The sequence below is a fragment of the Salmo salar genome, chromosome 04, assembly GCF_965601325.2.
Source record: "Salmo salar chromosome 04, fSalSal1, whole genome shotgun sequence".
Classification (NCBI taxonomy): Eukaryota; Metazoa; Chordata; class Actinopteri; order Salmoniformes; family Salmonidae; genus Salmo; species Salmo salar.
The window spans coordinates 52960658-53083437 of NC_138294.1; the positions used below are offsets into that span (position 1 = coordinate 52960658).

The 122780-nt window shown below is 43.1% G+C and overlaps 4 protein-coding genes across 13 annotated transcripts; 3 read left to right on the forward strand and 1 right to left on the reverse strand.

Annotated features, from left to right (window-relative positions):
• The first annotated feature begins 3906 nt into the window (after positions 1 to 3906).
• LOC106603287 (galectin-9) lies at positions 3907 to 11717 on the forward strand. Of its 3 annotated transcripts, none has more exons than XM_014196745.3 (11): positions 3907 to 4065; positions 5660 to 5748; positions 6661 to 6868; positions 7042 to 7167; positions 7497 to 7538; positions 7747 to 7821; positions 8006 to 8044; positions 8258 to 8290; positions 8405 to 8493; positions 10885 to 11041; positions 11235 to 11717. In XM_014196745.3, exons 1-11 carry the CDS (start codon positions 4003 to 4005, stop codon positions 11379 to 11381), a joined length of 1068 nt encoding a protein of 355 aa, XP_014052220.2. In that variant the 5' UTR covers positions 3907 to 4002; the 3' UTR covers positions 11382 to 11717. The 3 variants fall into 3 exon arrangements, with proteins under 3 accessions (XP_014052220.2, XP_014052221.2, XP_014052223.2); XM_014196748.3 differs by lacking the exon at positions 3907 to 4065 and adding an exon at positions 5300 to 5464; XM_014196746.3 differs by lacking the exon at positions 7747 to 7821.
• A 7385-nt stretch (positions 11718 to 19102) lies between these two features.
• LOC106603288 (neurofibromin) lies at positions 19103 to 93702 on the forward strand. Of its 6 annotated transcripts, XM_014196749.3 has the most exons (58): positions 19103 to 19371; positions 25800 to 25943; positions 26206 to 26289; positions 29802 to 29992; positions 33076 to 33182; positions 33321 to 33388; positions 33920 to 33995; positions 34542 to 34699; positions 34789 to 34962; positions 35100 to 35228; positions 35389 to 35463; positions 36134 to 36265; positions 38252 to 38377; positions 38717 to 38830; positions 38924 to 39003; positions 39147 to 39270; positions 39513 to 39759; positions 41520 to 41593; positions 41714 to 41797; positions 41939 to 42280; positions 42476 to 42615; positions 42735 to 42857; positions 43002 to 43085; positions 43189 to 43305; positions 43421 to 43602; positions 43935 to 44146; positions 44378 to 44539; positions 44777 to 44880; positions 45115 to 45250; positions 45588 to 45650; positions 47337 to 47495; positions 53176 to 53273; positions 53386 to 53532; positions 54021 to 54167; positions 54311 to 54421; positions 70303 to 70735; positions 71003 to 71343; positions 71521 to 71723; positions 71888 to 72081; positions 73454 to 73594; positions 78085 to 78364; positions 78601 to 78815; positions 79026 to 79087; positions 79575 to 79716; positions 80131 to 80232; positions 81046 to 81186; positions 81346 to 81472; positions 81559 to 81690; positions 81904 to 82039; positions 82183 to 82340; positions 82560 to 82682; positions 82792 to 82913; positions 83076 to 83176; positions 84591 to 84733; positions 84845 to 84891; positions 84976 to 85192; positions 86154 to 86271; positions 88909 to 93702. In XM_014196749.3, the coding sequence occupies exons 1-58, from the start codon at positions 19312 to 19314 to the stop codon at positions 89066 to 89068; spliced, it is 8412 nt and encodes a 2803-aa protein (XP_014052224.1). In that variant the 5' UTR covers positions 19103 to 19311; the 3' UTR covers positions 89069 to 93702. The 6 variants fall into 6 exon arrangements, with proteins under 6 accessions (XP_014052224.1, XP_082830675.1, XP_082830678.1 ...); XM_082974549.1 differs by having other exon boundaries at positions 41714 to 42280; XM_082974552.1 differs by having other exon boundaries at positions 41714 to 42280; positions 86154 to 86207.
• Positions 61664 to 63952, reverse strand: LOC123742469 (uncharacterized). The gene is made up of 2 exons (XM_045717023.2): positions 63787 to 63952; positions 61664 to 62988 (listed from the first exon to the last, which is right to left on the reverse strand). Exon 2 carries the CDS (start codon positions 62982 to 62984, stop codon positions 62226 to 62228), a length of 759 nt encoding a protein of 252 aa, XP_045572979.2. The 5' UTR covers positions 62985 to 62988; positions 63787 to 63952; the 3' UTR covers positions 61664 to 62225.
• A 443-nt stretch (positions 93703 to 94145) lies between the features above and the next one.
• LOC106603290 (uncharacterized) lies at positions 94146 to 117207 on the forward strand. 3 transcript variants are annotated; one of them, XM_082974556.1, is made up of 11 exons: positions 94146 to 94231; positions 97862 to 99326; positions 99891 to 100075; positions 113053 to 113179; positions 113296 to 113420; positions 113499 to 113676; positions 113802 to 113952; positions 114759 to 114826; positions 114950 to 115023; positions 115132 to 115194; positions 115326 to 117207. In XM_082974556.1, exons 2-11 carry the CDS (start codon positions 97892 to 97894, stop codon positions 115386 to 115388), a joined length of 2469 nt encoding a protein of 822 aa, XP_082830682.1. In that variant the 5' UTR covers positions 94146 to 94231; positions 97862 to 97891; the 3' UTR covers positions 115389 to 117207. The 3 variants fall into 3 exon arrangements, with proteins under 3 accessions (XP_082830682.1, XP_014052230.2, XP_082830681.1); XM_014196755.3 differs by having other exon boundaries at positions 94152 to 94290; XM_082974555.1 differs by lacking the exon at positions 94146 to 94231 and adding an exon at positions 95358 to 95550.
• Positions 117208 to 122780: the final 5573 nt, after the last annotated feature.

Consider the following 122780-nt stretch of genomic DNA (forward strand, 5'->3'; position numbering starts at 1 on the left):
TGAACCAGACCGAACATCTCTGGAGAGACCTGAAAATAACTGTGCAGCGACGCTCCTCATTCAACATGATAGAGCTTGAGAGGATCTGCAGAGAAGAATGGGAGAAACTCTCCAAATACAGGTGTGTCAAGCTTGTAGCGTCACACCCAAGAAGACTCGAGTCTGTAATCGCTGCCAAAGGTGCTTCAAAAAAGTACTGAGTAAAGGGTCTGAATAATTATGAAATGTGATATTTCAGTTTTCTTTTTTATATATTAGCTAAAAGTTCGACACCTGTTTTTGCTTTGTCATGATGGGTTATTGTGTGTTGATTGATGAGGGAAAAAAACTATTGAATCCATTTTATAAGGCTGTAACGTAATAAAATGTGGAAAAGTCAAGAGGTCTGAATACTTTCTGAATGCACTGTACAGGGTCAGTTCCAATTCCATTTGTGGAGGGTTACTGGAGTGATCGAGGTAGATATAGGGATAAGGTGACTAGGCATCAAGATATATGATAAACAGAGTAGCAGCAGCGTAAATTATGATTGTAAGTGAGTTTGTGTGTGACTGTGTGTGTGGGTGTGTAGCGAGTATAAATGTGTTTTGCATGTGTTGTGTGGGTTAGAATGTCCGTGAGTGTGTGGAGTCCAGTAAGTGTATTTGTATTTATTATGGATCCCCAATAGCTGCTGCCAAGTCAGCAGATACTCTTCCTGAGGTCCGGCAAAATTAAGGCAGTTATACAATTTTAAAAACATTACAATTGATTCATTACAGAATTCACAACACACTGTGTGCCCTACTCCATCACTACCACATATCTACAACCCAAAATCCATGTTTGTGTATAGTGTGTATACTATCATGTGTGTGTATGCATGTGTCTGTACCTATGTTTGTGTTGCTTCACAGTCCCCACTGTTCCATAAGGTGTATTTTTATCTGTTTCTTAAATCTGATTCTACTGCTTGCATCAGTTACCTAATGTGGAATATAGTTCCATGTAGTCATGGCTCTATGTAGTACTGTGCGCCTCCCATAGCCTGTTCTGGACTTGGGGATTGTGAAGAGACCTCTGGTGTAGAGGTCGACCGATTAATCGGCATGGCCGATTAATTAGGGCCGATTTCAAGTTTTCATAACAATCGGTAATCTGCATTTTTGGACGCCGATTATGGCCGATTACATTGCAATCCACGAGGAGACTGCGTGGCTGGCTAACAACCTATTACATGAGTGCAGCATCAAAATGACCTTGTGGCTGCAAAGAGCCAAGGTAAGTTGCTAGCTAGCATTAAACTTATCTTGTAAAAAACAATCAATCTTAACAATCACTAGTTAACTACACATGGTTGATGATATAACTAGTTTAACTAGCTTGTCCTGCGTTATTTTTTAAAACTTTTATTTAACTAGGCAAGTCAGTTAAGAACATATACTTATTTTCAATGACGGCCTATGAACAGTGGGTTAACTGCCTTATTGAGGGGCAGAACAACAGATTTCTACCTTGTCGGCTTGGGGATTCTGTCTTGCAACCTTTCGGTTACTAGTCCAACGCTCTAACCTCTAGGCTACCTGCCGACTCAGTATTCACTTTGCATTGTTAATTTATCATCGAATCACAGCGCATTCGCAAAAAAAAGCACAATCGTTGCACCAATGTACCTAACCATAAACATCAATGCCTTTCTTAAAATCAATACACAAGTATATTTTTTAAAACCTGCATATTTAGTTAAAAAAAATTAATGTTAACAGGCAATATTAACTAGGGAAATTGTGTCACTTCTCTTGCGTTCAGTGCAAGCAGAGTCAGGGTATTTGGGAGCAGCAGTTTGGGCCTCCTGGCTCATTGCAAACTGTGTGAAGACCATTTCTTCCTAACAAAGACCGTAATTAATTTGCCAGAATTTTACATAATTATGACATAACATTAAAAGTTGTGCAATGTAACAGCAATATTTAGACTTAGGGTTGCCACCTGTTCGATAAAATACGTAACGGTTCAGTATTTCACTGAAAGAATAAACATTGTTTTCGAAATTATAGTTTCCGGATTTGACCATATTAATGCCCTAAGGCTCGTATTTCTGTGTGTTTATTGTATTATAATTAAGTCTATGATTTTATATTTGATAGAGCAGTCTGAGCAGTCTGAGCAGTGGTAGGCAGCAGCAGGCTCGTGAGCATTCATTCAAACTGCACTTTCCTGCGTTTGCCAGCAGCTCTTCGCATTGCTTGAAGCACAGCGCTGTTTATGACTTTAAGCCCATCAACTCCCGAGATTAGGCTGGCAGTACTATAGTGCCTATAAGAACATCCAATAGTCAAACGGTATATGAAATACAAATGGTATAGAGAGAAATAGTCCTATAATTCCTATAATAATTACAACCTAAAACTTCTTAACTGGGAATATTGAAGACTCATGTTTAAAAGAACCACCAGCTTTCATATGTTCTCATGTTCTGAGCAAGGAACTTAAACGTTAGCTTTTTTACATGGCACATATTTCACTTCTCCAACACTGTTTTTCATTATTTAAACCAAATTGAACATGTTTCATTATTTATTTGAGACTTAAATTGATTTTATTTATGTATTATATTAAGTTAAAATAAAAGTGCTCATTGTTCATTCAATATTGTTGTAATTGTCATTATTACAAATATATACATAAAAATCGGCTGATTAATCGCTATCGTCTTTTTTTGGTCCTCCAATAATCGGTATCTGTTTTGAAAAATAATAATCGGTCGACCTCTACTCTGGTGGCATGTCTTGTAGGGTTTGCATGGGTGTCTGAGCTGTGTGCTAGTCGTTTAAACAGACAGCTTGGTGCTTTCAACATGACAATACCTCTCACAAATACCAGTAGTCATGAAGTCAATCTCTCCTCTACTTTGAGCCAGGAGAGATTAACATGCATATTATTGTTTCCTCTCTATGTACATCCAAGGGCCAGCTGCCCTGTTCTGAGCTAATTGCAATTTTCCTAAATCCCTCTTTGTGGCACCTGACCACATGACTGAACAGTAGTCCAGGTATGACAAAACAAGAGCCTGTAGGTCATGCCTTGTTGATAGTGCTGTTAAGGCAGAGCAGTGCTTTATTATGGACAGACTTCTCCCCATCTTAGCTACTGTTGTATCAATATGTTTTGACCATAAGAGTTTACAATCCAAGCAGTTTAGTCACCTCAACTCGCTCAATGTGTGTGTGTGTGTGTGTGTGTGTGTGTGTGTGTGTGTGTGGTGTTTGTAAGCCATGACTGTGTTCTTGCTTTAACAATTTAACATTTGCTAAACAGCATACCCGTTTGGCTACTGCAGCCTCTGCGACCTCAACCTGTGATATCAAAGTCATTTTTGATAAGGCACGAAAATGAAATTAACGATTTGGTATCATTTTGATTATGAAAGATTGAATAAGTGCGGTTCAAACTGTTTGCTTGGAATGATTTGTTGCTATCGTCTCGGTCTGTGCATGAGAGTGCATCCCACTCAGTCTCCCCACCAGAAAAGACGCGAAAAATAAGCGAAGTGTTGAATTCAGCAGGAAAATAAAGAGCGTATGGCTTGACCGCGTTTCAATCACTGTAAAACAACGATGACCGCATGAGTCATTATCAGAGAAACGAAACTTACCGAAGAGGAAACAAAAGATAAATAATTTACGAATGCCACGTTCAACACAACTGGGGACCCTGAAAACTCCGACTTCCGACATCAGTGTGTTGAAAACAACTCGGAACTCGGAAGAAATACTAGCTCCGACTGGGAAAAAAACGATTTGGATGGTTATCCAACTCGGAATTCCAACTGGGGAACTTGTGCCTCTTTCTAGAGGTCAGACTTTCCGACCTGAAGATCACTGACGTCATTGGTTTCTTCTCGTATTTTTCCGAGTTCCCAGTTGTTTTGAACGTGGCAGAAGAGAACCACCGGACCTCTATGTGCTGCGCTCTCTAGATTCACCTAACAGTCGAACTGACAGATCAGATCCACACTGGAGCATGGCTTGTCAACAACGCTTCATCAATCGGAGCATGGCTTGTCAACAACCCTTCTTCAATCCGGTAAGAATTCTACTTTGACAGTATTTACATGTATTTTTTTAGGCGACATTATGTGAGTTTCGGGAGTCATTTTGGTGCTTATTTTTGGTGTAATGTTGCACAATATTTGTATATTCTGGACCCACAGATTGCACATTTTTATTCTAGCCCAGCACACACTAGCACATCCGATGCAATAAAATGAGGTGTAATGGGACTGTTAGTGATGAGTTTAGTGGACTAGAACAGGACTGAAAAATATTGAATAGGTCTGTCTATATTTCCTGTCATTTTCATATCCACCTTTGACTAGGGTGACCATATTTTAGTTTTCAAAAAAGAGGACATGTCCGGGAAAAAGAGGACGTATGGTCACCCTAGTGTTGTGGAATGCAAAAACTCCCTCCGCAGCAGTAACAGCATCTTCCGTTTTACCTGCTCTCACAAAATAGTCAGTTAAATTTACCTGACGAACTCTACTTTAGCTGCAATTTTGTGTTTTGCGGAGCTTATGTGGGTTTCTAGGTCGCTAGCGCCTTTATTTGACACTGACACGTACGTGCCAGCTTTGCAGGTCATGCATTCTGCTTCACACGGATCCCGACCAAGACGAAAACACGGGAATGTGCTCTGTAAATCGTCTGTGAATTTACATTTGCGTTTGGGCATTTTTACGCTGTTCTGGAGCCATGTGCCACTGTTGACAAGTGTTACGAACCGGCTCAGAGTTCGCAACAAAAGGGAGACAACGTGGAGACAAGGAGTATCAAAATATATATTTATTAAATAAAGTAACTAAGTAATTAACAATGGTGTGTGTAATCAGTAGTGTAAGGACGTGTTTTGCATACCTGAATGTAATAATGCTGAGTGTTGAAAGGTGCCAAAGCAAACAACCAAAAACAACAAGGTGTCTGCATGGAGAGAGTCCTCCTCATGAATGTGAAAGAGGTCTCTTTATCCTGGGACACACCCGGACCCAGGTGTTTCCCATGTAGCTGACGACCCTCCCAGCTCCGCCCACCGGCATCCCAACAAGGAAACAAGAACAAAAAGAGAATACGGGAGACAGAGTGGGAGGGTCGTCACACAAGCAAGCAGTTGCTATGTCTCTTGGCTGTTGCCATGGTGAGGGTAATGATTGAGATGCAGTTTGACCAATGTTTGCGTAGGCCTACATGACCCACCAATGGTGGCGTGTGAGAAGGCGGGACCTAAAGAGAAAGGTCAAAGCAATGCAAAACCCCAAAAACGCACACAATGAATGGCGACTGTAGAAAGCAAAAGCCGAATCTCGGACATTTTGGGCGATTTAGAAATCCAAGCCGGACGCATTTTTTTAGGTCCAAAAAGAGGACATATTGTCACCCTACCTTTGACACCTAAAAACGTATGTGATTAATATAATTAATGAAAGAAGGTAAGAAAGGAAACTATAACCGTTTAGATTGTTATTGGTTACACAATGCTTGATGTGGCCATTGTTAACGTTTAAAGTTTAACTAAGTCTATTGCAAAGTCCCTTGCCTTATCAGGCATACTACCTAGTTACAAACTGGTGAACGACATTAGCTACCCAGCCTGGTCAAGTGTTGTTTTTTGCTTCATGCCCTAGAGATTGCCATTCACTGGCTGTATCCAGGGAGCTCTGCATGAGGGGAAGACCATCACTGTGACAGGGAGAGTCCTGCCAGGAGCCCAGAGGTAGACCTACCTAGTAGTACATGTATTTTTCACTGTAGGACATCCATGTCTCCTTCAGCTCAGTCTTGTCACTCACTATCAGCACAGAAGGGATCTTGTTAAACCTAATCACTTTAAAATACAGTGGGGGAAAAAAGTATTTGATCCCCTGCTGATTTTGTATGTTTGCCCACATACAAAGAAATGATCAGTCTATAATTTTAATGGTAGGTTTATTTGAACAGTGAGAGACAGAATAACAACAAAATAATCCAGAAAAACACATGTCAAAAATGTTATAAAATTATCCTCACCGTTCTCATGATCATTGCAACCCCACGAGGTGAGATCTTGCATGGAGCCCCAGGCCGAGGGATATTGATAGTTATTTTGTGTTTCTTCCATTTGCGAATAATCGCAACAAATGTTGTCATCTTCTCACCAAGCTGCTTGGCGATGGTCTTGTAGCCCATTCCAGCCTTGTGTAGGTCTACAATCTTGTCCCTGACATCCTTGGAGAGCTCTTTGGTCTTGGCCATGGTGGAGAGTTTGGAATCTGATTGATTGATTGCTTCTGTGGACAGGTGTCTTTTTTACAGGTAACAAGCTGCGGTTAGGAGCACTCCCTTTAAGAGTGTGCTCCTAATCTCAGCTCGTTACCTGTATAAAAGACACCTGGGAGCCAGAAATCTTTCTGATTGAGAGGGGGTCAAATACTTATTTCCCTCATTAAAATGCAAATCAATTTATAACATTTTTGACATGCGTTTTTTCTGGATATTTTTGTTGTTATTCTGTCTCTCACTGTTCAAATAAACCTACCATTAAAATTATAGACTGATCCTTTCTTTATCAGTGGGCAAACGTACAAAATCAGCAGGGGATCAAATACTTTTCCCCCCCACTGTATGCACCCCTTTCTTCTCTCTGTAGGTTTCATGTGAATTTGCAATGTGGCTCAAGAGGAAATCCCGACGTAGCCCTCCACTTCAACCCCCGATATGATGGCTCCAAAGACGTTGTGATCTGCAACACCATGCAGCACTCTAAGTGGGGCTCAGAGGAGCGTGAATACCCTGCATCCATGACCCGGGGGGCCAACTTTACCCTCATGTTCCTGGTCAACCGAGATTCATATTCGGTCAGGAGACTTTTATCACTGATGCTTAGGCTGCAATTATTATTTTTTTACTGTGGACTTATTGAATTGAATTGTATCTCTGTTCTAGAGCAAAATAGATTCGAATTCTTATTCATTAATTTTCCTCCATGTGCCATAGATTTCTTTGTCTCCTAAATCCTGTCTTATCCCAGGTGATTGTGAATGGTGCCCACTTCATGGAGTACCTGCACCGGCTGTCATTCTCCAGCGTGGACACCATCTCCGTGGATGGGGGAGTGGAGATCCAATCCATTGCCTTCTCCAACCCTGCAGTGACAGTGAGTATCTGACAGGTCCTCCGTTTGGGAGAATACTGTACATCTTTGCGTTCCAAAGGATCAGCCTTGAACAAGGACAGATTTGCTGATCTTGGTCAGTTGTTTGGAACGCTGCCCAGTCGGCAAAACAAGTTGCAACTTGCAATGTTCATGGTCGGAGTGTATAATGATTGTAAGGATGTTTTGGACATCTTTTTAGCATCCCAAAAAGTATTTCCCTCAGTTCCTACTTTAATCAATTAAGTAAATAGTATTCAGACTTACATGTGCTGACCAAGAGTCTGTCCATATCCTACACAGAGAAATGAAATGTATTTTCTTTTCTCCAGTCACCTCCTCCCCAACCAGGATATGCTGTCCATCCACACATTGTGAGTATTCTCCAGACAGACTGATCAACAGGATTCTTAGTTATACAAGTGTTACGAGTTTTAGTATTTGGATTTACATAAGGCCTGCAGTTGTATGGAAACACTTGTAATTAGTAATAAGCACATTACTACTAAGCACATTACTACATATGTGTCCTCACAAAATAGTAGCATAGGCCATAACCCAAGAGAGACATTTTATTTACAGGGTCAACAGAACCAAACTAAATCTCGTCACAGTAAATCAGGTCCCAAAACTCGTCAATGGTGTAATGCCACACAGGTAAATTATAGCATGCTGGGTTGGAGGCTAATTTGGTGTATTTAGCTTTTTTCCTTGTGGTGGGTGTTTTCATAAGATGACTGCATTTCATTCATTCCATTCAGTCAATTTTATCTTTGAGGGTTGATCATGGTTTCCTTGTTTAATTTGATTCTTGTTTGACAACTGTTTGTTTGTTTTGTAGGCTTTCTCGGCTGCGTTTTGCGCCCCAGGATTTGCTCAGGTACGTTGCATTCAAATGAGTCAACTTTTTAAGAGTTCAAAATGTGTAAAGTGGAGGCCAACATCAGGAATTTGATTGGAGTTGTATCATTGATATATATAATAATGAATAAAACTGAAATGAAATTGAAGCTCTGACAAGATTAAAGTATTTTAGAGACTGTACTGAAAGGTGCTATTCTTCAGATGGTAATGTGCAAGGTTTATTTTATAGACACCCCCTCCATACACCCCCCCAGCCATCCTTGTAAGTACCCCTTCTTTGACCTACAGACTAAGTGCAGACTGAACAATTACATTCATTTATGTACTATCGAAACCGATTGTTAGGGTGATATGGTGTTGGATCCTGTGTTCTCAGGTTGTGCCATATAAAAATATAATAGTAGGTGGACTTTATCCAGGCAGAAACATCATCATCCAGGGTGTGGTCAACCACAACGCTGATAAGTAAGTAACACTTACTCATTTTAAACACATCTTGCATTATTAACTTGCTTGTCACCTGCTATGGATCGGAGTTGGTACTATGAATCGTGTACCTGTACATTACAGACAATACAGATAGATGGTAAGGTAAAAGGTCCTTTTTAGATTAGTCTGTCACCCTCCAAATAATTTGCATAAATTTTCTTTCACGATTGTGTAACACTCACCGCCAGCAAAGTGCTCCCTCTCTAGAAACAGTACATTAGAGAGCTACAGTGGGGGGAAAAAGTATTTGATCCCCTGCTGATTTTGTACGTTTGCCCACTGATAAAGAAAGGATCAGTCTATAATTTTAATGGTAGGTTTATTTGAACAGTGAGAGACAGAATAACAACAAAATAATATCCAGAAAAATGCATGTCAAATGTTATAAATTGATTTGCATTTTAAAGAGGGAAATAAGTATTTGACCCCCTCTCAATCAGAAAGATTTCTGGCTCCCAGGTGTCTTTTATACAGGTAACGAGCTTAGATTAGGAGCACACTCTTAAAGGGAGTGCTCCTAACCGCAGCTTGTTACCTGTAAAAAGACACCTGTCCACAGAAGCAATCAATCAATCAGATTCCAAACTCTCCACCATGGCCAAGACCAAAGAGCTCTCCAAGGACGTCAGGGACAAGATTGTAGACCTACACAAGGTTGGAATGGGGTACAAGACCATCGCCAAGCAGCTTGGTGAGAAGGTGACAACATTTGGTGCGATTATTCGCAAATGGAAGAAACACAGAAGAACTGTCCCTCGGCCTGGGGCTCCATGCAATATCTCACCTCGTGGGGTTGCAATGATCATGAGAACGGTGAGGAATCAGCGCAGAACTACACGGGAGGATCTTGTCAATGATCTCAAGGCAGCTGGGACCATAGTCACCAAGAAAACAATTGGTAACACACTACGCCGTGAAGGACTGAAATCCTGCAGCGCCCGCAAGGTCCCCCTGCTCAAGAATACATATACATGCCTGTCTGAAGTTTTCCAATGAACATCTGAATGATTCAGTGGACAACTGGGTGAAAGTGTTGTGGTCAGATGAGACCAAAAATGAGCTCTTTGGCATCAACTCAACTCGCCGTGTTTGGAGGAGGAGGAATGCTGCCTATGACCCCAAGAACACCATCTCCACCGTCAAACATGGAGGTGGAAACATTATGCTTTGGGGGTGTTTTTCTGCTAAGGGGACAGGACAACTTCACCGCATCAAAGGGACGATGGACGGGGCCATGTACCGTCAAATCGTGGGTGAGAACCTCCTTCCCTCAGCCAGGGCATTGAAAATGGGTCGTGGATGGGTATTCCATCATGACAATGACCCAAAACACACGGCCAAGACAACAAAGGAGTGGCTCAAGAAGAAGCACATTAAGGTCCTGGAGTGGCCTAGCCAGTCTCCAGACCTTAATCCCATAGAATATCTGTGGAGGGAGCTGAAGGTTCGAGTTGCCAAATGTCAGCCTCGAAACCTTAATGACTTGGAGAAGATCTGCAAAGAGGAGTGGGACAAAATCTTTCCTGAGATGTGTGCAAACCTGGTGGCCAACTACAAGAAACGTCTGATCTCTGTGATTGCCAACAAGGGTTTTGCCACCAAGTACTAAGTCATGTTTTGCAGAGGGGTCAAATACTTATTTCCCTCATTAAAATGCAAATAATTGTATAACATTTTTGACACGCGTTTTTCTGGATTATTTTGTTGTTATTCTGTCTCTCACTGTTCAAATAAACCTACCATTAAAATTATAGACTGATCATTTCTTTGTAAGTGGGCAAACGTACAAAATCAGCAGGGGATCAAATACTTTTTTCCCCCACTGTATACAGTACTATGTCATTCCTTCAGCATATCAATGGCCGACATAGGTAAGGGTGTAACGGTTGTTGCAAGGAGAGGACCAAGGTGCAGCGTGGTACGTGTTCATCATGTTTATTAGTTCTGAACACTGAATCAAAAACAAAGCGGAACAAAGCGCAACAGCGCTGTCAGGTGAAAAACACAAGACAGAAAACAACTACCCACAAAAACCCTGTGGGAAAAGGCTACCTAAGTATGGCTCCCAATCAGAGACAATGATAGACAGCTGTCCCTGATTGAGAGCCATACCCGGCCAAAACAAAGAAATACACAAATCATAGAAAACGGAACATAGAAGGCCCACCCTAGTCACACCCTGGCCTAACCAAAATAGAGAACAAAACCCTCTCTATGGCCAGGGCGTGACAAAGGGTGATACTCTTTTTAGGCTTACCTTTGCACACCCTTTCCTGTATCTACCACAGAGCATTCATTTATTTGGTAATCTAACATGACATTCCTGGCCAAGCCTTATAACCATGATCATGGTCTTTATGGTTCCAGGTTCTGTGTTAACCTGCGTTTCAACTCGGGGGTGGCGCTTCACTTCAACCCCAGGTTTAATGAGAACATTGTCGTGCGTAATAGTCTCCTGAAGGAACAGTGGGGTCCAGAGGAGAGGACAGGGGGCATGCCCTTCTACAGAGGCCAGCCTTTTACGGTATAAACTCCATTATACCTGATTGTACACTGTATTATGGAAGCTAGCTATATTTTAACGTTGTTTTTAAAAAAAAATTGTGAATTTTGTAAGAATTTGAGCTGAAATTAGTTCTGAATGTGTTTTAGCTGCAGTGGTACCGTGTGCTTTTCCTTGGATGAACTCAGCACTCATGTCAGGCTCTCTGTTTCAGGTGACCATTATGTGTGACACCAAGTGCTACAGGGTGATGGTGAATGGAGTCCAGATGTTCAGCTACAACCACCGCCACTTCCTGCTCCAGGAGATAGATATCCTGGAGGTGGAAGGGGACGTGAGCCTGTCCTCTGTGCTGGTCTAAGTAATGACTCTGTCTTCTGTTATGGTTTGAGTTACATACACTAAGGTCAAAGGGGGTAGGATCTGATCAGGACATTATAAAGACCGATGGGTGAGAAATCATGTCTTCTGTGTGTGGACATTTTCTGTGTTGAAAAACTGGCGTTTTGCTATGTTGCTATCATGTTGGGCAAGATGTTTTAATTAATATTTGATCTTATTTCATAAACATTTTAATTTAGAATAGAATATGTAAAATATTTTCTTCTATTTATCAAATTCAACATACTTACTGTATGTCTGTTCTCTCTGTACTGACAATGTTTCCACAGCAAATAAACTTCAATATTGGAACTAAGATGTTGTCATAATTCTACATCACCGCTGGGGGGCAGAGAGGATCAGATAAAATTACTAACTTTGTCCTGTTTTAGATTTTAGTGGGAGGGTTCAGATTTTTTATTAAAAGCTCAATTCTGAGGATTTTGACAAAGTAAATACTGATGACATTAACGGTGCTGTGAATCATTATAATTACATGAAGTGTATTCAAATGACTGGGAGTTCCAGGTGGTTAGAAATAGGCTAGTAGGCCGGTCGACAGATTGCTCTGGCTGGGATGTCTGGTCTAATTCATCCTCATCTACAGATTCCCCTCACTTGCTGCTACAAGCAAGCTGACAAATCTGAAGCCACCAGCAGAGGTCAATTGGTGATATACACTACCGGTCAAAAGTTTTAGAACACCTACTCATTCAAGGGTTTTTCTTTATTTTGACAATTTTCTACATTGTAGAATAATAGTGAAGACATAAACTCTGAAATAACACATATGGAATCATGTAGTAACCAAAAAATCTAAATATATTTGGTATCTCAGATTGTTCAAATAGCCACCCTTTGCCTGATGACAGCTTTGCACACTCTTGGCATTCTCTCAGCCAGCTTCAGCTGAAATCCTTTTCCAACAGTCTTGAAGGAGTTCCCACATATGCTGAGCACTTGTTGGCTGCTTTTTCTTCACTCTGCGGTCCGACTCAGTCCAAACCATCTCAACTTGGTTGAGGTTGGGGGATTGTGGAAGCCAGGTCATCTGATGCAGCACTCCATCACTCTTCTTCTTGGTAAAATAGCCCTTACACAGCCTGGAGTTGTGTTGGGTCATTGTCCTGTTGAAAAACAAATGATAGTCCCACTAAAACCAAACCAAATGGAATGGCGTATCGCTGCAGAATGCTGTGGTAGCCATGCTGGTTAAGTGTGCCTTGAATTCTAAATAAATCACAGACAGTGTCACCAGCAAAGCACCCCCACACCCTAACACCTCCTCCATGCTTTACGGTGGGAAATACACATGCGGAGATCATCTGTTCACCCACATCGCATCTTACAAAGACACGGCGGTTGGAACCAAAAGTCTCCAATTTGGACTCCAGAACAGACTCCAGACCAAAGGACAAATTTCCACCGGTCTAATGTCCATTGCTCGTGTCTCTTCTTATTATTGGTGTCCTTTAATAGTGGGTTCTTTGCAGCAATTCGACCATGAAGGCCTGAGTCACACAGTCTCCTCTGAAGAGTTGATGTTGAAATGTGTCTGTTATTTGAACTCTATGAAGCATATATTTGGGCTGCAATTTCTGAAGCTGGTACCTCTAATGAACTTATCCTCTGCAGCAGAGGTAACTCTGGGTCTCCCATTCCTGTGGCGGTCCTCATAAGAGCCAGTTTCATCATAGCGCTTGATGGTTTTTGTGACTGCACTTGAAGAAACTTTCAAAGTTCTTGAAATGTTCCGTATTGACTGACCTTCATGTCTTAAAGTAATGATGGACTGTCATTTCTCTTTGCTTATTTGGTATTTTACCAAATAGGGCTATCTTCTGTCTTCTGCCTTATCCCTACCTTATCACAACACAACTGATTGCCTCCACAAACTTTTAAGAAGGCACACCTGTTAATTGAAATGCATTCCAGGTGACTACCTCATGAAGCTAGTTGAGAGAATGCCAAGAGTGTGCAAAGCTGTAATCAAGGCAAAGGGTGGCTATTTGACCAATCTCAAATATGACATATATTTTGATTTGTTTAACACTTTTTTGGTTACTACATGATTCCATATGTGTTATTTCATAGTTTTGATGTTTTCACTATTATTCTACAACGTTGAAAATAGTAAAAATAAAGACAAATCCTGGAATGAGTAGGTGTTCTAAAACCTTTGGCTGGTAGTGTATATTTTTTTTCTCTCACAAAGTACCTTTTAGCCATCCTTTTCATCTGTAGGCCTCCTGGCAGCCCTCCATCCTTACTGCCACCAGTCATTTTTCACTGCGCTATTTAAGAGGTAGCTTGGTGGTTGCGTAGGGGTGCTTTCAATCTATGGTGTTCATTCGTGCATGTATAAATACTTATTTTCCACCATAACTTGCAAATAAATTCATTAAAAATCCTACAATGTGATTTTCTGGATTTTTTTTCTCATTTTGTCTGTCATAGTTGAAGTGTACCTATGATGAAAATTACAGGCCTCTCTCATCTTTTTAAGTGGGATAACTTGCACAATTGGTGGCTGACTAAATACGTTTTTTGCCCCACTGTACATTCTTTCCTGGGGGTGCTAGGCCTATTCTTTACAGGGCTTCAGCACTGTCTTGCCCCTCCCTGGAGCTGCCCATGACTGCCTGGTTGTACCAAAATGATTTAGACCAGTGCTGCACAAGTTGGCCTTTCTTTCACTAAAACAGATGCCTATGCAACATTCTTTAGATTAGTGAAATTAGTTCATTTTGCAGCATGTGATTTGATATGCTTTCTGAGGAAACCAAAATGGCATCTTATTCACAAAGAGCCCCTTCACACAGGGTCAAAGCATGGTAACATTACATGTCAACAAATTTGGATGACAAAGTATGTCAAATCAAAGTTTATTGGTCGCCTACACTGTTTAGTAGATGTTAGGGCGGATGCAGTGAAATGCTTATGTTACTGGCTCCTAACAATGCAGTAAAATGTCAATCAAGTACACAAATAATACAAATAAATAAAGACATTTAGAACGACTCTAATTAACAACCCAAATAGCACTGTAACAGAATTTAATTTACACGATATTAAGAATGGTATGTACAGCAGTAGATACAGTGAGCTCCAAAAGTATTGGGACAGTGACTATTTTGTTGTTTTGGCTCCGTACTCCAACACTTTGGATTTTAAATGATACAATGACTATGAGGTCAAAGTGCAGACTGTCAACTTTAATTTGAGGGTATTTTCCTCTATAGCAGGTGAACCGTTTAGAAATTACAGCACTTTTTGTACATTGTCCCCCATTTTTAGGGGACTAAACGTATTGGGACAAATTCACTTATATGTGTATTAAAGTAGTCAATAATTCAGTGTTTTGTCCCATATTCCTAGCACGCAATGATTACATCAAGCTTGTGACTCTACAAACTTGTTTGGTTGCATTTGCTGTTTGTTTTGCTTGTGTTTCAGATTATTTTGTGCCCAATAGAAATGAATGATAAATAATGTATTGTCATTTTGGAGTCACTTTTATTGTAAATAAGAATATAATGTGTTTCTAAACACTTTACATTCATGTGGATGCTACCATGATTACGGCTAGTCCTGAATGAATCGTGAATAATGTTGAGTGAGAAAGTTACAGACGCACAAATATCATACCCCCAAGACATGCTAACCTCTCACCATTACAATAACAGTGGAGGTTAGCATTTTTGGAGCGGTAGGATATTTGTGCGTCTGTAACGTTCTCACTCATCACTATAGAACGGCAGCAGAAAAAGCTTCTATTTCCATGTGGCTTATGAGTGCATTTCACACTTCTTTTGGATTATAATTGGATTTTAAGGCTCGTATGAATGTCCTGCTTAATATAATGTTTGTCTCATCATCGCAAATCAATTGCATTATACTTATAAAAAAAATGGCTCTTTGGCTAGCTTTTGCAATAGCCAATATCAATGAGCGTTGGCATTCTAGCTAACAACTGCTGCATTTAAAGTAGTTTATTTGCAAAGATCACAACCAAATATAATCTTACGCTTCGATCACACCGACAGAATCATTGCGCAAAATAGTATGCAGCTGGATAGCATATCATCAGCATATAATCTGGATATGTATACAACAAAAGTTCCACATTCACCTTCTGCCACCATTTCTGTCAAGATGCCTCCGCATACAGTTTGACGCATTCAGTATGCACCACACCGAACGCACTGTAACTGCCTGTGCAACGCAATGCTGAGGCAAACGCAGCCATTTCATTGGAAATTAATGTAATTCTGGGGTACCAAAATGCAGTGAATCTGTTGGAAATGATCGGAGCGTTAAAGCAAGAATTAAAACATAATTGTAAGCATATGAGAACCCCAAAAACGTATTTTGTTTAGAAGTAATAAAAACGTAAATCTAGGCTATGTTGAATGGGCGCAGATTGCGATGGCTTTCTTACTGCCGCCAAGAGTCACGTATATCTCTGCCTGATGTCAGGGTGTCGTGTACTGGAAAAAGGTCTATTAGGTTGCACCTCTGTCACTCGGTCGCGTCATGCGGTTATTATGAACGTTCTCAACCTGCCCTCTTTTGGCGGCACCATAGTGATGCCCTAAAGTGGTGATAAATCCAGTCATTCTGGATTGAGGATACTGTTTAGTCTAAATTAAACTATAGTGCCTGGAAATACGCTGACGTTGCTCAATTAGTCAAATATACAAGGGCTGCATAGCGAACATAACAAATACAACTGTTTATATGGATTCTCATGACAATTTAAATTGGCATATGCTGCAGTGTATGGGAATTGACGCTGTTGACTGCGTCTCCTCTTGTGGTTTTGAGCGCTTCGAACACACCGACAGCTCATTGCATTTTGGTACACCAGTATTACATTCATTTCCAATTAAACGCTGCGTTTTCCTTGCAGCATTGCGTTGCAGAAGCAGTTGCAGTGCGTTCGGTGTGGTGCATACGTTGACGTATGCGTCAAACTGTATGCGTAGACGGCTTGACAGAAATGGTAGCAGAAGGTGAATGTTGAACTTTTGTTGCATACATATCCAGATGATGCTGCGTACTATTTTGCTCAATGTCGGTGTGTTCGAGTGGACTGCTCTCAGTACGTTTTTAATGTTCTGGAATGTTTAATTGAACGGAAACGGTGATGTAGTGAACTACCAGTTGAAAACCAGGGAGGTTGGGGACGCTGTCAGCATGGTCACCTCTCTTTAAACGCATCACTCATTGTTTCAAGCCACACCCACCAAAAGGGAGCAAATGCACCTCGAAGTCTGTTCAAGAACGTACAAGGACGTTTTGGGGAAACGTGTACTTCAGTACAAACCGTTCTGCAACGTAGCAAACGATCAAGCGAACTGAACACACCTCTGATTTTATAGACTAGTAACATAGTAAACGTAAATCCGGGACACTCAAATTGGTATGTTATGTTTGGTGTGGTTACATAAGATTGATAGAATGTTACTTACTAGCAACCCAAAAGTTACGTGTTTGAATTTCATCACGGACAACTTTAGCATTTTAGCTAACTACTTACTACAAAGCAAATCAAGCTTTGGCTTTGATAAATGCAACATGTAAAGTGTTGGTCCCATGTTTTATGAGCTGAAATAAAATATCCCATACATTTTCCATATGTACAAAAAGCTTATTTCTCTTAAATTTTGGGCACACATTTGTTTACCTCCCTGTTAGTGAGCATTTCTCCTTTGTCAAGATAATCCATCCACTTGACAGGTGTGGCATATCAAGAAGATGATTAAACAGCATTATCATTACACAGATGCACTTTGTGCTGGAGACAATAAAATGCCACTCTAAAAAGTTCAGTTTTACCACACAACACAATTCCACAGATGTCTCAAGTTTTGAGGGAGTGTGCAATTGGCATGCTGACTGCAGGAATGTCCAACAGAGCTATTGCCAGAAAATAGTATGTTCATTTCTTTACCATAAGCCACCTCCAATGTAATTTTAGAGAATTTGGCAGTACATCACAAGCACATGTAACCACACCAGCCCAGGACTTCCACATCCAACTTCTTTACATGCGGGATCGTCTGAGACCAGCCACCCGGACAGCTGATGAAACTGAGGAGTATTTCTGTCTGTAATAAAGCCCTTTTGCGGGGAAAAACTAATTCTGAGTGGGTAGGCCTGGCTCCCAAGTAGGTGGGCCTATGCCCTCCCAGGCCCACCCATGGCTGCGCTTCTCTGCCCAGTCATGTGAAATCCATAGATTAGGGCCTAATGAATTCATTTCAATTGACTGATTTCCTTATAGGAACTGTAGCTCAGTAAAATCATTGAAATTGTTATATAGGTAAACAATAATTGTTCTTATGCAATGGATAGACTGTGTCATAAGGTTGTCATAAGAAACACAATGTATATTATGTAACACTAGATACAGAACTTCCGACTTTACCAATTGGGGCGGCAGGTAGTCCTCTTAAGGATTCACCCTTTTTTCCAAATTTTCGCCTAATATTACATACCCAAATCTAACTGCCTGTAGCTCAGGCCCTGAAGCAAGGATATGCATATTCTTGGTACCATTTGAAAGGAAACACTTTGAAGTGTGTGGAAATGTGAAAGAATGGTAGGAGAATATAACACAATAGATCTGGTAGAAGAAAATACAAAGAAATAACTAACCTTCTTTTGTATTTTGTTTGTACCATCTTTAAAATGCAAGAGAAAGGCCATAATGTATTATTCCAGCCAGGTGCGAGGCCCAGATGGCAGCAGTGTATGTGCAAAGTTTTAGACTGATCCAATGAACCATTTCATTTCTGTTCAACATTTTGTATCAAGACTGCCCAAATGTGCCTAATTTGTTTATTAATAACTTTTCATGTTCAAAATTGGGCACTATCCTCAAACAATAGCTGTAATAGCTACTGTAAATTGGACAGTGCAGTTAGATTAACAAGCATGTAAGCTTTCTCCCAATATCAGATATGTCTATGCCCTGGGAAATATTCTTGTTACTTACAACCTCATGCTAATCGCATTAGCCTACGTTAGCTCAACCGTCCCATGGACATTAACTGACTTGCCGAGATAAATATAGGTAAAACATACCTTTTAAAAAAATATATATCATTAGCTATTAAGAAACTCCCTCCCCCTTTCTCACGCATTCAGCCCCCCCACTCCTCACTCCACAGACATATTCACAAATAGCAGCCAGTAGGCTACTCTATTCATACTGTAGGCTCATCTGTAGGTGAATGAGAGAAATATATTTTCTAAGGAACAATCTGCTAAGAGATCATTCATAGGTTTAAAGACAAGCCCATTATCCTTTCTTAAATATGAACATTGAATTATTTCCTGGGAGAAAAGAGGAAGGGAGGGACATAACAGGAAAAAAAGGTTACACAACAGCATAGAATACCTGCACATATTACGGACTGGAGTATTATATTGTACATATTGATGATGTACACAGATCGAATGGCTATCTGGTCTACTGTTACCATGCATTTTTCTTATAATGTAACTGCAAAATGTTTATGGTTCTGTTTCTTCTGTATCTAAAATCATAAGGCAGTGTGACATCACCGGTTTCTTATCTAAAGCCTGTCATTGATGAAAACAAACGGCATCGGTCCAATCCCCCGTTTTTACATTCATACTTGTCGCCGCAAAGATTCTTGCAACGCACGCGCAGTAATGTTAGCTGTTTCTCAAAGCAGCATCAGTGCTGCTTCATTTCATTGAGAAGGAGGATTCAAACTTCCGGTACTGTCATGGCGACATGGTAGTGTGTCTGCTAAAATAAAGAAAATAACCACATCAACATCGGATTTTGAGCATTAACTGGTTGTAAATAGCAGAGGAATCATTATTTATACGGATAATTCAGGTGGCCCATCGCGGCTCACACCCGGCCGGCCATGGCGGCGCATAAACCCGTGGAATGGGTTCAGGCCGTAATTAGTAGATTCGACGAGCAGGTAAGAATAACACATTGTATCAGACATTGTGCCTCTGCCTTGTCCCTGTAACATCATGGAGGTCGTGGCTTTAGCGACGGGATCATTTGAAGAAAGCTGCACTGTCATGACTGGTGTGTTTTGTGCCGATCTAGCTAGCTCGCCTGCTCAACACACCGCTCCTGCAGAGCCGCATCATCACACACAGGACTCGGGAGCAAGTGACAGCGACAGAGGGCGAAATAGCACATGGGCAAATTTGTCCTAAACATTTGAGATGCCGTTTAAAATCCATAAGGATAATACCACGAGGATGTACTTTCAATATATAAACAAAGGAGTCGGCAGAGTACGCATTTTGCTGTTAAAAAGGAAGAACTAGCTAGATGTAGACATAAGCAGCGAGTTGTTAGCTTGGCTAGCTATGCATTCAGCTTCTGCCAGTAACACTGTGCTAACTATTGTTAGCTAGCTAGCCACTGCGAGCTTTGTTGCTAGCCAATTTGTCAACCTGAAGCTAGTGTCCAGTAATTAATGTGCAATTTCCATTTACCTACCTAGTAACTCATCTTGGACTACAAATCAAATTGTTTGTCTATACTACAAATTGTTTGTTTATAGCCAGTTAGCCATTACAGTAGCTGCTAACTAGTCATATCCTGTGTTATTTTAGCTGCGTCCAGTTTGTTTAGCCTACAGTGTGTGTGTGTGGACTGTGGACTTTTCTATGCAGACTGACAATCAGGTCTCATCCATTGCATTGGGAAACATTGGTAATGATGGGTATCGAAGCTCGTTTCTGAATGAATTTATTGACCTACTTTGCTCCCCTCACAAAATCTCACCAATGTCTTCATTTTCCTATGGTTGTACAGTACTAGGCTTGTATGCCAAGTAGTGATTTCATTGTGTCATCCTTACATGTGTTGCTTTCACATGTTAACGTTTACATTGTAATGTATAGGCCTAGCTAGTCTGTGTAATTCTGGTCAGTGACGTTTGTAGTATATTGCAGTATACACGGAGTGTACAAAACATTAGGAACACCTTCTCTTTCCATGACAGACTGACCAGGTGAAAGCTAAGATGTCACTTTCAATCAGTGTAGATGAAAGGGAGGAGACAGGTTAAAGAAGGATTTTTATGCCTTGAGATGTGGATTGTGTATGTGTGCTATTCAGAGGGTAAATGGGCAAGACAAAATATGTAAGTCCCTTTGAACGGGTATGGTAGTAGGTGCCAGGCGCACCAGTTTGAGTGTGATAAGAACTGCACTGCTGCTGGGTTTTTCACACTCAATTGTTTGAGAAGCATTGGAGTCAACATGGGCCAGCATCCCTATGGAATGCTTTTGACACCTTGTAGAGTCTATGCCCCTACAAGTTGAGGCTGTTCTGATGGCAAAAAGGGATGCAACTCAATATTAGGAAAGTGTTCCTAATGTTTTGTAAACTCAGTGTATATGTTATGCCTACATGATGAACCTATGGGATGGTAAATTCCATATATTTCATATGTACAAATAAATATAGGCTAATGAACCTTATCAAATGACAAATTAGCGGATTAGCGAACCGGAAATCTCAGCCCTGGGAGCATTCGTTTTTGTGCTTGTTCATTGTTGCAAGAGGAAAGTGACCATATTGGCAATTACTATCAACTATTTCTTTAGTATAAAATCTCAGTGGGTATGAGAGAGATTAGTAATTGTGGATGTTTAGGCTACTGTGTCCAAGTTGGTTTGTTTTGGGGTTGTGGTTACTTCAAACCTCCATGCAGGGCAGGCTAATCGGATGAATGGTTCATTTTAACAGTTCTATGTCAGCTGTTGGTTAACACATCAGTGACATTCCTACAGTGCATGACATGAGGTTAGACAGTATGCAACAGGCCGGATGTCTAGGTTTTTGAGACACTATCACAACACTTAGTTTCTGAGATCCGCTATTCATAGTGTGGTAGCATAATCCTAACTAGTCCAATGTTCCCAGAAATCTCCGTCTTCCAGGGTTGGGATAGTCGGAGGACTATTCCACCTAAGATCAAGCCAATAGGCCTACCTGTCCCTTGTAGCAGATATCCTGTTGAAGTTGTGCCCCCCGCTATCCATTAGCTCACTGTTCTGGCTTGGAAGGCCAAGTGGCTGGGTGTGGCTCATTGCACTTTGATGAAGGTTTAATGGAGATTAGGCCTAATTTGCTGCTAAGCCTATTGATACCACTTTGTAATCATTAAAGAGGGTTTTGTATGTTGGCTTCTGGTTGGATTGAGACTGCTTTCTGTCAGAATCAGCTTTGAGATTAGCAGCTCAACCCTCGACTGTGGCGTTATAGGTTAGGCTGTATCACCTTTCCTTTTGAGCTTGACCCGTTGAGGCCAGAGCAGAGCATTGGGGCAGCAGGTAGCCTAGTGGTTAGAGCGTTGGACTAGTAACCGTAAGATTGCAAGATCGAATCCCCGAGCTGACAAGGTAAAAATCTGTCGTTCTGTCCCTGAACAAGGCAGTTAATCCACTGTTCCAAGGCTGTCATTGAAAATAAGAATTTGTTCTTAACTGACTTGCCTAGTTAAATAAAGGTAAAAAAAAAATAGAATTGGATATTATTACCGTATAAATAATCCAACCCTCACTTTTGTAAATCCAATGTTAGGTTGGCTACTTTCCTCATGCGAAATTCAAGAATAATGTAGTGTGTAAATGTGTGAAGGGGATTCCAGTCAAAGTAGACTATTTTCCCCATGTTGTGTAAACAACCATATTTGTAAAATGTTATTAGTCGCATACACATATTCAGCAGATGTTATTGCAGGTGTAGTGAAATGCTTGTGTTGCTAGCTCCAACATTATGCCCTATAATGTATTCTCTAATAATACTGTCTTATACTAGTGCTTGCATGTATTGTGCTTGAGCTTGTAACACCAAAGCTCCTAAGGAAAGAGGATGAAGTCTTTCTGACCTTTTCATTGAAAATCTGATGTTGATCCCTGATGCTGCTTACAAGCCCTGACCTGGAAAGAGAAGCTCAGCCAAGTGAAGAGCCATGTCTTTTTTTAGATGGCATCTTAGATGGAAGCTCATAAATATCTCCTAATGGTGTTTCTGTGCTCGCCTAAATAGTGTTTCTATGTTGGCAGCACTCAGGAAAAACGTCTTAAACCGCGTTTGTGTATCTTCTGGCGTTATGTCGACAAGGGAAGTGTACTCTTCCTCTCGTCTCCTCTTTGTGTTCAGTGCCCTGTTGGCTGGTGCCAAAGCACTCATTAGGAAAGGGATTGACCTTAGAGGAATTTCAGACTGTGCCATTGAAACAAAGTGGCCCTGTGTCTGTTGGCCTGGCCTGAATATAGATGTCAACAAGCCATACTCTGTGTGCGTGTTCGCAGCGAAGATGCTTAAGTCTCGGGACTCTCATTTCATGCACATGTCTCTGAGCCAGGAGAGGAGCAGCCCCTCTCTGGTCTGTTGTGGTGGCCTCTGGCCTTTTCTGGAGGACATGGTATTAGGTCCTGCTATAAGTGAGGAATCTCCTCTGGATCGGTCGGATGGTTGGGATTGGTGTGTCCACCTCAATCTCCATACCTTTATATGTTTAGCATACTTATAAGAAGTCATAGTACAAAACTGTGTCAAGTTTGACTTCCTTTGCACTTTGCAGACTAAGTAAGTTTGTTTTCATTAGTAGTCCTACTTGTGAATTGTGTGTGCGCGCGCCCACACGTTTGTTCGAGCAGCAGACTGCCGCAGGTGTGCAGCTGTGGCCCAAATGGGAGCGGTGCAGCGCCAAAGGCCTCTTTGTTCCTACAGAGCGGAGCATGGCGCATGGAGCATGGCCCGTAGCGGGTGTCTGTGAGCTCAGCCCATCCACCCCCTGTGTGTGTGTGTGTGTGGTACAATATACTCAGGGAGGGGCCACCCAGCCACCTTCCAGGCTTCCCCAGTACTCTACACTCCTCCCTGTCCCTTTAGCCAGGCTTCCCCAGTACTCTACACTCCTCCCTATCCCTTTAGCCAGGCTTCCCCAGTACTCTACACTCCTCCCTATCCCTTTAGCCAGGCTTCCCCAGTACTCTACACTCCTCCCTATCCCTTTAGCCAGGCTTCCCCAGTACTCTACACTCCTCCCTATCCCTTTAGCCAGGCTTCCCCAGTACTCTACACTCCTCCCTATCCCTTTAGCCAGGCTTCCCCAGTAGTCTACACTCCTCCCTATCCCTTTAGCCAGGCTTCCCCAGTACTCTACACTCCTCCCTATCCCTTTAGCCAGGCTTCCCCAGTACTCTACACTCCTCCCTATCCCTTTAGCCAGGCTTCCCCAGTACTCTACACTCCTCCCTATCCCTTTAGCCAGGCTTCCCCAGTACTCTACACTCCTCCCTATCCCTTTAGCCAGGCTTCCCCAGTACTCTACACTCCTCCCTATCCCTTTAGCCAGGCTTCCCCAGTAGTCTACACTCCTCCCTATCCCTTTAGCCTCTTCTACTCAAGGTTATTATAGCTTTGTGTTTTTATATATTTTTGAATTTAATTTTGAATTTATTTTAAGTTTAATTTACTTTTAGTTGTGTACAAATATATATTTTTATTTAGATTTTATATTATGTAGGTGTAGTGTTGGGGACAGAAAGCATGCATGGGGGGCTAGGAGCTTAGTTTTTTGTGTATTTGTGATGTCTCTTCTTGTGGCCATATATGTACAATATAATACTCCAGTCCGTAATATGTGCTGGTATTCTATGCTGTTGTGTAACCTTTGTTTCCTGATGTCCCTCCCTGCCTCTTTTCTCCCAGGAAATATTTCATTGTTAATATTTAAGAAAGGATAATGGGCTTGTCTTTAAACCTATCAATGATCTCTTAGCAGATTGTTCCTTAGAAAATATATTTCCCTCATTCACCTACAGATGAGCCTTTCGTTCCTACAGTATGAATAGAGTAGCCTACTGGCTGTGGGGGGGGGGGGGGGGGGCTGAATGCGTGAGAAAAGGGGAGTTCCTTAATAGCCAATGATAAAGTCGGAAGATCTGTATCTAGTGTTACGTAATATACATTGTGTCCTTAGGTTGTCATAAGAAATACTGTCTATCCATTGCATAAGAACAATTATTGTTTTACTATACAGAACAAAAATATAAATGCAACAATTTCAATGATTTTATTGAGTTACAGTTCCTATAAGGAAATCAGTCAATTGAAATGAATTCATTAGGCCCTAATCTATGGATTTCACATGACTGGGCAGAGAAGCGCAGCCATGGGTGGGCCTGGGAGGGCATAGGCCCACCCACTTGGGAGCCAGGCCTACCCACTCAGAATGAGTTTTTCCCTACAAAAGGGCTTTATTACAGACAGAAATACTCCTCAGGTTCATCAGCTGTCCGGGTGGCTGGTCTCAGACGATCCTGCATGTAAAGAAGCCGGATGTGGAAGTCAGGGGCACTAAAAGGCTACCTTAGGTGATGGGTCAGGTCATAGGTTGAGTTAGAATTATAATGTCAATCTCAAGCGACATAGATTTAAAAGGAATTGCACCGATCCTGGTGCCAAAAAATATGATGGAAGGAAACTTTCGCTTATGTTTACACCAATCCAATGCTTTTTAACTTTTGTAGTACATAAGAAGAAGAAGAAGAAGAATCAGTTTGGCTACCTAGACAATTTTTTCCCCTGTTAGCTCGTTCTAGCGATGCACTAGTTAGGCCTATGCACTAGTTCGTTCACCCCCCAGACCTGGAACAGGCCTCCTTGAAAACATATTGAGTACGTTTACATGTACACTGATTCATTCGATATTAAACTGATTGATAAATCCAACATATGCACCACATAGAATGCACTGCAACTGCCTCTGCAATGCAATGCTGCAAGGCAAACGGAGTGTTTCATTGTAAATAAATGTGCTTCTGGTGTATACAGTGACGCTGTTGGTGTGATCGAGGCGTATGCGCGGGTGAAGTGAGTTCGGAAAAACAAAGTATGCATCTTAGAAATAGTTTTCATATAGAAACTTAATATGTCCCAACTCAGAATCAAATAGGCTTTGCAAAAATAACACGGTCCGTGTTGTAGAATGTTTATTTTGATTGACGATTTGTGGCATTTATTTAAGTCCCATCAGGTAGCCTGGTTTCAGATGTCCAAGTAAACAGGATTATTAGGGAAATTATTATTTTTGCAAGGCATGTAAACGTTTTAAACAAACTGTTATATTAATCTGACTATCTGCAGTAATCGTATTGTTGTGTGCATGTAACCGCGCTCTCTGATCAACTTATTGACAGGAAATGGTATACACAACACTTGGCTATTCCTGTACTCCATGCTCTTGACATTATGGTTAGGGTTATGTGTATTGGACGCAAAGTGAAGTTACCAACTTCGATGAATACACCAACATCAAGGATTTACACACTGTATAAGCCTAACTCCCCCACCCCCTCCCCTCTGCAGCTTCCAGTAAAAGTGGGCCAACAGAACACTCACACCAAAGTCAGCACGGAGCACAACAAGGAATGTCTGATCAACATCTCCAAGTATAAGTTCTCACTGGTGATCAGTGGCCTCACAAACATACTGAAGAACGTGAACAACATGGTAAGTGTGTGTGTGTGTGTGTGTGTGTGTGTGTGTGTGTGTGTGTGTGTGTGTGTGTGTGTGTGTGTGTGTGTGTGTGTGTGTGTGTGTGTGTGTGTGTGTGTGTGTGTGTGTGTGTGTGTGTGTGTGTGTGTGTGTGTGTGTGTGTGTGTGTGTGTGTGTGTGCAAGCAAGCAAGCAAGCAACGCCAGTTGTAGCCTATAGAGACATGTACAGTGTTGCAGATGTCTCAACCATGTCTCCCTCTCCTCTCTCTCCCCTAGCGAATATTTGGGGAGGCTGCGGAGAAGAACCTGTATCTCTCTCAGCTCATCATTCTGGACACACTGGAGAAGTGCCTTGCCGGGGTGAGGAACCTTTCTTAAGGCTCTCTACATTTTATACCCTGTTTTATTTTTTCTCTTAAACTTTCCCCTTTAATATATATATTTTTAAATTATGGATACATGTCGCTTTTATTTCTGTCTCTCTCCCTTCATCCTTCTTTCCTCCCTATGTCTTCTTCCTGATTTTGTTTCATTTTCTCATGCTGTCTGTCCTAAGACACTTTTTTTATCAGTAGATTTCCATTGGATGTCAGCATAACACAATAGGATGTGGTGGGCTGTCTGTGGTTGAGATGTTTTGTTTCAGTTGGGACAATGGCCTTTGCCCTGGATCTGGGCCCTTTCCCCTCCCCACACAAATGAACTGTGTGTTTGAGTACTGTCTCTCTCTCAGGCTCAGTGAACTCTGTTAGTAGCCAGTATTCCCCTGGTTCCTCTCCCTCCTCTCCTCAGTAAAGATGTGCTCACTGCCCACTTCTGAGATTGCTTTTCCAGGTGCTTCCTCATCTTGACTTCACATTCACGGCCTCCAAGTTTCCGGACTTAAAAAAAAAAAAAGATCACTGGGAGCTGGCGGATGGAGGACAGCTGTTAGTGGGTTCTTCAAGTCCTCGTTGTTCTTGAAATCTGAATGCTTTTTGCTGACTATTTTACCTTTGTAAATAGTTTATTTACACATAGGGCTGTGACGGTCATGGAATTTTGGATGACTGTTATTGGTCAGCAAAATGACGGTGGTCATCGTTCTAATTTTTTGAATAGCAAAACATTTATTTGTATTTTTTTAAAGCACATTTTGTACACTCCTCCGCTCCTGACTGCATGTGCTGCTGTGCAGGGAGAAGGGCGCTGCCTAGGCAACCAAATACTTATTTTATACAACACCTTGCTTGTTTCAGCAAGGAGCAACCAAATTTCATCACGTTGTAAAGAGTCCATGTTACCGCAGAAACGGACTCAACCGCACAAATGTCCGGCCGCCCCGTCTTCAGTCAGCTGTTTGTATATTATATATATTCTTTTACCATGGTATTTATTCATAATCGTCAGTTACATATACAGCTTTCCTCTTTCAGTTGCCCATGTCACTGCCATTTAATTTAAAATCATGACATATTAAACCCTTACTAGAAATGAGAAAATCCTTATTTTCAATGAAATATTTAACTTAATGATCCACCACTACTGTCCCCAAGTAGAACCCTCTTTGTCCCCAGTCCTCCCACGGTGTGCTGGGGTAATGGAAGATCCCAGGGGGGAAAAAATGCAGAACAAACTCTATTTTGATGGCCTCTGGTACATTCTAATGCCTTGATTCCATCTGAAATACACAGCTAAATTATTGAATACTTTAACGACTAGCTCCTAGATTGGGGAAATGAGTTGTGGTATTAAGTAGAAATACCTGACTTTACATTTAAAATAGCAGAAAATGTAAGAATTCAGTGTGTTGTAAGTTGTTTTGGATATGGTCTAGGTCTATATGTTCTAGGGCTGTGACGATACCAATATCACAATATTCTTTTCCATGGCAAAAATGAGAACAAGCAGGCAACTCTCTGGTCCTTTAAAACCCGCTGTCTGCAAAATATTGTGCTAAAGCTTGGAAAATAAATAAATGTGACTCTGGATGACAACAATATCATTTTGTTTCCAACATTGGGGCTGTTCTCATAAAGAAGTTAAATCCGCTTCTTGTTTTGTTTCCTTGCCATGATACTAACGAGTATCGTGATACTGGTATCGTCCCGGCCCTAATATTTTCAGGACTATTTTCTAAGTAAGAACCTTTTTTTTTTTTTGTACATTTTCTGCTAGTTTTACTGCAAAATATGAATTGCCACAATGTTTGTTCTTCAAATTATGTATTTTATTGGCTCTGACTGTGGACCCTAATTTGGGTGAACTATCCCTTTAACAGTTTGGTCTGTTAATCAATCACTGTGGGTGGGATTGTCAGGGGAGGGAGCAGGTTGCTTGTAAGTCACAGAGTTGGTAGTGGGTCAGACCTGTCAATCAATCACTGTGGGTGGACTTTGAGGGAAGGCAGTAGATTAGTCAGAAAAACTAGTGTAGTCTACTCTTTGAATTTATTGTGGCAAAAACTTAAGACAAAAGGTTGTGTTCTGTAAAGTAAACATGGATTCCTTGTTGAGAAACAATATTGAATTGCAGGAACATTTTTCAAAGGGCAAACATTTTCAGGGGGATGACCCAGATATTGTGCACCCCCATTTTAAACGAAGTCAGCGGCCCATTATAGACCTACAGGTGTGCTTGAAGAATGAAACCGGTTAAACATGTACTTTGCCACACAGAAAGCATCAGCAGTATTTTGGACCAGAATGAGGCTCTCTCTGCTACTTATTGTTCCTGCAGTGAGGATTCAACATCTTAATTAAGTGTTTTCATAATTTATCTGCAGATAATCGCCAAAAAAACAGTAGTAGTCTACCACTATGTAAATTAGGGAGCCAAATGAACAGCTCTCTCTCCAACTCAGTTCCGACATTCACTTAAAAGATCCGTTCAAAAATAGCTGTTCGTTTGCGAACAACCCATCACTAGTCTACACTGACAAGTCACTTTAGCGGTCACTGGCAAGTCTCGACATGGACTTCAAATCTTAGGAAAATAAAAACAAGATTTGGTTTACTTGTCCCGATGCGATACCATGGACATTTAACTTTGTTGTACGATGTATGAATAGCAAAGGGATATAGGATATTGACTTTATTCAGTCAGTTCGACACCTTTTATAAACTAGTCTGCTGTTAAACACTTGCTGTTCGGTCGTCAATCAAAGCACAGCAATAGCCTTTGCGCCCTGACTCCTTGGCTGGCTATATAAAACACGCTAAATCAATTAAATGAGTTTGCCACAAAACAATAATTAAGTGGATTTCAACTAATTGTTACCACTTACATGGGACTTGTAAATTCACTCACAGGGGACGATGAAGCGTCATGCTCACCCTGCTCCGTGAAAATACAGTTTGACTGCAGCCAACCACAGCACACATAAATAACACGGATACCGAGAGGCAGGACAGACAGCAGACTGACAAACCAGCAGTTTCCCTGTCAGCGCTCACTTTGTGACTGACAGGCGCCTATTCTATCAATAGATTACTAGAAGATGTACTGTATATCGTTCATTCTAGCGGGAGAAGGCTATACAGACTTCTCTGACGAGGGAATTGAAACTTTTAAATGAAAAGAATCCTAGTTAATTTGTGAAGTGGAAAAAGTAGGCACTTAGAAAACAACACTGAATGTGTGACTTAATTTTTATGCAGAGCTCTCTCTGCTTTTGTGGTGCTCGGCTCTGTCCATGGTGTAGTTGTTCAGGGATGCCAGCCTTGTGACTGGAGCCTGACTGAATGTTCTCTGTGTGGGATGATTTTGATCCTCATCCTCAGCTATCAGTGGTCTCTCTCTTCTGGGTTAAGAGGGCAGTGAGGACGTCGATTTAAAGGTTTTCTTGTTGTTGACCTCTAACCTTTCTTTCCTCCTCTTCTCCCCTCCCTCAGCAACCGAAGGACTGCATGCGTCTGGACGAGACCATGCTGGTGAAGCAGCTGCTGCCAGAAATCTGTCACTTCATCCACACCTACCGTGAGGGCCACCAGCATGCCGCCGAGCTCCGTAATTCCGCCTCCGGGGTCCTATTCTCCCTCAGCTGCAACAACTTCAACGCTGTGTTCAGCCGCATCTCCACCAGGTGACATTAACCATAAACACCTCACAACTCTCCCCTCAACCCAACCTGCTCAGAATGGAGTGTTAACATCACACAACTCTCCCCTCAGCACAACCTGCTCTAAGCAGGAACAGGCCAAGATGGAAGGCCTCAGGCTGCACATAGAGGATGGGTTACTAAATGTATGTACATTGTATTCAGGAAAGTATTCAGACCCGTTGACTTTTTCCACATTTTGTTACTTTACAGCCTTATTCTAAAATTGATTAAATAGTTTTTTCTCCCCTTATCAATCCACACACAATACCCCATCATGACAAAGCAAAGACAGGTTTTTAGACATATTGTATCACATTAACATAAGTATTCAGACCCTTTACTTAGTACTTTGTTGAAGAACCTTTGGCAGTGATTACAGCCGCAAGTCTTCTTGGATATTACGCTACAAGCTTGGCACAACTGTATTTGGGAGTTTCTCCCATTCTTCTCTGCAGATCCTCTCAAGCTCTGCCAGGTTGGATGGGGAGCGTTGCTTCACAGCTATTTTTAGATCTCTCCAGAGATGTTCGATCGGGTTCAAGTCCTGGCTTGACCACTCAAGGACATTCAGAGATTTGTTCCGAAGCCACTTCTGTGTTGTCTTGGCTGTGTGCTTAGGGTCATTGTCCTGTTGGAAGGTGAACCTTCACCCCAATCTGAGGTCCTGAGCAATCTGGAGCAGGTTTTCATCAAGGATCTCTCTGTACTTTGGTCTGTTCTTCTTTCCCTCAATTCTGACTAGTCTCTCAGTCCCTGCCGCTGAGAAACATCCCCACAGCATGATGCTGCCACCATGTTTCATTGTAGGGATTGTGCCAGGTTTCCTCCAGATGTGACGCTTGGAATTCAGGCCGAAGAGTTTAATATTGGTTTCATCAGACCAGAGAATCTTGTTTCTCATGGTCTGAGAGTCCTTTAGATGCCTTTTGTAAAACTCCAAACAGGCTCTCGTGCCTTTTACTGAGGCTTCTGTCTGGTTTGGTGGAGTGCTGCAGAGATGGTTGTCCTTCTGGAAAGTTCTCCCATCTCCACAGAGGAACTCTGGAGCTCTGTCAGAGTTCTTGGTCACCTCCCTGGCAAAGACGCTTCTCCGCGCCGATTGCTCAGTTTGGCCAGGCGGCCAGGTCTAGGAAAGGTCTTGGTGGTTCCAAACTTCTTCCATTTAACAATGATGGAGGCCACTATGTTCTTGGGGACCGTCAATGCTGCAGAAATGTTTTGGTACCCTTCCCCAGATCTGTGCATCAACACAATCCTGTCTCGGAGCTCTACGGACAATTCCTTCGACCTCATGGCTTGGGTTTTGCTCTGACATGCACTGTCAACTGTGGGACCTTATATAAACAGGTGTGAGCCTTTCCAAATCTTGTCCAATCCATTGAATTTACCAGAGGTGGACTCCAATCAAGCTGTAGAAACATCAAGGATGATCAATGGAAACATGATGCACCTGAGCTCAATTTCGAGTCTCATAGCAAAGGGTCTGAATAATTATGTAAGTAAGGTATTTCTATTTTAAATTTTAATACATTTGCTAAAATTTCTAAAAACCCTGTTTTTGCTTTGTCATTATGGGGTATTATGTGTAGATTGAGGAAAATGTTTCATTTTATAAATGTTTGAATAAGGCTGTAACGTAACAAAATGTGGCAAAAGTCAAGGGGTCTGAATACTTTCCAAATGCACTGTACACTAGTTCAAGCCTTTGGGCTTCAATGAGATTGAGGGGGAAGAGAGAAGATAGCTATATCACCCACATAAGATGGAGTAAATGGAGAGAAAGGGAGGGAGGATGAATAAAGGGAGTCTAGTCTCTGTCAGCAGCCTTCATAAAGAGGGTCTTTGTCCAGGTCTGATGGAGAAATGTTCCACTGTGAGCACCGTGCCCCATAAGGACCTGGGCCTGAACAAGGCGTGCGTGTGGGGAGATAACATCTGGTCTAACCATTAACCACTAGGGTTTATGAATTATTTGTAGAAGCTTAGAAAGCACAGCTTTTGTCTCCCTTCTCGTTGTACCGGTGTACTATTTGGTTCTGAGGCAGAAGAGTGCTGCTCCACTCGTGTAACTATCATGTCTGAGAGTCGCAGTCTGCACTTGTTAACCAAGCTGTGCTGTGGTCTGATTGGTCCATGACTCGCAGGCCCCAGACTGCTGAAATAGCTGGTTATTGAAACATGAGGTTTTGTTATGTGATGTTAGGACAGGGAGAGTGTGTTGACCTCAACCACTCCCCAGTGTCACCTTTTGCTCTTCAGAGCTTTTACCTTGAAAGCATTGCCCAGTCATCCAAACTATTTGATGTCAGTTAGCACTACGCCAAGGCAAAGCACTATATGACCCTTCATTTGCTACTTAACCTCGTTCTTGGAGGCTCTAGTAGTCTTACTCACCGAACCACCTCATTTAATTATTACATTTCCCATTAGGTTTGGTTTTCACCATACGCTAGTGTGTGTATGATGATTAGTGTACAGTGTGTATGATAATTAGTGTACAGTGTGTGTGATGATTAGTGTGTACGATGATTAGTGTACAGTGTGTATTAGTGTACAGTGTGTGTGATGATTAGCGTGTATGATGATTAGTGTACAGTGTGTATGATGATTAGTGTGTATGATGATTAGTGTACAGTGTGTATGATTAGTGTACAGTGTGTATGATTAGTGTACAGTGTGTATGATGATTAGTGTACAGTGTGTGATGATTAGTGTACAGTGTCTGTGTGATGATTAGTGTACAGTGTGTGTGTGTGATGATTAGTGTACAGTGGGTGTGTGATGATTAGTGTACAGTGGGTGTGTGTGTGTGATGATTAGTGTACAGTGGGTGTGTGTGTGTGTGTGTGTGATGATTAGTGTACAGTGGGTGTGTGTGTGTGTGTGATGATTAGTGTACAGTGGGTGTGTGTGTGTGTGTGATGATTAGTGTACAGTGGGTGTGATGCTTTAATGCTACTTATCTACAGATTTGTAATGATGGTGATTCTATTGAATGTGAGTATTTGTTGAGAGGAAAAGGATGGTCTTCATTGAATATCCATCTCTGCTGTGTTTCCCCTCAGGTTGCAGGAGCTCACCGTGTGTTCGGAGGACACAGTGGATGTCCATGACATTGAGCTCATCCAGTACATTAATGTGGACTGTGCCAAGCTAAAGAAACTTCTCCAAGGTATACGCCTATTCTTATCAGTCACGTTGCTTTATTTAGGACAACAGATGTCACATTTTGATAGAGCTACAGATGTTCTGTTTCTTTTGAGTTGTTCTCTGTTATTGATGTTCGGTGTTGACTCCCTATCTTCTGCAGAGACGGTGTTTAAATTCAAAGCCCTCAAGAAGCCTGCCCAGCTAAGTGTCATCAACAGTTTAGAGAAGGTGAGTGTCGGCCCTCTGTGTCGGCCCTCTGTGTCGGCCCTCTGTGTCGGCCCTCTGTGTCGGCCCTCTGTGTCGGCCCTCTGTGTCGGCCCTCTGTGTCGGCCCTCTGTGTCGGCCCTCTGTGTCGGCCCTCTGCAGTGTCTGTCTATAGACTCACTGTCTCCACCTAGTGGTGTCTCTCCTCCTGTAGCCGTGCTCCTCCTGCTCTAGTGTAGTGTCTGCGTTCACATCTGGATACACTTCAGTGCAGTCAGGACACTAGTGTTTACACAAACTGTCTCTGGCTCGCCAGAAGCCCCAGTCATGAAGCTGGAGTGTGGCTCCACTGAGAGGACGTGTAAACACATGAATTGTTTTATGAAGTTTTACATTTAAACAGTTTTTATCTCTCGTCATCAGAGCGTGACAGTATCTGAATAGTTTAGTTGGCTGAGGATAGGGAAACATCCTTGCAAGTTGGTGTGTTGATAGTTTTCTCTGTGAGTTGAGGATAGGGACAGTTGATGTAACCCTCTTCTCTCCCTCCCTCAGGCCTTCTGGAACTGGGTGGAGTTCTACCCTGATGAGTTCACCATGCTGTACCAGAGGCCACAGACAGACATGGCCGGTGAGGATGCTGTTACAGTTCTAATGTTACAATCAGAGATGAATCCTGTGTTATACACTGTTGTTGCTTGGCCGGGTCTCTCCCAGACAGTCTGTCATTGACTGTGTTGTTGCTTGGCCGGGTCTCTCCCAGACAGTCTGTCATTGACTGTGTTGTTGCTTGGCCGGGTCTCTCCCAGACTGTGTGTCATTGACTGTGTTGTTGCTTGGCCGGGTCTCTCCCAGACTGTGTGTCATTGACTGTATTGTTGCTTGGCCGGGTCTCTCCCAGACTGTGTGTCATTGACTGTGTTGTTGCTTGGCCGGGTCTCTCCCAGACTGTGTGTCATTGACTGTGTTGTTGCTTGGCCGGGTCTCTCCCAGACTGTGTGTCATTGACTGTATTGTTGCTTGGCCGGGTCTCTCCCAGACTGTGTGTCATTGACTGTATTGTTGCTTGGCCGGGTCTCTCCCAGACTGTGTGTCATTGACTGTATTGTTGCTTGGCCGGGTCTCTCCCAGACTGTGTGTCATTGACTGTATTGTTGCTTGGCCGGGTCTCTCCCAGACTGTGCAGAGAAGCTGTTTGACCTGGTGGACAGTTTTGCTGAGAGTGCCAAGAGGAAGGCAGCCGTGTGGCCACTGCAGATCATCCTCCTCATCCTCTGTCCCGAGATCACACAGGACCTCTCCAGAGAGACCGTGGAGGACACCAAGGTCAACAAGGTCCGACACAAAACACACACACCAGTGTTTTAATTAGCCATGTTTTACTCTCCTCTCGTACAGTAAGTACTCTTCTGTCTGCCTCACAGAAACTGTTCCTGGAGAACCTGAGGAAGGCCCTGGCCGGCCACGGGGGCAGTAAACAGCTGACTGAGAGTGCTGCCATCGCCTGTGTCAAACTCTGCAAGGCCTCCACCTACATCAACTGGGAGGACCACTCTGTCATCTTCCTCCTGGTGCAGTCCATCGTGGTGGACCTCAAGGTGAGCACCAGCCACAGATGGTCCTCTGATGATCACTGTTATGGGACAGTGTTATAATCGTAGTGTACAGGATTAGTCACCAGCGATAGCACCAGCTGTGTCTGGTTATCTACCTTGTCTCTCCCTTCTCCTGTCAGGCCCTGCTCTTCAACCCAGCCAAGCCTTTCTCCAGAGGGGCGGGGAGCCAGAACGCAGACGTGGACCTCATGATCCACTGCTTCGTCTCCTGTTTCCGCATCAATCCCCACAACAACCAGCACTTTAAGGTCTGGGACTCCTGTGGACCTCTTGAGTGTAGTATTCCATAGAAATGTTGATAACCACTGATAACAACTGATGTTAAGCACATACTGGTGTGTTGAAGTAAGGATTGTGTTTGATCTCTGTTCAACATCTCCCTCTATTTATTTCTCTCTCCCACTCTAGGTCTGCCTGGCATCATCCTCCCCTCCCACCTTTCACTTTGTCCTGGTCAACTCCCTACACAGAATCATCACTAATGTAAGTGTGTGGTGTCGTGGCCCAACTCAGAGTTAAGGGATCAATCAACACACCCAATACTAATGTCCAGTGGCACCATCCAAAGTATATAAAGGTGCCCATCTACAATGACCAGTGGTGACCTTATCTGTGGTGACTCGGCTCACATTCTGTACACACTGGGCTTTAGTACACCGCATTAGATGGACTACCATCTCACTCTGGCTGAGCCATGCAGGGAGAGGAAGTGCTGCAGACACTTATGTGGTGTGTGTGTGTTTCAATGGGAAGTGCCTGAGGGCAGGTTTCACACAGAGCCCGTTTTATTAGCTCTCCATGTGCATGAGAGACTGTGTGTGTAGGAGCGATGGAGTGGGAGTATTACTGGTCTCTCTCTCGCCCCCCCCCCCCCCCTTACCCAAAGCACTTCCTGTCTGTGAGCAGAAGTTAGAGGCTGATTGTGTTCCTGTGTGTGTGTCTGGGTGGGTACCATATAGAATAGGAGATGTCAGACGCCATCTTTCTCCCCTCCAGGCAAACTGAAGAAGTCCATTTCTCCACCCCAACAAATCCTCCTGGGCTGAAGGCCCCATGTTATCTGAGAAAGTTTTGATTGGGAAAAGACCGTAAACACCCACCTTAATCAACCTACAGGATTGAGTTTAACCCTCGGTCCATTCCTCTGTTGCAGTCTCCGTTGGACTGGTGGCCTAAGATTGACGCTGTGTACTGCTACTCAGGAGAGCTGAGGGTCATGTTTTCTGAGACGCTGGGCCACGTGATGAGGGGCTGCACTACACACGCTCCCCTCCGCTTGACTCCGGTAAGACGTTCACACAGCAGAACACCCTCGCCGTCTGTGGGCAGACTGACCACACACACACACACACACACACACACACACACACACACACACACACACACACACACACACACACACACACACACACACACACACACACACACACACACACACACACACACACAACACAGCACACACTCTTGGAAACAAAAACATACTCCATAAACCCCAAACATTATCGGTGTGTGAGTGTGTATGACTGTATTTCTTCCTGAATGGGCCGTGCTGGGATGTGCTGAGATGTTAATGAATGCCAGACAGCAGTGACTGTGTATGGTTGAACTGTAGAGACCAGGAGATCCACAGCAACAGGAGACAAATCCTCCTGTCCACTTGACACAGCCCAGACACTACTGGAGAGTCATGCAGCAGAATATTTGAACATCTCTGATAACTCCTCACGTCCCTGTCCTTTTGTGTGAATGCGTGAGTATGTGTATGGGCGTGTGTCACCTCGCTGTCATCGGTGTGTTTGGTTCAGTCATCTCATGGAGGTGGAGGACTGCAGAGGGAGCTCTCTGACATCACTGACTCGGTGGTGCTTCTTTTCTCTTTCCTCGTTCTTTCCTTCTCCTCCTCCTTCATTTTGAGCTGGCTGCTGCTCACTCACTCAGATGCCAACTTGTCACTGTCACTGTTTTGCATGGCAGTGGGCATCTGTTGCTGTAAGTATAACTGCCACCCCTTCCACTCCCCAAGCCGCCGCCTCCTGAACCTTCTGCAGCTGACCCCCTGACCTCTAACCCCTGACCCCATCCTCAGGCTACCACAGATAAGAGAGAGCCCCTGTCGTCCTCCACCTCCTCTGTGCTCTGGTTGAAGTGAGCCTGCCTCCGGCTCCTCCCTCCACCCCATCTCATCTGTATGCTAGGCTAGCTGCTGGAGCATGCTTCTCAGCCTGTTGAGGCTGGGTCCTCTACTCCATCTCATCTGTATGCTAGGCTAGCTGCTGGAGCATGCTTCTCAGCCTGTTGAGGCTGGGTCCTCTACTCCATCTCATCTGTATGCTAGACTAGCTGCTGGAGCATGCTTCTCAGCCTGTTGAGGCTGGGTCCTCTACTCCATCTCATCTGTATGCTAGACTAGCTGCTGGAGCATGCTTCTCAGCCTGTTGAGGCTGGGTCCTCTACTCCATCTCATCTGTATGCTAGACTAGCTGCTGGAGCATGCTTCTCAGCCTGTTGAGGCTGGGTCCTCTACTCCATCTCATCTGTATGCTAGACTAGCTGCTGGAGCATGCTTCTCAGCCTGTTGAGGCTGGGTCCTCTACTCCATCTCATCTGTATGCTAGACTAGCTGCTGGAGCATGCTTCTCAGCCTGTTGAGGCTGGGCCCTCCACTCGCACACTCAGTCTTTGGATGGTTCATCTCCTTTATTTTAAGTGTTGACACGCCTTCATACTAGGTTCTATGGATGGATACTTGGTTGGGATCTCATCACCTGTGAAGAAATGGGAGGCCTGTAGATTGTGTTGGTGCATAGTTGAATATTTCCTTCGACCTCTACTAGATTTGGTTATTATTATCATCCATAATCTGGGTTTGCCGTGTCCTGATGTTGTGTGTTTGTGTGTGGGCCTGACTCCCTCATGGTGGGCAGCCCGTCATGGTTTATGCATGGCTCCTGTCTGTTTGTCTGTCAGTCTGGTTGCCCACCTCCTGTTTCATGGTCCACCCATGAAGGGCCCTCATGAAACAGTCCCTCTTTCTCGATCTTTGACCCCTGATCCCTTCTCTCCTGGTGGCTCTCCTGATCCCTGTGCTGTGGGTCTCTGCTCGGGGGGAAATTGTTTGTCTGATTACAGTAGAGAGACTCTGCATCTCCTTCCGTCTCCTCTAGTTTCCTTTTCCACGTTTTCCTTACCCTCCTTCTTTTTTTTTACCATACCCCTCGTCTTGAATGAATGCTCCTGCTCACGGCCAGTCTCTACTGCTTGTTCCCTTCAGAGTCTGACCTTCAAGGAGAAGATGACCAGTCTGAAGTTCAAGGAGAAAACCACAGACCTGGACACGCGGAGCCTCCTGCTGGCCCTGGTCAAGCTCATCCACTCTGACCCTAAACTCATGCTGCATGTTAGTATTTACTCTGTTTATTTCTGGCCAGGAGACCTAAAGTAATGTGTGTTTTGCTGTTTGAGGATGGTCTGTGTAACACAGTAGTTTTACTTATCCTTTAATTCTACATTTGTTGTGTTGGGTTAAGGGATTATTGTGGTTAATTCCACTTGCAGGGTTAGATTTAGACAAATAAGCCAAGTGTTTGGTTAGAGACTGCAAATCCCAAACCACTTTAAGACTTTCTAAATCAAAGACTTATAGGCAGACTGGTCCGGAAAAGCCACTCTTGGCATGTTTGCACATGGCTGTGTAGTCGTGTACATGTGTACTGTAGGTTTGCTTTGTGTGCGTCAGAACCCGGGTAAGCAGGGTCAGGAGATCCAGAGCAGTACAGCAGAGCTGATCATCGGCCTGGTGCAGCTGGTGCCTCTGGCCAACATGGGAGAGTGTTCACAGGAGGCCATGGAGGTGAGCCCCATCTCTTTCTCTCCCTTTTTCTCCATTTTTCTCCATTTGCCCCAGTGGCTAATAGATACTCCTCCTGTTCTCTTCCTTTTGTAGGCCCTCTTGGTTCTGCATCAACCTGAGACCATAGAGCTGTGGAACCCAGATGCTCCCATTGAGACCTTCTGGGATATCAGGTAGCCTAAACGCCCCATTTGTTTAACCACCTTTGCGTGGTCCTCTCAATTTCACCTGGCATCTAATGTAGTGTTGATTGATGCTGATTGGTTAGCAGAGATGGTCACCCAAGTTGACTGTGATTGACTTTTGTACCCTACAGTTCCCAGGTCCTCTTCTTCATCTGTAAGAAGCTGGTTGGCCACCAGATGATCAACAGCACAGAGATCCTCAAGTGGCTGAGGGAGATCCTCATCTGCAGGAACAAGTTCCTCCTCAGGAACAAGGTAGGTTACTGCGTTGTGTGTTATGTATTCCATTTACCTGTGCGTCTCATCCAGGAAGGCACAACATTGTATAATGTTCAGGAATATTCTTTGTATAACAGATATATACTTCTGTCATGCAGAGTAGGGAAAAATGGCAGCTCTATGTATGACATTTCTATATACATTCTGAACACCCTCCTGAACGTGACCTCCTTTAGATCTCTGTTGTCCTAACCGTCTGTCCTGTCTTCCTCCCCCAGGAGCGGGCCACGGTGGGTAGTGGCATCCCCATCTGTAGACAGGCCCAGACCAAGCTGGAGGTGTCTCTCTACATGTTCCTGTGGAGCCCTGACATGGAGGCCGTTCTGGTGGCCATGTCCTGCTTCAGACACCTCTGCGAGGAGGCTGAGGTCCGCTGTTGCGTGGACGAGGTCCCGGTACAGACTATCCTGCCCAACTACAACACCTTCATCGAGTTTGCCTCCGTCAGCAACATGATGTCCACAGGTTAGTCGGGAACGCCCGTGCTAATAACCTCCTAACATTTCTTCGTCTGGGTCAGGTCAATAATCCAGAGGGACCTTGGGGGGAAATGTAAACGATGGCGCTGTACCTTATAGTTTATAGAGTACCGCCTCTAGAGCAGTCGCGGTCGGTGCCGTTTAAGATGAGGGAGGACGATTATTACATTTTTATGAGCATGGCCTTTTTTCTATTACAGCATGTTGGATGACTGTCATTCGTATTCCATTCACCCAGCTCAATGTAACATTGATAGGTTTAGGCAGCTACATGATAACTCAAGTTTTCCCTATACCCATCATGAGGTTGCTACAACCTAGCCTATGAATGTAAGTTTACAACGTAGGTGCACACAGGTCGAGAGAAATATGTAAGTAATCAAGACAGTGACACGTTCAATACCGTCTTGCACATTCTTGCCTGCATCTAGCTGATCTAGGGTGTAATCATTAGTCCAGCCGTTGCAAACGAGAGTTTCTGTTGGACAAGTTCAGGAATGTTTTATCCCTGTTTCGTTCCCTTTGCTTCCGTTTAAGAAATGTTTTTCAACAGAATCGGCGGAACGAATACACGCAAACACAGTTCATGTTCATAGCTGCCACATACAAACAGCATGATCTGCTCGTTGTATAATTCCTACGTGCTCTCCTCCACCTTTTCCCTTCACTTGTGGACTAGAGTGCACAACACATTAGCTTTTTCCAAGCCAAATATCCATATCATAAACGCTAACCGCAGCCTACATCATTGCTAACATACTGTAGCATCCCTCCCTGTTTGAGTAGGATAAACTAGCTAGCTGCAATCGCTAGCTAAGTAAGCAAAACAAATATTATGAAATATAGCTAGCTCACTCTCTTATGTCTCCTTTTATTTTAGAAGAAATTTCTTCAACTGTTCAACTATTGTCTTTCTCTTTGAGTCATCTGCTCACCACATTTGATGCACTGCAGTGCTAGTTCGCTGTAGCTTATGCTTTCAGTACTAGATTCATTCTCTGATCCTTTGATTGGGTGGACAACATGTCAGTTAATGCTGCAGGAGCTCTGATAGGTTGGAGGACGACTTACTGTGCAAGTCTATGGAAGGGGGTGAGAACCATGAGCCTCCTAGGTTTTGGATGAAGTCAATGTACCCAGAGGAGGACGGAAGCTAGCTGTCCTCCGGCTACACCATGGTGCTACCCTACAGAGTGCTTTTGAGGCTACTGTAGACCGTTATTGCAAAATAGTGTGTTTTAATCAATTATTTGGTGACGTGAATAGATTTTGTATAGTTTTATCTAAAAAGGATAACCTTTAATGTTTTAATTTGTCTGAAATTCACTGAGGAGGCTCCACTGCTATAGATGGCAGTCCGACCATGAGAACTCAGAAGGTCATGATGCTCAAATCAAATTATATTTGTCACATGCTTCATAAACAATAAGTGTAGACTAACAGTGAAATGCTTAATTACAGTTTATTTTCCAACAATTCAGATTTAAAGATAAAATAATAAATACACAGTGAATAACGAATAACAGGTAAAAATAACATGGCTATATACACGAGGTACCAGTACCGAGTCGATGTGCAGGGGTACGAGGTAATTCAAGTAGCTATGTACATATAGGTAGGGGTAAAGTGACTAGGCAACAGGATAGATAATAAGACAGTAGCAGCAGCGTATCTGTTGAGTGTGTGTGTGCTGGGGCTGTCAGAGAGGTGAAGGCTCCTGTCATAGTGTGTTTTGCGTGTTTTCAGGCCGCTCAGCCCTGCAGAAGAGAGTGATGGCTCTGTTGAGGAGGATCGAACATCCTACTGCAGGAAACAAAGAGGTGACAGAGTGGCCTGCTGCTGTGTTCCTGTTCATACCCTGATGCTTCAATAATAGAAGGATGTTTGTGAAGCACGATATTGATATCAACTCAGCATTTGTTTTACGATCTTCCCCACAGGCATGGGAAGACACGCATGCAAAATGGGAGCAGGCAACCAAATTAATCCTCACCCATCCCAAAACTAAGCTAGAGGATGGCCAGGCAAGCACACACCCAGTACCTTGTTCTTATGCATTCCCATTATGCAAATCAAAAATACACTTCACATTATTTGGTTGTGGATTGATGATGTTTCTCTGTTGCCTTCTCTCATTGGTCCTCTCTCTCTGCTTCTGTGTCCAGGAGTGGATCAACATGACGGGCTTCCTGTGTGCTCTGGGAGGTGTGTGTCTGCAGCAGCGCAGCGCCCCAGGTCTGGCCACCTACAGCCCCCCCATGGGGCCTCTCAGTGAGAGGAAGGGCTCCATGATCTCTATGGGCTCCTGTGAGGGGACCACGGAGACGCCCCTGGGCCGCTTCCTGGATCGCCTGCTGTCTCTCATGGTGTGCAGCCATGAGAAGGGTGTTCAGATCCGGACTAATGTTAAGGACCTAGTGGGCCTGGAGCTCAGCCCGGCTCTCTACCCCATGCTCTTCAACAAACTCAAGAACAGCATCAGCCGCTTCTTCGACGCACAGGGGCCGGTGAGAGAACGCACACACGCACGCTTAGAAAAGGTCATTGATTTTCTGTTTGTCATAGTATAATCACTTTGGTGTGAGAACTCTTGCTTCTGAAAAGGGTTATACCTGTATATCCAGAGTCACTGAAGGAATAGAGAAGGTAAGAACGTCTTTGTTAGCTTTTGTGGTAAAATATATTTTTCTGTGTCTGTTTAGGTCCCCATCAATGACACAAACACCCAGTTTGTGGAGCAGACCATCGCCATCATGAAGAACCTACTGGACAACCACACTGAGGGCAGCTCAGAGCACCTGGGACAGGCCAGCATAGAGACCATGATGCTCAACCTGGTCAGGTGAATGCCACCCCTCCTGTCCTCTCCTCTATGCCGACCCTGGACCATGAGAATGTTGGTGAGCTGCTGTGAGCCCACTGCCCATCTCATCCTCCACATGCCCTGTGTTGTGTTGGCAGGTACGTGCGTATCCTAGGCAACATAGTGCATGCCATCCAGATCAAGACCAAGCTGTGCCAGCTGGTGGAGGTGATGATGGAGAGACGAGACGACCTGTCCTTCTGCCAGGAGATGAAGTTCAGGTGAGAATGTTCTCCTGGAGTTTTGACTCTCTGGCAAACTGTACTGTCCAGGTTTACTGCAACATATTGAGGGATACGGATTAATACAAAAACCGTGTCATTTAGTTGACATACTGTAAAGCAATGACCATTCATCCCTGGCAGGAATAAGATGGTGGAGTACCTGACAGACTGGGTGATGGGCACCTCAAACCAAGCGGCTGACGATGACGTCAAGTGTCTTACCAGGTACTGTTCCACTACCCCCTGCTTGGATTGTACCCCCCTCACACAGCTGATGTGAACATGACCTCTAACCCCTGATCTATACCCTGTGCTGTGTGATATACAGGGACCTGGACCAGGCCAGTATGGAGGCGGTGGTGTCCCTGCTAGCTGGCCTGCCCCTGCAGCCTGAGGAGGGAGACGGAGTGGAACTGATGGAGGCCAAGTCCCAGCTCTTCCTCAAGTACGCCAGCCAACCTCTGTTACTGTCGCGTTTTATTATGCATTACTACAGAACGCAAAGTCTGGCATCATTACTCCCACTAGCTTTGTAGTGATTGTGTGTGTCCTCCTCACAGGTACTTCACCCTGTTCATGAACCTGCTGAATGACTGCAGTGAGGTGGAGGATGATGGGCAGCAGGTGGCAGGGAGGAAGAGGGGCATGTCCCGACGTCTGGCCTCCCTCAGACACTGCACCGTCCTGGCCATGTCCAACCTCCTCAACGCCAACGTGGACAGCGGCCTCATGCACTCCATCGGTCAGTCTGGAAACCTAACGTAGGAGCTTATCAGGAATGAAGCATGGGCTCGCTCTTTGGTTGGCTGCTTCATGTGTCCCTGTTTTTTAAAGTGCTTAACTGCACATGCGAAAGAAGATTAACAGTGGAAGTGGCTTTAATGGGATCTCTGTGAATTACATCTAATTCCTCATTAGTGTAGGGTCGTTAAAACAATACTTGCCCATGGTCAATGATATTCCCTCTTGTCCCACATAGAGAGAAATGCGTTATAATCTTACCTATAGCGCTCTCTCTTGCGTTCTCTTGGTGTGTGTGTGTGTGTGTGTGTGTGTGTGTGTGTGTGTGTGTAGGTCTGGGCTACCATAAGGATCTGCAGACTCGGGCCACCTTCATGGAGGTGCTGACTAAGATCCTGCAGCAGGGAACAGAGTTTGACACGCTGGCAGAGACGGTGCTGGCAGACCGCTTCGAGAGGCTGGTAGAGCTGGTCACCATGATGGGAGACCAGGGAGAGCTGCCTATCGCCATGGCGCTGGCCAACGTCGTACCCTGCTCCCAATGGGTATGTAGTCTACTCACCACCCACTGGCCTTTCTGTGTGACCTGACATCTTGACCCTGGTGTTAGATCTGGCGGTGTAAATGGAATAACATTTAACGCAAATGGTTTCCTACTGTTCATAGGTGTGAATATGAATGTTAGTGATGTGTAGACTGTGGGTGTCAGAGTGTGAGCTGTGTCACTAACGGTGTGGTCTCTGTCAGTGATTTTCTCCACTCATGTCCCCTGACAGGATGAGCTGGCGCGGGTGCTGGTCACTCTGTTTGACTCGCGCCACCTCCTGTACCAGCTGCTGTGGAACATGTTCTCCAAGGAGGTGGAGCTGGCGGACTCCATGCAGACTCTGTTCAGAGGAAACAGTCTGGCCAGCAAGATCATGACCTTCTGCTTCAAGGTACACAGCATGACTGGCTAGGTGCCCAGTCCTGTCCTGATCAACCCAGGCATGAAAGTGTGGTTGAGCTCTTTTACGACTATGCAAAATACCTGCTCTCTGACAAGGGTCATGACACAATATGGTCTTAGGCTTTCAAAGAAGCGTGGCGCCTGCTTTCTAAAATGAGTTCTAGTTTAGGTTGTCAGTGTGTTTATGCCTGTGTCCACCCCTCCCTCCCTCCCTCTGCTGTTTCAGGTGTACGGGGCCACGTACCTGCAGAAGCTGCTGGAGCCTCTCCTCAGAGGGGTCATCACTGCCCCGGAGTGGCAGCTCATCAGCTTCGAGGTGGATCCCACCAGGTAACCTACCCCACAGACACTATTCAACTCATTCACCCGCTTTGTTTTCCAGCTGTGCTATTTAAACCAAGACAGCACTGCTAGTCAATTAACTGATAATCGGCTTGTTTTGATTTTAGTTAGGACCTTCGGAAAGTTCTAAGATTCTCGGCAACATGGAAGAAGTGTTTCGTTGTCCCATGCTCTCTTGCGGTCTCTGGTTATGACTGACTGGTTCTGTGTCTCCGGCTGCAGGCTGGAGCAGAGTGAGATCCTGGAGGAGAACCAGAGGAACCTGCTGTTGATCACCAAACGTTTCTTCCTGGCCATCATCAACTCCTCCACAGAGTTCCCCCCACAGCTGCGCAGTGTGTGTCACTGCTTGTTCCAGGTACGTTTTAGACACCTCAACTCCCAACTCTAACCCACTCCACCGGCTGGAAACCCTCTTCTGACTGACAGGCTTCCTTTTATCTCAGGAATGATCTGAGCTTTTTCTGCAGTGGTTACCATTTATGTTTCCAGGGTGGTTATTATGAACTAGGTAAATGTACATCACAAGGTAAGCTTTGATGGCATAGGAATCATTTGCACTTTTATGCAGGCTCTGTATACGAATGCAGTAGTATTTGTGCAGGTTCTGTATACGAATGTAGTAGTTTGTGGTGTGTGTGTGTTTGTGGTGTGTGTTTGTGGTGACTTTTTTTGTGCCCATCTCTGTTCTGTAGGCAACTTGCCACTCTCTACTGAATAAAGCCACAGTTAAAGAGAAAAAGGAAAGCAAAAAAGCAGTAAGTTCAGAGAACGTTCTCCCTGGCCACTCTGTTGAAAGAAAGGGAAGATCATTCACCCTCTTGCTGTTCTATCACCTTAAACTACTTTATACTCCCGCCCTCCTTACAATCACCACCTCAAATCCCACTACTAATACTTTTACTTCCAAACAAGTTTCTCTCAATTTCAATGTACGCTCACCACAAACTGCTGGGACTGTTGTAGCTACAATGTTCCTATCCACTGCTCCTCTGGTCTCTTACTGGTGTGATGATTTTGGGGTTGGTGTTGAAAGGAGTTTGGGGGTCTATGATAAGGGGCTTGTATTGCAGGTCACGGAGCACTTTGGCAAATGGTTGTGTGGTGCTACTCTGTATCCTGGGACCCACTCCGCTTTTTGAAAATCTTTCCTGGAATTTGGAACTCTTGTGAAGACCTAAGGTTTCTGTTCCGTTCATTACTAGCTATGTTTCACAGTGCAGAAAGATCTGATGACCACACCCTCAGTTCCCTCTTGCATTTTTATATGTATTTTGTATTTAATCATTATTTTTGTATTTTTATTTAGTTATTTTATTTTATTTTATTTTACCCCTTTTTCTCCCCAATTTTGTGATATCCAATTGTCCCATTGCTGCAACTCCCGTACGGACTCGGGAGAGGTGAAGGTCGAGAGCCGTGCATCCTCTGAAACACGACCCCGCCAAGCCGTACTGCTTCATGACACAACGCCCGCTTAACCTGGACGCCAGCCACACCAATGTGTCGGAGGAAACACCGTACACCTGACGACCTGGTCAGCGTGCAATGCGCCCAGCCTGCCACAGGAGTGGCTAGAGCACGATGGGGCAGGAACATCCCTGCAGGACAAACCCTCCCCTAACCCGGATGACGCTGGGCCAATTGTGTGCCGCCTCATGGGTCTCCAGGTCGCGACCGGCTGCAACACAGCCTAGGATCGAACCGGGGTCTGTAGCGATGCAGTGCCTTAGATCGCTGCACCACTTGGGAGGCCCCCTCTATTGCATTTACCGTATCTGAAATGAACAATGAAGTGAGCTAGCCGCCTGTTATCATGCGTAGTTGTGCCTCCTTCATCGGTTGAGATGTCATATTGGCATCATGGTTAATATTGCTAGCGGTCAATATCATGGGACTGAAGAGTAAGCTGTAGAGGCCTGGTAATTGGCTGACCTTTCAAAGCAATCTAATACTGCAGGCTGTTAATAACAGCTTGTGGTGTTGCAGCAGCAATGAAACAATTATTTTCATCTTACAGCTCATTGCTGCGATCCCCCAATTAAAACGCACTTGTGTTACAGCTGATGACATTTTAGTATGCAGACATGCAGAACGTTTGTACAGTTCAGGAGATGGATTTAACTGAACATTGCCCAGTGCTTTCTCAGTAGCGTACAGTATCAAGTCACACTAGTATTTAGGACTGGTCTAAGATTCTCCTCTCCCCTTCATCTAGATTTCCAGGTGCCTTGCTTTCCTTTTTAATCTCTAACTCAGTTTTGAAGCGGGCCTAGTGGTGTGAATGTGGTTTGGAGGTGACGTGGCCATCTTGTGTCCTCTAGCCTGTGGAATACTTTGTCTCCTCCTACACTCGATCTGCTCCAACCCATTCCCTCTCCCTCTCTCTAACAATGAATCATCCCCTGTTCTTACTATCCCTCCTCCAACACCCTCACATTCAGGTGGTCAGCCAGCGTTTCCCCCAGAACAGCATAGGGGCGGTGGGTAGTGCCATGTTCCTACGTTTCATCAACCCTGCCATAGTGTCGCCCTATGAGGCGGGCATCCTGGATAAGAAACCTCCTCCCAGGATAGAGAGGGGATTGAAGCTCATGTCCAAGGTAAGAGGACAGGACACTCGGGCCTCATATACAATATGGCTTAACACCATGTGACCGGATTCAGGATCGTAGGCATTTGACACTATTTTCCTAGTTCACAGTAGGGCTGTTAAAAAATTAAATAAGCGTTAATATGCCTTAATTACAAACTTGGAGCTGATTGTGGACTACAGGAAAAGGCGGGCCGAACAGGCCCCCATTAACATCAATGGGGCTGTAGTGGAGCGGGTCGAGAGTCATGTTCCTTGGTGTCCACATCACCAGCTAACTATCATCGTCCGAACACACCAAGACAATCATGACGAGGGCACGACAAAACCTTTCCCCCCTCAGGAGACTGAAAAGATTTGGCATAGGTCCCCAGATCCTCAAAGTTCTACAGCTGCATCATGCAACTGCTCGGCATCTGACTGTAAGGCGCTACAGAGGGTAGTGCGTACGACCCAGTACATCACTGGGGCTAAGCTTCCTGACATCCAGGACCTATATACTAGGTGGTGTCAGAGGAAGGCCCCAAAATTTGTCAGTCTCCAGTCACCCAAGTCATAAACTGTTTTCTTTGCTACTGCACGGCAAGCGGTACTGGAGCGCCAAGTCTAGGACCAAAAGGCTCCTCAATAAATTCTACCCTCAAGCCATAAGACTGCTGAACAATTAATCAAATGGCCACCAGACTATTTACCTTGACCCCCCCCCCCCCCCCCACACCATTTGTTTTGTACACTGCTGCTACTCGCTGTTTATTATGCATGCATAGTCACTTCACCCCTACCTACATGTACAAATTACCTCTAACCTGTACCCCCACACACTGACTCGGTACCGGTACCCTCCTGTATACCAGTACCCCCCCCCCCCCCCCCCCTGTATATAGCCTCGCTATTGTTATTTTGTGTTACTTTAGTTTATTTGCGGAGGCTGCAGGGGTGGGTGCTTTGCCACTGCATGAGTTAAGTATAACTACGAGGAATCTAAGATGTATCAAAAATTGCTAACTTGGTTTGCTAACTTGCTAGCTAAGTGGTGAGATGTCAAGATTAAGCTTCTTGGTTACAGCAGTGACATTCAGTCCCGTTCTGGATCTAGATCCCTGTTGCCTAAATAGTTTTGTGCGTCCCCAAAATGTGTATAAATACACTGAACAACAATATAAACGCAACATGCAGTAACTTCAAAGATTTTACTGAGTTACAGTTCATTTAAGGAAATCATAAATATTCATTAGGCACTAATCTATGGATTTCACATGATTTGGAGTACAGATACGCAGCTGTTGGTCACAGAAACCTTAAAAAAAGATGAGGGCGAAAACCAGTCGGTATCTGGTGTGACCACCATGCGATGCGGTCCTTCGTGGGGAGTTGATTGTGTCTTGTGGAAAGTTGTTCCACTCATCTTCAATGGCTGTGCGAAGTTGCTGGATATCAAATCAGATGTTATTTGTCACATGCGCCGAATACAACCGGTATAGACCTTACCGTGGAATACATACTTACAAGCCCTTAACCAACAATGCAGTTCAAGAAATAGAGTTCAGAAAATATTTACTAAATAAACATCATTTGAAATATAAAAAAAGTAACACAATAAAATAACAATAAGGCTATATACAGGGGGTAGGGGTACTGGGTCTGTGTGTGGGGGTACAGGTTAGTAATGAGGCTATATACAGGGGGTAGGGGTACTGGGTCAGTGTGTGGGGGTACAGGTTAGTAATGAGGCTATATACAGGGGGTAGGGGTACTGGGTCAGTGTGTGGGGGTACAGGTTAGTAATGAGGCTATATACAGGGGGTAGGGGTACTGGGTCAGTGTGTGGGGGTACAGGTTAGTAATGAGGCTATATACAGGGGGTAGGGGTACTGGGTCTGTGTGTGGGGGGTACAGGTTAGTAATGAGGCTATATACAGGGGGTAGTGGTACTGGGTCAGTGTGTGGGGGTACAGGTTAGTAATGAGGCTATATACAGGGGGTAGGGGTACTGGGTCAGTGTGTGGGGGTACAGGTTAGTAATGAGGCTATATACAGGGGGTAGGGGTACTGGGTCAGTGTGTGGGGGTACAGGTTAGTAATGAGGCTATATACAGGGGGTAGGGGTACTGGGTCAGTGTGTGGGGGGTACAGGTTAGTAATGAGGCTATATACAGGGGGTAGGGGTACTGGGTCAGTGTGTGGGGGTACAGGTTAGTAATGAGGCTATATACAGGGGGTAGCGGTACTGGGTCAGTGTGTGGGGGTACAGGTTAGTAATGAGGCTATATACAGGGGGTAGCGGTACTGGGTCAGTGTGTGGGGGTACAGGTTAGTAATGAGGCTATATACAGGGGGTAGGGGTACTGGGTCAGTGTGTGGGGGTACAGGTTAGTAATGAGGCTATATACAGGGGGTAGCGGTACTGGGTCAGTGTGTGGGGGTACAGGTTAGTAATGAGGCTATATACAGGGGGTAGCGGTACTGGGTCAGTGTGTGGGGGTACAGGTTAGTCGAGGTAATTTGTACATGTAGGTAGGGGTAAAGTGACTATGCATATGTAATAAACTGAGAGTAGCAGCAGTGTAAAAACAAATGGGACTGGAACGCGCTATTGTCCATGTCGATCCAGAGCATCCTTAACATGCTCAATGGGTGTCCTGTCTGAGTATGCAGGCCGTGGAAGAACTGGGACATTTTCAGCTTCCAGGAATTGTGTACAGATCCTTGTGACATGGGGCCTTGCATTATCATGCTGAAACATGAGGTGATGGTGGCAGATGAATGGCACGACAATGGGCCTCAGGATCTCGTCACGGTATCTCTGTGCGTTCAAATTGCCAACGATGAAATGCAATTGTGTTCGTTGTCCGTATCTTATGCCTGCCCATACCAGAACCCCACCACCCACCATGGGGCACAACGTTGACGTCAGCAAACCGCTCGCCCACACGATGCCATACACACTGTCTGCCATCTCGGTTTCCTGTACAGTTGAAACCGGGATTCATCCGTGAAGAGTACTCTTCTCCAGTGAAGGTGAGCATGTGCCTACTGAAGTTGGTTACGACGCCCAACTGCAGTCGGGTCAAGACCCTGTTGAGGATGACGAGCTTGCAGATGAGCTTCCCTGAGACGTTTTCTGACAGTTTGTACAGACATTCTTCGGTTGTGTAATCCCACAGTTTGATCAGCTGTCCGGTTGGTTGGTGTAAGACCATCCCGCAGGTGAAGAAGCCGGATGTGGAGGTCCTTGGTTGGCGTGGTCTGCGGTTGTGAGGCCGGTTAGACGTACTGCCAAATTCTCTAAAATGACGTTGGAGGCGGCTTATAGTAGAGAAATTAACATTCAGTTCTCTGGCAACAGCTCTGTTGGACATTCCTGCAGTCAGCATGCCAATTGCACGCTCCCTCAACTTGAGACATCTGTGGCATTTTAGTGGCATTTTATTGTGCACCTGTGTAATGATCATGCTGTTTAATCAGCTTCTTGATATGCCACACCTGTCAGGTGGATGGATTATCTTGGCAAAGGAGAAAGTGTGTGCAAAGCTGTCAAGGCAAAGGGTGGCTATTTGAAGATTCTCAAATATAAAATATTCTTTGATTTATTACTACATGATTCCATATGTGTTATTTCATAGTTTTGATGGCTTCACTATTATTCTACAATGTAGAAAATAGTAAAAAAAAAAGAAAAACCCTTGAATGAGTAGGTGTTGTACAACTTTTGACGGGGTGTGTACAGTGCCCTCAGACAGTAGTCAGACCCCTTTACTTTTTCCACATTTTGTTAGGTCACAGCCTTATTCTAAAAATGCATTCAATAAATAAATAAAAAATCCTCAGCCATCTTCACACACTACCCCATAATGACAAAGCAAAAATAGGTTTTTAGAACTTTTAGCAAATGTAATAAAAAAAGACCGTATTTACAATCAGGGTAAGTATTCAGACCCTTTTCTCTGAAACTCAGAGAAAATTGAGCTCAGGTGCATCCTGTTTCCATTGATCATCCTTGATGCAGGATCATCCTTTGTCAGTGCAAAAACCAAGCCATGAAGTCTAAGAAATTGTGTCGAGGCACAGGGGAAGGGTACCAAAACATTTCTGCAGCATTGAAGGTCCCCAAGAACATAGCCTCCCATCGTTCTTAAATGGAAGAAGTTTGGAACCACCAAGACTCTTCCTAGAGCTGGCCGCCCGGCCAAACTGAACATTTGGGGGAGAAGGGCCTTGGTCAGGGAGGTGACCAAGAACCTGCTGGTCACTCTGACAGAGCTCCAGAGTTCCTCTGTGGAGATGGTAGAACCTTCCAGAAGGACAACCACCTCTGCAGCACTCTACCAATCAGGCCTTTATGGTAGAGTGGCCAGACAGAAGACACTCCTCAGTAAAAGGCACATGACAGCCCGCTTGGAGTTTGCCAAAAGGCACCTAAAGGGTCTCGGACCACGAGAAACAAGATTCTCTGGTCTGATGAATCCTAGATTGAACTCTTTGGCCTGAATGCCAAGCGTCACGTCTGGAGGAAACCTGGCACCATCCCTACAGTGACGCATGGTGGCAGCATCATGCTGTGGGGATGTTTTTCAGCGGCAGGGACTGGGAGACTAGTCAGGTTTGAGGGAAAGATGTATAGAGAGATCCTTGATGAAAACCTACTCCAGAGCACTCAGGACCTCAGATTGGGGCGAAGGGTCACCTTCCAACAGGACCTCGACCCTAAGCACACAGCCAAGACAATGCAGGAGTGGCTTCAGGACAAGTCTCTGAATGTCCTTGAGTGGCCCAGCCAGAGCTCGGACTTGAACCCAATCGAACATCTCTGGAGAGACCTCAAAATAGCTGTGCAGCGACGCTCCCCACCCAACCTGATGGAGCTTGAGAGAATCTGCAGAGAAGAATGGGAGAAACTTCCAAAATACAGATGTGCCAAGCTTGTAGCGTCATACCCAAGAAGACTCAATGTTGTAATCGCTGCCAAATGTGCTATAACAAAGTACTGACTAAAGGGTCTGAATACTTATGTAAATGTGATATTTCCGTTTTTTATTTGTAATAAATTAGCTAACATTTCTAAAACCCTGTTTTTGCTTTGTCATGATGGGTTATTGTGTGTAGATCGATGAGAAAAAAAACGATCTATTCAATTTCAGAATACGGTTGAGGAGTCAAGGAGTATGAGTACTTTCCGATGGCACTGTATGTACTGTTATTTTTGTTGTTGAAATAGTGCCCCTTGTGTGCACATTCAGGAATACTGTATACCCCGGTATGGTACAGAAACGATATGACTGTATGAAATGCCATCCTGACTCATGCGTTTACATTAAAGTTATCCGGAAGGTTGCTAAACTAGATCGATTCCCTGAGCTGACAAGGTAATCATTTGTTGTTCTGCCCCTGAACAAGGCAGTTAACCCACTGTTCCTCAGCCGTCGTTGTAACTAAGAATTTGTTCTTAACTGACTTGCCTAGTTAAATAAAGGTTAAAAAAATCATAATAATTGGATTGGGGCTACAGCTTAAGAGGATGAGAACGATGCTGAATGGGTGTAAACTAAGAAAATATATATTTTTAAATAAAATGTTAAAATAGCCAGTCTTGAAAATTTGGTAAGCTCACCTTCCTGAATTTCGTCACATATGGTGTATTCTATTTGAGGATCTTGCCTTGTTGTTGACATGTTTTTATTTGTCTCTTCCAGATCCTGCAGAGCATTGCCAACCATGTTTTATTCACCAAAGAGGAGCACATGAGGCCTTTCAATGACTTTGTCAAAAGCAACTTTGATGCAGCTAGAAGGTATGATAAAATAAGGATCTCTTCCCTCACTGAAATGTATTTGTTTTTATTGGATACTCATTAACCTATCAGGCCAAGCTGAATCTTGTTCATTTGTCCTTTTATGTTGTAGGTTTTTCCTGGACATTGCATCAGACTGCCCTGCCAGTGACTCCGTCAACCACAGCCTGTCCTTCATCAGTGATGGTAATGTTCTGGCCCTGCACCGGCTGCTGTGGAACAACCAGGAGAAGATAGGACAGTACCTCTCCAGCAACAGGTGACTGGGCTGAACAGTCCAACAGAGTTGTGTTGTATTGCTTGAGATGACTTATATGTTATAAGAGATATATATCTGTTTCTATGTAAGATGTTTTACATAACCCAGATCTTTAGGATGAACTGAATCCCACATTTGTTTACACCAATCTGATAAGCCCAGCTCACAGGAAGCGTTGTTTGAAACTATTGTACACCTCTGTACCTGCTGCATGTGGGAGAGGCTTATCAGAGAGTAGACTGGATCAAATCAAATTGTATTTGTCACATGCGCTGAATACAACAGGTTACAGTGATTTGCTTACTTACAAGCCCTAAACCAACAATGCAGTTTTAAGAAAAATACGTGTTTAGTAAAAAAATAACAAATAATTAAAGAGCAGCAGTAAAATAACAGTAGCGAGGTTATATACAGGGGGTATTGGTACAGAGTCATTGTGTGGGGGAGTACACGTCTGTCGTGCTAACCACTTCCTTGTTCTTCTTCAGGGATCACAAGGCAGTAGGGAGACGGCCGTTTGACAAGATGGCTACCCTCCTGGCCTACCTGGGGCCCCCAGAGCACAAACCTGTGGCTGACACCCACTGGTCCAGCCTCAACCTCACCAGCTCCAAGTTTGAAGAATTTATGACAAGGTACACACATCAAGTTACTATTAATCACATAGATCTCACTGTTACAAGCCGGTCTCATAAAACTGGATATGATAGTATCTGAGGCAGGGGTTGTTTTATTAGTACTCTGAAAGTACCTCCCGATCTTGTATTTGCTGCTTCAGACACCAGGTACATGAGAAAGATGAGTTCAAAGCCCTGAAGACCCTCAACATCTTCTACCAGGCTGGCACCTCCAAGAACGGCAACCCTGTCTTCTACTACATCACACGCAGGTGAGGCCTGCAGACTGTCACATTTCAACAGAGTCACAAAACGCTCTGTTCACTTCATCATGATGCATTTATTCAGAAACATTGATGCTGGAAACATTTTAAAACGAGGCATTGAGTTGGAGCACTCAACAAAAAAAGGCATAGATTAATTTATTTTAGTTCACTTTAATCCATTGTACAGATGAGAACAGGTGACTGATGTTTCGACGTCAAGCTGACGTCTTTCTCAGTGACTTGACAGTTGCACTTAGGCCACTAGGCTATAAATAGGAGCTATTTATACACAACAATGTAATAAAATAATGTTTCAAGGTAAATGGCAAATTAATACCAATAATAGGAGATCATGTCTGGTTAATCAATCGCATGTCTGGTTAATCAATATGGAATCATGAAATAAGCAAAAAAGTGTTAAACAAATCAAATATATTTTAGATTTGAGATTCTTCAAAGTAGCCACCCTTTGCCTTGATGACAGCTTTGCACACTCTTGGCATTCTCTCAACCAGCTTCATAAGGTGGAATGCATTTCAATTAACAGGTGTGCCTAGTTAAGTTAATTTGTGGAATTTCTTTCCTTAATGCGTTTGAGCCAATCAGTTGTGTTATGACCAGGTAGGGGTGATATACAGAAGATGGTAAAAGACCAAGCCCTTATTATGGCAAGAACAGCTCAAATAAGCAAAGAGAAATGACAGTCCATCATTACTTTAACACAAGAAGGCCAGTCAATCTGGATTTTTTTTTTTTTTTTGTGTCACTATCTTACACATGTCAAAGTGGAATTATGTTTTTGGAAATTTTACAAATTAATAAATGAAACGCTGAAATGTCTTGAGCTAATAAGTAGTCAACCCCTTTGTTTTGACAAGCCTAAATCATTTAAGGAGTAAAAATTTGCTGAAGTCATATAATACTTTGCATGGACTCACTCTGTGTGCAATAAGTGTTTAACATGATTTTTGAATGACTACCTTCTCTGTACCTCACACATACATTTGTCTGTTAGGTCCCTCAGTCGAGCAGTGAATTTAAAACAGATTCAACCACAAAGACCATGAAAGTTTTCCAATGCCTCGCAAAGAAGGGCACTTATTGGTATGTGGGTGAAAATCCCTTGGAGTATGGTGAGGTTATTAATCACACTTTGGATGGTGTATCAATACACTCAGTCACTAGAAAGATACAGGCGTCCTTCCTAACTCAGTTGCCTCAGTAGAAGGTCAATGGTGACTTTAAAACAGAGTTAAACAAATAGTTTAATGGCTGTGATAGGATAAAACTAAGGATGGATCAACAACATTGTAGTTACTCCACAATACTAAATTGACAGAGTGAAACAAAGCAAGCCTGTACAGAATAAAAATATTCCAAAACATGCATCCTGTTTGCAACAACACACTAAAGTGATACTGTAAAAAATGTGGCAAAGCAATTAACTTTTTTCTCCTGAATACTAAGTGTTATGTTTGGGGCAAATCCAATTCAACACATTACTGAGTACCACTCTTAATATTTTAAAGCATAGTGGTGTCTGGTTCATGTTATGGGTATGCTTGTAATTAAGGACTGGAATTTTTCAGGATAAAAAAATGTATGGAATAGAGCTAAGCACAGGCAATATCCTAGAGGACAACCTGGTTGTTTGCTTTCCACCAGATATTGGGAGATGCATTCACCTTTCAGCAGGACAATAACCTAAAACCCTAGGCCAACTCTATACTGGAGTTGCTTACCAAGAAGACCGTGAATCTTCCTGAGTGTCCGAGTTACAGTTTTGACTTAAATCTGCTTGAAAATCTGTGGCAAGACCTGAAAGTGGTTGTCTAGAGATGATCAACAATCAGTTTCACAGAGTTGAAGATATTTTTGAAAAGAATAATGGGCAAATGTTGCACAATCCAGGTGTGGAAAGCTCTTAGAGACTTACACAGAAAGACTCACAGCTGTAATTTCTGCCAAAGGTGCTTTTACAAAGTATTGACTCAGTGGTGTGAATACTCATGTAAGTTAGATATTTCTGTATTTCATTTTCAATAAATTTGCAACTATTTCTAAAAACATGTTTTCAATTTGTCATTAGGGGATATTGAATCCATTTTGAATTCAAGTTGTAACGTAACAAAATGTGGAATAAATCAAGGAGTATGAATACTTTCTGAAGGCGCTGTTATGTAGTAAAAAATGTTGTACCTGTGTGGCATAGGATGTGAAGTCTGAAACCACTTGAAGCTGGGATGTCCCTCCTTCCATTTCATTTGGTCTTCTGACTGTCCATCAACTCCTGGCTGAACCCTACGTCACAGCCACTGACAAAGCACATGCCTGCTATCCTTACATCGTGCAGAAGGAGAGAGTGGTCACTATTGCATACTCAGTGATCGATTTATAGCCATTCATCTAAATTAATTCATTTTTATTTATAATTTTTTAAAAACATTTTAGTATTTTTTAAATGTTTTTTAAATATTTTTTTAACCAACACTTTCTGTTTGTCATAGATGGAAAAGATTGATATGGCTAATGACATCATTATAGTTGACCATTGGCAGCGAACCTCAAAGGGGATGGCCAGTATTTTTGTTGAGCTACCAGTTGAAATTCACAATGCTGTCTACCTGAGATCCACTCATCTACAGCCCATAGACATTCACACACACACACACACCACACACACACACACACACACACACACACACACACACTGTGGTGCCAATAGAAACAAAGGTACAGTATGGTGCCACCTGCTGCTGAGTCAAGGTCATAGCCTATAGAATGTTTGGAAATAACTGTTTAATAGTCAAGAAACAGGCAAACACATCTCGGAGGTGAAGTAAGGGCCATTAAGGAACTATTACAAGTTAACGATGAAAACAGAGTTATGCAGATAGTGAATACTAAAGCCTTTTTTCCAACATCCAAATAATGATGTGTACGGCGGTAGACTGGTAGTGTAAAATGTACATTGATGCTACCTGTGCATGTCATATGTTATTGATTAGTCATGCAGAAGAGAGTGCGTTTGAGAGGTAGTGAGTGTCTGACACAGTATTCTGAATGGTAAGAAAACAGAATGTTGGTTTAATGACACTCATTTGTGTGTGTTTGTGCAGTTGTCCAATAGACTGACAAGGACATTAACTCCAGACATTTTAATTGAACTTTCAGAGAACGTACAGGGTGAGAGTCAGGAAGAGCCACAGGTTCAGTACTAGTGGGAGAGTAGACCTGGCGCTGGGGGCTGGGCTGGTGTTGTGGTCCGGGGAGCCACCCTGGTTGGCCCTCTTGACACTCCTGGTGCGGAGGGTGGCCGTTCTCCTTGTGATGGTAGAGGGGTTGTTGGTGAAGGCTGTATCTGTGGTGTAGATGCTGTCAGTAGTAAAGGTTGTGTCTGTTATGAAGGGGCCGTCTGTGGTTGACGTGCTGCTGTCGGTGTGGGACCTGTCAGCGGGCAGGGTGGAAATGGCCAGAGGGGTTGAGGTGAATGGGTAGTGGTCTGTGAAGAGGTTGTTGTTCTCTGGTCCACTGGGGTGTCCTGGGGCTCTCCTGGTGTGGAGTTGGGTGTTGAGCAGGGCAGACTCGGACAGGTACCAAGGCCACCTGGTGAGGGCCTCTGGGGGAGGGGGGTGGCTTAGCGCCTCCTGAGTACCAGCAGCCAGGGGAGGCTGAGTGTAGGAGGCAAAGTGCCACCCTCCAGTCCTGGCCGGGTGGGGCTCTCCACAGACGGGGTGAGTGTGGCAGGGGCAGCCAAGCACGCGGGTGGAAGTGTGCTGGAGCCAGGCCAGCAGGTGGGTGATGTTGGTCTGGTGCTCACATGCCCAGGGGTTGTCCCCCAGGGAGAGGAGCCTCAGGCTGCCTAGCTGGCTGAAGGCCTGGGGGCCCACAGAGGAGAAGCGGTTGGAGTGCAGGTAGAAGGTGGTCAGCCTGGACATCCGGTTCAGAGTGCCAGGCAGGATCTGCACCAGGGAGTTGTGGGACAGGTCTACGGTCTCTAAGCTGGCGGGCATGTTGGTGGGCACGGTCCAGAAGTGGTTGTGGCTGAAGTTGAGCAGGCGTAGGCTGGTCAGGGTGTTGTTGATGAACACGGCCCGCTCCAGCTTGTTGTTGGACAGGTCTAGGACCCGCAGGTTCCACTGGTAGGCCGTGTCATTCTTGTCCAGTAGGTGGATGTGGTTGGCTGCAGCGTGGAGCTCCCACAGTGCCTTTGGCAGGGCGGTGGGCAGGCGGACCAGCCTGTTGTGGGACAGGTCCAGGATGCGGAGGTGGGCGAAGGTACTCAGCTGGCCGCCCAGGTCATGGATGCGGTTGTGAGACAGGTTGAGGGAGTGCAGGTTGTGCTGCAGGCCCAGGGGCAGCGTCCTCAGGCCCCTCCAGGAACAGTCCACCTCTCTGTGGCTGCGGTTACAGGTACACATGGTGGGGCAGACAGCCAGGGCCTGGAGACACAGCAGCATCAACAGCCATAGCACGGCCACACAGTGGGGAGGGCCACTGGGGGGCATCAGTAGCACACGCCTTGAAACACAGGAGGAATGGGTTAGAAACATGATGGCAAACCCACTTTGGTACCAAGATGCTACATATCAGCAGCATCTAGTAGTAAAACCTTATAGTCCACGTAGGTAGTAGACCAAGAACTAGCAGTGTGAATGAATGAGAGGCAGACTGCACCAGTAGTGGAGTAGAGGCTGCTGAACAGACTAGAGACCACAGTTCAGATCTCATTCTCTCCCATTCTGCTCTGCTCCTCTCTCTCTCATTCTGCTCTGCTCCTCTCTCTCTCATTCTGCTCTGCTCCTCTCTCTCTCTCTCATTCTGCTCTGCTCCTCTCTCTCTCATTCTGCTCTGCCACTCTCTCTCTCCCATTCTGCTCTGCTCCTCTCTCTCTCTCATTCTGCTCTGCTCCTCTCTCTCTCTCATTCTGCTCTGCTCCTCTCTCTCTCTCATTCTGCTCTGCTCCTCTCTCTCTCTCATTCTGCTCTGCTCCTCTCTCTCTCTCTCATTCTGCTCCTCTCTCTCTCTCTCATTCTGCTCCTCTCTCTCTCTCTCATTCTGCTCCTCTCTCTCTCTCTCATTCTGCTCCTCTCTCTCTCTCTCTCATTCTGCTCCTCTCTCTCTCTCTCTCATTCTGCTCCTCTCTCTCTCTCTCTCTCTCTCATTCTGCTCCTCTCTCTCTCTCTCTCTCATTCTGCTCCTCTCTCTCTCTCTCTCATTCTGCTCCTCTCTCTCTCTCTCTCTCATTCTGCTCCTTTCTCTCTCTCTCTCATTCTGCTCCCCTCTCTCTCTCATTCTGCTCCTCTCTCTCATTCTGCTCCTCTCTCTCTCTCATTCTGCTCTGCTCCTCTCTCTCTCTCTCTCTCTCATTCTGCTCTGCTCCTGTAACAGCCCCTCTCTCTCCCATGGAGGCTCCCTAATATCTGGCACATGGAGGCAGTACATGCACTGTACCAACACACCTGAACATGTATGACTGTGACCTCTATAATCATGCAGGTATAGTAATCAGGCAGTGTGTGTAGAGATGCACTCAGTCAGTCACAGTGCTGCAGATATACCTTCTCCAGCATGCTCATGCATGCAACACAGTATGTGAGTAGGGTTTAAACGTTTGTCTTTAACTCCTACAGTCCGGGACCTATTTATTTAGGGAGTTCCCCCATCCTCCCTAGCAACAGACTAGTGGGCAGTGTCATGCTTTCACTACAATAGCTTGTAGATAGTTTTGAAGAGGATGTTCTGATTGGCTTGGGTTATTAGTCTGTAGGGGATACCTTTTAGAAGATGGTTGTAGTTCACTTGAGATGGGAATTCCCTGCTGTCCCATTTCACTGATGTTAATTAGCCTGTTGGATATATAGCCCAGTCAGTGAGTGTCAGCTATTGAGCAGGGAGTTGTGCCTACTAGAACAGGCTGACTAGATGGGTTTTATAGAGGACTGAGCCCCCGGCCAGTCCCACAGCAAGCCAGAGTCAGAGATGATGTATTGTGAGCAGTGCAGATATTGTTACTGTAGCACCACGGTCATGTGTGTAAGGGTGTGTGTGTGTGTGTGTGTGCATTTCTACTTTCTTGTTTTTCTATTTGATTCCATCGGTGTGTGAGAGTAGAGACACTCACCTTTTCTTCATCTTTGCATTCCAGTCTCTCCTCTCCTCTGTGGTCCCCAGCCCAGGCTGATCTCCCGCCTTTGTCTCCTGAAACACTGGAGTGGCTGCTGCAATGCTGATGAGGGATTTTCCTGGGTTTGACCGGTTTTCGCTCATTCACTGTTTTTAACGCTCTTGCTTTTTCCCTTCTTACCTTCTGAGGCTGTTTTGTCCCCTGGTTTTGTCCTTCATCCCTCTTTCTTCTCTGGAGGATGGACTGTTAGGAGGATCCGTCTCTTCTATCCTTCAGGTTCAGTGATGCAGGGAGCATTAAACAGTGTAAGCTCCTACTGCTTAAGCAGCCCCTGCCGGCTCTGTGCAGGGAAGAGTGTGTGTGTGTGTCTTGGGGAGGGGGGAAAGTGGGAGGGGTGTAGGAGAAGAGTAGAGGGATGCAGAGCAGCTCATAGCTATTGATGACTGAGGAGCTAGGGGCTGCTGACGCCAATGTTTCATAATCACTATCCTTTCACTCATTCAAATAAATCTCTTCCTGTTTCTCTCTCTCTCCCCACACCTTCCTCTTTCCATTTCTCTGTATTAAGCTAGCACTACCAATTTAATTCCACTGACTCACTGCACCATGGAAGTGCATTGATTTTGGTATGGCACAACGATGTTCTTCATATTTACTATAATAGTTATGTACCCAATTTGAAGGCCCCCCTTACAAATATTGCTGTAATGGAAAACCTTTGTATTTGGATTGAAGTTGGTGTCTGTATTATGTCATCACGGACAACCCATTTTAGACTTGGCATGCAATACATCCACGCATTCATCATGTTGTCAGCCATAAGTAGCTGAATAAATATCTAGGAAAGATGCTGGGAACACGAAGAAGGGATCTGTGGCGGGGTGGAAGTTTAGAATGTGGTGCTTTGTTGTTTTTTTCCCTCTCTGGTCAGTGAAAACAGGGCATTCTTTGAGAGCCCAGTGGTACTGCCCAGCAGAGAGACGGACTCACTCTGCTTACTAATGCCCAGGCTCACACGCTCCGTAATGGATCGTCTTGCACACACTCTCACACACTCACACACATTTAGCCGTCTCTCAGACACACTCCCTGTAGCAGAGAAGCACTCAGGAAGCACTTGACAAGGTGTCGTAATTCTTTATTGTTCTATACAAAGGATAGATGGAGCTAGAGTAGAGAAATTGGAATTCTTCATTACTGTAGAGAAAAGATCAAGGAAGTGATGTTGAATTGTAGTAATACGTTGTGAGAGTGTTTCTAGAAGAGCTTTGTTGCTTAAAATCCTCTAAATGCAGTCTCTTTACTTGACCTGATACTACAGTTCAGTGGTGGTGGTTGGTTCTGCTTTTGTAATATTAACAGCATTTCTATTGCATTTAAAATGTATAAAAAATAAGTGAGGGAAATGGGAGATGAAATATGACGACAAGCAAGCTGTGATATATCCACTAGACAAAATAGGAGTCAGTTGCTCTGATCAGTGTCACTGAGGAATGCTATACATTTGAACAAATAGTTATTTTTGTATAAAGCTACTGTGGTATTGAAAAATCACTCAATTTGTCTAAGCAAACAGCTGTCAGTGCAAAAGCAGATGGTCTCTTTAGGGCAATAGAGGCTGTTGTATTAAACTTGCTGTACCAATCAGTATGCGGTCTGAGAAGGTCACCATGAGTGCACCCCTCACCCCACCACCACATCACTGGAGGCCTGGGAGGAAGGAGAGGCTGTTGTGGCTGCGGGGTCAGAGGGCTTTGCAGGCTGGTTGATGGTGACTGGGCTCTCCTGGCTGGGGGTCGCCGCTCCATTTTCAGCACTTCCTGACGTGACGTTAGCTGTGGCTGCCCCCTTCTCTTCCTTCTTCGCCATCTCATCTTTCCCTTGCTCCTTGACTTCCTTCTCTGGCTCCTCTTCCTTGCCCCTCTCCCCCTCCTGCGTCTGTCTGAGCTCTGGCATCATCAGGCTGGTCTCACTGGGCTCAGAGCCAGGCCTCTCCTTGGTCTTCTGCCCAGTGCCCCAGTGCCCAGAACCACTCACCAGGTCTACGTTGTTGCGGGTGGGGCGGCTGCTGATGGTGCTGCTACACAGCTGGTGCTTCAGGTGGAACACCTGGTATAACAGCACCACGGTGGAGACCAGCAGGACGGTACACAGGACCACCAGGCAACCCGCCACTATCAGCAGGATGGTGCCATTCATCTCTGTAAACAGACAGTCGGGACAGGGGTCGGGATGGGCATTAGCGTAGGGTCTGGATGGTGTGTTGGTGTTTGCTGGGATGTTGGTTCCAGATGTTGCCCTAGTGGAGTGTGTAGTTGAGGTTTGATTTGTTGTTGTGGTTAAACCTGTAGTTACAGATGGTCCCATGGTTGTGTCAGGGTTAGCCCCACATCCCATTAGTACTACACTGTACAGCAAGAGGCAGACCCGGGAGCCATTCATATTTCTATTGGGAAAGAGTGAGAAAAAAGAGTGAGGTTGACTGGTGACTCTCAGAAAGTATAATAGGATCTCAATTTTTGTAACAGTTCCTATTGTGATTTCATGTGAGTGTCAGTTTCCATACTGTCTGATGTCATTCAATCAGCAGATCAATGCTCTCACCTGAGATGTCTTGGTTAATTTGAACCATTATTCATTTGTTTTGCCCAGAATGTATTTTAGATCATTGACGATCAATGTTCACTTCCAGTTTAGGCCAGCACATTTTTCAAAAATGAACTGATATTGTGCAATTTCTATCTCCCAGAAAATGTAGTTCAAGCGATTCTGGTCAATATAGACCGTAACCTATACATTCTGGTCAATATAGACCGTAACCTATACATTCTGGCCAATATAGACCGTAACCTATACATTCTGGCCAATATAGACCGTAACCTATACATTCTGGTCAATATAGACCGTAACCTATACATTCCGACCAATATAGACCGTAACCTATACATTCTGGCCAATATAGACCGTAACCTATACATTCTGGCCAATATAGACCGTAACCTATACATTCTGGTCAATATAGACCGTAACCTATACATTCTGGCCAATATAGACCGTAACCTATACATTCTGGCCAATATAGACCGTAACCTATACATTCTGGGTATGATGAACAAAATCTCACTATTGAATTTCCTTATAGTTAGGTTTTCAAAATAATAGACTATACAATTTTGTATATTTTTTTTTAAATGACTATTTCCAAACTTTTTTTTCTGTTCTTAAATATGTTAATGTCACTTACCTTGACGGAGTTGACAAGTTTGTGTGTGGTACTTCGTAACACGGGAGAAGCCAGGCAAGATAAAAAAAAACAGCCGTATGTGAGCAATTTTATAAAAGCGAAATGTCTGGGGGGGGAAAGGGGTGTGAGAGAAGCATTCAAGCCTTCATCACGCTCGCACAGTAAGGATATGTTTCCTGTACCGCTCTCACTTCTCCTTTGCGGCTTTATTTGAATCTAAAGGTAACTGCCAAAATAACGGAAACACTGGAGTAAAAGAAGGACACAAAGTATATTGAAAGCACTTGAATCCACACAGGTGTGCTTCCTGATTGAATTAAGCAATTAACACCCCATCATGCTTAGGGTCATGTATAAAAATGCTGGGCAGGCCATTATTTTTCCCATTATTTTGGCTACCATGTCCCCATCCACAGGGCACGAGTGGTCACTGAATGGTTTGATGAGCATGAAAATGATGTAAACCATATGGCATGTCTGTCGCAGTCACCAGATCTCAACCCTATTGAACACTTATGGGAGATTCTGGAGCCGCGACTGATACAGTGTTTTCCACCACCATCAACAAACACCAAATGATGGAATTTCTGGTGGAAGAATGGCGTCGCATCCCTCCAATAGAATTCCAGACACTTGTAGAATCTATACCAAGGTGCATTGAAGCTGTTCTGGCCCAATGCCCTATTAAGATGCTTTATGTTGGTGTTTCCTTTATTTTGGAAGTTACCTGTATATCAGTTTGTGTGTGTGTGATGATTAGCTTGGTCACACAGAAGCCAGAGAGTAAGCACTATGGTTAACACCCTACAACAGGTGGGCTGTTGAGAGGAGTGGAAACATGCTGTGTTGTCTTGGAGACAAGAAGTGTTTGTTATAATTACTAATCAAATTGTATTTGTTACAGTGAAATGCTTACTTACAAGCCCATAAACCAACAATGCAATTTTAAGAAAAAGACCTAAAAAGAAAACAAATAAAAGTAACAAAGAGCAGCAGTATATACAGGGGGTACTGGTACAGAGTCAATGTTAGTCGAGGTAATTGAGGTAATATGTACAGTTGAAGTCGGAAGTTCACATACACTTATGTTGGAGTCATTAAAACGTATTTTTCAACCACTCCACAAATGTCTTGTTAACAAACTATAGTTTTGACAAGTCGGTTAGGACATCTACTTTGTGCATGACACAATTTTTTTACAGACAGATTATTTCACTTAGTGAATTATATCACAATTCCAGTGGGTCGGAAGTTAACATACACTAAGTTGACTGTGCCTTTTAAACAGCTTGGAAAATTCCAGAAAATTATGTCATGGCTTTAGAAGCTTCTGATAGGCTAATTGACATAATTTGAGTCAATTGGAGGTGTACCTGTGGATTTATTTCAAGGTCTACCTTCAAACTCAGTGCCTCTTTGCTTGACATCATAGGAAAATCAAAAGTAATCAGCCAACACCTCAGAAACAAAATTGTAGACCTCCACAAGTCTGGTTCATCCTTGGGAGCAATTTCCAAATGACTGAAGGTACCACGTTCATCTGTACAAACAATAGTACGCAAGTATAAACATCATGGGACCATGCAGCCGTCATACCGCTCAGGAAGGAGACGTGTTCTGTCTCCTAGAGATGAACGTACTTTGGTGCGAAAAGTGCTGATCAATCCCAGAACAACAGCAAAGGACCTTGTGAGGACGCTGGAGGAAACGGGTACAAAAGTATCTATATCCACAGTAAAACGAGTCCTATATCGTCATACCCTGAAAAGCTGCTCAGCAAGGAAGAAGCCACTGCTCCAAAACCGCCATAAAAAAGCCAGACTATGGTTTGCAACTGTACATGGGGACAAATATCGTACTTTTTGGAGAAATGTCCTCTGGTCTGTTAAAACAAAAATAGAATTGTTTAGCCATAATGACCGTTGTTATGTTTGGAGGGTAAAGGGAGAGGCTTGCAAGCCGAAGAACACCATCCCAACCGTGAAGCACAGGGGTGGCAGCATCATGTTGTGGGGCTGCTTTGCTGCAGGAGGGACTGGTGCACTTCACAAAATAGGTCAGCATCATGAGGGAGGAAAATTATGTGGATATATTGTAGCAACATCTCAAGACATCAGTCAGGAAGTGAAATCTTGGTCGCAAATGGGTCTTCCAAATGGACAATGACCTCAAGCATACTTCCAAAGTTGTGGCAAAATGGCTTAAGGACAACAAAGTCAAGGTATTGGAGTGGCCATCACAAAGCCCTGACCTCAATCCTATAGAACATTTGTGGGCAGAACTGAAAAAGTGTGTGCGAGCAAGGAGGCCTACAAACCTGACTCAGTAACACCAGCTCTGTCAGGAGGAATGGGCCAAAATTCACCCAACTTATTGTGGGAAGCTTGTGGAAGTCTACCCGATACGTTTGACCCCTAGTTAAGCAATTTAAAGGCAATGCTACCAAATACTAATTGAGTATATGTAAACTTCTGACCCACTGGGAATGCGATGAAAGAAATAAAAGCTGAAATAAATAATTCTCTACTATTATTCTGACATTTCACATTCTTAAAATAAACTGGTGATCCTAACTGACCTAAGACAGAGAATTTTTACAAGGATTAAATGTCAGGAATTGTGAAACTGAGTTTAAATGTATTTGGCTAAGGTGTATGTAAACTTCCGACTTCAACTGTACATGTGACTATGCCTTTATAATAAACAGAGTAGCAGCACTGTAAAAAAAAAAGAGGTGGGGGCAATGCAAATAGTTCCAGTTGCCATTTGATTAGATGTTCAGGAGTCTTATGGCTTGGGGGTAGAAGCTGTTTTTTAGAAGCCTATTGGACCTAGAGTTGGCCCTCTGGTACCGCTTGCTGTGCAGAACCGTTAATGACTAGGGTGGCTGGAGACTTTGACAATTTTTAGGGCCTTCCTCTGACACCGCCTGGTATAGAGGTCCTGGATGGCAGGAAGCTTGGCCCCAGTGATGTACTGGGAGGTACGCACTACCCTTTGTAGTGCCTTGCGGTTGGAGGCCGAGCAGTTGCCATACCAGTCAAGATGCTCTCGATGGTGCAGCTGTAGAACCTTTTGAGGATCTGAGGACTCATTCCAAATATTTTCAGTCTCCTGAGATGGAATAGGTTTTGTCGTGTCCTCTTCACGACTGTCTTGGTGTGCTTGGATGTTTGTTTGTGATTTGGACACCAAGGAACTAAACTCTCAACCTGCTCCGCTACAGCCCTGTCGATGTGAATGGGGGTGTGTTCGGTCCTCTTTTTCCTGTAGTCCACAATCATCTCCTTTGTCTTGATCACGTTGAGGGAGAGGTTGTTGTCCTGGCTCCACACGGTCAGGACTCTGACCTCCCTATAGGCTGTCTCGTCGTTGTCGGTGAACAGGCCTACCACAGTTGTGTCGTCTGCAAACTTAATGATGGTGTTGGAGTCGTGCCTGGCCACGTAGTCTTGGGTGAACAGGGAGTACAGGAGGGGACTGAGCATGCTCCCCTGAGTGGCCCCTGTGTTGTTACCTATCCTTACCACCTGGGGGCAGCCTGTCAGGAAATCCAGGATCCAGTTGCAGAGGGAGGTGTTTAGTCCCAGGGTCCTTAGCTTAGTGATGAGCTTTGAGGGCTCTATGGTGTTGAACACTGAACTGTAGTCAATGAATAGCGTTCTCACATAGGTGTTCCTTTTGTCCAGGTGGGAAAGGTCAGTGTGGAGTGCAATAGAGATGGCATGATCTGTTGGGGCGGTATGCAAATTGGAGTGGGTCTAGGGATTCTGGGATAATGGTGTTGATGTGAGCCATGACCAGCCTTTCAAAGCACTTCATGGCTACAGACTTGAGCGCCTTCGGTTCGGTAGTCATTTAGGCAGGTTACCTTGGTGTTGGTATTACAGACTCAGACAGGGAGAGGTTGAAAATGTCAGTGAAGACACTTGCAAGTTGGTCAGCGCATGCTCGGGGTACACGTCCTGGTAATCCGTCAGGTCCTGCGGCCTTGTCAATGTTGACCTGTTTGAAGGTCTTACTCGCATCGGCCAAGGAGAACGTGATCACACAGTCATCCGGAACATCTGATGCTCTCATGCATGTTCCAGCGTTACTTGCCTCCAAGCAAGCATAGAAGTAATTGAGCTTGTCTGGTAGGCTCGTGTCACTGGGCAGCTCGTGGTTGTGTTTCTGTTTGTAGTCTGTAATAGTTTACAAGCACTGCCACACCCGACGAGCATCGGAGCCGGTGTGGTACGATTCGATCTTAGTCCTGTATTGGTGCTTTGCCTGTTGGATGGTTCGTCGGGGGGCATAGCGGGAATTCTTATAAGCTTCCGGGTTAGAGTTCCGCTCCTTGAAAGCGGCAGCTCTGCACTTTATCTCAGTGTGGATGTTGCCTGTAATCCATGGCTTCTAGTTGGGGTATGTACGTACAGTCACTTTGGGGACGAAGACATCGATGCACTAATTGATGAAGCCAGTGACTGATGTTGTCTACTCCTTAATGGCATTGGAAGAATCCCAGAACATATTCCAGTCTGTGCTAGTAAAACAGTCCTGTTGCTTAGTATCTGCTTCATCTGACCATTTTTTTTTTTTATTGACCGAGGAGGATAGTGTTATGGTCAGATTTGGCAAATGGAGGGCGAGGGAGAGCTTTGTACTGCTCTGTGTGTGGAGTAAAGGTGGCCTAGAGTTATTTTTTTCCCCCTCTGGTTGCACATTTAACATGCTGGTAGAAATTAGGTAAAAAGGGATTTAAGTTTCCTTTCATTAAAGTTCCCGGACACTAGGAGCGCCGCCTCTGGATGAGCGTTTTCATGTTTGCGTATGGCTGTATACAACTCATTGAGTGCAGTCTTGGTTCCAGTATCGGTTTGTGGTGGTAAATAGACAGCTACAAAGAATATAGATGACAACTCTCTTGGTAGATAGTGTGGTCTGCAGATTATCATGAGATACTCTACCTCAGGTGAGCAAAACCTCGAGACTTCCTTAGATATCGTGCACCAGCTGCTGTTTACAAATATACATAGACTGCCACCCCTTGTCTTACCATAGGCTGCAGTTCTGACCTTCCGATACAGTGTGTAAGCCACCAGCTGTATGTTATTCAGGTCGTCATTCAGCCATGACTTGGTGAAACATAAGATGTTAGTTTTTAATGTCCTGTTGATAGGACATTACGTGCTTGTAGTTCGTCCACTTTATTATCCAGCGACTGTACGTTGGCCAATAGTACCGATGGCAAAGGCAGATTAGCCACTCGTTGCCGGATCCTTACAAGGCACCCCGATCTCCTTCCGCGATATCTAAAAAAACGTATCCTGCGAATGACGGGGATGAGGGCATCGTCGGGTGCCTGGAGTAAATCCTTCTCGTCTGACTCATTAAAGAAACATTCTTCATCCAGTTCAAGGTGAGTAATCGGTGTTCTGATTTCCAGAAGCTCTTTTCGGTCATAAGAGACGGTAGCAGCAACATTATGTACAAAATAAGTTACAAACAATGCGAAAAACAATCAATATATCATTGTTGGTTAAGAGCCCATAAAATGGCAGCCATCCCTTCCGGTGCCGTTATCACATACTAATGCTACTGTAGGTAGGCGTTATTCAACAAATGAATGTCTTGCATGGTCAGAGTAATTAAATTATTTGATATTTCTGTTATTAACCAAATATTTAATTGAAAGCTGTATTTTACTGTACATCAGTCATTCCTCCTCCCTGTTTCTAATTTCTGTGTTTGCAGACTCAAGTTCCAAGTTTGTCACGTGCTCAAGTATAGTGAAATGCCTTTCTCTCAAGCTCCAAACCCAACAATGCAGTAATCAACATCAGTGTAGCACTACAAATAACACAAGGTAGAACAAAAATACACAAGAAAGTAAGAAGCAAAATACAGGGTCAGTTCCAATACCATACAGTATTTACAATGTGCAGGGAAGTGTGTGTGTGTGTGGAGTCCTATGAGTGTGCATAGAGATGGTGCAAAAATAAAATACAAGGGTTAACTCAGTCTGTGTAGCCATTTTGTTAGCTATTTAGCAGTCTTATGGCTTGGTGATAGAAGCTGTTCAGGAGCCTGTTGGTGCCAGACTTGAAGCACTGGTACCACTTGCTGACTGGAAGCAGAGAGAACAGTCTATGGCTTGGGTGGCTGGAGTCTAACGATTTTCCAGGCCTTCCTTTCACACCACCTGATATAGAGGTCCTGGATGGCAGGGAGATGTACTTGGCTGTATCGCCATGCGATCGAGGGTGGTGATGTTGTCATACCAAGCAGTGTTGCAGCCAGGCAAGATGCTCTCAATGGTGCAGCTGTAGAACATTTTGAGGATTTGAGAGCCCATGTCTGCTTGTTAACCCAGTTCACAATGTCTGTCATTTTCCAACCGAGTCAAGTGTTGAACTGTGATGCAATCAGGTTTGCATGATACACACTTCCTGTCCCGTGCACCTTATTTAAATTCCAATGAAAACCACCAATGCTTCTGTGACGTCCCCGTCTCCCTCTTTACCCTCCCAGATTCAAGACGGGCCAGATCAACGGTGACCTTCTCATCTACCACGTGCTGCTGACCTTGAAGCCCTACTATGCCAAGCCCTATGAGATTGTGGTGGACCTGACCCACGCCGGACCCAGCAACCGCTTCAAGACCGACTTCCTGTCCAAGTGGTTCGTGGTGTTCCCGGGCTTCGCCTACGAGAACGTGGCTGCCATCTACATCTACAACTGCAACACGTGGGTGAGGGAGTACACCAAGTACCACGAGAGACTGCTGACAGGCCTGAAGGGGAGCAAGAAGCTGCTGTTCATTGATTCACCAGCGCGGCTAGCGGAGCACGTGGAGCCTGACCAGCAGAAGCTGCCTGCGGCCACGCTAGCCCTGGAGGAGGACCTCAAGGTGTTCCACAACGCCCTCAAACTGGCCCACAAGGATACCAAGGTCTCCATTAAGGTCAGGACATGAGGGAGTCAGTAGATTTATAATGTTATATGATTCCTACATACTTTTTGGGCTGTGGGATGTAATTGAAAGTAATTAGGGGCACAGACAGGAATGTCTGAGATGGATGCTTGTCCCCCGGAAGTAGCTGTGGTCTGAAGGGTCAACCACTAAACCAGACTCCGGCTGATAATGGAAGTTTTTTTTAACCATGTTACTCTTTTGTGGGCCAAATATCATTGTGACTCAGTCTCGATGAGCTGTCTCTGCTGTCCCCAGGTGGGCTCCACTGCAGTCCAGGTGACGTCAGCAGAGCGTACCCGGGTCCTGGGTCAGTCGGTCTTCCTCAACGACATCTACTACGCCTCAGAGATAGAGGAGATCTGCCTGGTGGATGAGAACCAGTTCACACTTACCATCGCCAACCAGGGCACGCCGCTCACCTTCATGCACCAGGAGTGTGAGGCCATCGTCCAGTCCATCATCCACATCAGGACGCGTTGGGAGCTGTCCCAGCCGGACTCAATCCCGCAGCACACCAAGATCAGGCCCAAAGACGTGCCGGGGACCCTGCTCAACATTGCCCTGCTCAACCTGGGCAGCTCCGACCCCAGCCTCAGGTCAGAAACACAGCTGTGGAAAATAGTCATATGTGATTAGTATAGATTTTGGTGGGACTATGAGAGCAGACTGTTAGGCTTCTTGGGATGTTTGAAATATACATCTATGATGCTTACTTACGTACTATTTTTTTTTATTTGTATTTTTCTCCTTCCCTCTCTGTCTGCTGGTTTCAGATCGGCGGCCTACAACCTGCTCTGTGCCTTGACCTGCACCTTCAACCTGAAGATAGAAGGCCAGCTGCTGGAGACGTCGGGCCTGTGTATCCCTGCAAACAACACCCTCTTCATAGTGTCCATCAGCAAGACACTGGCCGCCAACGAACCACACCTCACCCTGGAGTTCTTGGAAGAGTGTATCTCTGGCTTCAGCAAATCTAGTCAGTGTCCTTGTTCCTGCCTTCCACACACATACGCTTAACGCACGCACACATGCACTCACACAAACACACACACACACACACACACACACACACACACACACACACACACACACACACACACACACACACACACTGTAACATCCTCTCTGATGTGTGTTTAGGTATTGAGTTGAAACACCTGTGTCTGGAGTACATGACCCCCTGGCTGCTCAACCTGGTGAGGTTCTGTAAGCACAACGACGACGCCAAGCGCCAGCGGGTCACCGCCATCCTGGACAAGCTCATCACCATGACCATCAACGAGAAGCAGATGTACCCTTCTATCCAGGCTAAGATCTGGGGTAGTCTTGGACAGGTGGGGGTCTCTCTCTGCTCTCTGTATGGGTTTTAGCCCATGTATCATCCAGTATTTCAAATCAAAATCAAATCACATATTTGCAGATGTAATCGCAGGTGCAGCGAAATGCTTTTGTTTCTAGCTCCAACAGTGCAGTAATACCTAGCAAAACCATGCACACAAATCTTAAAAATAAGAAATATCAATAAAAGTAGTGTGTATGGACAGTATATGAATAGAAAAGGTGTGTACAGCAGTAGTGATGAGCCATGACTAGAATACAGTACACATGAAGTATGTACACATTATTAAAGTGACCAGTGTTCAATGACTATGTACACAGGACAGCAGTCTCTTAGGTGCAGTGTAGAGTACCAGGTGGTATATTGAATATTACTGAGCCTGTGCAGTGTCTGTTATTGCCTTAATGCTACTGCTGATTCATGCACTGGGAAATGGCTGAAGGATTCAGTGGACCCACTGTTCCGGATGTTATAGACGCTGGACAGGGACACCCTATGCCAGGGATCATCAACTAGATTCAGCCATGGGCTGTTTTTCTTTTCTTGAGCGGATGATCGGGGGCCCGGAACATAATTTGTCGACTGTAAATTGACCGCAAGAAGCCCAAACAGATACAATGTTTGACTAAAACATAATAATTTAAAACCTTGCTTACATTTGTATATAATCACGTCTCTCTATTATGTGTGGCAATACTTGGGAACAGATTTCTTAAATTAAAATCACTTGGAGCTTATTTACAGGTGTTTTTACAGTCTTATGTCCAACAAAAAACAAGTCATTATTTTGTTGAACACAATTTTGCACACAGTGAGTCCATGCAACTTATTTTGGGACTTTAAACACATTTTTACTGCTCAACTTATTTAGGGGGGTTGTATACTTATTAACTAAATAGATTTCAGCTGTTCATTTTTAAATCATTTGTCAAAATTTAGAAAAACACAATTCTACTTTGACATTATGGGGTATTGTGTATAGGCCAGTGACACAAAATCTCAATGTAATATATTTTAAATTCAGGCTGTAACACAACAAAATGTGGAAAAAGTCAAGGGGTCTGAATACTTTCTGAAGGTACTGTTTGTAGTCATTACAAATGATTCTGTCTTGTGTGTCAGCGTCTCTGTACTTTTCAGCTCTCACCAGTTATCATGCTTGCCACTGAAAGCTTTGTGTATTGAGAAGTCATTCTGAAAGAGAAATGACTTGAGACAAAAAAAGCATGCGCTGAGGCCGTTGTGCAAGTCCCAGTATTTATAGGTCTACTGTGGGAACTTCGGTGAAGGTTCTGGGTTGCATCACACCTCTGTGGTCTATTAATGGAGATGAGTTTATGGTTTGTCCTGTTGTCCCTGTTCTGTAGATAACTGACCTGCTGGACGTGGTGTTGGACAGCTTCATCAAGACCAGCGCTACAGGAGGCCTGGGTTCCATCAAGGCTGAGGTCATGGCCGACACAGCTGTGGCACTGGCCTCAGGGAATGTCAAGCTGGTGTCCAGCAAGGTGAGAAATGCGCACACAAACACCTCAAGAATTACCAGTGCGACATACGATACATGACCAAAAGTATGTGGACACCTTGTTGAACAACCCGTTCCAAAATCAAGGGCATTAATATGGAGTTGGTCCCCCTTTGCTGCTATCACAGCCTCCACTCTTCTGGGTAGGCTTTGAACTAGATGTTGGAACATTGCCGCGGGGATTTGCTTCCATTCATCCACAAACGTTAGTGAGATCGGGCACTGATGTTGGGCGATTAGGCCTGGCTTGCAGTCGGCGTTCCAATTCATCCCAAAGGTGTTAGACAGGGTTGAGGTCAGGGCTCTGTGCTGGCCAGTCAAGTTCTTCACACCGATCTCGACACACACATTCCTGCATAGACCTTGCTTTGTGCACGGGGGCATTGTCATGCTGAAACAGGAAAGGGACTTCCCCAAAGTTGGAAGCACTGGAACTAAGGGGCCTAGCCCGAACCATGAAAAATAGCCCCAGACCATTATTCCTAGTCCACCGAACATTACAGCTGGCACTACATTCGGGCAGGTAGCCTTTACCTGGCATCCGCCAAACCCAGATTTGTCCATTGAACTGCCAGATGGTGAAGCGTGATTCATCACTCCAGAGAAAGTGTTTCCACTGCTCCAGAGTCCAATGGCGGCGAGCTTTATACCACTCCAGCCGAAGCTTGGCATTACACCTGGTGATCTTAGGCTTGGCCATGGAAACCCATTTCATGAAGCTCCCGACGAACAGTTATTGTGCTGATGTTGTTTCCAGGGGCAGTTTGGATCTCGGTAGGACAGACGGTAGGACAGACGATTTTTACGCGCAACGTACTTCAGCACTTCGCGGTCCTGTTCTGTGAGCTTGTGTGGCCTACCACTTCGCGGCTGAGTCGCTCCTAGACGTTTCCACTTCACAATAACATAACTTTCAGTTGACCGGGGCAGCTCTAGCAGGGCAGACATTTAATGAACTGACTATGATGGTGGCACGTTGAAAGCCACTGAGCTCCTCAGTAAGGCCATTCTACTGCCAATGTTTGTCTATGGAGGTTGTATGGCTATGTGCTTGATTTTATGAACCTCAGCAACGGGTGTGGCTAAAATAGCCGAATCCATAAATTAAGGGCTTTCCACATACTTGTGTATATTTTTCACACCCTTAAGATCGATTCTGTGACTTGAGTGTAGACAAGAAAATATGCTACAAACATCAATACAGATGCTCCACACATGAATACATTCTTTCCAGATGTCCCTTGTTCTATCAAATGCCATGAAAGATCCGTTCTGTACATTTATTATACTGCTTCATGGCAAGATGTGATTGTGTTATGTCACTGAATTAATTGGAGTAGCTAACAAATTAGCCAATGTTACAGATTACATTACACAGGGTGTCTGCGGGTCCTTAAAAAGTCTTAAATTAATTTATCTGATTTAAAGGCCTTAAAAAGTCTTAATGTCTTAAATTCAGTTTTCAAAGGTCTTGACGGAGTGACTACAGTGTTTCCATTATATTGTGCCGCTGCTTAATACCACCGTGACAAAAAAAAATAGAGATGCATTCTGACAGTTGAGCAACATTTCAAAATGTACAGTGCCTTCAGAAAGTATTCACACCCCTTTTTCCACATTTTGTGTTAGAGCCTGACTTTAAAATGCATTACATTTAGATTTTATGTCACTGGCCTGCACAGAATATTGCATTTTTTTACAAATTAATAAAAAATAAAAAGCTGAAATGTCTTGAGTCAAGTATTCAACCCCTTTGACTTACTCTGTGTGGAATAATGGTGTTTAACGTTCTTTTTGAATGACTACCTCATGTCTGTACCCCACACATACATACAATTATCTGTAAGGTCCCTCTGTCGAGCAGTGAATTTCAAACACCGATTCAACCACAAAGACCAGGGAGTTTGCCTTGCAAAAAAGGGCACCTATTGGTATATGGGTGAAAAAAAACAAAAAGCAGACACTGAATATCCCTTTGAGCATGGTGAAGTTATTAATTACACTTTGGATGGTGTATCGATACACCAAGTCACTACAAAGATATAGGCGTTCCCGGAGAGGAAGGAAACCGCTCAGGGATTTCACCATGAGGCCAATGGTGACTTTAAAACAGTTACAGAGTTTAATGGCTGTGATGGGAGAAAACTGAAGACGGATCCAGAACACAACACATTACTGAGTACCACTCTTCATATTTTCAAGCATTGTGGTGGCCGCATCGTGTTATGGGTGTGTAAAACTAACCTGGTTGTCTGCTTTCCAACAGACACTGGGAGACAAATGTACCTTTCAGCAGGACACTAACCTAAAACCCAAGGCCAAATTTACACTGGAGTTGCTTACCAAAATGACATTGAATATTCCTGAGTGGCCTAGTTACAGTTTTGACTTAAATCGGCTTCAATCTATGGCAAGACTTAAATGGCTGTCCAGCAATGATCAACAACTAACTTGACAGAGATTGAAGAATTTTAAGAATAATGTTCAAAATATTATATCATCCAGGTGTGCAAAGCTCTTAGAGACTTACCCAGAAAGACTCATAGCTGTAATCACTGCCAAATATGATTCTAACATGTATTGACTCGAGGGGTTGAATACATATGTAATCAAAGTATGACTGTTTTTCTTTTATCTTTTTTTTTTTTCAAATGTTCAAATATTTTGTGTTGATCGTTTACAAAAAATGACAAATATATTTTTATCCCACTTTGTAACGTAACAAAATGTGGAAGAAGTCTAGGGGTGTGAATACTTTCTGAAGGCACTGTAATTGCAGGAAAGACCATTGTTAAAAAAGAGGAGAGCTTCATGTGAGATTTATGTGAGTAAGAATGATTTATCAACTGTCAATATAGAGGAAATAACACCACTTTACAAACAGAGTATGTCATTGAGATGATGTGCCAGCGGAACGGAGATGAGCGTGCCATTTACGGTGAATATATCAACAAGAGGCCTATATAGGCCTACCAATGGAAAATTTTTGCGTGGCTATCTAGCAATAATAGCATATTTTGAGGTAGCAATCTAGCTAATGTGTTTTAAATTCCCACTTCCTCAGTTGGGAAATGATGTAGCATTATAGCCCCTAGGCCAAAATGCACAAAAAACATTCAGGCAAATTCATTTCTAAAGATATTGGATTACTCTGGATCCTATTTTGACATGTTGCACATAAAAATATCCATCATGCATTCCCTGAACTTGTTAGATTAAATGTCTGTTTTCATGTCTTACTTGGCACTGGAAAAAGTCAGTCTAGAACCCTCCCGCTTAGCTACCCTGCTTTCGAAGTACAGCCGTTTGATACCTGATTCACTGAATGAGGGAAGGACCTTGTGTGTTTGAACAGTGCTGGATCAAAAGCCTGCACACCCAGAGTTGACCACTATTTTATACAGTAACAGTGATGTAAATTTGACTTTAAGGCATTTTTTCACATTGTTATCATTATGGTATTGAGTATAATTTTCTGAACACTTAAGAGTTTGTGATCCAGCTAATGATTAGCCCATTGAGTTGACAAATGCAGATGGGCAACCCCATGCTCTGGCCATCTATAACCTAGCCACTATGCTACTACTCCGTTAGTCTACAGGTGAATGCTCATTGTTAAAATAGCACATCTGCCTGATTTTAATATGCGCCGTGTAGGCTATAGCCTTTGGGGAAAGAGCCAGCCCTAAAAATACTACTTTTTGCCAACATGGGCTCATTTCTGGAGGAGAATATTAGCAGACGTGTGCTGCATGCATACTTCAACATTGGTATTAAATTGCATTCCAAGTGGTATTAAAAACGTCTTGTGTTAAATTAAACTTAATAGAACGTGCAGATACCCTGATTACAGTTAGCTGTTGAACCATACCACTACAGTATATATGAAAGCCTGTTTTAAACATCTCACAAACCAAACATACAAGCAGACACATTTTAAAAGTGCCTACCCTATTTATGTCACATGTGGTGTCCTGCTTTTATTTGTCATTTCCTTTTGACTGTTGAGCTACTTTTCTACTCCTAAAGAGAGCATTGAGTGTATTGCCCAATGAAGTATCCATAACTTACCTCACAAAATGCTGATCATGTGATCTAGTGCCAGGAACAGTATGGCCACTGAATACAAAGGCCAGTCTGTGTGGGGTGACATCTCTTTTCTCTTCTATCTGTACTTGTATGTCAAGGCAAAACACTGAACACAGGTTTACATTGTTATTGCACAATTGATTAACACCAGACTGCGATATAAAACATGACTTGCTGCATTCCCAATTCTGCCTGTAACCTTTAACGACAGGACAGATAAGGCATCTTCCTTGTGATGCTAAATGACATGAAAGAGTCCTGAGTCATCCTGCTCTTTATCATCGGTGGATGGGAGAGATAATAGAAGATGGGATGTGGTAATGTGATGTGCTACGTACCAGACCTTTGATGTAACCTTAACTTTATCCCTTGTCTGGTCTGCAGGTGATCATCCGCATGTGTAAGATCATCGATAAGACGTGTCTGTCTCCCACGCCCACCCTGGAGCAACACCTGATGTGGGATGACATCGCCATCCTGGCCCGTTACATGCTCATGCTGTCCTTCAACAACTCTCTGGACGTGGCCACTCACTTGCCCTACCTGTTCCACGTGGTCACTCTGCTGGTGGCCACCGGCCCCCTGTCCCTCCGCGCCTCCACACACGGCCTGGTCATCAACATAATCCACTCCCTCTGTACCTGCTCCCAGCTCAACTTCAGTGGTGAGGAGGCCACACACAAAACATCCTGGCCCTGGCTGTAGAGAAGAGAGGACAGACAGAGAGAAGTGAAACTATTTAAAAGGCAGAGGGTTGATGAGTGTCATGTCTTGATTCAGTGTTTTGAAAGTAGATGGATAGCTAGAGATGTACACTTTTGGGAGATTTTTCATTGATGTACTGTATAGCCTTGCTGAGACTAACTGATAACTATTCCCCTGTGTGCTGCTCTCTTCCAGAGGAGACCAAGCAGGTCCTGAGGCTGAGCCTGACAGAGTTCTCCCTGCCTAAGTTCTACCTGCTGTTCGGCATCAGTAAGGTCAAGTCTGCTGCGGTCATCGCCTTCCGCTCCAGCTACCGCGACCGCTCCTTCTCCCCCGGCTCCTACGAGAGGGAGACCTTCGCCCTGTCCTCCCTGGAGACAGTCACCGAGGCCCTGCTGGAGATCATGGAGGTCAGGAGATCACCACACTGACATGGTCACTCATTATTCCATCGTCTCTATGAAACTACTGTCTGTACGGGTTTAGATGCTGGGTGAACACCAACCAAATGTAATATTCTACTTGCCTTCAAATAAATCCAGTCTAGCAAACAAAAATAGTTTAAACAAATTTTGTATTTTTTTGAATGTGCTCAAACTGTGTTTCCTCTTTTCTACAAGGCCTGTATGAGGGATATCCCTGGCTGTAAGTGGCTGGACCAGTGGACAGAGCTGGCTCAGAGGTATGGTAACAACATTTACACTCTAATGAACAGGACCAACCACACTGTTTGCTCTAAATCAATTATGCTTATATTACTATTGGCTTATATTACTATTACTATTGGCTTATATTACTATTACTTTTGGCTTATATTACTATTGGTGCTAATGTCAGAGCAATGTAAAGAGGCTTCAGATCCTTTACATTTAAAAAAATATATACTTTTTGTCATTTAGCATACGCGCTTATCCAGAGGGACTTACAGGAGTAATTAGGGTTAAGTGCCTTGCTCAAGGGCACATAGACAGATTTTTCACCTAGTCGGCTCGGGGTTTCGAACCAGCCACCTTTCGGTTACTGGCCCAACTCTCTTAATCGCTAGGCTACCTTCCGCCGTCAACTTGACTGGCTTTCATAAGGCATGCGTGTGAATGGAGTCTGTGTATTCATTCTCTCTCTCTCTCTCTCTCGCTCTCGCTCGCTCTCTCTCGCTCTCCCTCCTTTAGGTTTGCGTTCCAGTACAACCCGTCCCTGCAGCCCAGAGCCCTGGTGGTGTTTGGCTGCATCAGTAAGAGGGTGACCCACGGCCAGATCAAACAGATCATCAGGATCCTCAGCAAGGCCAGCCCCCTGCTCAGCATAGACCGGGTCTGTGTCCCATCACTCTGCCCTGTTCCTCGCTACATTCTGTCATGCATACAATTAGGACATGCCTCTCATTGAAACCACTTGAATGACTGTACTGTGTCTTGTAAAAGACAAAACAAATTTAAAAAAGCAGCGCTGTTGTCAAAATAGAATCTATCACTTCAAGTAACTGTGCTTCCATCTCGTGCACTTTTTATCTGCCAATTGGCGTTCTAAATCTACAGACATGACCGCTACTCTCGTTGGAACGTTGCAAGTCTTTGAATAGATTCTGCTACAAGTTTTGGAAGTAGTTGTGAATGCTGTAGCAGTGTCCGATCCTGTCTCATTAGGGTCTGTCTGTTGAAAGATGCTCTGTGTAGCATAACCTGTGCTGCGCAGACTGAATTGACCCGTTGTCTTGTCTGTCAATAGGGTCTGGAGAGCTGTCTAAAGGGACCTGATAACTACAACAGCCAGGTGTTGATAGAAGCCACAGTAATCGCTCTCACCAAGCTACAGCCTCTCCTCAACAAGGTACACACACGAAGACACAGATGGCCGATCTCAAAGGATAATTTAAGAGATGGATGTGTTAAATGTTCTGGTGAGCTAACTTATTTGTGTGTGTGTGTGCGTGTGTATGAACCGCATTCTAAAAAGTAGAAGCCAAAGCTCCTTCCGACACGCAGAGAGGAGGGAAGTTATTTTGGCCCTGCCTGTTTGTGGTAAATAGGCTGCTGATAGATGGTAGATGGTGGCAGTAAATGGTCGTGTGAGACTCGCTCTGACTGCAAGTGTGTTTGTTGGCGGCTCGCCTACGCACAGGGCCCTGTGTGTGTGTTGGATTGTGTGTGTGTGTATGTTTGTGTTGGATTGTGAGTGTGTGTGTTGGATTGTGTGTCTGTGTGCGCTCATTGGATGGTGTGTCTGTGTGCGCACACACGTGTGTGTTGGATTGTGTATGTGTGGGTGTGTGTGTTGGATTGTGTATGTGTGGGTGTGTGTGTTGGATTGTGTATGTGTGGGTGTGTGTGTTGGATTGTGTATGTGTGGGTGTGTGTGTTGGATTGTGTATGTGTGTGTGTGTGTGTGTGTGTGTTGGATTGTGTGTGTGTTGGATTGTGTGTGTGTGTGTTGGATCGTGCGTGTTTGTGCGCACATACGTGTGTGTTGGATTGTGTGTGTGTGTGTGTTGGATTGTGTGTCTGTGTGTGCTCACTGGATGGTGCGTCTGTGTGCGCACACACACGTGTGTGTGTGTGTGTGTGTGTGTGTGTGTGTGTGTGTGTGTGTGTGTTGGATGGTAGTTGTGGTGAGGCTAAATAACAGCCTCTGTGTTTCCTCCAGGACTCCCCCATGCACAAGGCTCTGTTCTGGGTGGCCGTGGCTGTGCTCCAGCTGGACGAGGTCAACCTCTACTCTGCCGGCACCGCCCTGCTGGAGCAGAACCTCCACACACTGGACAGCCTCAGGGTCTTCAACGACAAGGTACTAAACACACAGACAACTTTTCAAAAGGATGCTCTTCCACAAACCTTCAGCTCAAACGTTCATACTTTTTTTTGGGCCAGGTCTTCTCACAGTTTCACTTTGATTTAATAATTTACAAAAAATGTTAAACCCTACCTGCCACTCTTTCCCCTGTAGAGTCCAGAGGAAGTGTTTATGGAGATCAGGAAGCCTCTGGAGTGGCACTGTAAACAGATGGACCACTTTGTGGGCCTCAACTTCAATTCCAACTTCAACTTTGCACTAGTGGGTCACCTGTTGAAAGGTAAGTAGACGGGGGTGTCTAAGCATTGGGTCAGCAGGGGGCTGTATGGTTGAGCTCTTTCTCTAACCAACCACGTCTCTGTCCAGGGTACAGACACCCCTCCCCCAACACAGTGGCGCGGACCATCCGGATCCTCCACACACTGCTAGCCCTGGTGGGAAAACACCTCAACTGTGACAAGTTTGAGGTGAACACCCAGAGTGTGGCCTACCTGGCAGGTGAGTTCAGGAGGGATCCTCAATGAAGCCATACTAGGAGTATTCATGATTGATTGATTTTATTATTAGAGTGTCTTGCATCTTCAGGATGCCCATGTTCATATTGACTTTAAACAAAAGTGATTTTCGTTGATATTCTTAATTTGCATGCCAACGGTTTCTGCGTAGAAAACAAACTGATCTCGTAGTGAAATGACGCCTGTGTGTGTGTAGCTCTCCTCACTGTTTCAGAAGAGGTCCGCAGCCGCTGTAGCCTCAAGCACAGGAAGTCCCTGCTCCTCTCGGAAGTTACCATGGAGAATGTTCCCATGGACACGTACTCTGTGCACCACAGCGACCCCTGCTGCAGGTGAGTCTACAGGGCTGCCTGCTGAGAGGGCAGCTGACTGAAGATTAGTTTCGGCTCTCTGTATTGTACAATATCAAAAAGGAATCGTACGGACAATATGTGTTCACCTTTCATGAATGTTTTGTTTTTCCCTCCTGTGTCAGGACTCTTCGGGAGAGTCAGCCGTGGACGTCCCCCAAGGTGTCAGAACGCTACCTAGTGGCTCACTACTCCTCGCTGGGGCAGATCAGCCCCCGCACACGCAAGTCCATGAGCCTGGACATGGGCCAGCCTTCCCAGGCAAACACTAAGAAACTGCTGGGTAAGACCCCTGTCAATCATTCTGCACTGCTAGAGACCAACAGAAGCGTTTTAACGTGAGAGAACTGGTCAGAGGGAGTTGGCCTATATAGACATGCTGACCTAGATATCCATAGAGGATCCACCAGGTCTGTGCTATTTTAGGTATTGTTAGTGTTTAAGTGAATTGACCTGTGTGTTTAACATGGCCGTCATGTATTTTTCTATGCTGGCTCACCAGGCACTAGGAAGAGTTTTGATCACTTGATATCAGACAACAAAGCACCAAAGAGGCCAGATATGGAGTCTGGCATCACTACGCCTCCAAAGATGAGGAGGGTGGCAGAGAACGATTATGAAATAGGTGAGTGTCCAGGTCAGTGTCTGTCTCCTGTTCACCTGACACTTACATGATGTTTGTGGCAGGGATGCTTGAGCTTTGACGTTGACTCATGTCTCTCTCCATCCCACAGAATCGACCCAAAGAATCTCCCACCACACCCTGAGGAAGGTGTCTGTGTCGGAGTCCAACGTGCTGCTGGATGAAGAGGTTCTCACAGACCCCAAGATCCAGGCTCTGCTGCTCACGGTCCTGGTGAGACCACTCGCTCAGCTCTCCTCCTCCACCTCTGTCTTTCTGTCTCTCTCTCTTTTAAACGCCTTCTCTCACAGTTCCTCGTCATTAGTTTGTGCCTATTTCTAACATGCTGGTGTAAAGGATCTCACTGTTCCTTCCTGTCTTGCCTCTATGCTACAGGCTACGTTGGTGAAGAATACAACTGATGATTTTGACCAGAGAATCCTCTACGAGTTTTTAGCTGAAGCTAGTGTTGTCTTCCCTAGGGTCTTTCCAGTTGTGTAAGTGTTTCATTTTAACACAATAAAGCCATGAACAAATATATACAGTACCAGTCTAAAGTTTGGACACACCTACTCATTCAAGGTTTTTTCTTTATTTTTACTATTTACTATTTTTGTAGAATAATAGTGAAGACATCAAAACGATGAAATAACACATATGGAATCATGTAGTAACCAAAACAGTGTTAAACAAATCAAAAATTTTTGATTCTTCAAAGTAGCCACTCTTTGCCTTGATGACAGCTTGGCACACTCTTGGCATTCTCTCAACCAGCTTCACCTGGAATGCTTTTCTAACAGTCTTGAAGGAGTTCCCACATATGCTGAGCTCTTGTTGGCTGCTTTTCCTTCACTCTGCAGTCCAACTCATCCCAAACCATCTCAATTGGGTTGAGGTCTGGTGATTGTGGAGGCCAGGTCATCTGCTGTAGCACTCCATCACTCTCCTTCTTGGTCAAATAGCCCTTAAACAGCCTGGAGGTGTGTTGGGTCATTGTCCCAATTTGGACTCATCAGACCAAAGGACAGATTTCCACCGGTCTAATATCCATTGCTCGTGTTTCTTCGCCCAAGCAAGTCTCTTCTTATTATTGGTGTCCTTTAGTAGTGGTTTCTTTGTAGCAATTTGACCATGAAGGCCTGATTCACGCAGTCTCCTCTGAACAGTCGATGTTGAGATGTCTGTTACTTGAACTCTGAAGCATTTATTTGGGCTGCAATCTGAGGTGCAGTTAACTCTAATGAACATATCCTCTACAGCAGAGGTAACTCTGGGTCTTCCTTTCCTGAGGCGGTCCTCATGAGAGCCAGATTCATCATAGCACTTGATGGTTTTTGCGAATGCACTTGAAGAAACTTTCAAAGTTCTTGACATTTTCCAGATTGACTGACCTTCATGTCTTAAAGTAATGGACTGTTGTTTCTCTTTGCTTATTTGAGCTGTTCTTGACATAATATGGACTTGGTATTTTACCAAATAGGGCTATCTTCTGTATACCTACCTTGTCACAACACAACTAATTGTTTCAAACACATTATGAAGGAAAGATATTCCACAAATTAACTTTTAACAAGGCACACCTGTTAATGAAAATGCATGCCAGGTGACTACCTCATGAAGCTGGTTGAGAGAATGCCAAGAGTGTGCAAAGCTGTCATCAAGGCAAAGGGTGGCTACTTTGAAGAATCTCAAATATATTTTGATTTGTTTAACACCTGTTTGGTTACTACATGATCCCATATGTGTTATTTCATAGTTTTTATGTCTTCACTATTATTCTACAATGTAGAACATAGTAAAAATAAAGAAAAACCCTTGAATGAGTAGGTGTGGCCAAACTTTTCACTGGTACTGTATGTTCCTGTTAGTGTGTACACAAGCCTTCATACCATGGTGTGGTCTTCTTTCCAGTCACAACCTGCTGGACTCGAAGATCAACACCCTCCTCTCACTGTGCCAGGACCCTAACCTCCTAAACCCCATCCATGGCATCGTGCAGAGTGTGGTTTACCATGAGGAGTCTCCCCCCCAGTACCAGCCCTCCTACCTACAGAGTGAGAGTACACCCACTCCTCCCCCTCTCCACACCATTACAGTTACAACTATGGGTTCTGTGGTGAAAAATGTTCATTTATTAATAGTCGTTTCTTCACTTTCTCTCTCAGGCTTCGGTTTTAATGGTCTATGGAGATTCGCTGGGCCCTTCTCAAAGGTGAGCAGACAAATCGTTTGCCTCTTTAGAGTATGGAAGGTTTATTGTCTGTTAAACTTCCTTTCCATTCTGCTGTGCACACAGCAAACCCAGATCCCGGACTACGCTGAGCTGATAGTGAAGTTCCTGGATGCTTTGATTGACACGTATCTGCCGGGGATCGACGAGGAGACGAGCGAGGAGTGTCTGCGTACGCCCACGTCGCCCTACCCCCCGCCGGGCCAGAGCCAGCTCAGCATCACAGCCAACCTCAATCTCTCCAACTCCATGACCTCACTGGCCACCTCCCAGCACTCCCCAGGTCTGCACACGGATACAGTACACACACACCACACACACACACACACACACACAGAGAGTTAGTCAAATCTAGCCCTTCTGTCTCTTAACAGTTTTTATTCTTTCAGATTAACTAGCTGTGATGCTTTACAGTAGCCTCCATCGGCAAACTAAATAGACCTTTGACCTATTTGCGTTTTCTCGTGATCATAATAATATTCTGGCCTGTTTAGTCTTTCCATTTGACCCATCTAGAGAATCAACATGCACTAACGAATACATAGAAGTATACAGTCTGATATACCACGGCTGTCAGTCAATCAGCATTCAGGGCTCGAACCACCCAGTTTATATGTAACATTACATAGTGGGTTGACCAACTTGGTCCATGTGTAAGGCTGATTCTCTCTCTAACCCTGCATGATGTTTTTAGGTCATATTTTATTATTTAGTGTTCATCATAGACATTCCATTTCATGTTTTTGTTAACTTTTCTTTCGCCCCATTTGTTGTGCTGGATGCGGTGTAGTTTATAGACGATCTCCAACTTTGTCTCGTTTGAGGTCCCCCAAGGTGGTGCCCCCCCAAAATGATGGATACAATTAAACTATAGAGCTGCAATGGGCAAACAGTGTCTCAGCCTATAATATGTGCATTAGTGGTAACAACTTATGTATGTATTGTCATGTCATACTGTATGTCTTAACCATTTATTCAATGTTATACTTATGGAAATGTTTCATTATTTGTTTTCTTTATTTAAGACATTTTTGTAATTTCTGCTATGCCACTATTTGGGTGAAAGAATGAGCCCCCTTTGTTTTTTATATCACTTTTCTCATGATTTATTTCTGTCACTCCTTTGTTAAGTTGGGTTAAGTTTTGTTTTTGTTAATCATGTTGCTCTTTGTTTGATGTCATTCCTCATTTTGGGTTGCCATGGACACTCACTCCTGTTTCTTTCCCACTCTGTGTCTGTGAAGCTTCTCTGCCTTGCTCTAAGTCCGCTGTTTTCGCCCCACACCACGTCCGGCCAGGTATTACAGCCCCTCCTCCCCATGCTGCTCCTCACTCCCAGGCACACGGCACAGCCTCTCAGAGGTGTGTGGGGTAGCAGAGGGCCATCACAAAGCCCAACAACACTACGAGTATTTGTGGTGGAAGTTGATGTACATCATGTTTCAATGCCCATACACCGTATGTCCTGTTTGAACAAAACCAGTGGCGAACCTTGACTATAGGACCTAGGCCTTCAGAGGGACCAAAAATCTTCCAATACGTTGTATCAAAATCAAGAAAAGAACAGAAAACATAGCATCTCTTAATGCGCCCAACATTATATATTTTCTAGTCAGACCGTTCTAGTTGTAGTGAAGGAGGAGCAATGCTTTTTGATGATATTATGAATTAATAAAATAGGCCTGCCGTGCTTTGGGCTCCCGCACACACAGAGACAGAACCAGCAGGGACAGTGGACACAACATAACACAAAGCATAAAATAATGTAACCAGCAAAACCAAAAACACACTCTTTACACAACCTATGGTAGCCTAACACCACTATCACCAATAGCGACAACAACAGTGTCGCATCAAAGGTGAAAGGCTCGTGGTGCTGAAAGGACAGCGACCGACATACCTGTGCACTCCATGGCGCTGAAGGAGAGCTAGTTTTGGTGAAACACAGACACGGCTGATAGACAGGCTACAGCAGTCACACACTGAATCAAATCATGTTCAAGAATAAGCAGCCCATTCACTCTAGTAGGCCCCATGAAATCAGAACAATAAAAAAGCACAACCATTTCATTTATAAAAATGTAATTAACAAACCAGCTATTACTTCCACGTTCATCACACTAACCGGTGTTCTAAAGTTTAAATGCAACACTGTTTTACAGTCATTATTTTCAAATAGATAGCGAACAGCAAGCGAGCTGCAACCAAAAACGGTGCCACTCACCAGACGATGACCATTTGTAAACGAAGTTTGAGAGTTCATCTTGAAATGGGGAATATTAATGAATTAGCAACAACATTCACCTTGAAGTTGATAACAGCTGTTGCAGCCGCCGTCGCGGTTGTAACACTACCACAACACAAGCTAGCTAACATTGTAACATTACCACAACACAAGCTAGCTAACATTGTCACGCTACTACAACACAAGCTAGCTAACGTTACTGGTGTTACACCTCGATCACACCTACAGGTTATTGCGTTTTGGTACACCAGAAGTACATTCATTTCCAATGGAACGCTGCCTTGCAGAATTGCGTTGCAGAGACAGTTGCAGTGCGTTCTGTGCAGTGGTGGAAAAAGTACCCAATTGTCACATTTGAGTGAAAGTAAAGATACTTTAATAGAAAATGACTCAAGTAAAAGTGAGTCACCCAGTAAAATACTACTTGAGTCAAAGTCTCAAAGTATTTGGATTTAAATATATTTTATTAAAAGTAAATGTAATTGCTCAAATATACTTAAGTATCAAAAGTAAAAGTATAAATCATTTCAAATTCCTTATATTAAGCAAACCAGATGGTACAATTTTCTATTTTTTTGTTTATTTACAGATAGCTAGAGGCACACTCCAACACTCAGGCATCATTTACAAATGAAGCATTTGTGTTTAGTGAGTCCGCCAGATCAGAGGCAGTAGGAATGACCAGGGATTTTCTCTTGATAAGTGTGTGAATTTGATTATTTTCCTCTCCTGCTAAGCAATCAAAATGTAATGAGTACTTTTGGGTGTAAAAGGTACATACTTTTCTTTAGGACTGTAGTGAAGTAAAAGTTGTCAAAAATATAAATAGTCTAGTACAGATGTACCCTAAAAATGTCTTTAGTACTTTAAAGTATTTTTACTTAAGTACTTTACACCACTGGATCTGTGTGGTGCATACATTGGATTTATTGAAAGTATGCATCAAATTCTATGCGTAGATGGCTTGACAGAAATGGTAGCAGAAAAGGTGCATTTTTTTTACTTTTGTTGCACACATCCAGATGATGCTGCATACCATTTTGTGCAATGACACTATAGGTGTGTGCGAGGCCTTAGTGTGGGAAACTACTGCTTGCACCACAAGATTTTCTCAACGGTCCCACCCTTTGCAAGTCAAAATATGATTGGTTCATTCCACTGTCACTCTAAAATTCTGCTCTGATACAGTTGAATGGTACAGCTTTTTAAGACTTAGCCAATGGCTGGCTGAGCTAGCTAGATTTTTCTACCCAGAGACCACCAAAGAAAATCCTGATTGGATATTTTTTTCTCTTCCATTAACCCTTCTCTTTCCAACACAAACTGAAGAGATGAAATCAGAAGATCATTACATTTATTGTAAAGATTAAATAGAAATAAAAAATATATAGTTCAAAGAATATATATATTTTTTATAAATCCTTAGGCCTTCCCTGAAGGCCCTCATGGTTCACCACTATTCAAAATACAGAGCAATCCTATTGCAGAAGTTGGGGCACTTAGGTCAGAAATGGTGCATTTGTTTTCAGCCATTGGTACATGGGTTCACTGCTCCCCCTACTGTTTGATTTGTCGCTTTAGAATCCCTGTGTTTTTTACAGTATTGATAGCCATATAAAGGTAGATTACATGTAGTTTTTCATGTAGATAACTTAAAAGCGTTTGCATTACTTTAGAAGTATAGAATAGTTTGTAATGTATTAGTGTGACACATTATACCTGATGGCCTGTGTTTGGCGTGTGTCCTCCGGCAGGAATCGACAAGGAGAATGTGGAACTCTCTCCGACCACGGGTCACTGCAACAGCGGACGCACGCGCCACGGCTCTGCCAGCCAGGTGCAGAAGCAGCGCAGTGCAGGCAGCTTCAAACGGCCCAGCATCAAGAAGATCGTATGAGAGAGGCCCACCACTAGGACGCCTTACTGGGGTCGCCCACGCCAGTCATCATGCTGCACTTTTACTCCAACTCTCCTCTTCTATCTATCTATCTCAGCCTTGATTCTCCTGTTTCCATTGTTTTTTTGTTGTTTTTTACCCTAAACTGTCCAGTCAGCCATATTTGCTTGACGATCAAGAACTCTGAATATGATGCAGTTTTGTTTATGAGATGTCATTGAGAAAGAGTCTGGCGGTTTTTATGTTTTGTGTATTTTTGTGTCACATACTGAACCACATCGGAATCCTTTTTTTAAAACAGCATAAATTGAAAGAAAGCATTGACATTGACAACACAGCAGTAAAAGTAGGGAACATAGTGTCTGAAGCCATTTTGTTGTCTTGCTTCTTTCTGGTTTTAATTTTGTTTCATAATGACAAAGTATTACGAGAAGACCATTTCTGTGATTTGCACAATTTTCTGTAATTCAACATGCTTGTAATTTTTTTTTTTTTTGCCTTTTCTAAGTGGTGTTAGTAGGACATTTTTCTTCAAGCTGAGAGAGCTTTGCCAATGAGGCTGAACTAGATCAAAGGACAAGCTGCAGATGCATCTCATTGGGACACATGGCCATGAAGAGGCATTGTGCCTTTGGACCCAGCGTTGAGGAAAGGGATCCCTCTCACCCACCAGAGAGACGCTACAGAGGGAGAGCAGTACCATGACACACACACACCATTGTGGAGGAAATCGCTGAATGCCCTAAACCCTCCTGTAGTAGCAACATCTGTGAAAAAGCATGACCAACAACAGACATTAGTGGTTTACTGTGCTATTGAGGTGGGGGCTGGACTATCAATTGGCCCTGTTTTGAGCTGTGTCAGGGACAATCTAATGATGGCCAAGCCATGTGTCTTTATTGATTAGTGATTGTCAAAGCTGTGGGGATTTCTCTGTTAGGCAGTATTTTTATTCCCACATGAGAGTCAGAGAGGGCCAACTAGGCGGCAGGCTGATGTTTATTGTCATAAGTCTCGTCCTGGAGGCAGAACTGAGTGATTTCCCCTTAGATAGCCCAGCTGTAAAGTCAAAATTGGCTATATTGTAAAAATTCATGAAAACAAAAATGTGCTTTTTGGTCTGAATTTAAGATTAGGGTTAGCAGTGTGTTTAAGGTCAGTGGTAGATTTTCTGATTTTTGTGGCTGTGCCAGCTAGTGACCACTGCGGCGCTGCCTCTAGAACAAGATTTGTGATGGAAAAAACGCTAACCTGCCAGGTACGCCACTCTGGTGTTGGAGGACAGCAGCCCTGCAGGTTTCAGAGCTTTCGCTTTTAATCAGCACCCTATTCACGTTTTATAACACTTTGTCAAGGAAAGTAAAGAAGGAAAATCTGTAAACCAGGAATAGATAATGTCCTATGTTGGAAATTTGGATTGGACATTTGAAATTGTCCTTAGCTTTGAGATTTGAAATATATCTATAGTGGTAGTCTTTCTCAGTAATAATTGTTTCATTCTTGCCCCAATTTACTGTAAACGCACATACACATACAAACCATACACTTGGGAGGTTGTTTTGTTGATTGTGTGCCTTTTCTAGGGTTTTCAGATGTTTATAATGAAATGAGAAATTAAAAAATTGCTTCATACAGCATTAAAGGTATTGTAGATGGTTACTCTGCATAAATGTATATTTATATATACAGTTATAAGTATTGTAAACAATACCTTATGAATGACAAGCATTCAGGCATTATTAATCTGCTGCCTGATAATTGCCTTGTATGGTTAAATATTTATGTAAAACATTAACATTCGGTACCTCTTGTCAAAACAAGTATTCTCACACAAATTCCATGACATTAGGGACCAGATTTGCTGAGTGAGTGCATGTGCAAATGTTGCACGTGTTTTTTCAAGAGTGAATGAAATGTTGAAGTCAGAACAGTGATGGCTTTTATGCTTGTTTTTATCTTTGTTTTAGGAAAGTTGGTGCCAATTATGTTCTGGTTCAAAAGCTTTAGTAAATCTGTCCCTGTTCATGATGTAAATTGTACAATAATGTATTTGTTATATAGTAATTACAATGACATAGTTATGATTTGTTTTAGTGAGCTTTGAATTTTATCATTGCAAAAAATCTGATTTAATTTGATAGATTTGAGATTTGAAATATGGATTAATTAAAGAAACTATGGTTGTAATTAATCACCTCAAGACACACCTGCTGAATAGTGTTCTCCATGTTTAAAATCAGCGTAAGGAAATGATGCCAAAAAAATAACTTTGAGGGATTGAGACTTATGGTTAGGCTGTCTGTTCGCAGATAGAACTGTGTGTATTGGGAGTACAGCTGTACAGGGTGTTATTGGCCCTTTTTGCCATGGTCTTCCCCTCATTAGTCTGTAGTGTGGCATGTGTAAAGGTCTAGGCAGGCCCTGGGATGCTGCACCAAAGACTAGCAAATCTGTTCGGTAGTTTTATCATTGTTGACTTTCTCTGAGCCTTTGCAGTTGGTCCAGTAGGCCATGCACAGATAGACAACGTGTGGCAAACAGAGACGTTCCTTTCTCTAACAACATGGTGCAGTTTGTTAGGCAGCAGAGGAGTTCTCTGGTCACACCATTCCATTTCCTCGTGGAGCCTGGTTCCTAATTTCTGCTGTTTGAGGTTGTGTACCAAGGAACCAACCAGTGCCATACACGGAGTCTCTCTGAAGTCATGGTTGTTTTGGAAGCTTGTGCCAACTCCTTCAGAATGTTTTTGTAAGTGTGCTTGTTAACATTGATGATAATCCTGGGTTCAAACACAATTCCATTAGACATTTTTGACTTGCTTTTGCTAAGGCCAGCGTGTGCATTAAGTGAATTATGTAAACTGAGTAGGAGTCGGTGTATAGCGACGCGGGAAGGGAGAATATGAAGACTGACAGTTTTAGTTTTTCACCTACATCCAGACATTTTAACAATCAACAACCATGCTCAACCTTACATTTGTTTTCTTATTCTATTAATCTGGTTTAGATTGGACATGATGACCACAAGAAAATGAACAATGTGCGCACTTAGGTTTTTCCCAAAATCAAAGTGTGTTGGTGCTGTTGAGAGGTAATGAACCTTGTTGTAATGAAGTTGATTCCAATGCCTAGATTTTGTTTACAAATGTTAATATACTTGAATCAGGAGGCTATATGTCTAGAAGAAGCAGTTCCTCATCATAGAAAGGGAAAAAATTACGTTTTTAGAAGTCAAATGGAACAAGTTTACCAAACACAACATTTCAAAAGATGAAAGGAAACCAAAGTTTAGGAACTGCAATATAGTACACACAAACTTGGAATCTACTGTGTTTGATAAACAGTCCTCTGAGAGAAGTCTAATGTACTAATCCACAACTTAGTTTGCTTTCATATGGGGGTGAGAGATGATTCAAGTAGTGAAAGAGAGATGGACCAAGCTATGAATCAATGCAAACCACAATGTTTTCTTTTTGTATGTGCTTTTTGTACAGTTAATGATCATTATAACCACAGCATTCTTCATAATGTGTGTATTGTAAAATTATTCATTATTTAGTTCTGGCCTCATCAGACTTTAGGAACTACAGATCTCTGTTTCTAGCTCATATGCTTTGAAGGGTAAACCCAACCAACTGTTTTTATTTGTATTTATTTTACAGTGTATACCAGACAGAGCACACTTTGTATATTCAATGGATCCATTTTTCTCAGTGTCTTTTCATAAAGGGTAGGCCAGAGGGAATGTGTTTGTCTTGCTTTTACTTCATGGAAATGTGCCACTTTAAAGAACTGAAAAGAATTTGTCCTAATTTGAGTGAATTGAACATTTGTCTGTTCATGTGAAATTGAAAATGGTCACTTAAAGGCTCTAAAATGTACTAGAAGTAGCTCAGGAGAGACAGTATTATAGATATCAGTTAACCACTTTGTTCAATGCAAGGATAAAACAATGTCAAAATAGCTTTTCTCCTCAAACATTGCTTTAATATACAGTAATGGCCAATTGGTCTTCCTTTTAAGATGGTAAAGCCTAGAAATGATAGCTTAAAAGTTTTGGATGCATAGCACCCTACCACCTGTTATCACACCATTAACAGACAAAAGTATTGGGAGCAGAAACTGTCTCCGAAAGGTAGACTGAGCTCTCTGTAAATGTATTGTAGGTTTTCATAATTCTCAACTGAAGTCAATTGTGTCTTGCACTGGTGTGATATCTCCTAATTTGGCACACATCTCAAGGTTATGCAAAATATTTTTAACCATTGGCCACTGTTTTACTGTTTCTTTCCCTCATTTTTTTTATGCAGTAAGCTCCACATCTGTAAATAATTTTGTGTAAAAATTGATAAAGGTATATTTACTACACTGTAAATACATGTGATGATATATTGTATTATTTAGCTTTTTGTAAAGCAGTTAGTTGCTGTACATGTAAAACATACAAATTGAATGATTCTAGTGTTAGTAATGATAACCTCTCTCCATTTTGTCACTGCATTATGTGTCATTAAATATATTGAGGAAAATAAAGGTTTAAATCGAGGATATAGATGACTGTGTACTCTAAAACCTCCACTGTATGATCGGTTGTTGTCCTCATCTGACATTTACAGATGTTGCCCTAATAAAGAATTTCTGTCCAAACATTGGCTGCTGGTGTCATACTTGTAGATCATAGCATTTGTGTGCTTTTGACGATTGTTTAATATATTATTTAAAAAATGACTAACCTCTACCTCTGCACCTCATTGTCATTAATAGTAAAATAAAAGGTGTAGACTACCTGCCACTCCGCCATTATGCTCATCTGCACGCGCATGAAACCGCTCGTCACTAGTTACCACAGCCACAAAGTCATAATTATAACTAAACCCAAACCCCCCTATTTCTACAAATTCTACTCTTAATAAAATGTGATTTTAAACCTATCCTTAACCACACTGCTAATCTTATGCCTAACCCATACCTTAAATTCATGATTTTTATTTTCATACATTTTTACGGTAAGGCTTTACCCAATTTTGACTGGTTGTGGAAGTGACAACCTATGAAACCAAGCAGTCTCCCTCCCTGGACAATACTATCGCGAGGGTTGATTGGCTGCTGTATTTGGAGCAAAGCTGCTGAACTTCTAAGAGTGACTGTGTGCTGAAAGAAACAGGTGGAGATATCCAAGAGGTAGCTAGAGCAAATTACTGGTGTGTTGTTATATAGCTAAGCGGGATATTAAAAACGTGGTGAGTAGATATCAAGCTACCTTAACATGTTTGTTTGGCTAACTATCAACCTCATCTTGCACCAGTGCCAAATGCATTGCATGTCAATGGGGAGAAACCAGAGGAAACGTTCGATTGTTGCAAGCAAAGATGATCGCAAACATCTGCTTTGGTAACTAGCTAACTTATCTGTACTTAGCTAGCTAGTTACGTCTAACTTCTGTAATTAAAGTGAGAGCTAGCTAAGGTTAGCGCTCAATTAGTAACACTCTAGCGAACTAACTAGCGAGTGGTCCAACGCACCTGATTCCCATTTAACACATTTGCCGGTCAGAATGACAACTGCAGAGGCTAACATTTGGTGATAGTTATATTTCGGCCGTGCAAACGAAGGATGAAATGTCAGTGTCGTTTCGGGGGGGAGGAGTGATGCTGATAGTTGGATAGCTGTCAGTGCAATATGGATGCGTTTACACAGGCAGCCCAATTTTGATATTCTTTTGACCGATCTGATGTGAAAAGATCTGTGATTGGGTCATTTAGTGTAAAAAAATTAATAAATTGAGCTGCCCGTGTACACCAATTTGAGTGCCAATCAGTCATGTTTAGTTTTTATCAGCCTCATCATAAACTCGGACCACAGGTTCTCTTAGCTTTTAAAACATGGGCTAGTCAGACCATTTGGGGCGGCAGGTAGCCTAGGGGTTAGAGCATTGGACTAGTAACCGAAAGGTTGCAAGATTGAATCACCGAGCTGACAAGGTACAAATGTCGTTCTGCCCCAGAACAAGGCAGTTAACCCACTATTCCAGGGCCATCATTGAAAATAAGAATGTGTTCTGACTTGCCTAGTTAAATAAAGGTCAAATAAAAAAGTAATACTGTTCCAGCTGGCTAATAGCAGCTGATAGCTGTTCCTAAAGGCGCTTACAGACGGGCTGTGGTAAATGGCAACTGAATTGCGAGAAAATTCGCCTTCCTGCGGTCCTGCTTGTTGTCAGCTCAGCTTGAATGTTGTCATTAAAACATTGATTGGTTGACAAGATGAACTCTGCTCATTGGTCAACCATGCGCTATGGGTGGGGGGTGATACGTGCAAGAATTAAGCCTCATAAAGCTACTGATACTTCTCACAAAGTCAAGACTTCAGCTAATTTCCTCTTTTGGAGCCTCACGGAGCGAGCACCACGAACCGTGCTGCTTGCGAAACTGCTTGAGTTTTGCCGCCCTACTCCCATTGAATTCTGAGACCTTAGCCGCGGCCCGTCTAACTGCCCTTAGGTAGTGTAAAGCTTCGCACAGTTAATTTTCGACCAGCGTTTACTTGGCGATACTTCCTCAATTCCTGACTTGGAAGATAACGCATTTCTTCTAAACTTCCACGACTAGTTGCAGATGGTTTGTCTCATTGATTGAGACAGGTGGATGTCCACACCAAAGAGCTGCATGTCATGAGCGCTATCTAGAAATCAAGCGTTGCGTTTAACAACACTCGCCTGTCTTGACAAATGAGAAGATTTGAAGTAGACAAGATGGCGACGTACACATTGTTGGCTAACTTCATGGAACAAAACAATTATTTTATTTAATAACCACCTGACCCAACTACGTTGTCTTCCAAGTCGGGAATTGAGGAAGTATTGCCGGAAATTCTGTACTATGCTTTACTCTGCCAACGGCTATCAGCCATCAGTAGTAATGGTCTGACTAGCCAATGTTTTTAAAGCTAGTTATTTCAGTGGGTCCATGCTTGCTGACTTGACTTTTTGACCTGATGCAAATAGCTAGAGGTCCCTCAATCATGTTAGGGTAATTAGCTAGGCATTACATAGAAACTGTTTCGATGTGTACCATTGCTATTTTCCAATGCCATGTACTGTCTCGTCTTTTCTGACACCACCTTCAGTTTAATGTTACATTCATTATCAAAATTGAGCAGCAACATTATAACTTCTAGGAGCATGTTAATAATTTACTATTCCTGATTCATGTTCAGTTCAAAAGAATACATGATGAAAGATTGCTGACACATTAAACCAATGAGGGTTCTGAACTTTAAAGGGATAGTTTTTTGGCAATGAGGCTCTTTATCTACTTTCCCATAGTCCGATGAACTTGTGGATACCATTTTTATGTCTGTATGAAGGAAGTTAGCATTGACTCGCGAAACTACCTCTAACTAGCGTTAGCGCACTGACTGGAAGTCATTGGGTATGTGCTACCATGCTAACTGGGGAAGTAAAGGGCATCATTGCCAAAATCCTGAAGTATCCCTTTAAAGCCAATTATCTCCATCTTTTTGCAGATAGAACATTTATAATCCGTAGCTCTCAATGTCTGCAGTCAGAGGGCTAGTTGTTGAGGGTAGATATTGCTAAGCATGGGACGTTAGGCCTATCCTGTTAGGCCTTTCCTGTTGGTTGTGGAGAGGATGCCCAGCAAATGGAAATAGATATTGAGCATAGCTTTGGAAATCCTCTGAGGAATACTGAGACAGGACTGTCACATGAACCTGCTTGTTTGTCAAACATTTAGGCTACTCCTCTTCTCCTGTCTCTAAGATCACGTTCATAAATGAACTGCTGTAGCCTATAGGCATTTGTTTTCAGAACCATACATTTGCGTGGCTCAGATGTTTATGATGCTATTAATGGTTATTATTCCTTTGTTCTGTGTGGAACTTGAAACGAACTGTAGGAAATAAGTGCTTTCCTCCTTGAAGATGAGTACTAGAGTATTTGCCACAGCACACCCTGCCTGGCACTTCTGTGAGGGAAAGTCAAGTCACACAACGGCCCTCTGAGACTTTGCATATGTCACGGTAGGGCTGGCATGCCTGGTGAGAGGCGTAGCCAACTTATCCGTATGCCAAAACCTGAAGGTCACAGGCTTAAGTGGAACTGCAATGTAGCCCATTGCGTTGTTTCATTGGACTGACCGGATCTGTGAAGGCATGGCATGCCTTTCATGCTCACCTCTTTTTATAATTCTCTACCAAAAGGTTATGGGTCAACCTGCATGTAGGACAGCCAGTCAGGATCTGGCCAAACTGCAAACAATACTTCTAGCTTGCTATACTGTATAATCTTCTGTTCTGTGGCAAAAAAACTATTGGGCAACATAATTACTGATATTTAGCCTATTGGTTATACAACAGATAATGAGGGATAGTTGATTCTCCCCCCACAGTAGGTAATAATGAGTGAGTTTCTATTGGTAATGCACCACTCTGGACAGTGGTGCATTACCATTGTCCTATCAGGGCCCGGCCCCTTAGCCCCAGACCCAGCTTCCCAGAGTGAACTTCTGCAGAAGGTAATGTGACACGTGTGCTTTGTTGGCTGCAATCAGATGCTGTCACTATGGCCTGGCTGGTAATGGGATTGCTGCTCAGAGGGGTGGTGTGGTGGGAGACATTTTTTTTTTTTTCTCTCGCTAAACTAAAATAGTGTGGCCATGCCCCCTTAGCCATCCCCTCAATTGAGTTTTATCATCAGTGCTTCACACCTTTCTAGCCCAGCTAGAAGTAAAGAGACGGGGCGTGTTGTGATTCGTTTCTATGGTGTTAACTTGTGTATGTCTCTCTTCTCAGGTGTTGCTGTTAGCAGCAGGAGATTAGGTGATGGTGCTAAGGCTTCAATCCGTTCTGGTCCTCTCCCTGTCGGGAGTGTTGGCTTTCCTAGGCCTGTGGTGGTACGCCTCTCGGAAGAAAGAACAACCCACTGACAAGGATAAGACGACCACAGACCAGGTGCACCTGTCCTCCTCCACCAGAGGTATCGGTGTTGTGGAGAACGGCCACTCCACTGGGACAGATCGGGACAGGCACGCAGTGAGGAAGAGGTCGTTAGTGGAACAGGAGCTTGTTGATTGTACAAACACACAAGCGGCAGCAAAGCTGGGTAACGTCCCACTCTGCCAATCACAACCAGAGGAAAGGGTTGTGGCTGCAGAGTGTCTGAGTAGAGGCCTCGATACTGCTACTGTGAAGCCCGTTACGGAAAGAACTGAATCTTCAGCTCAAGTACTCCCAGAGACTGCACCTAAGAGCCAAGCCCAGGGGGGACCTGAGAAGGATATAGCATTACAAAGGAAACACCAGCCATCTGAGGAACAAGTTTCTTCTATCTGTGACCTAGGCTCTAATCCTAACCCTGGTGAGAGTGCAGGCCTAAAGCCACACGCACCGCCACTCTCTGAGACACTGGAGGACACTACAAACAGAACTTTCAACAAAGAGGCTGCAGAGGAGGTTCAACTAGTCCCAGGGGAGGTTAGACTGGACCCAGAGGGAGAGGTTGGAGAAGACAAGATTACATTTTGTTTTGCAGAGATGAATCCTCAAACCGATCTGGCTGAGAACTGCCTCCTCTCCAAAGACAACCTGTCTATCCTGCCTGCTGTGGAAGAACCAACCTGTGAGTCAAGTCTACAGGATGACACCTGTCTGGCTTCCCCCATCAACCTCCTTACCAGTCAGGTGTCCCCCTCAAGGCAGCCATTGGGCATTCTGAGGTCACCTCAGAAGAAAGACCAGTCTGAGGAGTGTGAACTTAGCAGGAGTAACACAGAGGAAATTAACCAGCTGGCGTCAAGTCTGATTACTGACGTGGTCTCAGTAGCAGTGAGTCAAGTCCTGAAGGAAAAGACCCTGCTAGAACATAATGTTAGTCCTCTCTGTAACAGGGACCTCTTCACATCCCCAGATATCATCTCAATGGGTAACAGTGAGACTGGGAGAGAGATGCCTGGTCTATTGCAGGAGGATAAGTGTTCAACAACTGGCAGGGAGAACATATGTTCATCTCCTATAGTCTATGAGGATATGAAACATGACTGCAGCAGTAGAGCTGAGACTGAGCAGGCAGAGCTAGCAGAAGAAGATTCTGCAGTGGGTGATTCTGGCTCCAGCTCAGGTCATTCTGAGGAGAGCTCCAGTGGCGAGGACTCGAGCCCCAGTGTGAGCCCGCAACCACCCAGGGGACCCGCTGAAGGACTGGGGGCCACCAGCGTGTCCCTCCCTAGCGGTCACAGGACAGAGGAGGTGGCTGTTCCAGGTGAGTCGTCACATAGCAGATTTTCAATTTCTCACAATATATCAGTATCTTTCTGTCCAAGCTGACCTGTCCCTTTTTTTTCTTAGTGTTGCTGTGTAGCTGTCACACACCAGTGGCTGGTGTCCTGTTTTATTTTACCTTTATTTAACTTGGCAAGTCAGTTAAGAACAAATTCTTATGTTTTAGCTGTGCCTTATGAGTTCAGGACTGATTTTACTTCAGTGACGAAATATCTTTATTTTGCAATACTCTAGCCTGCAGCTGCTAGAGTTCCCATACAGAATGTGAACCTGGTTTAGTCCCAGTACTAGCTAGACACCATACCGTAGACCGTTTTTACAGCTGCTGATGAGGGAACATTCCCCTGCATGCGAATTTAACTTTTTGTATTGCCTTCCTGGCGCAGTATTTTCAGGTAAGAGAACTCTCGCCATGCCAGAATGTTTTATTTTTCTCCCCTGTTACTGTTGTCTGTGGGTGTTTTGTGTGCTGCTGTGTTTGCGAGGTTACATTGTGTACACAACACAAGTGACTGTTTTTAGTGACTGGTCCGTACTGCCCCAGGCTCTGGTGTGAACAGCATGGACTCTGTAGACCGTTACGTTGAACACGAAGCCAGGGACAACCAGCATATCAACAGTCCAAGTCCGCTAAGTCAACTGCTGAACACCGATCAGCAAATTGAAAAATACGTCCAGTGTTACAACAGCATTCAGCCACCGACTGTTTGGGACATAGAGGTGCCAAAGGTGAGTCTACCTCCCCTGTCTAACCCTCTGATCACTTCACCAGATTACTGATAATATATTTTCTCTGGCTACTGATTGCCATGTTAGGTTCTCTAATGTAGGTGATTTTTGGGCTTGTAGTAGGGACTTCAAATGTTGGACGCTATATTCTTGAGCACCTAGTTAAATTGTGCTTAGGCGCATTTAAAAGAAAAATCTCTACATTAGAGGTCGACCGATTAATCGGAATGGCTGATTAATTAGGGCCGATTTTATATATTTTTTTTATTTAATTTAATTTTTTTACACCTTTTATTTAACAAGGCAAGTCAGTTAAGAACACATTCTTATTTTCAATGACGGCCTTGGAATGGTGGGTTAACTACCTTGTTCAGGGGCAGAACGACAGATTTTTACCTTGTCAGCTCGGGGATTCAATCTTGCAACCTTATGGTTAACTAGTCCGACGCTCTAACCACCTGCTTTACATTGCACTCCACGAGGAGCCTGCCTGTTACGCGAATGCAGTAAGAAGCCAAGGTAAGTTGCTAGCTAGCATTAAACTTGTCTTATGAAAAAACAATCAATCAATCATAATCACTAGTTAACTACACATGGTTGATGATATTACTAGTTTATCTAGCCTGTCCTGCGTTGCATATAATCATATAATCTCTTACCTAACCATAAACATCAATGCCTTTCTTAAAATCAATACACAAGTATATATTTTTAAACCTGCATATTTAGTTAATATTGCCTGCTAACATGAATTTCTTTTAACTAGGGAAAATGTCACTTCTCTTGCAACAGAGTCAGGGTATATGCAGCAGTTTGGGCCGCCTGACTCGATGCGAACTGTGAAGACTATTTCTTCCTAACAAAGACAGTCGACTTCGCCAAACGGGGGATGATTTAACAAAAGCGCATTTGCGAAAAAAGCACAATCGTTGCACGACTGTACCTAACCATAAACATCAATTCCTTTCTTAAAATCAATACACAGAAGTATATATTTTTAAACCTGCATATTTAGCTAAAAGAAATCCAGGTTAGCAGGCAATATTAACCAGGTGAAATTGTGTCACTTCTCTTGCATTCATTGCACGCAGAGTCAGGGTATATGCAACAGTTTGGGCCGCCTGGCTCGTTGCGAACTAATTTGCCAGAATTTTACGTAATTATGACATAACATTGAAGGTTGTGCAATGTAACAGGAATATTTAGACTTAGGGATGCCACCCGTTAGATAAAATACGGAACGTTTCCGTATTTCACTGATAAGAAAAACGTTTAGTTTTCGAGATGATAGTTTCCGGATTCGACCATATTAATGACCTAAGGCTCGTATTTCTGTGTGTTATTATAATTAAGTTTATGATTTGATAGAGCAGTCTGACTTAGCGGTGGTAGGCAGCAGCAGGCTCGTAAGCATTCATTCAAACAGCACTTTTGTGTGTTTTGCCAGCAGCTCTTCGCTGTGCTTCAAGCATTGCGCTGTTTATGACTTCAAGCCTATCAACTCCCAAGATTAGGCTGGTGTAACCGATGTGAAATGGCTAGCTAGTTAGCGGGGTGCGCGCTAATAGCGTTTCAAACGTCACTCGCTCTGAGACTTTGAGTAGTTGTTCCCCTTGCTCTGCATGGGTAACGCTGCTTCGAGGGTGGCTGTTGTCGATGTGTTCCTGGTTCGAGCCCAGGTAGGAGCGAGGAGAGGGACGGAAGCTATACTGTTACACTGGCAATACTAAAGTGCCTATAAGAACATCCAATAGTCAAAGGTATATAAAATACAAATCGTATAGAGAGAAATAGTCCTATAATAACTACAACCTAAAACTTCTTACCTGAGAATATTGAAGACTCGTATTAAAAGGAACCACCAGCTTTCATATGTTCTGAGCAAGGAACTTAAACGTTAGCTTTCTTACATGGCACACATTGCACTTTTGCTTTCTTCTCCAACACTTTGTTTTGCATTATTTAAACCAAATTGAACATGTTTCATTATTTATTTGAGGCTAAATTGATTTTATTGATGTATTATATTAAGTTAAAATAAGTGTTCATTCAGTATTGTTGTAATTGTCAATATTACAAATAAATAAATAAAAATCGGCCGATTTTAATCGGTATCGGCCTTTTTTGGTCCTCCAATTATCGGTATCGGCGTTGAAAAATCATAATCGGTCGACCTCTACTCTACATAGTTGAACTAGTGAGAAATATACAAAAGCATGTGGACACCCTTTCAAGTTTGTTGATTTGGCTATTTCAGCCACACTCGTTGGTGACAGGTGTATAAAATCGGGCACACAGCCATGCAATCTCCATAGACAAACAGTGGCAGTTGAATGGCCTTACCGAAGAGCTCAGTGACTTTCAACATGGCACTGTCATAGGATGCCACCTTTCCAACAAGTCAGTTTGTAAAATATCTGCCCTGGTCAACTTTTAAGTGCTGTTATTGTGAAGTGGAAATGTGGTAGGCTACACAAGCTCACAGAACGGGACCGCTGAAGCGTGTAAAAAAAAAAAAAAAAAAAATATGTCCCTACAAAGTTCAAAACTGCCTCTGGAAGCAACGTCACCACAATAACTGTTCGTCGGGAGCTTCATGAAATGGGTTTCCATTGCCGAGCATCCGCACACAAGCCTAAGATCACCATGCGCAATGCCAAGAGTCGGCTGGAGTGGTGTAAAGCTCGCCGCCATTGGACTCTGGAGCAGTGGAAACATGTTCTCTGTAGTGATGAATCACTCTTCTCTGTCTGGCAGTCCGACGGCCAAATCTAGGTTTGGCGGATGCCAGGAGAACACTACCTGTCCAAATGCATAGTGCCAACTGTCAAATTTGGTGGAGGCGGAATAATGGTCTGGGGCTATTTTTCATGGTTTGGGCTAGGTAACTTATTTCCAGTGAAGGGATATCTTCTTGCTACAACATATGACATTCTAGACGATTCTGTGCTTCCAACTTTGTGGCAACAGTTTGGGGAAGGCCATTTCGTGTTTCAGCATCACAATGCCTCCATGTACAAAGCGAGGTCCATACAGAAATGGTTTGTTGATCAGTGTGGAAGAACTTGACTGGCCTGCACAGAGCCCTGACCTCAACTCCATCAAACACCTTTGGGATGAATTGCCTAATCGCCCAACATCAGTGCCCGACCTCACTAATGATCGTGGCTGACTGGAAGCAAGTCCCCGACGCAATGTTCTAACATCTAGTGGAAAGCCTTCGCAGAAAAGTGGAAGCTGTGATAGAAGCAAAGGGGGGACCAGCTCCATATTAATGCTTATGATTTTGGAACGATATGTTCGACGAGCAGGCGTCCACATACTTTTGGTCATGTAAAGTGTGTTTATAAAAAAAACATACTACAAAAATCTTACTAAACCTAATTTAAGATATTTATTTTTCTATATCCAATACATTTATATTACGCTACTTTCCATGATGTGAACAGTATGTGTTACTACATTACACAAGCTGCTGTTTTTGACCATATCAAATTGGGGGGAATTACACCCTTTTTACCTCCGATTGGGGATGTTGGTATAAAAGTTTAGTCAACATGATCACACGATCAATTGCTTAAAACAGATCAATATTATTATTATACCTCCCTGACCAAGGCCCTTCTCCCCTGATTGATTTGGCCAGGCGGCCAGCTCTAGGAAGAGTCTTGGTGGTTCCAAACTTCCATTTAAGAATGCTGGAGGCCACTGTGTTCTTGGGAACCTTCAATGCTTCAGAAATGTTTTGGTACCCTTCCCCAGACCTGTGCCTCGACAATCCTGTCTCGAAGCTCTACAGAGTATTCCTACGACCTCATGGCTTGGTTTTTGCTCTAACATGCACTGGCAACTGTGGGACCTTTTTATATAGACGGGTGTGTGTCTTTTCAAATCATGTCCAATCAATTGAATTTACCACAGGTGGACTCCAATCGAGTTGTAGAAACATCTCAAGGATGATCAATGGAAACAGGATGCACATTAACTCAATTTTGGTTCTTATAGCAAAGGGTCTGAATACTGTTTATTTTAAATTTGCAAACAGTTCTAAACCTGTTTTCACTTTGTCATTATGTGGTATTGTGTGTAGATGTAGGAATTTTTTGTATTTAGTCATTTTTAGAATAAGCCAAGTTTCCCAGTGGCTTTTGTATAATGTATGTTTAAACAGCACATTTAACCAAAACGTTTTGCCCCCATTCTATTGTTTTCAACGTGTAATGATATGAGTGATTTAACAAAACGTTTTACCAGGTATTGTTCAGAACAGGTTTTTTACATGGACGATACATTGGAGATGATATACGACAACTAATAGAACAACATGAAACATCTAAGAAACCAGGCCTGGTATTCATAGCAGATTTTGAAAAGGCCTTTAATAAAGTAAGGCTAGATTTTATATATAAATGCCTGGATTTCTTTCAATTTCATGGAGTCTCTTATTCAATGGGTAGAAGTAATGTATAGCAACCCCAGCTGTAAAATAGTAAATAGAGGCTATTTCTCAGAGCTTAACTGTCGGAGTTAAACAAAGGTGTCCGTTGTCACCATATCTATTCGTTATGGCGATCGAAATGCTAGCTATTAAAATCAGATCAAATAACAAAGGATTAGAAATCCAAGGCTTAAAAACAAAGGTGTCCATCTATGCCAATGACTCAGGTGCTATATTAAGTCTGGATGCTAGATCCCTGCCATGTCTCATTGAAGATCTAACTTTTTTGGGCCTCTAGACTAAACTAATTATGGTAAGTGTACCAACTTTCACATTTACCCTGCACTTTACCTATACAATGGGCTGATGGTGAAGGAGACATACTTGGTATTCATATCCCAAAATAAATAAATGAGCTCCAATGAATTTGAATAGAAAACTAGTAAAATAGACAACATCCTGCCATGGAGAGCTAAATAACTGTAACTCCTTAGTCATATCTCAGTTTACTCACGTATGGTGCTACCTAATCCTGATGATTTTGTTTTTCAAATCATGTGAGTAAAAAGTATTTCCCATCTATATAATGAATATGAACTGGGTGGGTTGAAATGTTATAAAAGCACTAAACCTCTCTAAAAGCTTCACAAAAGTTTTACTTGAACCCAAAATGTGACCCACCACCTAGATTTGGTCTTATGTAGCAACATTTGAATGTCTGTTTTTTTACATTGGATAAAAGTAGAGACTCGGTGCTAGAAAATGGTATATCATACACTGCGTTTGTGGAAACAATGGGAAAGTAATACTGCTTTGAAAGTTGATCAACTTTTAAACTCACTTTTGAACTGTCTTTCAATGTTTTGGTACTACTTTTGGTGAGTCCTTCTGTGTTTACACCCATTTAGTATTGTTCACACCCTCTTATGCCTTAGTCCCACCCATCTCTTTAAGGGTTGGTCCAACCATTCTGTACTATCTTGCCAGCTACTTCCAGACATCAGAGAGCGCGAACAGCTCATTGAACATTACTCTCCCTATCGCTCTCTGTGGTTTTGCGTTCAGAGCACACACTGAATCCTCTGGCCAATAAGTAGAGTTGTTCTGAAAGCTCTGACCTCACAACTACAGTCAAGCACTGGCTAACATTGGCTAGCTACTTCCAGACACATAAGAGAACACCCCACTCTGGCCATTTTACTCGCCCTAGCAGAGCTGGTTGGGCTTTTTTCATGTTATCTAGAGCGTTGGTGACTAACTGTGCTGCTGGCAACAATTGAATTACGCTTTATTGCCGACGTTTACTGACACTGGACATATTCAACGGGTGTTGAGCATTCAAAAATCCATCAGTTATTCTGCACTCTTGCACACGAAGACGAGTCTTTTGTTAAGAAATGTAGCTAGCTAGGTATTTACCTAATTTTGACATGTCGCTAGCTAGCTAAATAATGGACCATAATCACAACTCATGACGTTACTACCCTGCATGAATCAGCAGGTAGCTAACCAACTAGGTTATATGGCTATAGCTAGTGTCTGAGAAACGAAGAATAAGATCATATACATAACATTAGCTAGCGACCCAGCCAGCTAACGTTAGCTAGCTAACAGTACACTTGAAATGAAACCACTTTCTGTCAAAATTAGAAACGTGTAATATCTAAAAATCTTACCAGTATACATCATGGTTTGACGCGTCTCCGGTCTGATGCCATGCATCGTTGCCTTAGTTTGATGATGTAATCCAGACTGGTGTTTTCTCCTTAGCTATCATACTCGAATTCCACTTTTTCTTTGGCTAAACCAACTAGGCTCATAGTTGAACAATTAACGTATTTACAGATGGCATACAAGTTTGATATTAATGCACATCAAAGTTGTTCGAGAAGGCATTTCTGCCAAAAACGCATTTTGATTTAAAAACATTTTTACGTTCAAACAGCTCTCCTGTGAAGTCGTGACTTGCGACATACGCCTAGTTTCTTGAATCGGGTCACAAATGGCTCTCAAGTAGATTACTAAGAAAAGCTCATCCATTGTTTAAAAATTGCCTTTTTGTCATGTCTCATTTTCGATTTAATTGAAAATGTAATATTTTTCTAAGTATCTCTCTCTTTCAAACAAGCACTGCAGAGCTGGTTTCAATTTCATCCCCCAGACACGATAGAACAAGTTATGGTTGAAGTCAAATGTACTGGTTGGTCAAAGACCTGTATCTATGGAAAATGTTTGTTTTTAAATTGGAATGGTAGTTGTCTTTTTCATGGAGTTATCGTAAGGTCTGCTCAATCGAATATATTACAACTAATTGATTACAGCATTACCCCAAAATGGAGGAGGCAGGTGGCAGCGAGAGGAGTTGGGGGAACTGGGCCCAGATTCACAAAACCATAAGAAGAAATGTCTTCTTAACCAAAAAAAATGGCAGTTAACTGTATCCTTAAGAAGAAACTTAGGCAAAGTTGCTATTTCTTAATTTCTTCTTAACTTCTTGCTTAAGGAGAAACCTATATTCTTGGAAATAAAGTTATTGGAAGTGTTGTTAATTCCAAGATGACTAAACCCTTGTCTTAAACTCGGCAGTGAGAGAATAAGCTCATGAAAGCAATTGAACATGTTTAATTCACTCAAACTTTATCTGAAAGTTTCAGTATTGGTTCTTTTAAACCCAAGCACAGTATTCTCAGTACAAAATATGCTAACATAATTGCTTAGATGGTTGCCTAGCAACAAACATCTTAAGCAAATTCATAAGAAAATCATTAAATATTAAGATATTGTTGAGGAATTGCACTTACAAACTATCTTATGAACCAATTAATTTTATTTTTTCTAAAGCTTATTAGGTTTATGAGTAAGAAGTGTTTTGTGAATCTGGATCCTGGTGTTTGTTTGGATCATAACTGCATTCAAACGCACACGTGCGTACATGCACTCATATGTTTACATTTACATTACATTTAAGTCATTTAGCAGACGCTCTTATCCAGAGCGACTTACAAAATGGTGCATTCACCTTATGATATCCAGTGGAACAACCACTTTACAATAGTGCATCTAAATCTTTTAAGGGGGGGGGGGGTTAGAAGGATTACTTTATCCTATCCTAGGTATTCCTTAAAGAGGTGGGGTTTCAGGTGTCTCCGGAAGGTGGTGATTGACTCCGCTGTCCTGGCGTCGTGAGGGAGCTTGTTCCACCATTGGGGTGCCAGAGCAGCAAACAGTTTTGACTGGGCTGAGCGGGAACTGTGCTTCCTCAGAGGTAGGGGGGCCAGCAGGCCAGTGGTGGATGAACGCAGTGCCCTTGTTTGGGTGTAGGGCCTGATCAGAGCCTGATCAGAGCCTGTATACAGTTGTCATTTTGTTTTTTCTTAATTTTTTTCTCTCTCTGTAAATTTTGTTGGTTTGTGCATGGGGGGGGGCAGAACTCTGAACTGTGGGGGGCAGTTGATTGCCTGGTGGTTGGGAGCTTGGGCCAGTGGCTGGTAGGTCGCTGGTTTGGGTCGCCCTTTTTGACTTGGTGGGAGATCTGTCAACGTGCCCTTGGGTGGGACACTTGACCCTGGTCTCTCCTGTGGGTCATTTTGGATGGGAGTTAGTTAGTTCACTGAATGTAATGTAAATGTTGAGTGGCTTCACTGCAGGTAGATTTTATTTTTATTTTTTTAATAGTCAATAATAAAATGTATGCTGGTGACCCACTTCAGAGGGTGAAAGACTGGGGCCCTAGTCAGACTGGCGTCTTTCATACCTAAGTTTAGTCCCTGGACAATAAAGTAGACGAGCTCAGGGCCTCCTTCCAGAGAGACATCAAGCACTGTAACATACTGTTTATGGAATCATGGCACTCTCTGGATATATTGCCCCTGTCTATTCAGCCAGCAGAGTTATCCGTCCATCACATGAACAGAAAGGACTCTGGGCGGAATAAGAGAGGCGGAGGAGTTTGTTTCATTACTAACATTCATGGTGTGATTGTGGTAACGTACAGGAACTCAAGTCCTTTTGTTCTCCCAATCTGGAATACCTCACCATCAAATGCCGACAGCATTGCCTCCCGAGACTATCATTTTCTTTGGTCATATTCCCTGCCCACCCCAAGCCGACACGACTGCTCTCAAGGAACTGCACTGGACTGTGCAAACTGGAATCTGCATATCCCGAGGCCACATTTATTGTAGCTGGGGACTTTATTAAAGGAAGTCTGAGGAAAACACTAACGAAATTCTGTCAGCACATCTCCTGTGCTATTGGTGCAACACGGACCCTGGCTCATTGCTACATTCTCTTCCTGGACAGCTACAAGGCCCTCCCTTCGGCAAATCACGCCTCCATTCTGCTCCTCCCCATCTATAGGCAGAAAGTTAAACAGGAAGCTCCCATGGTAAGGACTGTTCAACATTGGCCTGATCAATCAGAATCTGTGTGATTTTTGATCACGTGGACTGGGAAATGTTCCAGGACGCCTCAGAATCGTAACGACGAATACACTGAATCGGTGACGGGGTTCATCAGGAAGTGCTTAGGATGTTCCCACTGTGACGAATTTATCCAAACCAAAAACCGTGGATAGATGGCAACATTTGTAGTAATCGCTGCCAAAGGTGCTTCTACAAAGTATTTAAACTGTCGGCGTAAAACAAGGTTGTCCACTATCAGCATATCTATTTATTATTACCATCAATGTTAGCTGTTAAAATTAGTTCCAACTAATATCAAGGGATTAGAAATTCATGGCTTAAAAACAAAGGTGTCATTGTACGCAGATTCATGTTTTCTTTTAAAACCACAATTGGAATCCCTCCACTTTTACATTGCTGTGTAGTTTACCAATAAAATGGTCTGACGGGGATGTGGACATACTCGGTATACATATCCCGAAATGATCTCTCTAATAAATTTTTATAGGAAGTTAGCAAAAATAGATAAGATCTTGCTACCATGGAAAGGAAAATACCTGTCTATTTGTGGAAAAATCACCCTGATTAACTCTTTAGTCATATCAGTTTACCTATTTGCATATGGTTTTGCCTACACCTAGTCACCTGCTTTTTAAATTATATGAACAACAAATATTCAATTTTATTTGGAATAGCAAGCCAGGCAAAATTAAAAAGGCCTATTTTTATATATTGAATATGGATTCTGAGGGTAGAAATGATTAAAGCATTAGACCTCTCACTAAAGGCATTAGTCATACAAAAGTTTGACTTGCGTAAATCCGAAATGGGTTCTCCAGTAAATTTGTAAGAATGTCTCACCCCATGTTCAAGAATTGCCCTTTTCCCTTTATTCAGATTACAACTGCTCACTTTCGGTTATTTGAAAACAAATTAATCTCCAAAATATATATTTTTTTAAACAAGCCATAGAAAGTTGGTTGCAATTTCAGTTTAATCCACCTAAAATGACAGAACAAATATTGTGGTTTAAACTCAAATATACTAATTGATTTAAAAGTGTTTTTTAGATAAAAGGTATAATCTTTGTAAATTACATCATAAATAGGACTGGTGGAAATGTCTGCTCTACCCAAAATTGCAGCGTTACTACAAAAAATGGATGAGGCAAGTGGAAGGGGAAAAAGTAAGGAACTTGTCTGTCGGCCCTGCATTAAAGACCAAAAATTGTTAGGGAATTGCGATAAATAGAAACATACTAGTTTCATTTAAGGACCAGCTGTGCCATATAAATTGCAAAATAGTTGGGAAGAGATTTTCGATATACCGATTCCATGGCACATGGTTTATGAATTGACACGAAAAATGACGCCGGATTCAAAACTTTGAATTTTTCCATTTTAAATTATTATACAAAATTCTTGCAACCAATAGAATGTTATATGGGGCATACAATCTTCCCAGCTCTGCAGATTGTGTTGTGAGGAGGCAGAGTCATTAGATTATTTTTATTTTGGTCACAGGTCCAGGAATGGATGAAGAATTACATTTACCTAGAACTAACGCTGCAGATGGCAATACTGGGTGATTTTGAAAAGTCCTAGTCAATCGATCATCAATATAATTATTTTAGCAACATTTTTTTTATTTTAATTTACAATCTGTAGAAACTATGAGAATAGAAAGGTTCTATACTTTTGTGAAGCATCACAGCACAGTTGGCAAATAGAAATCCAAAATGGATGGACGTCAGAAATGGGACTAAAAACAAAATATAACTATTGTAAAATAGATTGTTTAAACTGAAGGTAGAAGCCTAAGCGTTATTAGTTTACTCCAATTGGGGGAGGGGTGGTAGGGTTTGCGGGGAATAATAAAGGTATATTCTAAAGTGTTTTTTTTTTTGTTTTTTTTTACCCCAAAAATATATGGGGGATTGGAAATGATGCAGACAATTACATTGATGGAAGCAATAATCTATCCACAATATTAAAGCTGATCCACCCCCCCCCTCAAAAACAAAAGTAGACGAGCACTCATACGTCTATTTCTCAAAGACAACCTCTGGATATGACGCTGAGCACGTGCACTCAACTTCTTTGGTTGACCATGACGAGGCCTGTTCTGAGTGTAACCTGTCCTGTTAAACCGCTGTATGGTCTTGGCCACCGTGCTGCAGCTCAGTTTCAGGGTCTTGGCAATCTTCTTATAGCACAGGCCATCTTTATGTAGAGCAACAATTATTTTTTTCAGATCCTCAGTCCTTTGCCATGAGGTGCCATGTTGAACTTCCAGTGACCACGAGGGAGTGTGAGAGCGATGACACCAAATTTAACACACCTGCTCCCCATTCACACCTGAGACCTTGTAACACTAACGAGTCACATGACACCGGGAGGGAAAATGGCTAATTGGGCCCAATTTGGACATTTTCACTTAGGGGTGTACTCACTTTTGTTGCCAGCGATTTTAGACATTAATGACTGTGTGTTGTGTTATTTTGAGGGGACAGTAAATTTACACTGTTATACAAGCTGTACACTCACTACTTTACATTGTAGCAAATTGTCATTTCTTCAGTGTTGTCACATGAAAAGATCTACTCAAATATTTACAAGAAGGTGAGGGGTGTACTCACGTTTGAGATACTGTACCATATTCTAGTCAAGGCTCATCCTATATAACGACTGCTGTACACCTTTTCTGTTCATATACTGTTTTTACACACCATTATAACAATATATTTATGACATTGCTCATTCCGATATTTTATAATTTTTCTGGATTGTGTGTATTTTTGCTAGGTATTACTGCACTGTTGGAGCTAAAAACACAAGCATTCCGCTGCACCTGCAATAACATCTGCAAACCTGTGTACACGACCAATGAACTTTGATTTGATCAAAATGCAATACTTCCAAATGTAGCTGGCTGTCTTCTAAAAGTTGTCCTTTACCAGTGACATACAAATTATTCCCAGATTCCGTGTTTTTGGGGGGTTTCTTTTACAGGCTGTGCAACCTGTATCTTTTCTTATATATTTTTGTCACTCTATTGATTTCAATGTGATATCGATACAAGTAATTTACAAAAGTGTTGCGTTTCTGTTTTGGTGACCCCTGTAACAAAATCCAACATTCTAGATTTTGATCGTTGTCATCTAACCAGTGAGGTAAAAGATATCTCCCGTTTCCATGGTTTTTGTTGTTGTTGGGGGGGCAGGGTTGTTTGTTTCGTTAGGGTGTACAACCAGATTTTCACCCGCTAATCAATCTGAATGACTTATTGCCATTTGTCAAAACAAGTGGTTGGTGTTTGTGCTTTAAAAAATAAATAAAATAGACTGATTTACTATTGTTGCATGTGTAGATGTTACATTTTAGGTTTTCAATATCACAAACTGTTTCTGCATATTGGTTTGGACACCTTAAAGCTGTGTTTTGACATGGGTTATTTATCCAAATGTGTTGTCCACGGGAAGTTTTAGGAATAAACTATGTAAATGTAACTCTCAATATTAATTTCCAACGGTATTGTACTTAATTAAAAACTGCTGAATAATTCAAAAGTGCTGCAATTTTATTTTGATATACCAGAAGTCACCGACTCAGGTTTGCCCTGCCTACTTGTAGTGTGAGCCATTTAGCTATAGCCCAGATTTGGTACAGTAGTGTGCTGCAGTCAATCGTCTCTGTGAGACTGAGACCAGGCGCTTCGGTGACAGTGAGCTGGGTACAGCTGTCTGATTCGTAGTGCTATGGGGAACGGTGGTTGGGGCTGTGGTCTGGTAGTGTGTAATGGGAATCCTGCTGCCTGCCTGCTGATGCCATACTGTCCTCATGTTCTCACTCAAGGACATGCTGCCTAACTCTGATCTGTGGCATATATATATATATATATATATATATCACATGCACACACAGAGAGACCTCTCCTTCCAATTACTCTGAGAGGTGCTCGGTGGAATTGGTTACATCTGAGCAAGCTGAGCACATGTTATCAGAGCAAGCCATGCAAAGGGTGACATGGACAGCCTATATGCCACTCAGAGATAGAAACACCACACCTTCTAGTATGGTATAGTAACTTATGCATGATTATCTCTCTCTTTTGAATTCTGTTTCACTGTCTGACAGCATCTTGTTGGGAGATTGATTGGGAAGCAGGGGCGATATGTGAGTTACCTGAAGGAGACATCCGGAGCAAACATCTTCATCGCCACCCTGCCTTACACCCAGGAGTTCCAGATCTGCCACATAGAGGGTGAGTGCACGAGACGCTGGCTCTCCACAACAGGACGTCACTTGTAGTCAGGCACCTAGGCTTTGGTAGCTGCATTGGCCCTTGTGGCTTGCTCAGTTTGTCTCTGTTTCCTCCAGGGTCAAAGGAGCAGGTGGATTGTGCTCTGGAGCTGATCAGGAAGAAGTTCAAAGATCTGGATGTGACCAGATGTTATGTCCAATCTCCAGTGGCCAGCCTGCCCTCTCTCCCAATCACATCCTGGGTAAGTAGTATCTTCTGGTTGGCTGAAGTAGTGTGGAACTGTGGGTTAATGCTTTGACTAAAAGCCTCTCTCTCTCAGCTGCTGCTTCCCCATAGGGTGACAGTTGAGGTAACCGTGATCCAAGTAGCCTCTGGGAACTATGTGTTCCTCCAGCAGCACACACACCCCACCTTCCATGCTCTCCGCAGCCTGGACCAACAGATGAGCTTGTGTTACTCTCACCCAGGGTGCCCTCACTTGCCGGCCCCAGTGGAAGGTAGGCATGCACAGCCAGAGCCTTGGGACTCCTTACCCTCAGATGATAAAGTATCTTTCTGTGGTGTCATTTCCTTTCTCAAATGTTTTCCTCTCACTCTCTCTCTTACACACACACACACACAGTGGGAGTGATCTGTGCTGCCCAGATGCCTGAGGGAGCCTGGTGGAGAGCGCAGGTGATGTGTTACTATGAAGAAACCAAGGAGGTGGAGCTCTGCTATGTGGACTATGGAGGCTATGTCATGGTGAAGATCGACACCCTCCGCCAGATCAGGTGGGGATTCCTGGTAAAACTGGCATTTGGGTGATTTTTATTTATTTTTATGCATAAAATCGGACCAAATAAAAACATGTCCAGCAGAAAACATTCTATTGAAAAGTCAACATCATCTATTCATGGAGGTTGGTTGAATCAGGTGAGTTTGTCTGGTGCTACAACATAAAATGGTGCTGTTGGGGGTACTCGAGGACTGGGGTTGGAAAACGCCTATTTAGAGGAAGTAAAATGACTTCCAATGCCTCATTGTGTAGTTTGCTTAAATGATTTGCAGCTAGCTACTGTACCAAGGATGGAGGCACAGATAAGTGGGTAAATAGATTGACACTGAAACAGAATATTTACAAGCCAGATGGACAAAGACATGCATTTTGCAAGGAGCCAACGTTCACTTGGTAGGTTCATTCCTCCTTGCATAATTATTGTAGTCATTTCCATATGGTGTCAATGAATTGGCAGTGGGTAGTCCTAAAGAAAGCATTACCTTACACGTCAGTTAAGAACAAATTCTTATTTACAATGGTGGCCTACACTGGCCAAACCCGGACAACGCTGGGTCAATTGTGCGCTGCCCTATGGAACTCCCAATCACGACCAGTTGTGATAGAGCCTGGATTCGAACCAGTGTGTCTGTAGGGACGCCTCTGGCATTGAGATGCAGTGCCTTACACCGCTGCACCACTTGGGAGCCCCAAGATTTTGAATATGATATATTTGTTATGGCCGGTAAAGCTCCCATTTGATCTGATCATTTTTTTCCTGATGGAAACGTGGGATTGACTTTGCTGTTGGTCTTCCCACAGATCAGACTTTGTTGCCTTACCTTTCCAAGGATCTGAGGCGATCCTGGAACATATTGCACCCCTTCCAGGTATGTTTCAGCTGTATTTCTGAAACAGAATATCAAAATGTTGTCAACAGTTTAAACTCTGTATTTAAACATCAATTAAAGTTCATGCTCATATCACTGTGACATCTCTTCCCTATCTACTAGGAGAAGAAGGATTCTCCGCTGCAGCCAAATCTGCACTGGAGGAAATGACACAAGGATTGCCACTACTTGCACAGGTAGAGAAAAGAGAAGTGAAAGGATATGTCTCCTTGTGCTGGTGTACAGTCAGCACAATAAGGAAAGGTAGTCTCTGTTCTTACCCTGTATATCTGCACACTCCCCAGGTCACAGACTGTCACACCAGTGGCATTCCCTTGGTACAGATATGGAAAACTGAAGGAGAACAGGTATGCAATACTATTTTTTATTTTTTTGGAAACATGACAGCATCCACTTTAACTGTGTATGTTAAACCTCTTCATTTATATAAGTATTCTAATGGGTTCATGTTGCTAATGTTTCTCTCTTGGTCTTCCAGTTGGTGTCTGTGAACCGTGCTCTGGTGGATAGCGGACTGTGTAGCTGGGTAGACTGCCTCTGACTGAAGAGCAATCCTGGCCCTTTTTGGATAGTTTTCAAATGTCCCCTCCCTTCTAAGCACAGATCTATAAGGGATTGGATATGTGTGAGTAAGGTTACCAGCCCTATTACCCTCACCAATCTACCAATTCAGATCTGTGATTACTTCAAGGAAGGTAGGAAGGAAAATTGGATATCTGAAGTATTCAAACATGGCCCCTATCTTGCAGTCATGCCTTTTACCGCTCTACCTCCTCAGTCCCATCCTCTGGACTGCTGCCCTGTTGGGGCACAACAATGTCCTCCTTCTCAGCTCGACTGTTCATGCTTGTTGTTTCTTTATCACTGTGTACACTTTCTGATTTATTTGAAGTTTTATTTACACCCCCCCCCCCCTCCACCCTTATATAAATGTTTGTTAATTATGCTTACATGATTTCTGACCAACATTAATCTAATTACTGTTTTGTTTTCAATGGATACAATCCTATTAAGAAACTAAATAAAGATGAACTGTCCTTTCTGAGCTCTCCACTTTGACCTTAGCCACAGACTGTTATGTTGTAAGATATAATGTAGCTAGTCTGTATTGATGTCAATCAGATCTCATTAAATGAATGCATGTGTACATTTTGTGAGTTTGTTAGATGATACACAAATTCAGGAACCTTTTGTATATTGACCTCGATGTCCAAACTAAATATACAGTGTACAGAACATTAGGAACACTTTCCTAACATTGAGTTGCACCCCCTTTTGCCCTCAGAACATCGTCAGTTCGTAGGGGCATGGACTAACATTCCACAGGGGTGCTGACCCGTGTTGACTCCATTGCTTCCTACAGTTGTGTGAAGGTAGCTGGGTGTCTTTTGGGTGGTAGATCATTCTTGATACACATGGGGGGAAAACTGTTGATTGTCCTACCATACCCTGTTCAAAGGCACTTAAACATTTTGTCTTGCCCATTCACCCTCTGAATTGCACACATACACAACTCATGTCTTAATTGTCTCAAGGCTTAAACATCCTCCTTTAACTGGTCTCCTCCCCTTCATCTACACTGATTGGATTTAACAGGTGACATAAATAAGGGATCATAGTTTTCACCTGGATTTACCTGGTCAGTCTGTCATGGAAAGAGCAGGTTTTCCTAACATTTTGACTTGGTCAACCAGTGCCCGTGAGGAACTTGTCTGGACTGTTAAACTCACTGAGGGTTATTGTGCTTCAGTTTTGATCCCCGGAGTGTTTGTTTCTACGTTTTAAGGGAGAGCTTGAGTTATTTGTATGTCTGATGTTAGTTATGAGTCGTTTTTGAAGTGGATGTACTGGGGAATGATGGAATGAGTAAACAAGAACCTAGCGAATTCAGTAGATGGCGCCAAAGGCTTAGTTTTTGCTATTCCTATTAGTCAAGCACTGTGTTAGGAATACAGAGAGCACCTGCTGTCTTGATAAGCACAGACAAATGTTTCAGTCAATTCAGAGTACTGTGTAAAGAATGAGCGTGTATGAATTTTAGTTTGACTACTAAATGTTATATAAGCTTTCCGCAGTTACATTTGTAATCAAACATTGTTTACTTGTGAGGCAACTTGGTAGGCCCATCTTTCAAGGCAGCTGAAGACTTCGTTATTATATTGTAGCTAACTACTCATCGCACTCAACTGAAATATGGAATGAATCACTTGCAGGACCAAATTAGAGCCATTCTGAATAAATACTGTATACAGGAAACCATGCCAGTGTCTGAAGGAAAACTAAATGAATTTGTAATCCACTTCTGTCTAGATTCATCCCATGTTTGAATGTAACACAGTAAAAAAAATGGTATGTGTGAAGATGTGTTCTCTGTTTCTTTGCCTTTACGTCCTTCGATTGTATCTTAATTCTGCAACTCCTAGTCTTCTCTTTCATCAGCTTCTATCCAGGGTTTTTTGGGGGGGAGGTCATTAGTTTTTGGTTTAATTTAAGGGTCGTTTCACCCCAAATTTGTTACGTTATTTGAGTTGGAACTGAATGAAATATTATATACATATAGTTATTTTGTCATGAAAGGCCAGATTTGTGGTTTGGATTTTCTGCCTTTTTGTTCTATTCACTATAATTTTCAGTGGTGTACATTGAAGACTGAGTGACAGTTGTGTCTTCCAGCATGCTGTCTGGGCATTTCAGTTCAGAAATCAGAGTTGTTCTGCTGATAGGATAATAGGGAGGGAGTTGGGGAGGATTTCAGAAATCACCTGTGGTGCACATTAATTTTCCAGCAAAGGCCCCATAATAATGCAGCAGCATGCACTCCTTGGTGTCTTTTGATGAGACTAATTAAAGGCATGAGGCATGTAAAAAATTTTTTTTTAAAGAAGCTAATCGGAGGGCAGGACTATGAGGAGCCTCATCCAAGACCCCTATTGATTAATGAAGTCACACTGTCATTCCCCATTATCTTCGCTGCTTATAATAGCACACTCACTCACCCACCAACAGTGGAGAGAGAGATTGAAGGATTAGCAAAGGTCTCCTCACGTTGCGCTCCATAAATGCTCTCTTTAGTCATGATGCTCAAGTCAAGTCAGTGCTATACTTCATGATGTTTTGATTATGCTGCTGAGTGCAAGGATTCATTTGTATTTTGTTACATGTCAGTTATCTTTTTATAATATGTATTATTTCTTAAAAGAGTAATGTTAATTTGTGATAGTTGAAACAGAATACAAAGGCAAGCCTTTTCATGAAGAAACTAGTGATCTATTTAGGGTTATGAATGACTCCCAACTTTATTGTTGAATAGTGTTTTCGTTCTATATCTATATTTTATTTCTATATAAACCAAATTGCTATATTGTTGTAGGCCTACGTTACGTTATCTTGCAAATGATTGTACTGGATATTTCTGTGAAGTTGTGTGGGTGGCTAACCAGCACAGGTGCAATTGATTAGTCAATTATGGGACCTAATGTAGGACACAGGTGTGCTGGGAATTAATAGGAGGATGGTAAAGGTAAAAAAAATGTAGCGTCCAATCACAGGTATTGCTTTTTAACACTGTTTAAAATCCTCTGGTAAAAATAACTTTTATGTCCCCCTGTATAAGGCTTGACACATTTACTCTTTTAAAAATATAGTAATAATATAGCAAGATTATATCTGCTTTTTAGGCTCCTCTATTTATTACGTAAAATTACCTTTCAGGTTAAAGGTTGTTGAATCACTCCTTTTTGTTTTTAATAAATAATATCAACATTAAGAATTGACATGCATGGCATCAAAACCATGGTTGTATCTGGAGAATACTGCAGACCAGGGCAATGTTTTGAAGCAAATGTCATCATTACAATATGGGTTGAATATGTGAAGTCATTATTAGGGATTAGACAGCAGCAGAGCCCCCTAACACAGAACAGCAGAGCCCCCTAACACAGAACAGCAGAGCCCCCTAACACAGAACAGCGGAGCCCCCTAACACAGAACAGCGGAGCCCCCTAACACAGAACAGCAGAGCCTCTGACTGTCATTGAGATCTATGCATCGATCTCTGCTGGAGCTCGCAGTAGGAGGACAAGGGACTGTGTGACAGCTGCAGCAGACAAGGATGTCTCCAGCTGTCCTCTCACTCAACTTCCCCTCTGCTCTCCTCTCACACTCATTTCTTCTTCTTTCCCTTTAAATCTCCAATAGCTCCATGCGATCAGCATCCACAGGCCTGGTTATCTCTCTGCCGTCCTGCATGCTGAGTGCCATCACTACTGAGGAGCTGTGTGAGAACAAAGTCTTCATGTTGAATGCTTGTCAATGCTATGTTCAGTATATCAATGCGCTCAGGACAATGTTTCCTTGTCTCTAGGCTCAGCTTTCTGGGTGGAGGGGTTCACTTTATTGAGCTAGTGTTACATTTCTTAGCTTTTTGTTTTAACCTTACTAGATGATACAGTCCCCACATTCTCCTCAATGAAAAATATATCAATAACTTCTGGGAGTTTTTTAAGTGTATTTCATGGTGCAAAACAGGAACATATATGTGTGTATATATGTATATGTTTCACATTTCAATAGGGAATCGAGTCATCAAATTGAAATGTTCAAAGCATGTAACAGATGTAGGATATAAAAATGTAACCGTCCTTTAAATACTTTATGCGCTCATTAATCAAACACAGATGGTATTGTGACTGCAGGAACACTCACAAGTGTCCATGCCGTAGAATGATATAATGCAGTTTCCTCACTTATCAAGGGTGTTCCCATGCATTTTACGTATTGTCTCTAACCTTGATCACTAAAAGACCAATATTTTACCATTACTTTTCAGCACTGAACAAACCTTTGACTGTGTGTATTGTTAATTACTAGGTAGGGATTGATTACATTAATATGTAGAGAGGAAGGGTTTATCATATATCATCATGACTGGTGAAAGGGATCTCAGCTGGTAGGCTGGAAAGCAGCATCGCCCATGTTGTTTGAAGGCTGAATTGCATCTCAGACATGCTCACTTAACACTAGTGGCTGCTCAGATTAAAGGGAATGCTCCACCACTCCATAAACCTTGGCTTGGAGTGTTTTCATTTCAATGAATACAACAGCTGTCACAATTACTGCAATATATCCACATTGTGATGTTTACTTGCCATGTGTAAAGTACTTTGATGTATTTGGTTGTTTAGAGCTCAGCTTAACCGTGTGCGTGCCTGCTAGAGAAACACAGAGAAGAGAATACGATAAACAGTATAAATTGACTCATTTACCAGAGTAAGCATCAACATTTAGTTGTTGGAATATTGATCATTTGAAGTGGCTTTTTCCTCTTTGAGTGGTGGTTCATACAAAAAATAATCAATTGCAGTGCCTTCAGAAAGTATTCACACCCCTTGACTTTTTCCACATTTTGTTGTTACAAAGTGGAATTAAAATGGATTTAATTGCCATTTTTTGTCAACGATCTACACAAAATACCCTAATGTCAAAGTGGATTTTTTTTTTTTACATTTGTACAAAAAAAATAAACAAATATCTTGATTAGATAAGTATTCAACCCCCTGAGTCAATACATGTTAGAATCACCTTAGGCAGTGATTACAGCTGTGAGTCTTTCTGGGTAAGTCTTTTAAGAGCTTTCCACACCTGGATTGTGCAACATTTTCCCATCATTCTTTTCAAAATTCTTCAAGCTCTGTCAAACTGGTTGTTGATCATTACTAGACAACCGCAACATTCACTGTCTTCTTGGTAAGCAACTCCAGTATAGATTTGGCCTTGTGTTTTAGGTTATTGTCCTGCTGATAGGTGAATTTATCTCACAGTGTCTTGGCTCCATTCCATTTTTTTTACCCTGAAAAACTCCCCAGTCCTTAACGGTTATAAGCATACCCATAACATGATGCAGCCTCCACTATACTGGAAAATATGGAGGGTGGTAGTCAGTAATGTGTTGTATTGGATTTGCCCTAAACATAACACTTTTTATTCAGGACAAAAAGTGAATTGCTTTGCCACATTTTTGCAGTATTACTTTAGTGCCTTGTTGCAAACAGGATGCAAATTTTAGACTGTTTTTATTCTGTACAGGCTTCCTTCTTATCACTGTCAATTAGGTTAGTATTGTGGAGTAACTACAACATTGTTGAGCCATCTTCAGTTTTCTATCACAGCCATTTTATGGGGTATTGTGTGTAGACCAGTGACAAAAAAAATCTACATTAAATCAATTTTAAATTCAGGCTGTAACACAACAAAATGTGGAAAAAGTCAAGGGGTGTGAATACTTTCGAAAGGCACTGTACATGTGAAAATAAATTCTACCTACCAATGTTGAACCTACTCTACGTTTGGTTTCTGTCTAGGAATAAGAGCATGTTCAACATTGGTTAGAATAGCTTCATATAAAATCATTTTTATTGTAAATAAAAAAGGTTGACCTGTGTGACTTGTGACCAGCACTGAAACTAGCTCTCATAGACAAACCAGTTCAAAGTCAGCAATGACATCACTTTGCAACCGGTTCTAAGTGCCTTACAAGGGTTCTACTGAAGAAAAAACTATTCATTCCAGGAACTGAGTGTGTGACATGCCTTAAAAGTGTTCTTCTTCTAAAAAAAATAGATAAATGATTGTGTGCGTGCGTCTTCCTCCCTCCGTCTCAGGCCGCAGTAAGGAAATGAACAGCAATCACTGTACCATGACTTGAAATCCACTGAGCATCCAGCTTTAATTGAGCTCTCACTTGTGTTCAGATTTAATGGAAAACAAGGCCCGCTTCCCCCAGTTACTGAGTAATGAACATGCATATTCAGAGGTTACAATTAAATCCACCTCTCTTTTTCTCTCCTTTTTCATCTTCAGGTGGACTGCGTTTCTTGTACTGTAGTGTTTCAAAATTCAACATGGAATACAATGCTAAAATGTTTTCCTATTAAAATAGTCTCTTATTATAAGTGATTATAGGGGATGTGAGGTAACACATTTATGAAAACAATTTGAACACCATTTGAGCAAAATATCCCCCTTCTATGCATAGCTCTGCAGTGTACCTGTGGTTATTAGAAATATAGCCCTTTTCTATATAGTATAGTACAACACATATTGCAGGCTAATACTGTGTTACCGTAGATCTACTTTAACCTGTCTCTGCAAGAGTTAAATATTAATAATCTACTGTACACATTCATACAAACATGCATAAAATATTAATGCATTTGTTTAGGTTAAATAATGATAATATTGGTCATTTAAAGGCGCAAACAATTAGTTATTCACAATATATATCAATAGTATAGCTTAACATCTGTAATAGCCAATATGCTTATTTTGAGCCACAGCCTGTTCACCCCGCTACCATCTAGGCTGAGACAGTACAGGTGCATCAAAGCTGGGACCGAGAGACTTTTAAACAGCTTCTATCTCCAGGCCATCAGACTGTTAAACAGTCAGCACTATCCGGCCTCCGCCCAGTACCCTGCCCTGAACTTAGTCACTGTTACTAGCCTGCTACCACCCGGTACTCTACCCTGCACCTTAGAGACTCCTTTGTCCTATGTACATAGTCATTGAATACTGGTAACTTTAATAATGTTTACATGCTGTTTTCCCCACTTTATTTATATGTAAATACTGTATTGTATAAAGCTGCTGTACACACCTTTTCTATTCATATTGTCTATCTGTGTGTGTGTGTGTGTGTGTGTGTGTGTGTGTGTGTGTGTGTGTGTGTGTGTGTGTGTGTGTGTGTGTATATATATACTTTTTTATGGAATCTTACATTTCTTATTCTGATATTTCTTAATTCTTTTTACTTTTTGGCTTGTGTGCGTATTGACTGGTATCATTACTGCACTGTTGGAGCTAGAAACAAGCATTTCGCGGCACCTGCGATAATCTGTGTACACGACCAAGAAACTTTGATTTGAATTGATTTTTT

Excerpts from the sequence above, each read along its gene's own strand:
- LOC106603287 (XM_014196745.3), top strand. The coding sequence starts at position 4,003 with ATGGCTTGTCAACAACGCTTCATCAATCGGAGCATGGCTTGTCAACAA. Across the intron at positions 7,822-8,005 it reads AATGGTGTAATGCCACACAG|GCTTTCTCGGCTGCGTTTTG; the intron begins GTAAATTATAGC and ends TTTGTTTTGTAG. Across the intron at positions 11,042-11,234 it reads ACAGAGGCCAGCCTTTTACG|GTGACCATTATGTGTGACAC; the intron begins GTATAAACTCCA and ends TCTCTGTTTCAG.
- LOC106603290 (XM_082974556.1), top strand. The coding sequence starts at position 97,892 with ATGGTGCTAAGGCTTCAATCCGTTCTGGTCCTCTCCCTGTCGGGAGTG. Across the intron at positions 113,421-113,498 it reads CTCTCCCAATCACATCCTGG|CTGCTGCTTCCCCATAGGGT; the intron begins GTAAGTAGTATC and ends TCTCTCTCTCAG. Across the intron at positions 113,677-113,801 it reads CTTGCCGGCCCCAGTGGAAG|TGGGAGTGATCTGTGCTGCC; the intron begins GTAGGCATGCAC and ends ACACACACACAG.
- LOC123742469 (XM_045717023.2), bottom strand. The coding sequence starts at position 62,984 with ATGAATGGCTCCCGGGTCTGCCTCTTGCTGTACAGTGTAGTACTAATG.
- LOC106603288 (XM_082974549.1), top strand. The coding sequence starts at position 19,312 with ATGGCGGCGCATAAACCCGTGGAATGGGTTCAGGCCGTAATTAGTAGA. Across the intron at positions 45,251-45,587 it reads TGTGTCACTGCTTGTTCCAG|GCAACTTGCCACTCTCTACT; the intron begins GTACGTTTTAGA and ends TCTGTTCTGTAG. Across the intron at positions 71,344-71,520 it reads AGCTCCGACCCCAGCCTCAG|ATCGGCGGCCTACAACCTGC; the intron begins GTCAGAAACACA and ends TGCTGGTTTCAG.